Source organism: Ascaphus truei, chromosome 5, assembly GCF_040206685.1.
Source record: "Ascaphus truei isolate aAscTru1 chromosome 5, aAscTru1.hap1, whole genome shotgun sequence".
NCBI lineage: Eukaryota > Metazoa > Chordata > Amphibia > Anura > Ascaphidae > Ascaphus > Ascaphus truei.
The window spans coordinates 159,058,571-159,202,749 of NC_134487.1; positions in this window are offsets into that span (position 1 = coordinate 159,058,571).

Consider the following 144,179-nt stretch of genomic DNA (forward strand, 5'->3'; position numbering starts at 1 on the left):
AAGTGACCTGTCTATTTATAGATGTTTTTAACATAGTTAATCTATCCATGGAGCTGACTTTCTTTAAGAAGGTTCCTACCTGCGGTCCTCTTTTTTCCACACTCCTCAATAGTTCAATTTCCCTCCCTCCCTTCCCATCTCATATTCCCCTCCCCTCAGCCCTCCTTCCCATTCATTTCAATATTTTCCAATCTTTCACAATACCCATCCCTTTATCCCCATTCATCCACCCCCTATAATATTTGAAGAGGTGTTATTATTATTTTCCCCTATTCTTCATTCCATTTTCATATTTATTTTTATTTTTATTTTTAATTTAGTAGTCCCAATCAAATATAAAATTTAATTATCTTTATTTAGATAAATTCTTTATTGTAGGAGTTCCTATGCATTATACATAAATTTAGTCTATAATTATAATCCATACCTTGTCCTTCCTCTCTTCATCTCTCTATTAACCCATTGTATTAGTACAGGGGTATGATTGTGACTTTTAAAGGTCATTCTATTCTTGTCTCTGTGGAAATAAGTTTATCCAGTTTCCATATCCTATAGTATTTGAGGCACAAAGTGTAATAAAATGAATACTATGGATTATATATAATCTGTTTGTATATTTAGTATACAGAGATACTAAAAGGATATATAGATATAATCTATTAACCCAAAAGGGAATGTATTAACTTTTTAATATACATCAATTTTCCTTTTGTTCCTCTATATACATTCATGCCTTATATAGCATATGGGTCTTTAATCCTTCTCCATCTATATATGGATATGGAATTGGAATTTATGGGTAATGTTGTTCTGTTTATGATTAATATCTGTCAGATCTGAATTCATTGTTTTAATTAATGCAATCTTGCTTTTACATGTTGATCATGTTGTGCAATGTATGGTATAGTTATCCACACTTATGTAGAGTGTGAAAACTAATTTTGCATATATCTTGTAAAATATTTATCTTGTGGACTTTCCTAATGGGAAACCATCAAATACAGTTTGAGAATAATGTTTGGAAATATACATTGCAGTACAATGATTGATGAATTTATATGATAACAATTTTATTGTTAGTGTTAAAAATAATGTCATGATATCCTTTCTGTTCCCATACTATTGTTCATTATTGTGCTTTAATTGCACATTTGTAATTATTGTATGTTCATTCCTTAAGTGCATTAGTCACTATCAGCCCTTAGAAAACCAGTCCCCAATATGATTAGCATCTATGGTATATATTAGCTTTATTCAATACCACTCAGGTTTTATTAATCACCCGATCACGGGTTGCCTGGCAATGGACTGGCTATAAGAGGGCTGGACTTGATTCCTTTCGACATCAGCCCTTTGAGAAAGTTACCGGTCAGGTGACGAAACGCGTTAGGGTACTGAGAGCGCGATCACGTCATCACGACGACGCCGCGCACGCGCAGCAGCCTATACCAAGCGCGGGAATACGATCGGCGGCCATTGAAAGTGTGAGCTGGAGCTTTGGACTCTGTGCAGAGAGCGAACGGAGCCTTCATCATCTGGTCTCCGGTTATCGTGTCTGGCAGCCCTGAAGGAGTCCACGGAGACGTGTTCCAGTATCCAGAACCGGATGGTAGTGATATTATCACAAATTGTCTTTTAACTATTTGCATCCTGTAAGTGCGATTCCTACCCCCCCCACCCCCCATCCCTTTCCTTGTTTTAATAAATTTTATGCAGTATTATGCTATGGGGCGTGCGCTCTCTCTCTTTTTCTGTCTGTAGATATCTGTGGAGTTGGTTTACCCCATGTGAGAGCAGCCTAAAGACCCCTTTCAACATCAGAAACCTCATCATTATGGACTAATTATTGAAGGACTGGTTGGAGTTTTTTTTGATTTTTTGTGTCTTTCTTTTTCTCTTTTTTAGCACGTTTATGCACTGTTTTGTTTACTTTTATTGGTTGTGTTATAATAGAATGCACTTAGGTCACATTAGTTGAAGAGATATACTAATATTTTCAAACAATATTTACTTTACACAACTTTTTATTTAATAATTATAGTTATAATTATTTTAAATTATCACAGTTATATTTTTATTTTTTGGCGCCACACTTTTTTGTGTTTTATATATATATATATATATATATTGGGATAATTTTGCACAGGTTACAGTTACAGTCCCCAGTCCCGTATTTGAAGACATTGGACAAATGTCAGTGATATGTATAGGTTAAAGATTGATGACTTTGTGAATTATGTTATTGAAAATGTTTTTATTACCACTTGGAGCTCTAATGGTTGCATCCCATGGTTAAAACCATCAATAATTTGAAAAAAGCGTTACAATTATTATTATCAGTTTTTTTTAGCATGAACCATTTATTTTTTAAATCTTTCAACATACTGTATAGTATTAGTGGGACTTCCTTATGCGTTAATGTTATAAGTTGTATCAAACTGTATATCATTATCCGAGCTCTTTTGTCACAAAAAGTGTATTGAAAAGTCTTATTGAACATAGCGAGGATTTCTATCGCTACTCATTTCCTGCACATATTGCTCGGTGTGTCATCTGCAAATTTGCACTTTAAACAATAGGCCCCTTTGAGCTTACTAAAAAAAAACCTGTAAATAATGACAATTTTTAGAATTGAATTAACATTAGGAAATATATAGTTGAGATCGTACTGACAAAAAACACACACACACAACTACAAAATCTAAATAGATAATTGCATATTGTTTTGCAAGATCTTTGTTTCTTGACTGCTGGAGCAGACTGTGCAGTGTCTTTTGTCTGCATTTTCGTATTTATGAAAAGGGACCCATATGCATTCTGAATAGGATCTTCTGATGGATTAAAAGGGGTGTTTTCGTGTCCATAAAAGTTTTTCCCCCATAAATCTACATAAATACTGCCCAAATGATCTTATGCAAATAAAGGTTTCTGCGAATTAAGCTGCCTTTGAGTGAAAAGATTAAATATATATATATTTTCCCCTTTTTTTGCATACATTTAAGCTAGTTATTTGTAAACAAAAGACAAAATGTTAGGAAGAAACACTCATTAAAGGAAGCAGGGAATGTATGCAAATTATTTTGTTAATATAAAAATGTAATGAGATTAAAATAATGATTAAAACTAATGTACTTTATAGCATTTAGACATTAGGCTTTCAATAGTCCTCCTTCTAAAACAAGCTGGAAAAATACCATACTAAAAAATGGATAAACCTCTTGGTCCTACTTTAATCCCTACGCTCACACACATTTGTAACTCCTTCCTCTACTCTGGTACCTTTCCCTCCTCCTTCAAACATGCAATAGTTATACCATTACTCAAAAACAGCAAACTTGACCCTACCTGTCTTTCTAACTATCGACCTGTCTCCCTCCTGCCTTTTGCCTCTAAACTCCTTGAACGTCTTGTATTCTCTCGCTTGCTCCATTTTCTCAACACCTATTCTCTCCTAGACCCTCTACTATCTGGCTTCCGCACTGCTCACTTCACGGAAACAGCCCTCACTAAAATAACTGATTACCTCCATGCTGCCAAAGACAGAGGTCATTACACTCTGCGCATATTACTCGACCTCTCTGCAACATTTGACACCGTGGACCACCCTCTTATCCTTCACATTCTCCATACTCTTGGTATTCGGAAGAAAGCTCTATCCTGGATCTCCTCTTACCTCTCTCATCGTAGTTTCAGTGTCTCTTCTGCTAACACCTCCTCCTCTATTAATCTCTCTGTGGGGGTACCCAGGGCTCTATCCTGGGACCTCTTCTCTTTTCTCTGTGCACACTCTCTCTAGGTGACCTAATAACATCTCTTGGGTTTAAATATCACCTCTATGCTGACGACAGACAAATTTACTTTTCAACCCCCGACCTTACACCTGCTGTACAAACCAAAGTTTCTGAATGTCTCTCTGCTATATCATCCTGGATGGTCCTCCGTCACTTTAAACTCAACATGGCAAAAACAGAGCTCCTTATACTTCCTCCCAAACCAAACTACCTCCTTCCACATTACTGTTGGAAGTACCATCATTCACCCAGTAGCCAAGCACGCTGCTTAGGAGTCACACTTGACTCCTCTCTCACATTCTCCTCTCACATTCAAAATGTTTCTAAAACCTGTCGCTTTTTCCTCTGCAATATCACAAAGATATACGCCTGTTCCTCTATTGCTCGACGGCTAAAACTCTGACTCAGGCCCTCATTCTCTCCCGTCTTGATTACTGTAACTTCCTACTGTCCGGCCTTCCTACCTCTCATCTGTCTCCCTTACAATCTATCCTTAACACTGCTGCCAGAATCGCTCTGCTCTTTCTTAAATCTGTCTCCGGGTCTCCCTCCTGAAATCCCTCTCCTGGCTTCCGATCAAATCCCGCATCTCACACTCAATTCTCCTCTTCGTTTTTAAAGCTTTACACTCTTCTTCCCCCCTTTACATCTAAGCCCTAATTTCTCATTATGCACCATCCCGACTCTGGCGTTCTTCTCAAGGATGTTTTCTTTCTACCACCTTTGTATCTAAAGCCCTCTCCCGCCTTAAACCTTTTTCGCTGACTGCCCCGCACCTCTGGAATGCCCTTCCCCTCAATACCCGACTAGCACCCTCTCTATCCACCTATAAGACCCACCTTAAGACACACTTGCTTAAAGAAGCATATGAATAGCACTGTGGATAATACTGGACACATGATACATAAAGCTTGGCCTCCAGCAGATGCACTTACCAGAATGCCCTCCTACTGTCTCTGTATGATCTCCCTACCTACCAATTAGATTGTAGATCCTTGGAGCAGGGACTCCTCTTCCTTAATGTTACTTTTATGTCTGAAGCACTTATTCCCATGATCTGTTATTTATATTATCTGTTATTTATTTGATTAACACATGTATTACTACTGTGAAGCGCTATGTACATTAATGGCGCTATATAAATAAAGACATACAATACAATATTTATCAAAAGAAAATTATGTATTAATATTTTTTTTATATAGTGGTGAAGTATACACAACATTGAACATAGAATGTTTGAAATACTGTACAGTACATGTCACATGTCACTTCTCTCATACATTCTCACATTTAATAAAGAAACAGAGTTTGATGGCAGATAAGAACCACTCGTGCTACCTAATCTGTCCATTCTCACATCTGCTGTTAAACCTCAGGCCCTATTAGATGTTTGGCTTTCTTTCATATTTAGGGTACCCTTGTGCCTATAGCAAACATTTTTTACTTCTCCCCGCTGTTGGGAAGCTTTTACGGGTGGGCAATTTCACAATTTTTTTGGTTTGGGGTCCAAACTATTTTCGTCTTGGTTTCGTGGCATCAAAATAAGCAGGAATCTTTCAATCGAAAATATAAACAAATTTTTTAAACCTTTAGCAAAAGTTTGATAAGGTTTCCATTGTCAAATTTAAAAAGGTGGCCACTTTATTATATATATAAAAAAAATAATAATACGAAGATTAGCTTTTCAAGTTTGAGCTGCAATTCGAAAGCTCGTTGCAAAGTTTGACAAACTTCCAATAAACGTTGAAGTTCCCGAAGTTTGGACTTTGAGGCTATTCCACAGATTCACAATTCTTTCCTTCAAGAAGTACTTCTTTCTTTTGGTGCCGGAGTCCCTTACAAGTAGATAGAAGATCTAACGCTGGGATTCAAACCAGGTTCATTTAGACTAGACTGATCGCTATAAGCAAATTAGTTTATGTGAACAACAACTCTATTAAGTATTTGACTATTTCCTTATGCAATTATTTTTTATTACAGTGTTATGTAATGCTGGGTCATTAGCTAAATGGTATGAGTCACAGGGAGTCACAGGGAGTAACTGCAGGGGGGGATTCCAGTAGCTGGGACTGGCTAGCAGGCAGGTAGCGATGGTCAGAGGACAGGCAGAGAACGGCAGCAGGCAGGTAATGATGGTCAGGAAACAGGCAGGGGTCAGGACTACGGAGGAGTAAAATAGTAAGATTTGAATAGGGTCAACAGTAAATGATACAATGAGGCAGCAAACTTGCTTAGTGAGCCACCATAAATAGACAATGACGAAGGGGAGGTTTAAAAAGGCTGGCTGGTGGTAGGAAGCAGGTGTCGGCAATGAGGCACTCAGCCACCTTTAGAAAGTTCTCTGGAGATAACAGAAGTCCCGGTGGCAGATCGATAAAACTCCAGGATGGGAGCGAGAGAGACCAGGAACACTTCTGACAGGACCATACACGGCAAGTTCATTCACTTGTGGCTAATTTTTTAATATGCCCTCGAAGGAGTATTTGCAAAAATTCAGTAGCCAGTTCATAAATTACCCCCTAGCCTTTTTTTTACGTAATTGTTTTTGTGGAAATTCTACAGGTTACATAAACATATATTTAAGTAATATTCAAAATATTAACTTAGGTATTTTTTTTTTAAACAATCAATATAATCAGTTTTTACAATACGGCCATATAGTAGCTCGAAGGGGGAGAAGCCTGTAGATTCCTGTGGTACCTCTCGGTAGGCAAACAGCAAGTGCTGTAAATGAATCTCCCAGTCTTTCCCCTCCGCCTCTATAAATGTCCGAAGCATCTGCTTCAGGGTACCGTTAAACCTCTCACATAATCCGTTTGTCTGGGGATGGTAAGGGGTAGTGCGCCGGTGCTGTACACCGCATGCATCCCAGAGACAATGTAACAGTTCACTCATGAACTGCGACCCCTGATCGGTTAGGATCTCACTAGGGAAACCTACCCTAGAAAAAATGTTCAGCAAAGCTGCTGCCACTGTCTTGGCATCTATGGTGCCAAGCGCTACCGCCTCAGGGTACCGGGTGGCAAAATCCACCACCGTGAGGATGTAGCGCTTCACTGACCTGCTAGTAATCATAAGGGGTCCTACAAGATCCATCGCTACTTTCTGGAAGGGTTCCCCTATTATCGGTAGGGGTTTCAGGGGTGCCTTCACACGGTCGCCCGCCTTACCCACTCGCTGGCAGGCATCACAGGAGTGGCAGAAATTGCCCACATCTCGAGATGCCCCCGGCCAGTAGTAACGCTGTAATAACCGGGCTCGCGTTCTGTTGACCCCCTGATGTCCCGCTATCGGAATAGAGTGAGCTACCTATAACAGTTGCTGTCGGTACCCCTGGGGCACTACTGGCTGTCACTTACTGGTCATTCCCTTCTCTATCCCCGGGTTCCCTTCTTCTCTATACAGGAGTCCCTTATACCATAAGCAGTGCTCAGTGCCTTCCCCTGCCTGAGATTCGGACGCCCGTAGTCTCACGCCGGCCAGGGTAGGGTCTGTCTTCACTGCCTCCCTAAACTGGGCTCCTAATTCTGGCCACCCCCCAGTCATGTCATTGTCCGGAGAATGGGGAAGGGTGAGGGGAAACAGCAAGTCAGTCTGTGGTTGCAACTGATCCTGGCTTACCTCCCCTGGCTCCTCTGCGCCCTCCGCTAACGTTGGTCCCAAAGGCTGGGGGACTGGCGCCGCCGCCATTGCCGCTGTCTGGCTCCAGGTAACCGCCGCCACTGCAGCGGGTTTGGGCACTCAGTCGTAAGTGCAGGTCATCGGACCCAGATCGTTGCCAAGAAGAACTTCAGCATCCAAACCGGGTAAAAACCCCACCTCCCGCACACCCTGGCCCTCCCCCCAGTCCAAAAAAATTCTGGCCACTTGCAGGAAACGTGGCTCTCCGTCGGCCACAGTGATCTGTATACCAGGGCCTGGGAGTAATTCCTCTGGCTGGACCATATCAGGTCGGACCAGGGTCACTGCAGCTCCTGAATCCATCAAGCCGACTGCTTGCCGGTCACCGACTGTGACCGGGGTGAGATGTCTGCTCCGGCCATCCGTCTGTTGCAGGTCCACGCTGAGATGTCCTCCGCTCCTTGCTGTAGGCACCGATGAAACCGGGACAGGTGTGGCATGGGACGTCTCGCTGGGAGTTGGTTCCATGACCGGTCCGGAGTCTTTGGTGGAAGCCACCCGCACACGGGCTACCAGCTTCACAGCTGGGGTGCGTTGCCCCTGATGGGGTCCGCTGGAACGCAGGGGTTCTGGACAATCTGGTCTGATGTGACCAGGGCAGTTGCAGTTGTAGCACCGGCGCTCGTGCCGGAGCTCCCCCGCCTTCGGTGAACTGGCAGACTTTTTGGCCGGTGCCGCCGCCACCGCCGCCTTGGCTACTGCTTTGGCGGGCATCAGGGCTCGGCTGGCCACATAGTCGTCTGCAAGCCTCTCCGCCTCCTGGTAAGTCTTGGGCTTCTTGTCATACACCCAAGCCCTCACCGCCAGAGGGAACTGCTGCATGAGCTGTTCCTGAAAGATGAGGTCCAGAAGGCGTTGGTAAGTCCGTGCCTCATAGCCCTCCACCCAGCGTATCCCGTACAAAGCCATGCGGGTCACGTAGGTAACATAGGACTCCAGGGGCTACCTCTCTTCCTGCCGGAATTTACCCCGGTACGCTTCAGGGGTAAAACCGTACTGAAACAGTAACAGTTCTTTCAGGTTGTTATAGTCATCAGCATACTCATCTGGAAGCGCCATCATCGTCTGCTTAGCCAAGCCAGACAGTAAGGGGTCAAAACGTGCAACCCGATGCTGGGGAAGCACTTTGTACCGCCGACACTGTGTTTCAAAGTTCTTTAGAAAACTGTCGATCTGATCAGTACCTTCCACAAACTTGGTGACACTGTGCTGATCCAGTTTGAGTTTATCTTTGTTGGGTTGGACAGGGGGGCAATAAGCGGGTCTGTTCACTGACATAGTGATAAACTGCAGCCGCTCCTCCGGTGTCCCTCTGTCACCCCACGCAGTAATCAGTGCCAACATTTCAGGGGTGAATGGACTGGAAGCCGCAGCAACCAGTACCCCTCCTGTTGCACTGCTCCCGGGAGGTGCACTCGTTCCCTCCCCGAGATTCCGCTTCCCCGGCACTGGGTTCCTTCCCTGATCTCCGGGTGGCTGTATAAGGGCAAGCTGAGCCATATCCTGAGCCTCTGCAAGCTGGGCTTCATAGTCACTGATTGCGTCAACCATGTCTGCGACCTTCTGGTTCTCATAGGGTAGTCCTTATTCATGGCACTTGTCCTTCAGCTGAGCTTGGGTCCTCATGTTGGATGAGCCTTCAGCCTCGCTCATGGTTCACGGTCGCAGCAGTGAGGTGGTGTTACAACTTGTGTTATCTGTTGCACTACTGTGTGTTCAATATCTTTAGTCCCAGGAACTCGCAATTCCCTTCGAGTTCCCACTATATTACAGGGTCCCGCAGTACACTGTAATACAGGTTCAGTTCAATCCCGCCGCTGCCACCAGTTAATTATAAATCTTGTCACGGTAACTTATGACAAGATATATCAAACACCAAATATCTGGGTTGAACTGAACGAGGCTTAGATATAATAAAATATATTTATTCCTTAAGAAGGTGAACACAGCAATATAGTACAATTAACAGGCAAGAAGGTAACACTTACTTATGGTTGGGGAATGGAGAAGTATCAGCTAGCAATTCTCCAGCAATCCGGTGACATTCAAGATGAAATCAGAAGAACAACACAAACTGTAGGGTTGACACAGTTTATATACCTTTGTAACCCTATTCTTAACATTGAATACAGACTATTGGTGAACAATTATCTGTATCCAATCCCTAATGTGGAAACACAGTTTTACCCATGCCCCCCAGCTAGTTAGCCCATGCGTACTGGGACTCTGAGGGTCTTATTTCTGTATTAATTATTAATTTCTTCATAATTAAATCAGGGGCGACGACCAGTCTACCAGATGAAGTATCTGGCAGGATCTTCATAATTTGTAGGTGTAGATATGACATTTACAAACCACTCAAGTTTGATGCTTCCCCGCCCTCAGGTAAACAGTTAGAGTGGCAGAGTCTTTTGATCAGTACTTGGTTCCTAGTGTAAACAATCAGGGCAGTTAACTTTTGATCACAGGGCTTATGCTAAATCATCCGGCTGCCCTTCCTGACCTATTAGCATAGCAGATGGAGTCTACATTTTGAGAGCAGATCCAAAATACCATATACACTTTAATATCTTCACATATTAATAGGTTCTGTTCTGGTGGGCCCAGTGGGTCGAAATTTGCCAGTTTTTAATGCCGACAGTGACTCTACATATTGGCCAAATTTCAACTCTCTGCGACCTCCAGAACCGGAGATACAGAAATGCACTTTAAAACATTTTTAAAATACAGGATTATAATGAAACATGGGAACAGGGGAACATACATTTTCCTGACATGACAAGGTGTAAGCCACATTCCTGGACCGCAGTCCAGTTAACCCCTTGCCTCCCTGGTGAGGTCAGGGGGTGCCCATATTGGGTGCAACCTCTTTAATACCGGGCCAATCCCCCTCTCCCTCTACATGAGGTAAGGATGCAAATTAACTGACTAGAGCCCAGGGACAGAGTCCTGTTAGAGTATACATAGTCGGTAAGCAGGCAGGAGGTCATGGCTGGTTGCAGTGGTGCAAAGTCCAGGCAACAGGCAAAGGGTCGGGGCAGGCATCAGGCAGCGAGGGAAGGCTCATGAACAAGTAAGGCTCAGCAAACTAGAACCCAAGGTGGCCAGGAACACAAGGAAACATATACAATGGTCAGGCAGGGGCTGGAAGTCACTGACTGATATTTAAGCCCTTGAACAGGTGCAGCCAATAACAAAGTTCAGGGGAAGGCTTGCCAGCAACCAAGATGCCACAGCAGCCACGTCAATCACTGCTTTTTTTGTAACAGAACAAGTATAAACACTACTGTACATTCTAAAGTATATAACATATGCACTTTTGGGTGTCTTTCTGAGAATTGCTGCGATGCAGTTTTGGGTCCCTATGGCAGGGAAAGGATCCATATTAAACATAAAATAATTAAAAAATGCAGCAAACAAGAGACATTTGCATACTTAGTTTTACTAATATTAGCAGCATTATTACATTGTTTGTAATATTAAATTGTTATTTTATGTATTTATTGCATTTGCTGTTTTTATACTATTTTTGAGGCTGTTTGTTTATAGAAGTGATGAATGCATTAATCCAGGTGTGTCTATATTATAGACATTTGCAGAGATGTTTATGCCACTAAGTTGTCAAATAAATATAAGTGGAATGTTAGAATTTCAGACATATCTACACTATTTCCTTGTGAGTATACAAATATTTGGGAAAAAATAACAGAATTAACATTTTTTCTTTATAATGCATCATGTGGAATTCATGTTCATTCTCTCTTTCACTACCACCATTGGGGCAGTTTTGCCCATCTCTACTCAATATGTATGTGACGGGAGGGGGTAACCAGGCTCTATGATAAAGGTCAAGCCCGTTTTTGTTACCCCCTGCTCCGTGTTTAAGGGTTCCAGACTGTTAGCTCTTGAACCCAGTAACATTCTATGATCACATTGTACTTTGTGTAATAAAAACTATTTTTGTGATTTTCCCTTTACGGGTAGGCATCAAGCAGGGATTGTTAGTTTCAAGGGGGGAGGAACCGTTGACAGAATGTGCCTTGGAAGTTGGGGTCCGGAGTTACCGGGTCCCCAATAAATGTACCCGGGAATCATGCCTATTTCTCAGATACATGTAAGCACATTGTCCCAGCAATACTTCCCCTTGAAAACTTAAGCACAACTCACCACTAGCGTATCCTGCTTCAGCACAGCCCAGAAAGGAGAATGAGGCACAGGGATATATATTTATTCTTGTAGCTGAGAGAATCTCTAGGTTAAGGGGGGTACCCCAGCTAGTTCCAAATTGACCAACAACGAGTATAGGGTTGGTGGGTGCCCAACCGTATATAAGGTTTGGGGGGCTCTGCGAGTCCAACCTGAGTCACAGGGAAAGTGTGTGGGGAAATAAGGCAGGCAGAAATTAAAGAGACAACATTTTTCCTTTTCTGTTCCCTGTAGCACAAGACTCAGAGTGTATTAAAATATAATTTAATGTATTGTAATATGTTTTTACATTCGGAACCCATGTCCAAACAGGCAGCCCATGCAAACCCATAGGCGCCAGTATGTCTGCTGGATATCGGAGTTCAAAGCAGCCAGAGGATGCCCAGAGGTGTGAACAGCATTTGGTTAGCGGGGAAAGGTGGAGTACTAGGTCCGGAGATCAATGGCAGTCCTCCGGGATGCCACATGTTCTGCCAGACCTAGTGGAGCCTGCCCAGCGGGTGGCATTGGGAGGGCTGGGGAGGTATGTGGCAGGCTTATGCATGCCCCGAACCTGTTTCGAATTTCCCGCTGACCCGGCTTTCTAGCCGGCTCGGCTCCGATTGGCTGCTTGGGAAAGTTCCCATGTACTGATTGGCTGTCCGGTCTGCTTCTATTTTGTGAATGAAGCATAGAATACTATGAGCCAATCAGATGGTGATTTCCCCTTGAGTCAGAGCCGAAAGAGAATGGGAGGGCTTTTCAAAGATGCTTTGTTTGCAATAGCAAATCAACCGGCTTCGATTTCAAGCCTGAAAAGCCTGCCCGCCAGAGACTACGTCCAGCATTTTGCACCCAAGTTCTCAGAATTGAACGTAGTGGTCACGGCTTGAATTTTATGCCGATTTGAGTTCCAGGAGATTTGGGCTGACTCGCGGTCAGGAGGGACCAAGTTCTCAGAAGAGAACGTAGCTCTGGTGTATGGAATTATATGCCCTTTTGAGTTTCAGGAGATTCTGGGCTACGTCCCGGTCAGGGTAAAATTCTTCCAAAGAGTTCCCTTCACCTAGGAAAGTCTAGGTTTCAACCCCAGCTCCAAAATAAGTGTGTCTTTTTGCCTGTATTTTGTGTTTTATTGTGTGTAAGCGAATTTATGCCGAATAAATTACAATTTATTTCTCTACTGTCACGCATGTGCTCCTACACACAAGCCGAGAGAAAGGAAGGGACCCAATAGCGAGGTGGGGAAGCCGCAGGAGACACGATATAAGAGAAGTTTCCGCATAGCTGGGGATCGGCGCACATAGTCACGTGAGCGCGCCGCGCGCAGGAGAATGCGCGACGCGTCCAGAGGTGCGGAGCCAAGCACAGAGACACGACTAGACATGTGTGCGCATGCTCTGGCAGCAGAGCGGGATGCGCGTGTTCTCAGGCACCAACATGTGGGGGGAAACCAATGCTTCAGCACAGGAGTCTGGAACAGGCGAGTAACAGCAGCCCTTAGGAACTCAGGAACACAGGCCTTAGCATGAAATGTAGCAGCACTGACCTCTGCGTGGAGAGTAGCAGCAGGTCTCGGGAAATCAGGAACACAGACCTCTGCATGGAGAGTAGCAGCAGGCCTCAGGAAATCAGGAACACAGGCCTCTGCCTGGAGAGTAGCAGCAGGCCTCAGGATACTCAGGAACTAATAATGAGAACTAGAGAGGAGCAGAGAAGGATAGAGTCCAGAGCACAAGCTCACAATAGAAATGCTTATTGGAGGACGTCCAGCCTCCTTAAAGGCATAGTGCCAGTAACAGAAGAGTGCAGCAAATACTAAGTTCAAAGTAAGGGTTCTTTAGTTGAATGCTTTGGCCAAAGTATTGTAAGCCTGCTACACGTCAATGTAAACCCTAATCAGCAGGTCCTACACTACCCGCACGGTAACTAACCTCAGAAGTAGAATGAGTGACTGTCCCAGACTTCCAGGAATCCAACGGAGGTAAGTAAAGGTCCCAAGGACGTCCTAGGCAGGAACAGCATGTGATGGTAGTAATAGCAGGAACCAGGGCAGGTAGCAACTGACTTATTTAAAGGGCAGCGGCAGATGATAGCAATGAGAGCCAGAGAGAGGCTTACTTCCTGTCAGCAGGAAGAAGGCAGGATTTGCCAGAAAGCAAGATGGCGACGCTTGCTTCAGAATACGTAAAGACACAGGATCTTGACTTGCAGCTAGAGGGCAGCACCCACCACACAGAGAATCTTGACTCGCAGCTAGAGGGCGGCGCACGCCATACAGAGAGACATCAGATAATCTTGAGTCACCGCTAGAGGGCGGCGATCAGAAGTTCAAGGTAAGGAGGGAACACACCGCAGGGGGCATGTTCCGTGCATCGTCACAGTACCCCCTCTTCAGAATCGAACACCAAGCGATCCATATCAGACTAGGGGGCAGTGATGCATAGGAAGATAGGAACACAGCCTCTGTGTGGAGTAGCAGCAGGCCTCTGGGAACATTGTCTCGCAGCTAGAGGGCAGCGCATGCCGTTACGTGTAGAATGCGCGACACGACCGGGGGTGGGCCGGCCTTCGTGGTACAAGTAGAGGAACCGCGGTGCGTGCATGCTCTGTAAGGAGAGCGGAAACTGAAATGCGGCAGGTAAGGAGGGAACACGCTGCAGGGGGCGAGTTCCCCGATTCCTTACATCTACTTTGTTTTGCTCAATGAATGATCCCGGTAAAAAGGTGTAAATAACCTGGTCTCCCATGACAATTTACAGCTTGGAGGAGAAAAGGGAGAGGTAGGATATAATAGAAACACAATACAACGAATGACACATTAGTCCAGATGGGCCAGTGGTTCGGAAGCAGATCCCCTATAGAATGCACTCAAGATCACTCAAAGGGAAGAGATGGAAAATGTGCATGAATACATAAATACATTTTAGAATTCGCCCTAAGAACAATGCATAGTATAATGGTATAAGTTAAAAAAAAGCTGTGTGTGCTGTGCACGCGCATAGTAAGTGAAACTTCTTTGACTTTTGTCACAGAAATTGTATTTGTATTGGGGATGTTTTAATTAAAAATCAAAATACAATTTCATTGACAAAACGCAAATACATTTGACTTATAATGCGCGTGCTCGGCACACATCCCATGTATTAGCTATTTGCACTGAGTGTCAATATGTGTGTCAGTGTGTGTATGTTTGTCAGTGAGTGTGTGTATGTGTGTCAGTCAGTGTGTGTGTGTTTGTGTGTGTATGTTTGTCAGTCAGTGTATGTGTAAGTCAGTCAGTCAGTGTGTGTGTGTCAGTCAGTGTGTGTGTGTATGTGTGTCAGTAAGTCAGTGTGTGTGTGTATGTGTGTCAGTCAGTCAGTGTGTGTGTGTGTATGTGTATCAGTCAGTGTGTGTGTGTGTATGTGTGTCAGTCAGTGTGTGTGTATGTGTGTCAGTCAGTGTGTGTGTGTATGTGTGTCAGTCAGTGTGTGTGTATGTGTGTCAGTCAGTGTGTGTGTGTGTGTGTTTGTGTGTGTATGTTTGTCAGTCAGTGTATATGTAAGTCAGTCAGTCAGTGTGTGTGTGTCAGTCTGTGTGTGTCAGTCAGTGTGTGTGTGTATGTGTGTCAGTCAGTCAGTGTGTGTGTATGTGTGTCAGTCAGTCAGTGTGTGTGTGTATGTGTGTCAGTCAGTGTGTGTGTGTGTATGTGTGTCAGTCAGTGTGTGTGTATGTGTGTCAGTCAGTGTGTGTGTATGTGTGTCAGTCAGTGTGTGTATGTGTGTCAGTCAGTGTGTATGTGTGTCAGTCAGTGTGTGTGTATGTGTGTCAGTCAGTGTGTATGTGTGTCAGTCAGTGTGTGTGTCTGTGTGGGGGTCTGTGTGTTGGTCAGTCAGTGTGTGAGTGGGGGTCAGTCAGTGTGTGGGGGTCTGTGTGGGGGGCAGTCAGTGTGTGTGTGGGGGTCAGTCAGTGTGTGTATGTGAGTCTGTGTGTGTATGTGAGTCTGTATGTGTATGTGAGTCTGTGAGTCTGTGTGGGGGTCAGTAAGTGTGTGTGTGGGGGTCTGTGTGGGTGTCAGTCAGTGTGGGTGTGGGGGGGTCTGTGTGGGGGTCAGTCAGTGTGTGTGTGGGGGTCAGTCAGTGTGTGTGGGGGTCTGTGTGGGGGTCAGTCTATGTGTGTATGTGAGTCTGTGTGGGGGTCAGTCTGTGTGTGTATGTGAGTCTGTGTGGGGGTCTGTCAGTGTGTGTGTGGGGGTCTGTGTGGGGGTCAGTCAGTGTGTGTGTGGGTGTCTGTGTGGGGGTCAGTGTGTGTGTGTGGGGGTCTGTGTGGGAGTCAGTCAGTGTGTGTGTGGGGGGTCTGTGTGGGGGTCAGTCAGTGTGTGTGTGGGGGTCAGTCAGTGTGTGTGTGGGGGTCAGTCAGTGTGTGTGTGGGGGTCAGTGTGTGTGTGGGGGGGTCAGTCAGTGTGTGTGTCGGGGTTGTGTGGGAGTCAGTCAGTGTGTGTGTGGGGGTCTGTGTGGGGGTCTATGTGGGGGTCAGTCAGTGTGTGTGGGGGTCAGTGTGTGTGTGGGGGTCTGTGTGTGGGTCAGTCAGTGTGTGTGTGGGTCTGTGTGGGGGTCAGTCAGTGTGTGTGTGGGGGTGTGTGTGTATGTGTGGGTCTGTGTGGGGGTCAGTCAGTGTGTATGTGTCCTGCTGCAGCCAGGGGCGGGGTGTAAAATTGCGCACCACTTCTCCCCCTCCACTTCTGCAAATTCTGCGCACCCCCCCCCCCCGCGGGGTACATGCGCCTGGCATGGGCATGAGTGACCGGCCGCGGGCGAGATTACCCGTCCGCTGCCCGGCCCACCCTTTCTTCCAGCAGCATGAGCCGGCGCCGAGCCCCTGTGCTGCGCGGGTTGCGCAGTGTGCCACCGCTTCCTGCGGGCGCAGGAGGCCCGCGAACGCCCACATCAGTTAGGAGCGTGTGCTGGGAACAACGACGCTGCCAGCCGCTTCTGCGCATGTGTGGCGTCCGTCAGCGGCGCCATCATAACTGCGCATGCGGGGCATGGCAGCGGGCGACGGAACAGCGGCAGTTAGGAGCGGCGGCTATCGCCGCCTCATATGTGAGCAACCGGGTGTGGGGTGTGTGGGAGGGTGAGGGGTGCGGCGGCGATTAGGAGCGGCGCCGGCGGCTATCGCCGCCGCCGCCACATGTGACAGGGGACGTGTGAGCGGAGCGGCGGACGTGTGAGCGGAGCGGCGTCCATTACGTGACGTCACTTCCGTTTCATATGTCGCCCCCATCTATCCAGTTTTATCCCATCAGAGGTGCCACTAAAGAAGTTTCACTTCAAAAATCTGTAATTGTATCAAAAATAATTATAATACAGGGCTTTAAAAAAATGTCCTACTGTACATACAACAAAACAGTGCTGCTTGAATATAGCCACTACTGGATACGTAGTGCAATATTCACCCCCAGTCCGACGGCTATATATACTGCACCGACACACTTTATTCGAGCAAATACCCAGTATGTACCTGGCAGATACCTGGAATGCGCCGCTCCTCACCTCTGACAAGCCCCGTTGCGTTTGCCTTCCCAGCCTGGGTTCATGCCTGGCTGACGGGCGGCTGATCTGTTAAATGATAATGATTAGGATTTAATAGGCTGCAATGCTTCGCGTGTCTACCAGATGGCATAAATTCATGAATTGTAATGCAGTATATATATATATACTGTGCAGTATTGCAGCTAGCGGGAATAAAATGCTTCAATCCCTGCCTGGAAAATACCTCAATGCACTCGGGCAGAAAACAGTCACAAACCTCAATACACCCGGGTATACCCAAATTCGTGGGACTAGCCGAGCTCGAATAAAGTGTGTCGCCAGTGTATTGTGATACCATCACTGTCCTCTAGATGCTGGAATAGGGCAGCTATGGGACTTTCCAGCGTACATGGAATTAATTTCCCTTGAATAAGATACCCTCAGAAGCAGCAAATCAGCCTGAACAAGGATGTGTTTTAACGCAGACACAGGAAGCTGCCATGCTGAGAGAGATTGCTGTCCCAGAGAAGGGGACAGAGAAGAGTTCTTTCCATCAAGGAAAGCTGGAACAGCCCCCAGGCCCATTGGAAGGTGGTTGTGGATCTTGCTTGAACTGTCTTGGTTGTTAATCCCAGGAAGAAGAAGGAAGGATGAGACCGTGCTGAAGCAGGGAATGTCCGGTCCATAGCAATGGAAATACAGAGGAGAGATTCTCTGAGTTCTCGTGGGGCCGAGCTCCCTTAGGAAGGAAGGATGCAAGGCTGTGCTGTAACTATATTAAGTCCAGATACACCGTGGTAAAAACGGTTACATTTGAGCATTAGTTAATCTGACAACTGTACGAATGGGATTGTGACAACAAGACTCCCAAGTTTAGAGAGACCATGGTGGGAATGGTTCTGGCACGACCAAATCGACACAACTGCGGTGGTAACAGTTATTCTGAACCAGGATGTATGGTTTTTAGAGAGTACTCAATCAAGTACAGAAGACAACAGAGGTGTTCGGTGGTCTCCTAAGTACTGCCTGTGTAGATAGAAACACTGGTTAATTTCTGAGAGTCTGTCAAGTACTTTCTTTGGTATAATACCATCTGGGTCTGCTATTACAAGGAATAGGAACAATGTTTGTGCTTGATAATAGTCAGACACTGTCCCTGTGCAGGTCCTATAGTACAGGAAGTAAATAGAGACAGTAATTAGTGTTTAGAATATATATATATATATATATCACTCTCTGATGATATACCACGTTGGTCACTAGTATTACATGTGTGCCGACGAGTATTCTAAAACTTGCCTTGGAAAATCTGGGGCTATCACCAACAAGACTCAGTTTGAATGGGATTGCCATGGACCCCGCTGTGTAAATCCGATGGGCCATTAGTCTGTCTGCAGAAATGTCACTGAAATGTTGCAGCATGTACCTAGCATGTACCCAGCATATACCTGGGTTTTGTTGGTGATTGCCACAGATTTTCCAAGGCAAGTTTTAGAATACTCGTCAGCGCACCTGTCGGTAAGAGGAACAATAGTTATACCACATATCAGTTAGGCACTGTCCCTATATAAATCCTACAATATTAGTTTATACAGATTGAACTACAGTATAAATAAGCATTAGATACTTATGTCAGATTAGCAGCAGTACATACTCTAGCTTTGGTGGGACATAAATGCATCAGGGAAACCCTGTTCACAGGTGAGTCACTTCAGCATTGATAACTATCTGTAAAAGAGGGTCCCACACTCCATAAGTCAAGTGAGTCCGATATGACTCAATATTAAGTATAGTGTACCTGATTGCTGCTGTATTAAGGTTCTCAGATCCTACTGTATTAGTGCAGCTGTTAACATTGTCAGTGCAGCGTGAGTAGAGCCTAGCAGTCGTGCTAAAGCAGTAATGGTGTGTCTGTGAGGGCAGACATGCGTCCCGACGGCCGTTTTGCGGAGATGCGCTTTTTCTTTGGTTTCAAATTTTTTATTAGGCGTTACTTGGCATACATTATGTAAGTAACGAATAAACATCTTATTGCCTAATATAAGGTTTTTCTGGTTTTGTAACAGTGAAAATGAAAGACTCAACGCGCCCCCGACCTTAAAACATGGGTCAGCAGGGTTGGCGTGAGAATGGAAACAGAGAGTGAGGGGGGAGAAAGAGGGGAAGAGAAGGAAAGGGTGGGGAGGGGAGGGTTGGTCTGAGGAAGGGAGGGCCCTTCCTCCTCAGTTCACCATGTGGGATTACTCCCTTGTTACGACCGTCATTTACTGGGGATAGCCATCTTTAGTCTACCATTCAGGTCAGCCATGGTTCCCACGTGGTATGGAAAGGTTCCGTCTTCCTCTTTAGGAAGGCTGAGAGTTTCTCCAACAACATAACTTCCTGTATTCTGTTTTTGACTGTTTGCCTAGGGGGGGAGACACCTTTTTCCACGAGGCCGCCACCGCACATCTTGCCGCCATGAGAATGAAGGAGATCAATTTTCTTGTTGGACGGTCAATGTTCTCGATTGGCCTGGCCAACAAGTAGGTAAACGGATCAATGGGTATGGTGAGGTCTGTGACCTCTGTAATTAAAGACTGTATGGTTTCCCAGTATTTCTGTATTTCTGGACATGACCACCATATGTGGGCCATGTCACCCTTTTGTTCGCAGCCTCTCCAACATACGTCGGAGGCCAGAGGGTAGATTTGAGTTATTCTAACTGGGGTAAGATACCAGCGAAATAGTATTTTATATATATATTCTTTGATTGTGGTACATATGGAAGTTCCTGGGGCTGATTCCCAAATGCTTTCCCAATCCTCTCGGTATATAACTATGTCCAATTCTGCAGCCCAATGGAGCATATAGTCATGAGCTGGGGCTTCTGTTGCCCTTTCCAGCTCTGCATATATTTGTGTTATGAGACCTTTTTGGTGTGTCGTTTCCTTGCACAGCCTTTCGAAGCTCGTGAGAGGGGGAAATTCCAATGTTTGTGATATTGTTTGAATAAAGTGCCGAATTTGGAGATATTTAAAGACATTCAATCCCATTATTTCGTATTTGTTTTGTAGTCTTTGGTAACTCAGGAACTCTCCTATGCTCAAGAAGTCGGCAATCGCCCTTATTTTTTTAGTCGTGAATTGCTCAAATTGTCTGGGCTCACAACCAGGTGGGAATTTGGGATTTTGGATAATTGGTGTGAGTTGAGATTTGGTGGTTGAGAGCTTGAATTTAAGTTTGCATGTCGTCCAAGTCTCCCATGTGTGCCTCATTGGTCCTAGTTTAAATTTGCTATTCTGCAAGTCCTCCCTGCTCAGGGACCAAAGGCATGCTGGCAGAGAAGGCGTGCCAGCGTATTGCATTTCTATGTCCAGCCAGCAATATTGGCCTGGTTCCGCATTCCATACTATTACCTGTCTCAACTGGGCGGCTTGATAGTATCTAATAATATCTGGAATTCCCAGGCCCCCTCTCCCCCTTGAAGCAAGCAGAACTGCCCTTGCGATTCTGGGTTTCTTCCCCTGCCAGATAAAGTGAAAAATTTGTTTTTGAATGTTCTTCAATTCTGAGCCAGGGATGCGGATCGGGAGTGTCTGGAAGTAGTATAGTAATCTGGGGAGTATATTCATTTTCACCGAGATCATTCTCCCGATCCATGATATTTGGTACGCTCCCCATTTGTCTAGATCTAATTTGATTTTTCGAAATAGGGCCGGATAATTATGGTGGTATAAGGATTGTTGTAGAAAAAGGTAGATTCTTGGCGGTCACTGCGTAGATAGGAACTCAGCCATAGAAAGTTAAAATCAGCTTTATTCAGACATGGTGCTGGACATCACAGAGACTCCTATCCTCTGACGCGTTTCGTTTCTAGTAGGAACTTTATCAAAGAGTAAATGAAATCTCTTCACGCAGATCTTAAATAGGCAGGTCCCCCTCCACTATTGGCTAAGAATTTATTAGCACCGTGGGAAGCACTTGATCACTCACTGATTGAAATTGAAGCCTCATGTGGAGAAGAAATAGAAAAAAGGGGGATGGGGGAGCACAGGTGGAATCACATATATTCTGGACTCAGATGTGTAAGACTCTGAGCTGCTGGTGTGGGTGATATAAATCTATGTATAATCTCAAACACTCACACGGCCTTGTGCAAATGCGTGTGCATCAAGGTATCTTTACGTCCTATGTTCTTTTCTTTAAGGGTCTCGTCTGGGCTTTTCCTTCTTCGTTGGTGTAGATCCGTCTCTTTTGTTCGGAAGTACTTCACCTCTCGTCCGGACTGGTTCTTCTGTTTCTGGTATTCGTTGTTTCCCTCGGAATTAAAGAACACAGGTTCAGCGACAAAGAGATAGCATGCAAGGGGGACAATCTAGGTGGGGGGTAATCTATGAGGTAGACGGTATATAATCAAACACTCACACGGACATGTGTGGGTGTACTCAAGGGCTAAGGTATCTTTTGGTTCCCTGAATCGGTCTCACTGTTCCAAATAGCAAGTGATTGATTATAATGATAATAAAATATAGATACTCACACGGCCAAGTGTGAGTGCACACTTGGAAAGGTATCTTTGGTTAGTCCTGATGTCTTGTGTTGTAGAATTTCTAGCCACTCCTGTTCTGGATTCCTAACTCCCAGGTGGGTAAATAAGAATATAAGTCCAAGGATACCGGGCAGAAACTTTATTAAAGTAATAAACAATTGAACAAAATAAATTGTTAAAAACAGGGGTATATAACAAGCCCTCCGCTTGCTCAACTCATGGGCTGCGGTAGGGGAAGGGGTGGGAGGCCCGTCTCTGGGATATTCAGCAGTCTCGTGGTGCTACAGCCGCTCGCTCCGCGTCCGGATGGAGCTCTGTACTTCCCTGTTCCTGCTCCCGACGGTGGCCGCAAAGTGTCAAAGTAGTGGGGGGATTTTGAGCAACGCGTTTCACCCTATGGGCTTCCTCAGGCTCCGTAGTTAGCTAATGGAGCTACGGAGCCTGAGGAAGCCCATAGGGCGAAACGCGTTGCTCAAAATCCCCCCACTACTTTGACACTTTGCGGCCACCGTCGGGAGCAGGAACAGGGAAGTACAGAGCTCCATCCGGACGCGGAGCGAGTGGCTGTAGCACCACGAGACTGCTGAATATCCCAGAGACGGGCCCCCCACCCCTTCCCCTACCGCAGCCCACGAGTTGAGCAAGCGGAGGGCTTGTTATATACCCCTGTTTTTAACAATTTATTTTGTTAAATTGTTTATTACTTTAATAAAGTTTCTGCCCGGTATCCTTGGACTTATATTCTTATTTACCCACCTGGGAGTTAGGAATCCAGAACAGGAGCGGCTAGAAATTCTACAACACAAGACATTGGGACTAACCAAAGATACCTTTCCAAGTGTGCACTCACACTTGGCCGTGTGAGTATCTATATTTTATTATCATTATAATCAATCACTTGCTATTTGGAACAGTGAGACCAATTCAGGGAACCAAAAGATACCTTAGCCCTTGAGTACACCCACACATGTCCGTGTGAGTGTTTGATTATATACCGTCTACCTCATAGATTACCCCCCACCTAGATTGTCCCCCTTGCATGCTATCTCTTTGTCGCTGAACCTGTGTTCTTTAATTCCGAGGGAAACAACGAATACCAGAAACAGAAGAACCAGTCCGGACGAGAGGTGAAGTACTTCAGAACAAAAGAGACGGATCTACACCAACGAAGAAGGAAAAGCACAGACGAGACCCTTAAAGAAAAAAACATAGGACGTAAAGATACCTTGATGCACACGCATTTGCACAAGGCCGTGTGAGTGTTTGAGATTATACATAGATTTATATCACCCACACCAGCAGCTCAGAGTCTTACACATCTGAGTCCAGAATATATATGATTCCACCTGTGCTCCCCCATCCCCCCTTTTTCTATTTCCTGTATCTTTGAAGGATCCTGGGTAGATCCTCCTTTGGGGTTTGAGTCGCAGGAGGAATAGCAACAGAGGGACACTTTGCCCACTCTCAAGGTGGATAATATACCCCATTCTAACTCCTATCTAGTTCCAGGTAGCGCCCGGGTTTCCCTGTTCTATTCATGTGGAGAAGAACCTTGCCTAACTATAAGATATACTGTGAATATACACAAAACAAGTGATGACATTAAACAACATACAAAAAATCTATAAAAATATTAAAAACAACTTCGTGTGATGTGCAGCAACCTAAATATAAAAATTATATATATTTAAATCAATAGCACCTTGAATTCATAAGCACCTTGAATTCATAAGAGGAGTAAGTGGAGAGAAAACCTAAAGTGTTATACATCATAAACATTTGATATACATTCAATGCCACATTACATATATAATGTCAAGATAATAAATGATGAAAAGTTATTTATAATGCATAAACAAATTAATTAATTATAATGTGAATCTTAATAAAAATACATCAAGACTCTTTGTGGTTATTACATCTGTATATCAACACGCATGTATATATATATATTCATGATTTCGAGGACAACTATTTCGCAGAACACGATCTCAAACAATTTTACATATGGAAAATCAAAACAGTAAATGAAATGTGTTGAGATGCATGGAGACACACTCTCAAGACTCCCCCAACTCCTAACCATGAAGGAAGTGTTTAAGCTCCCACTCATGGTTAATACCATGTGGGTGGAGAGTGTTGAAGGTGTATATCCAATACATCTCTTGTTTGTTTAAAATGTTTTCCCTATTGCCGCCCCTAGGGTGGCACGGTATATGTTCTATTGCAGAAAATGAAAAAAATTATGAATGCCACCTTTAGGACATTGAGCAAAGTGTCTAGGGACTGGATGGTTTAAGTCCCTTTTCCTAATTAACCGTACATGTTCAGCTATTCTTATATATAGAATAAAGCTGATTTTAACTTTCTATGGCTGAGTTCCTATCTACGCAGGAGGAGGGTGAGGGGAAGGAGGGGGAGGGGAGGGGTGATGGGGGGGAGTGGGGGGGAGGTTGGGGGAGGTGAAGGTGGGGGGTGGGGGGAGTGGGGGGGGAGAGATAGGGAGACTGGGGGGAAGTCGGCGGGGAGCGGGGCAGGGGGTGGGATGGGAGGGGGGGTGGGTGTTGTGGGGGAGGGAGGGTGGAAGTTGGGAGAAAGGGGTTGGTGGGGGGAGGGATGGGGAGGGGGGAGGAGGGAGTGATGGGGGGAGGGGGAGGAGAGGAGGTTGGAGGAGGGGTGGGATGGTGGGATGAGGGGGGGGGGTGGTGGGGTTGGGGGGGTGTGGAGGGGTGTTCAGCAGGTCAATTGATGGGAACAGAATGAGATACGTGTTAGACTGTTTGCATCTAGTAATACAATAATATCTTCGGAGTTGTGGGATCATGCAAGTTTGCTTTGTTTCGCGCCCATTTTAAAGCACTTAGGGGGGCAGATAAAGAGGGGGGGGGGATGGGGGAGGATATTGGGCCGCTTTTCAGCTTGCCGGAGCAGTCAGTAGTAACATACATTTTAACGAAGCTATGGTTTATATCTTAACAGGAAATTAATCAACATATGGAGGTGGTGGGGGGAGTGTAACTTGCGGGGGTAGTTCAACAGCCTCAACGGAGGTAAAGGGCCTTCCTGTACCAGTCTTGGCAGGGGATCGGCTATGTCTTACTGGACCCAGATATAACGTTTATCTGGGCGGGAGTTTTCAAACCTGGTCTGGGTGATGGGGCCCTCCGTCTGCGGGTAGGTTGAGGAGTTCCCAGCGGGGCTTAGCAGATGGTGCTGCTATAGGGATCGGGTTTCCCCTCTCCTGCCTCCGCGCATCTCAACTCGCCTGCTCTGTCTCCGGGGGGGTATGCGTTAGTTCCCGCCGTCCAGCCCGTGAGACGCAGGGGCCTCCCGATTCAGTTGGCCAACAAGAAAAAAGGTAAACAGGGACCCCCCACCCTCCTGTGGAGCCTTTAGGTGGAAATCAAAGGCCCTGGGTCGCAGGGCTTCTCTGTCGGGCGATCAGGTTTTCTGCCCATGCTGACCGGCCAGCCTCTCCTAAGCTCTGACGGGTCTCCGCTCGTGACTTGCTCCTCGCGTCTCCCTCTGCTCGTTGTCCCGCGTAGGTGGCAGTGCCAGGCCCAGCTCTCGAGCGACTCCTGGCATCTCCTCTGGCAGTCTGAGTGATCGCTGCTTCCCTCCTCTGATTACCACGAGTCGGAACGGGAACCCCCACCTGTAGGGTATGTTGTTTTCTCTCAGCAGTTGGGTGAGGGGCTTGAGCTCTCGCCGTCGCTCGACTGTAATCCTTGCGAGATCGCTGAATATTTGCACAGGTTCGTTCTGGAATGTTAGATTATTAGTTTCTCTGCTCGCCGCCATTACTTTTTCCTTTGTGGAATAGCTACAGTGGCGACACTGTTTATTCTAATACGGCTAGAGCCGCAAGCCGCGAGGTTTCCCGGCTTTTGCATTGAATTCCCTCGGCGTGCTGCGCATCACCGATGCCCCCCAGGGACCCCTGGGTTGCTCCAAATGTGGGGGATGGTGGTGGGGGGCTCCGGGGGACCCGGCGGACCCGGAGAGGGGCGGGGGAAGCCCCGATCGGAGGACTGATCCTCCGAGGCTCCGGCGCGCGCACGGGACACCTTGGCGAGCGCCCGGTATCTGTCGCGGCCGAGACCGGGTAAATGTTAGAATAAACTTGGCCGCGACAGTATGGAGACGTACTATAATGTCTCTTCTTCTTTTTGGGTCATTTTATCGAGGACCCAGTGCGCGGTGTGCACGGTCTATTTCTAGATCCCTTCCGTCAAGGCCCGTGCAGATCGAGCTGAAAAGGTCTACCAGGTAAGGCTTTATTAGTTCAGGGAGAACCGTTTCCGCAACATTCCGAATCCGTAGATTCTGTCTCCGGTCCCGGTTCTCCTGGTCCTCCATTTCGTCTTTCAGGAACCTGATTTCTTCTCCCAGGCACATAATTTCTTCGTCTGCCGCGGCTTGGGCCTGTAGGGATTTTTCCAGCCTGTTTTCTAGGTCCTCCGTTCTCTGTGTAAGGCTTCCCAGCTCCTCCTTTAAGCCCGACACCATCTCCTTTAGGTCTTGCTGGAGGGTTTTGTGGATCCTGTCGTGCATGCTCGATAGCAGCTCTTCTAGGTAGGTGCGCATTATTTCCCTTTCCAGGGTCGGTTGTTCAGCGGGCTGGTCTCTGTCCCTTTGCGGGGATGCGACCGCGTGGTGTCCGACGCCATCTTGGGCTCCCGGCATGCTTTCTGATCTGCGCTTCTGCTGCGGTTGAAAGAACTTCGGTACGCCCTTAGGAGCTTGCGCTTTTGCTTTTTGCGACATGCTGCGTGGTTTAGGCGTCTTTGTAAGTTAATCTCTGGTAGTATTGTAGGGGGGAAAAGAGCTTTTTATCCGTTTTATTCTCGAGGGTTCTTGGAGCTCCCTGACTAACCCACCATCTTGGATGACGTCCGCGCTTTTTCAAGGGATCATCTGGACCATGTGTCATTCGGGTTTTTTTTTGTGTTGATTTGTTATTATCCCCTTTTGCACTGTTCACTCCTGTTTATTATATTAGGAGTGCTGGTATCTCATCTGTTTTTTTTGTAGGATATGATAGAAACTTTAAAATATATGTAACCCTCCCTGCCCGGCTTATTAGGGAGGTCATATCGGTGTGGTGTATATATGGTTACTCCACATGGTTTACCTTGACTTAGGGTTCTGGCATTCAGATGGCTTGGCAATGATGTAGCACGGTTGTTTAATAATGAGCGCCAGGAACTTTTATGGTACAACAGTCATTTATTCGTGTCCCCAAACACAAGGATCGCTCATGACTTTCATTAAAAGATATACACAAATACTTTTTCTTCCATCAGTGCCCACTCTTAACATCCGAGTTGCTTAGTTGCTTAGATAGTTGTGGGACCCAGCCCCCCTTGTCTGTCTGGAACTCTTTAGGTAGTGATCTGACTATTCAGGGCCCCTATGGGAAATCCTGACGGGTCTCCTATTGCTTGACTCAATACCTTGATGTATATTTTTGGGAACTGCCACTTCCACACAAACTGATGCTGAACGTTAGCGTTGATCCACGGTTACAGCTGATAAGCAGGCTCCAGAGAGCCCTGTGATGATGAAGGAGTAACGAGGCCATCAATAAAGGTATTATGCCTCGCTTGTTACATCTGAACTATATTTGTGGGTTTAGAGTGTCAGCTCTTGGACCCATAGGTTGTAAATGAAATGTAAGTGATTGTGCAACAATAAAGAATTTATGTGTGTTTTACCTTTCCAGGAGTGCTAACATATGGAGATTCACAGGCTATGAGTCAAGGGGGGTTTTGCGGAAAAAGTGTTGTAACATTGTGTCTATGTAGACGGGGACCAGAAGTGCTGGCCACCCCAAAAATGTATCCGGGAATCAAGTCTGATTCCCGGGGACCTATAGGCACAGACCTCTGGTCAAAATTCTCCCTCAAAACAGTTACGCAACTCACCGCCAGGCATGGGGATGTGAAATGTCCCTGACACAGTGAACAGGTCCCTAGGTTAAGGGGAATACTAATTTAATGCCAATGTCGCCCAGAAGCTGCATAGGGCATGACTCACCACTAAGGTCTGTGCTTCAGCACAACCCGGGATGGTAAACAGGGCATAGGGATGTGAGGTATTCCTGAAAGCGTCAAGGGGTCCCTAGGTTTATGGGAATACCCAGTAAATGCCCAGGTCACCCCGAACCGGTATAGGGGTTCTGGGGGGTACTACAATCGGCTACAAGATTGTGAGGGGACTTTTAAAAGTCCAGTCCTAAGTATTGTATATAGTGTGGGGAGTATGGCTAGTAAGGAATAACATGTTGCTTCTTATTCTATTTCCCATAACCCACAGAATTAGGATATTTTTAAAGTGTATATTTTATTAAACTGTGTGTTTTAAAACTTATGCTTGTGCACAGAAATGAGCTTGGACTTTCAGAACTAATGCTCTGACAAGCCCCTGGTTTACCAAATGGTGCCATGAGGTCTGGCAGGACATCTGGGGATGAAATCCCAGAGGATGTCCAAGGTGTGAAGACCATTTGGACAGGAGGGTAGGAACTCCTCAGATCAATGGACGCCCTTTGAATTTCCATTCCCGCACCCCACCCCCCCACCGCAGACTGGCCGGAGCCTGTCACCGTGGGAGGCATTGAGGGATTTCCCATGCCCCTTGGTTCATTCAGATTTCCAGGTAACCCTGTGCGTCCTACCAGCCCTGCTCTGATTAGTTGCTGAGAAATTTCTCAGGCTTTTTGATTGGGCAATAGAAATTTGGGAATGAAACATCAGAGGTATTATAAACTGCTGCACAACTCAGATTTTCAGTTCTCTAAATTCTCTAAGGTTCTCAACGTTTTCTAGGATTCTAAGCAGCAAGTGAATTCCAGCCCTTTGGAGAGAGAGGGGAGCTGTGGCGTTTGGAGCTGAATGTTGATTTCAGTTCCAAGACTTTTTAGGGAAAGCTTTGGATTGATAAGCCCCTACACCTAGGAAAGTATAGTTTTTTTTCGACCCCAATTCCCAAGTAAGTGTGGTTTCTCTTGTTCATTGTAATCCACAGTGTTTACGTCTGTTTCTTCTTTTTTTTTAACTTAGATTTTTATTGAGTATTGAGTTGGGGGGTACAGAAAAATAAAAAGGGGAAGGGGGGTACAGAAACAAGATGGGGGGGTCCGTTGACATGCATTATTACTTAGTTGGTTTGACCACTTATCACTGCTTCACTCTGCTCTGTGAATAATGTTACCATTCATTGGTCCTTAATTGGACAATCAGAGGAGTATTGACCTTATGTCCATTTCCTGGATACCTGATGAGAGGATCCAAGGGTGCCATACACTGATGAATTCACTGCATGTGTCATTTGTCAGGGATGATAGCTTCTCCATATGGCATATGAAGCCTCATCTGTTCTTTATTTTAAGTATGGGGGGGCTGTTGGTTGTTTCCACACTGCAGCCAGTTCACATCTGACTGCTGTGGATATGTGTACTATTAATTTATTCTCCTGTCTGGACAAAATTTCGGAGGGTTTATTTAAAAGGAAGAGCCAGCTATCTAAGGTTATGTCGACCGAGATCATTCTTTGGGCCCAGAGCCTAACTTTCTTCCACAGTGAAGATACCTTCGGACATGTCCACCACATGTGGATGAATGAGGCTTGGTCTCCACATTCCTTTGGGCAGTCTGGGGGGGTAGCCCGGGACAAATTTGGACATCCTGAGGGGGGCTCAGATATCATCTTAGCATAACTTTGTAGGCGTTTTCCCGAATGGTCGTGGAAATTGAGCACTTAGCTACTGCCGTGAGGATGGAGCCCCAATCCTCTATGTCTAGTTCCTCTCCTATATGTTGTTCCCACTGGACCATATATTTCAGTTTTTTATCCGCTTTCTGGGGTGTACCGATTACCATCCCATATAGTCGGGAGACCAGGCCTGGTGTACCCGAGACTCTGAGGTATAGATTTTCAAAGTTAGTTAGGGGATTGCGGGGGTTCGATTTTAGGTAGAAAGATTTGAGTTGTAGGTATTTGAATACTTCACTTCCTGGGACTATTTTTTCTGTGTACGTCTGTTTCAATGGAATAAATTACCATTTGTTTTACTTCTTGGTTTTGCTCAGTGATATGATCCCGGTATAAAGGTGTAATTGCTTGGTCTTCTGTGACAAGCCCTCTTTCCTGAGGCCCTCTATGGCATGCCATATTCTGTACTAAACTATACTAAACTGTACAGGACCCTATTCCATCTGTAGAGGCTCCTTACCTAAAGAGTACTGTCCCTATCTAAACATAATAAAAAGGGGGGCCTAGTCTAAACTATTACTTTACCAATTTAACTTATGTATACTACCCAAGGCTCTGCTCCGCTGGACCTACAGGAACCTGCCCTTCCAGAACAGTCCCTCCTCCTTAAATACCTCTGTGTGATGTATGGATTCCCATAGCAACTAGAGTGGGGCCCAGTATAAACTAGTATTGCTAGTAACCCTTTAGGAGTGGGGTTATACTCTCCCCTAACTAAAATCAATGTTGCCCCCAACATTGCATAGGTATAAATTGGCATTGGTAAAATATACATACAATATATGCACTTAGTTATTTACAATCTGTAATAACATGAACTGTCATCATACATAACATATTTAACTTTGAGCACTTAACCTTATCCAGGTAGCTGTGCTATACACATACTGAAAATAGATGGGACTTATTTCTTGTAGTATTACATCCCATATTCTGATGGGAATGCAGGCATAACAGTAACAGTAGAACATTATGGGCCTCATGCTATAAGCAGCGATAAGCCCCTTATTGACAGCTTATCGCCAAAAAAGCCTAGAGCGATTCAGTAAGCCCTGATAAGCTGGCGATAAGAGCAAAAATCGCCGGGTTTTTTGCAGAGAAAAAAAAATCGCCAAACACGCGGCAATAAGCCGCTTATCACCAGCTTCTCAAACTCGCTCAGTAGCCCCGATCAGCTTATTGACGCTGATCGCCTCTCTAGAATTGAGATTTCCTCTCCAAATTGTCCCGCCACAAAAAGTTGGCAAGAAAGTGGTGAGAAGCTACCAAGAAGCGGCGAGATGGCATTTAGAAAAATAAATGCATTTTTTCTGCATCGGATTGATGCCGGGATATCCATTAATATCAGCACCAGAGACTCCAAGCATGAATCAGATGCATGAAAAATGCATTTACAGGCAACTTAATTATGTTAGCGGCTAACCGCTAAGGCAATAAAGGTTATTAATCCTGTGTCTAAAAAAATAAATAATGGTTTTATGTGGAGGCACAGTGGGTGGGTTGTGCATTCGTTTTTACTACATATTTTATTTATAATTTTCTGACTAGTTTAGATGAGCAGGGGGTCTCCGGAGCTGAACCGCGTTGATTTCAGGTCCGTGGACCCCCTGCTTCCCGAGATACATGCCCCGTTATAGGGTGCTCCCTATGCATTAAAATGTCACGCGTCACGTGCCCGTGACATTTCAATGCATAGGCGATTCTGGCACCCCATAACGTGGCCTGCATCTCGGTAAGCAGGGGGTCCCAGGACCTGAAATCAATGCGGTTCTGCTCCGGAGACCCCCTGCTCATCTACACTAGTAAGAAAATGTAAATTAAAATATTTTTATTTCGGCTGAGATTTGCGCAGATAGGCGTCTCTCTCCATCTCTCTGCAGCAGAAGCAACTCACCAGATAAGCCCTTTTTGGAAGACAGATCATCTCGGCGGCGGCTACTCGCCATTTGTTGAAATGTTGCAATCACTGGTATTCGGGGCTTTCTGCATACCATGATAGCAACGCTGTTAAAAATGGCGATTTAAAAACCCTGGAGATTTTATCTATCGGACTTTACTGCATGAGGCCCTGTATGTCTCCGGTCCTGGAGAGGGTAGCATAAGACACATGAAACTATAATGGAGCATAATCATTACTGTAATGGCATGGGACCCGGATGGGGTCAAACACTTACTAGTGCATAAATGGATAATAACATGCAAACTATCAATAATAGGTTGGATCAGGTTTCCTAACCATGCCACCTTTAGCATCAGGTACCTCTACAAGTGGACTCTTATTATCAGCTCCCTTATCATCTATATACTCCACCCGATCTTTTTAAATGCTCCAACCAATGTGCCATATCCTTATTAGCTTATCTATCCTTTCTTGATTTTCTGCAAGAAGAGCATGCCCATTCTGAGTAATCTGAGCTCTTGCTTTACATTGTAACACTGCTTCCTGAAAAATATTTACTATCCATAGTATCTCCAGGCACATAAGGGTACTTATAACCCCAAGTTTCCTTGACCTGATCTCTGATCATCCAATCAGCCCGGGTGAGTTTAGGGCCCATCGGAGCACTGGGTAAAACCCAGACTAATTGCTTCACTTTGGGAAGCTCAGCAATAACCATGTTCCATTGTACATCATTAATAAAATATAAGCGATCATCAAGTACTTCAGTGTGCTGTATGGAGGCCTCGTTTTCCTCCTCAGAGGAACCTCCGGCCCACCATTTCTCGATCTTACCCTATAGGCCAGACACCATACATGTCATACCAACTTCAGGGCACCAATCCTCGGTGTCATGGTACTTCCTTGGCAGGGGTTGTTTCAGACTCAGGGGTAGCTGGGCAAATAGTGCAATCTGGCAGCACAGCAGCCACGTGGCATCAGCCCAAGAATGAGGAAAAAGCACTTAATTGTTGGAATCACTGAAATCCACACAACCTCCCATAGCAACAGAGCAAACTACATCAGCTGAACTCCAGGCTCCGCCACTTGCACTCGCCCCTTAGTTGATCCATGGCCAATTCTTGGATGGAGTAACCCCCTGATGTCCATCCGTAAGGGTCTCTAGAGGCATCTCGGCAAATGTAAAGATAGGTATGGTATCACTCTTCCATTCTGGGGTGGAACTCATGGGTTCAGTATCATGGATTCTGTCTGTCGACCCAGGTCAACAAGTAGAAGGAGGAGGCACTTTGGATTCTGCAGGAATCTCAGGGATGGATCCGTCGGTCTCGCTCAGGTCCCCACTCCTTTGGGCAGAATTTTTCAGTGACTCCGTCATTTGATCTACATGCTTCTGCATGTAATGCAATCTGCACTCCGAACACTTGGCAATGCTTGTAATGGCTTCTCCGAGGCCTCGACATCCAAAACAGGCAGATTGTCAGAACTCTGTGCTTTCTACGGTAATGACAAAAACCCAGCTGGGAAGGATCAGGGCATGGCTTGCATTGATCTATATCCCCAGACTTATTCGGTAAAGTCCGGAGGGCATGGTCACATACTTCGCGCCACTAGGCGATGGGCTCCGCACATCATTGCTACTATACACTCTGTTTGGATAACTCTATTCCTCTTTAACTGGTTTTGGGAAATACATTCCCTCTTGACTTGGCAGAAACACTGTCGCCATAAACTGGCTGAGTGCAGTGCATAAACTTGTGCAAAATGTTATGATAGCAAGGGGTTTGGCTCACCACAATTTTTCTGTACAGGGACTCTCTATAACGATACTCATCTCTAAACAGGAGCAACCTATAAAGCTGAGTTAGGATATAGATCACCGACCTGAACCAAGAGATATAGTCCTGAATCTAGAATAATCAGGGCCACAGGCTGCGGTTGAGGCAGGAGGCAAAGGAGCAAGGTCGGGTCACAGGCAATGATCGAGGCAAGCGGAAGAGGTGCAACGTTGGGGTCACAGGCTAAAACCAAGGCAGGGTGAAGTCAACAGGAAACAAAGATCCAGGCAGGAACAAACAGGAACTATGCTCAAGCTACATTCTGGAGGAATTATTGCCTCTTTATAGGTAGGACGCCAGTGACCAAGATTGACCCAGCAGCTTCAGTGTGGGCAGAAGTGAATAAAGGACTGCCAGAGAACAAGATGGACATTGTAGCTTCAGTGTGGGCGCTGACGGTGCCGAAGCTCATGCTCTTAGCCCTAAATAAACTTAGCTTTGATCAACAGACACTTTTGTACCGTATACATTCAGAATTTCCTCAAATATGTCATTTTGCCTCTGCAGTTGGCTAGTCCCGCTGAGTGTGAGCAGCCACCATTTTAAGTATATTACTCCATGTTCAGGATTGATGCAATTTCAACTTTAGTGTATGGGGAAAGCTTTGTAATACATAGTCCACATAAAACAAATTCTTTGCCCTAAAGTATCACAATAGGCAAAATATAAACATTCTTCATTTCTCTTGCTTGTCGAGTCCCACGTTGGGCACTAAATGTAACCCTCCCTGCCTAGCTTCCTAGTGAGGTTATATCAGTGTGATGTGTATATTGCTACTCCACATGGTTTATCTTGACGTTGCTGGCATTCAGGAGACTGGGCGATGAGATAGCAAGGTTGTTAAATATTGGGTGCCAGGAATTTTTATAGTACAAATGTAATTTATTTGTGTCCCAAATATCCAGCCCCCTTGTCTCTCTGGAACCCTTTAAGTAGTGATCTGACTATTCAGGGCCCCCAAGGGGAAATCCTGATGGGTCTCCAATTACTAGACCCAGTACCTTGGTGTCTGTTTTTGGGAACTGCCACAGACTGATGGGGAATGGTCATGCTGATCCGCGGTTAGATCTGATCAGCAGGCACCCGAAGCCCAATATGGTGTGCCATATTCCTTTTACTAAACTGTACTGTACGTATGGATCCCCATAGCAACCATGGTGGGGCCCAGTATACACTAGTATTGCTAGAAACCTTTTAGGAGGGGGTTACATATATAAAGAGTTTCACCAACATACAGGAGGGAAGAATATGTCAAAGAAAGAAAAGTGTTGGAATAACAGATCACGATCTGAAGCTAGAGGGTGGCAGGTTCAAAGGATATGTGAGGAAGTACTTTTTCACAAAAAGGTTTATGGATTAGTGGAATAACCTCCCTACAGAGGTGGTAGAAGCTAATAGAGTAAGGGAATTCCAATATGCTTAGGAAAGACATACATTATTTAAGGATGGGCACTTTCATGAGTCTGAAAGCCAACCTTCGCGGGTGCAGCGTCCGATTTGAACTCCAAGTTTAGAAGTTCCAAAATTTTACATTTGATTCAAATTGAAGTTTGGAACAAATTTTCAAATGCAAATTAAATTTGAGAAAACCCCCAAAAAAGCCTGATGTTGTGTTAGTTTTTGTTATTGTTTTTTCTTCTTTTTTTTTAAATTCTGTTTTTTTTTTGTTAAATGGTCCAACTATTTGTAAAAACCCACAAACTTATGCGAAAGTTGAAATTTTGTTTAACCACTGGTTTATTTGACATATTTTTTAACATCCAAAACTAACTGCATTTGGCCAAAAACAAAACACAAACAATGTCTAGAAACAAAATCAAAATACGGAATATTTTTAGACTCAAAACACCAGTGAAAGTGCACACTTTTAATATTAACAGTAATAGCAAGGAAACACAAATGACCCATGAAGAAAAGTCAATATTAAACATAATAAACTTTAAATGACAAATTGCCTCAATTAAAATATAATATATTTAATATCTAAAATTGTTACCTGAATAAGTGTTTTGTTCATAAAAAATGATTATGGACACTATTGCCTGGAGAATTTACAATTGACTTATGACACCTGAGACAAAGGTACACAAAAAGATTACATGACGTTTACACTGGGACTCAAAATGGGGTCAACCAATGGCAGTATCAGTACAGTGGCAGTATCATCACTAAGCTAGTTATGCTGGGATTCATCATGCTCTGATGCATGGTATCGCACTTGATCTGGTCTTGACTGCAATTCAAGCCAATGCTGGTTAACGCTGATGTTAGTGAATCTTCCCCTTTAATTAAAATATGTTACTGCATAAATTCTGCTTCTTTTATAGAAGATTTAGGCATGTTGCTTATTTCTAGAATGATGATTGTTACATGCAATATAAATATTAACGTACATATCATTATATATTGCCTATTGTAAAACATACAAATATAAAAGCGGTACACAATGTATTTCTCGTATTGTAAATTACTGGATGCTGAGCATGACTCCACTGCTAGGGCACTGTGGATTTATGGCATTTTTTCCAAGTCTGAATTGCTTTCTTTGAGTTTTGTTTTATTTTTTTTCCCTCCAATGTCACCATGAAGAAGAATAAATCACGTTTTAAAGAAGGCCTGAAACTTTGCCCACATAAAGAAAAAGAAGAAAAAAAAAGAGTACGAGGTAACGCCATAATGTAAAATAGTTAAAAGCTTATTAGAGCTGTTCATAGCAGTATGATTTCCACTTTGTTTCAGAACACCCCAAGCCCGTCCTTTCATGCTATTGTAAAGGGAGCAATTCAAATCTCTCTTTGTCAGCATGAATGGCCACTCTTAAAGCTCTTTTATGCCAACATATTCCCTACAGGCATATGCCCTTTAGCTCTATTACTGATTTACCCAAGTATTCATCCCTTACCTTCTGCTTTTCTTTTTTACTTACTACAGTTCCAAATGACAGGAGCCCTGGGCTCGCTTTTTTTGCTCACTGAAATGTGCAGACCTAAAGAGAGACGGTGCTATAACCACTTTCTGTTTCAGAACGAAAAAGACTTTCCACATTATTTCTTTTCTCCCCTCTATCCAGCCTAGCAGTTGTGAGCACAAATGACCAAACAAGGCTTCTCTCCTCGCCAGTTAAAAAAAAAAAAGAAAAAAAAGACTAAAAAAAGTGGGGAAAAAAACATTCAGAGTGGGCTTATTACCGCTACTTACTCTAATTAGGTTTGCTTTGGTGAGCTACCATCCTGAAATGCCATCCTCTCTGTCCGAAAGTATTGGGTAATGTTTGCTGAGACATTTTCATCTGTGTTTGTTTTTGACCTGGATGCTAACTTCATAAAATCTTAATTTTTTTAAAAGCTAAATGTTATTAGTCCATGTTTATCCTTGAAAAGCAAAATACTTTGCTTTATAGTAGTGATGGGTAAATAAATGTAGACCGCAGTAAGATATGGAAAAAAATGTACATAACTTTACCTGATAATAATTTATGAATATAATACAATATATGGAAATGTGCAATACATGGGACTTTATAGTGGTGGTATTTGTGCATTGCTTATACAAATATGTGTGTGTGTGTGTGTGTGTGTGTGTGTGTGTGTGTGTGTGTGTGTGTGTGTGTGTGTGTGTGTGTGTGTGTGTGTGTGTGTGTGTGTGTGTGTGTGTGTATATATACAGTATATATATGTGTGTGTGTATATATATATATGTATATATATATATATATATATATATATATATATATGTAGAGGTATCAGTACCGTGTTAGCCGAGCTTCAATAATCAAAAAATAAATAAATAGATGATACCGTTCTGTGGCTAACGAAATGCTTTTATTTGTGCGAGCTTTCGAGATACACTGATCTCTTCTTCCGGCGATGTTACAATGAATGAAGCAAGGATTACTTAAAAACAGTGTCTCTTGGAATGTTATCTGTGCTGGTCCTTCCCCCGGTGTGGATGAGATTTATGGCTGGAGGTGTCAAAGGGTAACTGAAAGCAAGTGAAGAAAGAGTGTGTATGTGTTTCAGTGTGAATAAAAATGAATGGAGAGCCCACAGTATAAACAGTGCTCTACACAAGGTGTGTGTGGAGTGAGAGGGGATATAAATGGTGTGGGTGGGTGTGGAAATGTGAGGGTTTGTAGCACAACTAAAAGTGTGTGTGGATACTATGTGGTCCCTATTGGTGTATAGGGATGGAAAAATAAGGAGTATTAGTATGTGTGAGAGACAGCTGTGTGTGCATACATATAGCACAGTATGTACATACATGGCCTTTAGCGCTCATGGGAAGAGAGTTCGCTAGTGTCAGTAATGACTCATAAAATTTCGATCTCTGTTTAGGCCACTGCTAAGTGTCCCGAACAGTTGCATAAATTTGTATTCATGCAACCGTCTCTCTTTCAGGGTTTTAAGATTACCTTTGAGTATGGCAACCCTCAGATCGTTCATCTTATGGCCAGAGTCAGAGAAATGTTCGCCAACAGGACTGTCTCTTGTTCCGCGTGTGATGCTGTGGCGATGCAGGTTCATTCTCTTGTTTAGCCCCTGTCCTGTCTCACCTATGTAGTAGCAGCCCCCTGGGCATTTCATTCACATGATGAGGTACACAACATTGCTGCAGCAATGTCGTGTACCTCATTCCTGTTCCTCCAGCAATGTCGTGTACCTCATCATGTACATGAAATGCCCAGGGGCATGTTACCCTTTGACACCTCCAGCCATAAATCTCATCCACACCGGGGGAAGGACCAGCACAGATAACATTCCAAGAGACACTGTTTTTAAGTAATCCTTGCTTCATTCATTGTAACATCGCCGGAAGAAGAGATCAGTGTATCTCGAAAGCTCGCACAAATAAAAGCATTTCGTTAGCCACAGAACGGTATCATCTATTTATTTTTTGATTATATATATATATATATATATATATATATATATATATATATATATATATATATATATATATATACACAGTATATATATATATAAAGCAGAAAGTAGCCGTGTTAGTCCAGTTGCGATAGTGTAGAATAAATGAGTTCTTCAGTATTAGGTGAACAATTTATGTCATAGGACAAGCTTTCGAGAGTTCTCCTCTCTTCTTCAGGTCAGCAATATATATATATATATATATATATATATATATATATATATATATATATATATATATATATATATATATATTAAATGGGAGACCACCAAATACTCCACAGGGATATTTGCATCAGATAAGTTTTTGTATATATACCTGTAGGTAGATAAAAATGGTAAAAATCGCTTAGTGAATAGAGAAATACCATACCACCACAGAACTGTAAATTGTTTACAGTGGTTGAAAAGGTAACATAGCAAGGAAATATTATTCAAAGCATCCACATATCTTTTTTTTTTTACTCAACTGGACTCAGTTGAACGGCAGTATTATTCAATACACATGTGGTCTGAAAAATCTGAACTGCAGTTTGTTGAATCAATTGTGACATGTTACTGAATCTATGTAAAAATGACCAAGCAAAATCGCTTTGGATGTTAAAATTTGACTGAAAAATTGCAGACGATGCAAAGCAAAATTACTTTTGGTTTCAGTCCCATTTCATAGCTCACAGCTGCTGCTAAACAGCAATATTGAAATAGGCCCTAAAATCTTTTAAACTAGATTAAATGCAGATGACACAGTAACATAAAAGTCAGTGTTAAAGTAAATGTTAGGCCCCCTAACAGGATAGAAAGTGTGAAATCCATGCAGAGGAACAGAGAATAGCTGGCAACTCGAACCATTCTTTCATACGCATATGGCATAGACCATTTGACTCTGGACCTATTGAGATGATCAGCTGGAGTCTTTTTTCTAAACATGAATGAACACATAGTAGAAATACACTACTCTCTAACTCTCAAAAAAATTATGCAAGCTGCTTAAAAAATATATATATATATATATATATATTACTTGTAAAATATTTTTATTTCATTTTTTTCTTTTTATAGCTAATTAATAAACATGACTATTTGATGTAAATGAATATATATGTAATATGAATGTCGGTATAAAAAGCACAAATTGTAGTAAGCAGGGGAAGCCAAGCCAATTGTTGAAGCCAAAATACTTGCATTTAAAGGAGAAATTTTAAAATATAAATATGGTTAAATATATTTTAAAATGTTTAATGCCTCCATAGTGACAACATACTTGGAGAGTTTTTATGATTTCAGCCTAATCTCTTTTGTGATGAGACTTTCTGTAAATTGTTGATCTAGACTTGTTCTCTATACAGATGTAGCCACCAAGATTTGACCATTTCTAGAGATGAAAAATGCAACACGCCACAATATCTCACGAGGTGGACCGCAGCCAGACTAATGGCTCATCGGATTAACACAGCAGAGGTCCCTGTATCTAAAAAAAATTCTGAATGTGGAATTTCCTTTTCTGACTTAATTTGTTCAAAAGTTTTAATACTGATTCTGCCCTCCAGATCTTTGAGTCAAGTAAACCCATTCTGTTTAAAAATACCGAAATCTTTGCTATTCAGGCCTGGAGCAAAATCCAGGTTGTCACATAAGGGGTCATGAGAGAATTTTTGGTGGTCATAGAGAATCTGAATTTAGTCGACTCCCAGAATGCTAACGAGTTGATATTGAGGATAGCGGCTTTTTGATAGATTTTACTATCTGATTTGGGGACCAAGTTAAATTGTACAGCTCCAGTAGTGCACACACTTCCTTTTCCAATGCCACCCAGCGTTTAAGGCTGGGGTCAATGTGCCATTGGGAGATTTCGCAAAATTGGGCCCCTTTATAATAGGAGAACAAGCAAGGTACCGCTTGCTTGTTAGCCAATTCAATCAGATCAACTATTCACCTTGTATTATCGGCCGCTTGTCTATCGTAATAAGTCCTACTTGATCTGGGTGAATTAGTCTAGGCAGGACACAACTCAGTCTGTTGTCTAACACTTTAGAATAGATTTTGATATCCTAATGTATTAATGAGATGGGCCGATAGCTCTTACAATCTGTTGGGTCTTTGCCCTGTTTATATATCAAAGAAATGGACACTTGTAGTATCTGTTCCGGGAATTATGCACCCGCTAGCACTGCATTGAACATCTGCATTTAAATGAACCCCCCTCCGCCCAAACACATAAACTACAGTAATGGGCAAAATAACTATTATCCAGATATTTAATTGTTTTGATGGGTTACTGTTACAATTAATTTTGAGTTGTTTTAGTAATTAATTGGTTTGATTGGTTATTGTTTGAAATAATTCTGAGTTGTTTTATTAATTTAGTGCTTTGATTGGTTAATGTTTGAATTCATTCATTGTTGATCTGGTTATTGCTTGTATTAATTGGATTAGCTGCTCGTGTTTTTATTTAGTGAATTGTGTTTTTTTTTTAGTTTTGTTATGTTTTATTATTGTGTGTTTTGTCCATTAATGTATTTTGATTAGGGTGCCCATTGAGTGCTATTGAGGCTTATCATGCCCATATTATTATATGGGTAGGATGTACCACTATACTACTCAGTGGGTACAGGGTGGGTATAGTGGGTCCGAGGTGGGTGCTTAGGCATCCCATTTGGGTAGCGGGGCAGGGTGGGTTAACCCCTTAATTACTATAGCGGTTATTAACCGCTAAGTTGATTAAGGGGTTAGGGGCCATTAGAATGTATTTATTATGAATGTATGCTGTCTGCCAACGGAGGACAGGACCTGCTGTATTGTGAGGAGGACGGCCAGCATATTGCTGTGGTAAGTAGAACTGTATTTATTTACTTTATTCATGCTGGCTAATGTTGTGTTTAATAATGCACAAATAATCTATTATCCATATCTGGCTAATAGTTATTTTGCCCATTACTGTACTGTATGTGTTTGGGTGGGGGGGGATTGATGTAAATGTAAGCCCATGTTTTATGTTTTTACATAGAGGGTTGGTACCTTAGGTCTGCAGGGAGACCACCTGAGGACCCCTGGACACCATGGGTACCACCTGCGGACCCATGGGGGATACCTGCAGGGAAGAACCAGGGGCCCCACAGCTGTGGGGGTCCCGTGGACCCACAGGGACCACCCGAGGGCCCCGGACCCCTGTGGGAACCAACCAAGTGCCCTCAAACACCTGTGGGGCTGACCTGGGGTCCCCCAGACACTCGCGGGTCCACCCATGGACCACATTTGGGGCCTGCGGTGACCCTTGGGGACCACCTGGAGGCCAACGGTGCCTAACGGGGACCACCCAGAGACCCACAGACCCTGTAGGCACCCCCCTCTGGTGTACAATGAGGCCTGCGGATACCCGTCAGGTCCACCGGGGACTTCCGTAGGCCTGGGGTATGAATCCTGTATGTTTAAAAATACATCATGGTTTTACATTATGGGGGGCACGGCGGTGGTGTATTGGTTATTATTAAATATTTTTAGATTTAAATATTATTAGTAGTGTAGATGTTTAGGGGTTCTCCGGAGCAGAACCGCTTTGGTTTTAGGTCTGGGGACCCCCTGCTTCCTGAGATACAGACCCATTATGGGGTGACGGCATTTCCTATGCATGGAAATATCCCGATCACGTGACGCAGGAATCCAATGCATAGAAGATACCGGCACCCCATAACGGGGCTTGTATCTCGGGAAGCAGGGGGTCCCCAAACCTGAAACCAACGTGGTTCAACTCCGGAGACCACCTTCTAATCTACACTATTAAAAAAATTTAAATCTAAAAATATTTTTTATACGCCAATATTCTTGCTGACAGAGGCGGATCTCGCTGCTGCAGCAGGCGGATCTCAGCGAAGGAGCCCTTCTCAGGAGGGCAGGACATCTCGCCATCGGCAGCATGCCATGTTTGCTCAGGCTGCCCTCACAGATATTCAGGCCTTCTTGCATACCGTGAGAGCAACTCGGCAAAAACATGGAGAGTTCAAAGCCCCGCCGAAAGGCCATTAGCGCCGTTTGCAGCATAGACCCCTATGTCTATTTTTGCGCATTCTTAAGCAATGTGAGTATTTGTGAAAATGACGCTAAATTTAAAAGAGAAACTTTAAACCTTTTGCGAAGTTATTCGCACTACTCTATTCTAACCATATCCGCCACAGAAAAATATGTGTCTGGAACTCTTGAAATTCCAAGTGAAAAAAGAATGATAACATTTTACAAATCCTCAATCTATTAATTAAATTTCACACCATCAAAATACTCCAGAACATTTAATTACCTACATTAGGAGACTTTGAGGCTCATAATTAGTAAGCAGACTTCTGCCATAAGTCACCCTCTGGGAGGCGGGGAATCACCTTACAACCCCCCGAACAATGGGCTTTAAAGTGACTATCTTGCAGCGGTGAAATATGTCTTATGGCCGTAAAATCCTTGGCTATGCCCCTCAATTATTTATTTATTTATCAAATGTTTTACCAGGAAGTAACACATTGAGAGTTACCTCTCGTTTTCAAGTATATCCTGGGCACAGAGTTATGATGACAATACATGGTTACAAATACATAATTACAGTACATTAACTGAGCAGGGTTATACATTATATACAAGACATTGCATTCACAATGTCATCTTCGTTTACATTACCTTGGTATATTACGCTTCTAATCCATTGTTAGTGTCATAATTTTTTTCTGTTTTAGGTATTCATTCCAATCATAATAAGTCCACTGCTAATATTTAGACTTATTACATTCCGTGCCATGTAGTGAATAGGGAAAGGCATAATTTAAATCCTCTAAATCATCTAAAAAGATATATTATATACTGAAAGAAAATAACGCTGCCAATTTCATTACATTCATAATAGATTTTGAATAAATATAGTAAATGTGTCTACCAAGAAGGCACAAAAAATACATATATAGTGTATGAGTAAAATTTGTAATTATTATAATTTTTTTTTTTTTTAATCTCGAGGTGTGTTCTTTAACGAAGCAATCCATCATTTACATTTTTAGAAATGAAGAAAATATATTTCCATAACAGAGGACAGGGGTTGCTTTTTTCAAAACATTGGCTCTTTTTATTTCCAATCGTGTAATAAATGAGCTTTTTTCACTATAAATGTTTGTGGGAGTGCATTGAGTGGTTTCATAAATTTGTTTAATGATCTAAAAGATTCTACAGGCTCGTGCTGCCTTCTCTAGCTTATACCCACCAGTGCCCAAGCAATTCTCTTTTGTAAAGGTATTTATTTAGGTATATTGTTTATTGGTTATAGATCTTTCCCTGTATCCCCTATTGACTTATGGCATAGCACTGCTTACTAAATATGGCCTCAAATGTGTTGAGAAAAACTGGTTCATTAGGTACAAAATTATCTGGAACAGATACTTGAATGTGAGCCCATTACATTGGTAATTTCACTGTCCGAAGCTATTCCAGTGCCTATCATGCTACCTTTGTTGCTTTTATACTTAAGTTATCTAATAGCAACTTCTATAGCTTAAATGTTCTATAGCTTTTATGCTAGTAGTAATCTAATATCATGTCCTATAGCTGAAATGCCCAGATAGATTTGATAGCAAAGTCGCCACAACTGTATAGCTGCTGGCATAACAATGGCTCCAGTGACTTTGGTTGGTTAAAATTTTCAACTAACTTGCCTCAATAGCTGCAATGCTCTGGTAGCTGCAGAAACGCTTCAGTTGCCTCATCAATGGCTATAGAGCTCAGATAGCTTCTTCAATTGCTTTAATGCTCTGATAATTGTTTTGTTATTTGAAATGCCCCAGTAAACACTTCAATGCTCTAATAGCTGGTTCGATAGGTACACTGATAGCTTCAGACTCTGACAGTTATATCTTTGCAACCATCAGTCGTATCAAATAGAAATGTTGCATTATTCTACCACTGAAACTGATTGCCTGCAAAACAATGTCATTTGATTAAACTTAGAATAGCTCTGTTTACTTAATACTTCAATACTGCATTGGTTGACCAGTGACCACCCTAAAGCTGAGCTGCCTGAATTCTTGTTCTCAGCATGTGGCCATGGCTTCCCAAGTCCTTTTTATATTTTTCCTTTGTTCATATCGATCTGAGAACATCTCATTAATTGTTGGTCTGTCATCTTTAAATTGTGACATGATGGCTTATGTAATAAAATCTCAGTACCTACCAAGTTTCAATAGAAAGCAAAATTAAAAAGACAGCGGACAGGATGCTATTATGACTTAATGCTTCTCTGTGAAACATTCAATAATAAAGTTAACATTAAATGCAATACACACTACAGCACTACAGATCTCAACATTCTAATGAGTGCAGATTTGTTAAATAAACCTTTACTATGGGTTAGACTTTGATTGCTTTTAGTCAAATATGACTTTTAGCTTTTAGCCTATCAATGACTGCCCCACACCTCTGGAATGCCTTTCCCCTCAATATCCGACGAGCACCCTCTCTATCCACCTTTAAGACCCAACTATAAACACATCTGCTTAATGAAGCATATGAGTGGCTCTGTGGCTGATACTATACACCTCATACATAAACCTTGGCTGATTGCAGACACACTTACCAGAATGCCCTGTTACGGTCTCTGCACGTTCTTCCTACCTACCAATTAAATTGTAAGCTCTTAGGATTCCTTTTCCTAAATGTTACTTTTATGTCTGAAGCACTTTTTCTCACTATGTGTTATTTGTATTATTTGTTATATATATGATTGTCACGTAGAGAGATATGGGGATTAACCCCTAGGTGTACCGAGGCTACTACCCAGGCTATAATAGATACTGTCCATTGGTCATGGAGAAAGACACCACTCATGAAAAATTGTAAATATAAGGCTATATAAGCCCATCCGGAATCACATCAGGGTGGTGGGCTAGGAAATTTACCCGGTAGAAGTACAGAGAGGCGCCTCAAGGTAAGTCACTGATCCGGTGTCCGTCAGCCTCACCTCCACCCTGTGTCCTGCGATAAGCCATTCAGCTGGTCAGTACTCACAGACTCCGTTTCTATCTGGTCAGGATGCTGAAATGTGTGCAGCTTCTGTCTTTGCTGCTCGTGGTGTCGGCGTGCTCCAGCCGGAAATGACGTGAAACAGGGAAGAAATGGTAAACCGTTGTCACAGCAACTCCAACAGCCAACGCATTGAAAAAAGTAAAAAACTTTATTGATGACTAACAGTGAACATCAGCAGCAGTACACTCTAAGGCGTTTCGTCCAATGAAGGTAAATTGTATAAGTAGTATTACAATTCAAGAAGTTCTTAATACAGTATTTTTGTCTTATTACCGTCAAAAGTTATAACTTTAGTGGTGCGTGCATATCTGCACATGGAACAATTTCCACATGCAAAGAAACCCTTAGGTATCCCTTATATATATATATATATATATATATATATATATATATATATATATATATATACCTTGAGAAAGTCCTTTATGGACGAAACGCGTAGGTGCATTCCTACCATTGTTTGTTTCTTGTAACTGACCATTAAATCCCTTTTTTAATACTTATCCCTGTTTGGAGTTACCCTCATTTTTTGGCGATCTACTAGCTGGTATGCTGCTGGGAAACGCTGCTGTGCTCCTCTACATCCTTGCTGTTTATATTCTGAACGAGACTGAAAAGGCTTGGTGACAAGTGTGAAGCAAGCGTTTTAGTTTTACGGTAGGTGAACTTTGGCCCATTTTATACAAATTCAGAAATGTCCTTATCCAGTGACAACGTTTGCCAATGTTTATACACAATATCACATATTAATTTTGATTGACGATTATATGTAGTGATAAACAGTGGACTTACATCGCTGTATCTGGAAAGGGATTTCACATTATCTTTACAATTCTTTGGTATCCTCTTTATACTTTTCAAAATTGTTAATCGATCCATAGATTTTGCATATTCAAACGCTAATTGAATATCAGAATGAGTATACACTCTGGCTAAAAATCTTTCCGAGAGTTCCCTGGATTGTACAAGGAAACTATCATTATCACAGCATAATCTTTTTAACCTGATAAATTGAGCCTTGGGAATGCTTTTAACTAGCGAACGCGGATGGCAACTCCTAGCTGAGAGTAGGGTATTCCTAGAATTAGGTTTTCTAAAAATGTCTGTTTGGATGGTCATGTTATGGTCGATGTACAGGAGTAGGTCTAGATAATTAATGCAATTAATATTTTGTTCAAATGTAAATCTAATATTAATATCATTCGTGTTTAATACATTAACAAAAGAAATTAATGATGCTTCATCGCCGTCCCATATCATTATGAGATCGTCGATGAATCTTTTAAAAAATATAATATTGGAACGAAACAAATTATTACTGTGATATATGTGTTGTGCTTCCCATAAACCCATAAATAAATTTGCATAAGATGGTGCGAAACTTGTGCCCATTGCAGTGCCTAATAACTGTAAATAAACACGTGAGTCAAATAGAAAATAATTGTGAGTTAATAAAAAAGTGATTGATTCTAAAAGAAATGTGCAAAGTGAAGTGGAAAGTTGTGACAAATCCAAAAAAAAGTGACTAATAGCTGATAAACCGTGATTGTGGTGTATAATAGAATATAGTGATATCACGTCAAGCGTGACCCATCTATATTCTTTCTTCCAGACCAAGTCCTGTAAATCGACCATAAAATCTGCTGAATCTCTTATAAATTATGGTAATTGGAATACCAAAGGTTTCAAATAGCTGTCCACATACCACAATAACCCATCTCCCAAAGATTCAATACTCGCCACTATAGGGTGACCTGGAGGGTCCACCAGTGACTTATGGATCTTTGGGAGATGGTGGAATACCGGAATCACGGGATGTGGACAGCTCAAATATTCACATTCTTTCTTATTGATGACACATAAAATCTTACCAAAATCTATCAATTCATCAAGCTGGGACATAAATTTAGCTGTAGGATCCCTTTTAAGGAGTTGATAATGATTTTTGTTCCCCAACTGTCTGAATGCCTCATGTCTATATTGTTCAGTGGATAACACAACCAGAGCCCCACCCTTGTCCTGATTTCTAAACATAATATCATGTCTGCGTTTTAGATGGTCCAATTGTTGAAACTCTGTGTATGTCAGATTATTGGAATTCATAAAAGATTGTGAAAAGCCTTGAGCCAATAATCTTAAATCCCTTTCCACTAATCTTTCAAATGTAGTGATAAAGGGTCCCCTGTTAAAATTGGGACAAAAAATTTACTTCTTTTTTAGGCCTCAGTTATGATTGCCAAAAAATGATTGTGAAAAGTTATTCAAGTCTTCACCCTGTTGTTTTAATAATGCATCCATGTCTGACAATACACATGTTTCCTGAAAATTGAAATTGGACATATTAACCAAGACATCAATATCCGGTTCATTATCTGCAATAATAGAGCTATCAACATCAAGAGGATTAACATTAGTAGAACTTAATACATCAAATTGTCCCCTAGAAGAAACAAATTTCTTTAGGGTTAGCTTACGGGTAAACCTTTGAAGGTCAATGACCGTTTGGAACAAATGAAAGTCCTGAACTGGGGCAAAACCCAGACCTTTGTTTAGCAAAGATAACTGTTCAAACGAAAGTTCTACTCCTGAAAGATTAATCACATTATGATTAATCACATCTATGTGTATTTCTTCCTGTTTGTTCTCCCGCGTGCCTCTCCGTTTCCTCCGTGATCGTCTGGTTCTCAGCGCTGCCTTGTTCCTGCCAGTAAAAAAGAAGAGGAGGAAGGCTGTTCTGATGATTTAGGTCTAACAGTTGCAGATGTGATGGAGGACCTATTGTCACTCCTAGATCTCCCATGATTGTCCCTTATGCTTTCAGAGGAACCTTCAAATGAAACAGAGTGGGACCTTGCTTCATGGTCAGAAAAATCTGAATCAACACTAGAAGCCTCCATGGGTCTACTTTTAAGGATAGATTTGTTTGGTGTATTCTTTGACCACCCTTTGGAAAAAGATCTGGAACCCCTAGGTGTGCTGGATCCTGCATTGTCCCTATTCTGGGGTTTTGCCAACAATAAACCTGACCCTTAATATAGTCTGAGCGGTCCCTTTCGAATTTGTTATGCTTCTTGTTGCTGATTGTATCCTCAATGGTTTCTATGTTGGTTAATAGAGTTTTATCATTTTTTATGAATTGATCCATTTTAGCAAATGGTTTTAAATTATTCCTTAAAATGTTAATCTCTGACATTAAAGTCTCTTTCTCTTTAGTTTTCTGTTGGATAATCAGCTCCATTAACTTTAAAGAACGAATTTTTCCAATTTGACAAAATAGTGAGTAAGGTCAGATGGTTCCTCACAGATGACTTCTGTATTTTCGTCAAATAAATGTGCTGCCTTTTTAGACCGCTTAGTATTGTCCCCACATGCATCTACATATGTGTCCACATCTGTATACTCCGTGTCAGTATCCACATCTTTCATCATACAAGATGATTAGAAAAAATATAATTTAAAGAAAAAAATATATATATCTTAAAAAATTAGATATAATAAAAACAATGCGTTGGCTGAAACGACTATGGAGAGTATGTATCCCAGTAATATCCTAAAATTTAGAGCATGAAGATCATATATATCCAATATAGTATATTAAACAGTCCATAAACATTTTATAACTAGCACAGGGTGAGCCATCAGGTAATAAGGAAGCAGTAGAGAGATATGGGGATTAACCCCTAGGTGTACCGAGGCTACTACCCAGTCTATAATAGATACTGTCCATTGGTCATGGAGAAAGACACCCCTCATGAAAAATTGTAAATATAAGGCTATATAAGCCCATCCGGAATCACATCAGGGTGGTGGGCTAGGAAATTTACCCGGTAGAAGTACAGAGAGGCACCTCCTGGAGAGGTGCCTCAAGGCAAGTCACTGATCCGGTGTCCTTCAGCCTCACCTCCACCCTGTGTCCTGCGATAAGCCGTTCAGCTGGTCAGTACTCACAGACTCCGTTTCTATCTGGTCAGGATGCTGAAATGTGTGCAGCTTCTGTCTTTGCTGTTCGTGGTGTCTGCGTGCTCCAGCCGGAAATGACGTCAAACAGGGAAGAAATGGTAAACCGTGGTCACATAAACTCCAACAGCCAACGCATTGAAAAAAATTTCATATTTAGCTATAGAGCATATTCCCTGTCATGTAAGAGGTGGCGATAGAGAAGGCACATTGAATAGACAAGAAATGTACTGGATATACACTTTGAACACTCTCCATCCATTTGGCATCAACCGGGAGTGGGAGCTTAAACACTTCTTGGTTGGCTGACAGTGTGTGTGGGGAGTGTTCGGAGTGTATATTATCTATTATTACAGTATTAGTACAGCATATAATATGTGATTGTTATTGGGTATACAGCATTCGAATGACCTTTTCATATGCATAGAGACGTTCCTATATTTTCTATGTATGTGCCCTCAAATAATATTCACAATTGTGTTATATTTAAATGATCCATTATTAATTCATACTAAATTGATTTAATGTATACTGTCTATGATTACAGTATTAGTACAGTATATATTATGTGATTGTTGTTGGGTATGTAGCATTCGAATGACCTTTTCATATGCATAAAAAGTTCCTATATTTTCTATGTATGTGCCCTCAAATAATATTTACAATTGTGTTATATTTATATGATCTATTATTAATTCATACTAAATTGATTTAAATGATCAATGTTTGTGCTAAGTATCCAAATTGATTATATTATTTATTATTTTTTGTATTAATTATGTGAGCATTCAGTTTTCTTGTTTTTAACATAATGTTTTTAAACTATTTTTTTCTTTTCTTTATTCTTTTCTTAGAATATATGTATATTGTGTGGTGTTTCTTGCATATATCGGCCCTTGTATACATGTGGTGACGTGTAATAGATTCAAATGATTTAATTAGTTTGCAGGTGAAGGGGAAGGTCCAGCCCTGTAATTGAATAATTATTTTGACATGTCATCCCCTATATAAGGATCGTTAGGATGCATGGGTAATCACTCTTTGAAAAAGTCCATCATTGGACGAAACGCGTCAGAGTGTACTGCTGTTGATGTTCACTGTTAGTCATCAATAAAGTTTTTTACTTTTTTCAATGCGTTGGCTGTTGGAGTTGTTATGACCACAGTTTACCATTTCTTCCCTGATTGTCACGTATATTACTGCTGTGATGCGCCATTTACATTAATGGCACTATATAAATAAAGACATACATACATGTGCAGCCATGCAGCTCATAGCTACTAGTTTCTCTGCCTAACACGTAAGTCCTGGTACCAGCTCAGTTAGGGTTAAATCTGCCCTTGCTGTAGTAAGCAGCACTCTTGAGTGACAGGGGGATGGCTTAGGGCCTGGGTACTGCCCATATGGGGATGAGACCTGGAGCCCCTCCCCTGATAACAAAAAGGAGCTGCAGTTCCAAATTTAGTCTGTTCTGTGTCTTGAAGTGAAGTGCCAGGGGTCTGTTCACCTTCCATTCCCTCCCTCTCGTGAGTGGGATCATCTACCCCATACTCCACCAGTGAGTGTGAGAGTCAGTGATAGACCTTTGGGGCCTCAAGCCCTGGGGGTTGAGTCCAGGGACCAAAAGAAGAGAAAGCTGCGTGGTGATACTCTGCTGGGTTATGTAGGGTTCAGTGGGGGATAATCCCTCTTGCTGCAGAAAGGAAGTGTACTGATGTGCAGTATGCTATTTCACTGTTTGGTATGCTGTTGCTATACCTTCCTGTCTGAGGCTGCAGTTCTTCAGGGAGAGGGTGAGAGTGTTTTCCACAGGGGACTGTGGGATTGGAGGCGCTGTAACTTCAAGAGAAAAGAACGATTCCAGCACCTAAAGCCTGTCCTGTCTATCCCCAACAACACAGGCGGATGCTCAGAGCCACCTGTGAGCCTAACCTTACCTAGCACCCACCGCAGGTAAAAGCAGTGAATCTCCCTTAGGGTGGGGGAACATGTGTTACACATACAAATATGTGATTTTTTACACTTTGTAGACAAAAACATATCCCATTCATATATTAGTAAAACTTTTGCATTGGCAAATGCTCCCACATTACTGTACATTTAGCAATTAGTTTTGTATGTTTGTACTGCTTTAGTGGGTAATTTTGTTTCCATCTCTGCATTGCAGGGGATGTAAATACTAATCCCCGGGGGCCTAGGTAATAATTAGGAAGAAGTGTTCTAGCGATTTGTAACAGGGACTTATCTCTGTTAAGAAACTTGCCTCAAATCCAGCAGTGTGCTGGTTAATTGCATACCAGCAATTAACCAACTCCACCAGGCTGATTAGAGCTCTCTCAGAAATAGCCTGTTCTGAGACAGGAAGAGGATTCCTTAGTCTCACAATTGGGTCTGACCCAGGAAAACAGATATCTGGAGCTGCAGAGACACATCAGGCTGACAGCAAGACAAAGGGGACCAGACCTGTATACCTGGACAGACATTGCCTTAGCACACAAGGGTGCTGACCCAGGAGAGCAGAGCGGCCTTCCCCTACAGCTACAAGAAACAGATAAGACTTTCTTATGGGACTGATATATATCTGTATATATATATATTTGGGGCTGGTAGTAGCTTAGCTAACCACCCAGTTAGAGAGGGCTGGACTACATGTGTAGATATTCTCCAAAGTGGAGTAGGTTTTCTTTTTGCTGTGTTAAAGGGACATGCACAATAAAGCCTAATTGTAGTTTCACTTTAAACAGTCTCCATTGCGTACCTCTGAACATGTCTCTTACAAGCATACCAATTATTTTTTTCCAGTACTACCTAGCCTTGTCCAGTTGGTAGCCTCCTGGCTACTTGGCTGTTGTGGTGGTGACTGCCACCCACTGACTTGGATGCCCCAAACAAATAAATTCCTTCCCAGGGAAACAGGCGGAAAGTGTCTAGTAGCCTCCTGGTGGGGACAGGATTGCCAGAAGTTTTGGGGCCCAGGACAAATGTGAAGAATGGGGCCCCTCCAAATTTTATGACAATTATATTTGATTTACTTTGCCCCATCATGTCTCTTTGTTACCTCATGTCTTTCTCTTTCCTCTCAACCTAATGTCTTTCTTTCTCACACCTTTTATGCAATTCCATCTTTTCCCCTTCTCTCTCACTTTCTCCCTCATGTCTTTCTCTCCTCTTCTCCCTCCAGCATGTCTATCTCCTATCCCCCCTCCAGCATGTCTTTAATTATTTTCCTTCTTCCAATGTCTTTTTCAACTTTCCTTCCCCTAATGTGTTTCTCAATTTTGTTTCCATCATTTTTTTCTTTACTTCAATGTCTTTCTCTTCCGCCCTTGACTCTTATTTTCCCTTTCATTCAATTTTCTTTTTCTAACTGCACTCCCCTTTCCCCAAGCATGTCTCTCTCGCCTTCCTCCTCACCAGCATCTCTCACCTCGCCCCCAAGCCTCTCTTTCGCTCTCCCCTCCCCCCTCCAGCCTCTACCTCCATCAACACCGCCAGCCTGTCACTCTATCGCCCTCACCAGCCTGTCTCTGTCCTTCCCCCAGCCTGTCTCTGTCCTTTCCCCTCAGCATGTTTTCTCTGCTCACACTGTTCATCTCATTATTTTTCTCTGTTCTCCCTCGTGTATTTATATTAGTTCCATTATGTCTTTTTTTCCTTCCTCTTCTCTTTTCTCACACAAGACATTCTCTTTATTAAACCCGCATGTTTTTTCTCCGCCCACCCATGTCTTTTCATTATTTTCCCTTCATTATCATCCTCTCTGAATTTTTATTTCCCAGACCTTTTTCTTTTTTCCTTCCCCTATCTCACTATTTCCCCTCATGTCTTTCGTTTCCCTCTTATGTATTTCTCTCTTGTACTTAATTTTCTCTTTTTGATTCTCGCTTCCTTTTTGTCTTCTTCCCTCCCAAGTCTGTTTGTATTCCACTAATTTAATCCTTTCCTCTCAACTTTCTCAGCCTCTCAGGTGGCAGCTTCTGCCCCGTGCTGCTGTCTTCGAGGCCTTCCCCCTAATCTTGGCCTGCCCACCTATGGAGGCTCTGCAGAGGAAGGGATTTCCCCTCTATACTTCCTGCACCTCATGGCTCCAGCTGCAGGGAATTAATGTGCGGGCAGGGGGTTATAATATATAATATATACAGTATATATATATTTATATATATATATATACATACACACACAGAAACAATTAGTAGCGCTAGTTAGTGAATGATAGTGTTAAAATGTGCAAATTAATTCTATATATGTGTAGTGTGAAAAAAGGATTAAATAAGTGTAGCAAGTGAATAATGTGAGCATCAATTGATTATAGCATAGGGCCAGTCTGTATGGAATAGGTGAAGCTTCTGTGTGATCAAGCCTGACCAAATGTAAACAGAAAACAGGAGAAAAAGAAGCGCCAGTTCCGTATGGTTGAAAAATGAATATGTTTAAATTTTATTAAATGACCAGAGTAGTCAAAAGGACTAGTAGTAAACTGGTGTGATTAAAAAGCAATAATATGTCTAGTACAAGCAGATAGCAGCAATAAGCAAGTGATATATGGAAGGGGATGTGGAGCAAGCAAGCAAGGTAATATGGGGAAAAAAGGCCAACAGTGGTGAATGTCAATGACAGTCCATATGGCTGATGATAGCCCAGTAAGGAACAGTAAACACCCACTAGAGAATGTCCCTTCTCAATGGTGATGTGGGTGTGCTGGTGACAGACCTGTTACATCTGTTGAAACACGGAATAGACATCCTCAGCGTGTGTTCCGATTAAACTGGTGTTGTTCTGATGCTGAAAAATCAATTCCCTCCTGTGGCACAAAATCACTTCCCACGTGTCAGACCTCAGTTTGAGATGAGGCTTCCTGCATCTGAGTCTTTGCAGAGGCACGGATGTATATATGAAGACAGGTGCCTCTATCCCCAGATGTGAAGGAACAAGTGATCCTGGTTGCTTCCTGGTTGCTTCGCACAAGACGTGCCCGCGTCCCTGCGTTGCTGCGCTGCTACGTGATGACGTCCAATGCGTTTCATCACTCTCAATCTCACAGGGCCCAGAACAGTCCTGGCTGTCGTCCCCCCCCCACCTGTTGGCGGCCCTGGATGGGGACCACTACCACTGCTCTTGAGTTTTTTTATCATAGCTGCTGAAATCAGATGGAATAATGAGTCGTTATCAGCTGCCTGCTGGCAAGGCTTCTCTGAGACATTAAAGGATGAACTCGCTGCACATGAGCGTCCTACCGATCTTGAGGAGCTAATCGCTATCTGCATCTGCGTTGATAAACGTTTACAGGAAATGAGGCCCGAAAGATCCCACCATCGCCTGCTCACTCCGAGAGTGTCTTCTCCCCAGGTGAGCACACCGGAATCTTTTCAACCCGATATCCCTGAACCCATGCACCTAGGTGGTAATACGTTGTCTGCCATGGAGAAACAATGCCAACGCAACGTCGGACTCTGTCTGTACTGTGGCAATCCCGGTCATGTGGTACTTCATTACCCCCACAAGTCGGGAAACGCCAGCTCCCAAAAAGATCTAGGGGAATCACATCGGGAAAATGTTCTTCATCCCATATCACAGCGAAACACTCTACCAGGATTTTGCTTCCTGTTATGCTCACCAGCGAGGGCTTCCACGTTTCTGCACTGGCCTTTGTGGATTCCGGATCGGGAGGTAATTTTGTCGATCAAAGTTTCGCCGAAAGGAATAAGATCCCCCTCGTTCGCAAGAGGTGCCCGGTGGGATTGGAGGCCATTGATAGCCGACCTCTGCAACCAGCATTTATCTCCCTACAGACCATCCTCCTTCGTCTTCATATAGAAGGAACATTGAGGTACACAGTCTCCTCAATTGACTAGTGTTACAGAGCAGTATGTCCACCTTATATAGTAAATTGCTGCATCCGGAAAGTACAATAAGAAATGGAGCTTATTTGAATTAACCCCTAGTTGGGACATGGTCTGGCAAGACTGTGAAGGGTTGTCCAGGGGAAGTCCTGAGACCCACCCAGACCCCATACATAAATCCTGCAACTCAATAAACCAGTGCACCTGGGGAAGCTCCAATTTTCAAAATAGTAGTAGTGAAGTATTCACATATGCCTTTAATTCATCCGGTCTTGTGTGCTCCAAGCTGTATAAGGGTACAGGAGAAAATCGCCACCTCCAAGGATGAGAGTGAAACATCGGGCATGGCCGCGCAATCAAAATAGCAAAGGCTGGACTGTGCTATGAAAACAACTTTATTTCAACATGGATTTAAAAAAACAAGAGGAGGGGTAGCACCCCCCCACACCTCTTACATGTTTCACCCACTCAGGGCTTTTTCAAAGAGTAGCGTTACTTGTGCACAGCCTCCTAAAGTACCGGATACAACCGGGCGTGACGTCACTCAACCAATAGGATGCAAGTACTCCCGAGATCGTATAGAGGGAGACCACACTTGGTGAGTGTGTACACGTGCGAGATGCATCAGCACCGGGGCATGCGCAATAGAGACAAATAATTGGACAATAAAACAAACAGACATTTTAAATTTAAACAATTATATAACAACACGAATAAATTGGCTAATAATCTATATTCGCAAATCTCCATGGAGAGTGGTATATTCATGATTGTATATGCAGAAGGATATAGTAAACCACTCGTCCATGAAGTTGCGAAAATGATAAAAACATTGCATAATAGAAAATGCACTTTAAAGTTAAAATCAAGTAAAGTCGGGGGAATGGGGGCTATCAATCTATTAGTTCATTAAGGCAATTTGAATGACTAAAGTGTCTCGCATAATTCAATAGCATGCAACAATCATAAATTGTATTCAAAAATTGGATTATTTGTTATATACAAATGTGACAAATGTAACAGGAATGGCATGTAACATCATAATAAATATAATTGCAACAATTAAAGTCATTTGGTTACTGTGTGTATGAACTTCAAGGAGCTTTTTTACACATTTCAAAATGTTCCACACCAATATGAAAATTTGTTACCAGTGTCGAAATTTTCAAAGGACAACTCTAAAGGGAACACTTCATAAAAAAAAAAAAGGATAAATAGCAATCAAAATGTGAACAATAGGTAATATATGTGATCTTGAAGATTTTTTCTATTTTCAATCAATAGTAGATGGAAAACTCTCAGTCAATACAAGGACTAATTTTTGTATACATATTCATAAAAATGGCCAATGAAATATGTCTAAAAAATATATATATATATATATAAGGAAACAGGAAAAAGAAAAGAGGAAAAAACATATCCACGCTACTTATATGAACATTCACACAAAATATTATTTATGGAACACTCATGGTATAAAGAGATTTCATATAATAATCTAATAGGTCCACACATAGCCCTTAGTAAGTTGAAAACTATGTAAAACATACTTTAAAATGGATTAGGACCCCAACAATAAAGTATTTTAGTAGTAAGGATTTAAGCAAAGATGGTACTTATGCACAATAGGAATCCTTATGGAGCTACATAGGTGAACAATTTAAAGATACAGAGATTCCCAATGTAGAGACACGTCAAAGAAAGTGTTTTATCTCCAAATCAACATTGATTCCTCTGGGTATCATTGTGTCCATTGTAAAAATCCAGAACATTTCCTTTTGATTAAGGATGTTCTGACGGTCACCAAGTCTGACTGGGAGTGGAATATATTCTATCCCACTAAAAGTGAATAGATCTAGTTTGCCCATAGAGCATTCTAAGAAGTGTCTTGCCACTGGGAACCTCTGGTCCTTATTTTTTATACTTCTAATATGTTCCATTATACGATTTTTTAATGGGCGTATTGTTCTTCCTATGTAGCTCTTGCCACAACCACGTCAGAATGTAGATTACATAGTTAGTATTACATGTTATAAAACTCTTCAGTTTTATTTTATCCTTATTAACTTTTGAGTGCATCACTTTGATGGATTTTGCATAGGTACATACCTTACAATAACCACACTTGAAGAAACCTATAGGTGGAGTAAAACCCCTAGTGCTTATTGAGGGATTAATATACATGCTAGGTGAAACATAATTTGACAATGTTTTTGCCTTTTTAAACACAAATTTAGGTAATTCTTCAATATATGGTTTAAGTTTGGTATCTAAAGTCAGAATGTTCCAGTGTCTGGCAACAATGGAACGGATTGAGTTAGCTTGTCGACTATGTTGAGTGATAAAATATAATCGTGTTTTATCCTTTCCACTTCTAGGTTTTTTTCGTTTTTTTAACAAATTAATACGTGGAGTGAAATAGGCGTGCTCAAAAGCTTTCTGTAGGTCAAGTTCACTGTATCCCCTATAGCGGAATCTGGAAGCCAATTGTTCTGATTGATGTATAAAATGATCTGTATCCGAACAAATACGTCTAAGCCTTAAAAATGCACCTAGGTGGTAATACGTTGTCTGCCATGGAGAAACAACGCCAACGCAACGTCGGACTCTGTCTGTACTATGGCAATCCCGGTCATCTGGTACTTCATTGCCCCCACAAGTCGGGAAACGCCAGCTCCCAATGAGGTCCAGGGGAATCACATCGGGAAAACGTTCTTCATCCCATATCACAGCGAAACCCCCTACCAGGATTTTGCTTCCTGTTACGCTCACCCGAGAGGGCTTCCACATTTCTGCACTGGCCTTTGTGGATTCCGGATCGGGAGGTAATTTTGTCGATCAAAGTTTCGCCGAAAGGAATAAGATCCCCCCACGTTCACAAGAGGTGCCTGGTGGGATTGGAGGCCATTGATGGCCGACCTCTGCAACCAGCATTTATCTCCCTACAGACTATCCTCCTTCGTCTCCATACTGGTGAAGATCATACAGAGGAGATCAAGTCGGATGCCATCCACACCCCTTCGGAGGACGTGATTCTTGGTCTCCCATGGCTGCAACTTCACAATTCATTCATTGATTGGTTTGGCAAGGATCCTGTCCTGTGGAGCCCCCTCTGCTCCAAGAAATGGACTGTATCCTCCAAAAGTATCTGTGGGGTCACTACTCCCAAAGAAGTAAAGGTAAATTTGCCTGAGGTCTACGCTGAATCCACAACGTATTTGATAAAGGCAGGTCTGAGGTCTTACCGCCACATCATCCTTTTGATTGTGCAATTGATTTTCTTCCTGGCTCGGTATCTCCCAGGGGAACTTCTTATCCACTTTCTCTCCCCCCGAAACTAAAGATATGAAGTAGTATATCCATGAAAATTTACAAAGTGGTTTCATTCGTAAATCTTCTTCTCTAGCCGGTGCAGGTTTCTTTTATGTGAAGAAAAAAGGCAGATCACTATGACCCTGTATTGACTACAGAGGTCTTAACAAGATCACCATTAAAACCCGCTATCCTTTACCATTGATTCCAGAACTCTTTGATTGCCTCCAAGGAGCCAACATCTTTATTAAATTGGATCTTCGTGGGGCCTACAATTTGGTATGGAATTGCCCAGGCGACGAATAGAAACTGGCTTTCAATACCCGTGACGGCCACCATGAATACCTTGTCATGCCCTTCGGTCATCGTAAGGCCCCTGCTGTCTTCCAAGACATTGTTAACGAGATTTTCAGAGATTTTCTCAATCAATTTGTGGTCATTTATCTGGACAACATAATGATCTTTTCCAAATCCTCACAGGAACATGTCAGCCATGCTAAACAGGTACTTCTACGCCTACGGGAAAACCATTTGTTTGCCAAGCTGGAAAAGTGTCACTTCCATCAAAGTTCCACAGCCTTCCTGGGATATATCATTTCTAACACGGGTCTCACCATGGATTCAGCTTAGGATGTTCTGGATTGGCCTTGTCCTACTACTCTCAAGACTGTATAGCTCTTTCTGGGGTTAGCAAATTATTACCGCAGGTTTATTCAAAATTTCTCCTCTGCAGTAGCCCCCATCACAGCTCTAACTAAGAAAAGTGCTGATCCCGCCTCATGGTCGCCGGCAGCTAATCAAGCTTTTAATATCTGAAGACCGCCTTCGTTTCTGCAACCATTCTTATCCATACGGATCCCAAGCTTCTGTTCACCTTGGTGGTAGATGCGTCGACATCGGAGCCGGTGCTATTCTCTCTCAGAGGAAGAACCCTCAAGCCAGACTCCATCTTGTGCTTTTTTTTTTTAGAAAAAAAAATTCTCCAGCGGAACAAAATTATGACGTCGGTAACCGGGAACTCCTAGCAATCAAATTAGCTCTGGAGGAATGGAGACATCTCTTGGAAGGTACGGAGAACCCCATCACTATTCTCACCGACCACAAGAATTTGCTCTATATCGAAGGTGCTCGACACTTAGGGGCTCGTCAAGCCAGGTGGTCACTTTTCTTTTCACAATTCAATTTTATTATCTCTTTTCTTCCAGGTTCTAAAAATACCAAGGCTGATGCTCTCTCCCGCCAGTTCCTGGTAGACGTCAAAACCGAGGATCAGCAGAAACCTATTCTTCCCTCCAAATATATTCTTTCTGCCAACACGTTTGATTCTTTGAAAGACATTGTACAAAAGCAATCTCAGATTCCGGAGGATTTCGTAGTTCCTGGTGGTCGATTGTTTACCCCACCACCTCATCGGAAGAAGGTTCTTGAATGGGGTCACTCTTTTAAACTTTCAGGACATCCAGGTACTAGAAGGATCACTGATCTCGTGGAGCGGACCTTTTGGTGGCCCGGTATGCAAAAGGACATCAAAGAATTTGTTGCTGCATGCTCGACATGTGCTCGGAATAAGACTCCCCGGAATAAACCACTTCCCATCCCCGACAGTCCATAGACACACTTGTCCATGGACTTCATTGTCGAACTGCCAGTATCTAAAGGGATGAACACCATCTTAGTTGTGGTAGATCGCTTTTCTAAGCAGTCTCATTTTATTCCATTCAAAGACCACCCCAACTCTCCCAAATTTGCAGACAACTTTATCAAATAAATATTTCGCCTCCACAGGGTACCATTGGTCTTAGTCTCCGATAGAGTCACAGTTCATATCCAAGTTCTGGCGCTCCTTCTGCCAGCAACTAGGAATAGCGCTACATTTTTCTTCAGGGTATCATCCCCAAACCAACGGCCAGACTAAGCGAACCAATCAGTCCCTGGAGCAATATATCCGGTGTTTCGTTTCTGATACTCAGGATGACTGGTCTGAGCTCCTTCCCTGGGCCGAGTTCGCGCATAACAATTTGCACAACGAATTGACCACAGACTCGCCCTTCTTCATTAATTATGGATTTCACCCATTTCTTCTACCCATCTCCACTTGCACTTACGGGAGATAAGGATTCAAGAGAACCTCAAGATGGCAACTACCAGACAAAAGGTGCAGGCGGATCGTCACCGAAGAGAGATCCAAGAGTTTAAACCAGGAGACAAGGTGTGGTTCTCATCTAAAAACATCAAACTCAAGGTCCCTACGCTGAAAATGACACCTAGATGTATAGGACCATTCGCTATTACGGAGAAAGTAAACCTAGTCGCTTACCAGCTACGTCTCCCACCGTCTAAGAGAATACCTTCCGTATTTCACATCTCCCTCCTGAAGCCGGTCATCCTGAACTCTCATTCTTCCGACTCGTCTTTGCCTCATCGTCCTTGCCTCGTACAAGGCCAACAGGAGTATGAACGTACCTTCTAGGGGTTCGCGGCGAACTCACTTGGCAGTAAATGCTGTCTCCGCTGGTCCCGCCTCCAGGCTTTGCTCGTGCGATGACGTCACCGTCGCGCAGTGCGCACCCGCTATGCATGGCACCCATGCACCCGTGCAGAGTCTCCTCCGTTTCGCTGTGTAATAGGATTCACCTGTCTGTCTCCATCAGCCAACCACAGCCATGCATTCTAGGGAGTAGGCTTACTCCTCATTGGTCTGTTCTTCCTATATATGCTCAGCCTGCCCTCTGGCACATTGGTTGAGAATAACAATGTTTATGTGCGCTGTGTTCACTGCAGTCCTGCCTCCTGTCTGAGCCTTGCCCATTATACGCTACATGCTGCACTACTTTACTTTCTCCAAGGAGTAGCTTCTCTTCCACTAGGCTCTACCTTGTAATCACCCCTGACCTCATGTAGGATCCCTGCCCTGATCTCTTGGGGGACCCTGATCTTAGCTTTATTGTAGGGGTATGTAGCCTACCTGGCTGTCTTGTTCTCCTGGGTGGGTTTTCATTGTCTTCTCTTCACATACTCCTTGGTCAATTATTACAGGATTGCCACATGGTCTCTTGCAGCTTTCAGACCCTCCATTAAAGACAATAAAGCTCTGGAGCTTCACTGCTATTGCTTCTCTCTGGCAGGCCCCATCTTCGCATTTTTGACCTTGTGGCCTATTATTGCAGTCCTTGGCCCCCTGGGATGTCAGTACACCTGGCACTCAAATTCATGGTAAAGCAAAATCATATGGTTACTAAGGCAACCTGAAATTCCAATTTCCCACTACAAACTCTGCACTGCTATGTTGAGTTACCAGAGCACTTCAACGCTTCAGCAGCCATTGCGGTTAAGAGACTCAGAAATGTCTGTTACAAAATAATAAAATAAATTCTTCTGTTTAACATAATTGAAATACTTTCCAAGAATATATAAATATGCATATATACTGTATATATACACATATAAAGATACTGAAGCACAACACCAATATACAGTATAACAATAATTCAGTGCAGTGCAATATAGAGTGTTAGGTGAAACAGATATAAACACACACAAATAAAATAATGCTAATTCAATCTATTCCTATTCTTTGGTGCTGCTCAGGTCTGAGGTCCCAGATCCACAGTGTAGAAAAAATGTTCAGAAAAAGACCTTAGTGCAACATGTGAACAGGAAACAGGATGTGAACAGGAAAATTAATCAACATCTTGTGCAATAAAAGTGTAATAAAAAGGGTATTAAATAAATAGATGCTCTGTGCAAAAAATATAGTCGCATGATGAGTCTTCAATTATGATTTATAAGGAATGTATGTTAGGTTTTTTATTAAAGATTTACTATATATGGCATAAGGTGGTAGAATTAGAATTATGTTTAATATGTTTAAATATATTTTCAGGTTTACAAATTATTTAATGACATGTTTGCTTTTTCTTTTGATATATAGATGTTCACAATATTGTGTGTCTTTAGGTTATATTAAGTGATTCATATTTATTATATATAGATTTATTTATTGAGTGTTTAGACAATAGTATTTTTCATACGTGATCCTACTTAGCTTTAGAATCTATAGCGTACTCTAGTAGTAATATATATATTTTCTATATATACACTTATTGTATGTTGCTTTATATATGTTTTATGTGTCAGTATATTTTGATCATTGTTGCTGTTTCTGCTACATTATCACTGGTAACTGTTTGGTACATGCTTTTTCTGTTTCTAAACGGCAGTATATGGTATTGTTTTTAACCTTTTGTTTCTTTTATTTATGTTTACTGCATGAGATTGGCCCAAGTGATGTCTTGTAGAAGAGGAGTAGCTAGGGGGTTAAATAAGGGCGATCCACCTTTGAGCTGATTGCTATATTACCTTTCTGGTGTGTCTAACACCTGATCCAATTTGATTCACCCTATAGTAACGTTTATTTCCCTTTATAAGCATCACAAGGGTCAGTGCCAGTCACTCTTTTGACAAAGTCCCAAGCGGGACGAAACGCGTCAAGAGTTCTTTTGTAGCAGTATATTTTGTGTGTATGCACTCATTAAACTTCAACCTTTAAGGTTAATGCGTGTGGACTATCGATTCATATCCTGACGGCAGCTGTGCACCGCCGGATTCCCCCTTTTTCGCATATATATTGTGGATGTTCTCCAAGTGAGTAGATGGTATAAAGATGAGTATAGTTTGGTGTAACACACACATTCCCTGTAAGCTGAAACCCCAATACCCACCACATCATATATATATATATATATATATATATATATATATATATATATATATATATATATATATATCATACAAGCCTGTAACTAACTAGAAAAGCCCCCGGACGAAGCAAGGGGTAGCGAAATGTACGTCGGGGCTATGTCTGTACTCCCCCAGGAACCCTCCAACCCTGTTTTGGATCATTGCTGGACACTTACCTCTACAATTGATGCTATTTCTCAATCTCCCTTTTGGGATCGGCATGCATTTCATCTTGTGGTGATTACACAGTTATCCAGCATGGCTCCTTTATTGTGGTTATTCATATATGTTCTCTATTTATCTTGATTGAGTGGTACTGTCATTTAGCATTCAGGTAGAGTACTTCAGTATACAGTTTTTTGATCCTGTTTTGACCCTCCGGTCTAGTGATATATAAGCAGAAGTTATATTTTTCTGGTTTAATGCACTCTGCACAATATCCTGATTTCTAGGTTAGATTTAGGACACATTTATATCCTTTGTCTGTGCATAAACCAGTACATATGTTTTGGGGGTTCCAAGGGTACTGTTTTAAACATTTTTGTGTAATTCATGTGTTTTTTTCATTGAATAAATCCATTTAATATTTATTATTGTTTAAATGTTTTCAGTGGGACCTTTTTCTATTCTTTTTGTTTATATATATATATATATATATATATATATATATATATATATATATATGTATATATATATATATATATATACACATATATATAATCAAAAAATAAATAGATGATACCGTTCTGTGGCTAACGAAATGCTTTTATTTGTGCGAGCACAAATAAAATCATTTCGTTAGCCACAGAACGGTATCATCTATTTATTTTTTGATTATTGAAGCTCGGCTAACACGGTACTGATACCTCTACATATATATATATATATATATATATATATATATATAGAACACACAAAAGGAGAAGTTGCTCAACACATAATATATAAGGTTAACTCAAGCCCTTTAATAAAACTAACTATAAGGGTAAAATAAAATATTTACCCCAATTAAAGTCAGTATATAAATTAAATAGGACCTGATGGTGCTAGGGGATAGTGAAAACTATATAAGACACACAGATGAAAAGAACATAGACAATCCCCTTAGTAGCACTCTAAATTACACCTAAACTAATCTATAAGATAAAGATGGTTAAAAAGAAACAGATGCTCCGCCAATTCAGAAAAAATGAACAAGATTTTATTGATTAAACAACAAGACACACTATATAAAAACATAAAAATACTAAAGACAGCCTATGAAAATATATATGTATCAAAAATATAAAGAGAGGACTACTAATCAAACACTTTCAGTATTACAAAGAGAAAAAAAAAAAACTAAAATGTGTCTAAATAAAGTTTAAATAATGACAACAAAGTAGTTTAGTCTAACATAATAGGCAATACAAAATATATTCCCACTGACATATGCATGAAAGAATAATAAATCATTGCGTTGGAAAAAGTATATAGTCAATGACCCAGTATATAGCCAGGAAAAATTAGTATGTATACCAAAAACAGAGGGGAAAAAAAGAGATAAAGCAACCAGGGAAAAATAATATAACAATAATAATAGTTATACCCTGAACAGCATTTCCCCAAAATGAAATCAATGAGAACTGATGCAGCAAATAAAGAAAAATATGACTAATAAAGACATATTAGCAAACAGAGTCATACATATTGAAAACACCACAAAGTGCAGCACTGCAAGGACAGGTAATGCCCAAACAGTAAGGAGGGTAATACTCAGCTGCAGCTAGATTGTGTAGAGTTTGTGTCCATATTGATTGTACAGGATGTGTTTCCAAAGTCTGCTTATAACAGGAACAAAAAATAAAGTCCAAAATGCTGCATCAGATCCATCATACAGTAAGTCCCTCAGAATAGAAGATTACATAAAGGCTGTAGTAAAGTAAACACTCACCATGTTTCACCCTGGAAGAAGCCCACTCACGGGTGAAACATGTTGAGTGTTAACTTTACTACAGCCTTTATGTAATCTTCTATTCTGAGGGACTTATGATGGATCTGATGCAGCATTTTGGACTTTATTTTTTGTTCCTGTTATAAGCAGACTTTGGAAACACATCCTGTACAATCAATATGGACACAAACTCTACACAATCTAGCTGCAGCTGAGTATTACCCTCCTTACTGTTTGGGCATTACCTGTCCTTGCAGTGCTGCACTTTGTGGTGTTTTCAATATGTATGACTCTGTTTGCTAATATGTCTTTATTAGTCATATTTTTCTTTATTTGCTGCATCAGTTCTCATTGATTTCATTTTGGGGAAATGCTGTTCATTGTATAACTATTATTATTGTTATATTATTTTTCCCTGGTTGCTTTATCTCTTTTTTTTCCCTTCTGTTTTTGGTATACATACTAATTTTTCCTGGCTCTATACTGGGTCATTGACTATATACTTTTTCCAACGCAATGATTTATTATTCTTTCATGCATATGTCAGTGGGAATATATTTTGTATTGCCTTTTATGTTAGACTAAACTACTTTGTTGTCATTATTTAAACTTTATTTAGACACATTTTAGTTTTTTTTTTTTTCTCTTTGTAATACTGAAAGTGTTTAATTAGTAGTCCTCTCTTTATATTTTTGATACATATATATTTTCATAGGCTGTCTTTAGTATTTTTATGTTTTTAAGTTAGTGTGTCTTGTTGTTTAATCAATAAAATCTTGTTCATTTTTTCTGAATTGGCGGAGCATCTGTTTCTTTTTAACCATCTTTATCTTATAGATTAGTTTAGGTGTAATTTAGAGTGCTACTAAGGGGATTGTCTATGTTCTTTTCATCTGTGTGTCTTATATATATATATATATATATATATATATATATACATATATATATATATATACATACATACATACATACATACATACATGCATACACTCATATCAAAAGGAATGCTTCTAAGCGTGGCAAATGTATGCAACAAAAGACAGGGGAGCCCAATGCTTCATCCAATTGGCAAAACATATATGGTAATCTGAATAAAGTTTAAAGACTTCAATAATAATATTTTCTTGGTTATTTAGTTAAACCCTTTGGCCAATGCTTCAAAAGCCTGCATACAATGTCAAGGTATAACCAAATTTGCAGGTCCTAACACTAAACTGTGAACCTTTCCTTTTACCTCTGTTTGAGGGAAAACAATCATAATAGATCCTGTTTTTTGCAGCAAAATGAAAAAACCTCCCAAGTTAAAAAGATGAGGAGGAGTGAGCTCTGGCGGTAGGTGCCACCTACCTCCCTACAACTGTTGCCAGTCAGAATTTGATTAACACACACATTCCCAGCAAGCTCAAACTCCTACACCCACCACATCACGAATACATCTGAACCCCGTTATAACGCGGTCCACGGGGGCCAACCGATCCAACCTCGTTATAACCGGGATCGCGATAAAAAAAATGACCGCCGCGATCAGGTGTTACGCGTCCGCCGGAGGGGGAGAGCTGGGATAACTCTCCCATGTCTCCCTGAGCCCAGCGTCGCAGCAGCAGCACCCTCCCCCCCCCCACAGCAGAACGCACCGGAAATGGAAGCTGCGTGTGGAGCACAGTTGGGCCTCACGCAGCGTGTTATCAGTGGTTACCATGTCCCTATCAGACCATGTACGTGCGCACGCTGAGCTTACCGGGGCTCCCCTCACAGCCCCGCATGGAGAGGAGCAGGGTTGGTGATTGCGGCGGGTTCGCCTCAGGCTTGTCATCCTTCCCCTCTCCCAGCACCATGTCCTCACTCCGTGGAGCCCGGCTCGTGCGGTACATGATGGAAGCCGCGCTATGTGGACCGGGGAGATTCCCCGGGGCGCTGCTTCCTCCCGGCTCCCTTCGCTGCTCCTGTGGGCTGACCACGGTGGCCGGGCAGCAGCAGCAGCAGGAGGTTCATAGCTGATCCCGAGTTGGACAGGACCGTGCTGAAGTGTCTGAGCCCCTGGTAGTTGGGAGAGAGCACAGCGCTGATCATGGAGTGTACGGAGGTACAGGGAGGGAGGGAGAGAGGTGTGTGTGTACTGTTGTGCCGGCCTTTATGCTAAAACTTCTCGGGGCATTGCGGTTCAATGTCCTGAATGCCACGTGGAATAAATGGAGCATCCCCTGTGCTCATGCTGCATTTGCGCCGTCCAGCACCCACGGTTGAACTGCGGTTGATTCGTGGTTGATCCGCGGTTGATCCACGGTTGATCTGTTTAATTAGAATGGTGCGGATTTAATTGGGGGCAATTCTTTGCGTATCCGCCAGGTGGCAGATATTCATGAATTGTAATGAATTCTAATGTGTACAGTACATGTACTACAGTAATGTGTCGACTTGCAGGTGTTTAAAAAAAACCACAGTGATCCATTGTGAATTGACCTTGGTACTGAAGAAGATACTGTATCAATTTAGGCATTTCATAATGAAACTAAATGTGCCGTGTCTTTTTCACATATTTTCTCACTGCACAATCGCCGGACGGAAAGCAATGATACCAGTACACCACAGTACGTGTGCAAAAGTCCCGACTGTACCTATTCATATATAGAAAAAATTGCAATTAATGCCTTAGCTGATAAAATGGCCACAGTTGGTGAAATGTATCAATTTTTTATCTCAAATTATGACTTTTACAAATGTTCACCTGATGCTCGTGTGTAGAAGCATGCAATAAGGAAAAGGTTAAGCAACGATCTGTATTTTTTTCCCTATTGCCCCTGAACACGGAGTTAGAGGAGGGTATGGGGCCAGATTTTTCCAGTATCTTTGATCATGGAGACTTCAAAAGGAGAAAGGTCAGATTTAATCAAAATAATATTCGTCAATCCCAGGCCAGCAATGTAATAGCTGGCACCAGCACTGGCTTACAATAACGATCTGAGCGTCAGTCAAAACCCGGTGACCGGCAACCCTTGCTATCTGTCCCCACCAGGATACCTGCAAAATTTCCAGCCTGAGCCTGATTTCATGTACAGATACCAGCAAGCTTGAATGTACCAAAAAGATTTCCAGCTTCATCAGCTGTCAACTACAGGTGTAGCAGGCCCGCTGTCACCTGTCAACTACGTGTTTAATGGAGAGTACGGCACTCATGGCTCATCACCACTCGTTTGGCAAAGTCAATAATATATTAAATTAACTACCTGTATTACAGTACACTACCTGTATTACAGTACACTAGAGTACGTGTGTTACGGTACTTACACTAGCTGCAGTTCAAGCTGCCGTATTTTATTCTTTTTTTTAAAATATCAATACATTTTGCACACAGACAAGTGATTAGTTACTGCAGATCGGTCCGTTCTCTTGTAATCAATCGCTTTGCGCATGGTTATTTAGTTCTATTATTTTATTCACAACTCTAGAATATGTAGTCCAGCAATATGATTGGCTGAGCAGTTTCTACAGTAGATACTGAATAATTGGTGGACAGCTAGGCGCATGCGTGTATGTCTTATGGTACCTTGTTGAAATGCATATGCGTATCATCACATCCCCACCCCCACCCACCTCGCACGCAAAGTCTTACTACAGTAACAAGACAACGGTAATGCAACCGCTTATCAATACCCCCCTCTCCCGAGCCATTCATTAATATTCTTGTAGCCCTCTTGAATGTTATACATCTCAGATATGTTTCTGGTAACCATGGATGTCTCCAGCCTTTACACCAATATCCCACATGTTGACGGTCTGGAGACCATTCGGGATCACTTTTCCCATCTTGGGGGATATGATGGGCCTCCAAGTGAATTTGTTCTCCTCTTGATTGATGTTATACTGCATAAGAACTTTTTCCGGTTCGAACGGGATTTCTTCCTTCAACAAACAGGGACTGCGATGGGTTCTAATATGGCCCCGGCATACGCCAACTTATTTATGGATAGCTATGAACAACTGCATTTGCTTAACGATGCCCCTTTTTCCAACAATATTGTTCATTACACCTGCTACATTGATGACATCTTCCTAATTTGGCGTGGAAAGGAGGAGGAACTGACACAATTTATCTGTTACTTGAATTCGATACCGTCAACGATTCGGTTTACTGTTAATTACAGCCTGGACCGTATTCCCTTTCTAGACACAGTGGTCTATAAAAAAGATGGTAGACCAGCGACTGAGATTTTTCACAAACCTACAGACAGAAACACTCTTCTGTGTGCTTTGAGTCACCATCCAGAACCACTGAAACGAGGACTCCCATTCTCTCAGATGCTAAGGGTCAAACGCATTACCAGTGACCCTATGCTGGTCGAAGATGCATTATGGAAAATGGCTAAGAGGTTTTTGGATAGGGGATACTCAAGATCGGAAGTTAATGTGGCCCTAACTAAGGTACGGGCTACTGACAGGGTTTCCCTGCTTTTACCTTCTACAGAAATAATTGATAACAAATCAATTAACATTAGCAGCACTTACACTACCTCGTCCAATCTTATTAAACGCAGTATTAAAAGAAATTGGAACATTCTAGCCAAAGATCCTAAAATTGAGAGCATCTGTCAGACACCACCAAGAATGTGCTATCGCCTTGGAAGGAACTTAAGGGATATGTTCGTGCAGGCTGATCCGACTACCAAATATGCCAATGCTACAACATGGCTTCAGCGAAAACCTGGTGTATACAAATGCCATGGATGCATCAACTGTGGTTTTCTACAGACCGGCCAGTCCTTTGCACATCCACATAGTGGGAAATCCATCGGCATTAAGACTGCTATGACCTGTGAGTCGAAGTTTGTGGTCTATTTTATTAAATGTCCTTGTGGCCTTTACTATATAGGCAAAACAAGCCGCATGCTAAAAGAACGCATGGCTGTGCACAGGTCAACTATCCGTAAGGCACTCCTGGACCAAAATGCTGATGATGACCTTAAACTCCTCCCAGTGGCGAGACATTTCAAACAACACTGTCATGGCCTTTCGTCGCTGAAATGTATGCCGATTATACAAGCGAACCTATCAACACGTGGTGGGGATCGTGACAGATTGCTGCTCCAGTTGGAGGCAAAAGCCATTCACGATCTGAGGACATTGTCACCTTATGGCTTGAACGAGGACTTGAGACTTAGTTGCTTTATTTAATTATTTCAACCTTATCAGTTTATCTTACATACGCTCCTTTTTTGCCTCCCCTATACACTTCTGCCATTGTCCTTGACATGGCCCTCAGTATACCCATTGGTCTTTATTGTTAATTATTATTCCCCCTTTTTTTCTATTTTTTTTCTAATTTGTCTGGTTCCTTTCCCTCATTTCCTACCTTCCCCTTTCCTAGTTTCCTTTGTTTTTGTCCCCCTGTATGTTGCTTCTCAATCCCCCCCTTTTTCCTTTCCCTTCCTTGCCTACACACTCATGGTTTTTATATCTTGCTTTTTATCTTTATTCAGCACTTTGGTGTTCACACTGTATTGTGCCCCCTCAGGATGCATTATCTCATGCTCATTAATGTTTTCAGTTTACCCTTAGGCTGTGCGTTTAAGCTGCGTTCATACTCTACCAGTTATTCTGGCTTTTACATGCTATACCTGCAAGCATGTGCAATGGGCTTCCATTCGCGCTCCGTGTTTCAGACTGTCAGCGCATACATGCGCAATGACTGCCCCGGTATTATATCGCCATGGCAACGTGAGACGCTCATATTCCGTCCCTGTAAGCATGCGCAATGGTGTCGCTCTCTCGCGCTCCGTGCTTTGGCATATTAGTATACATATGCGCGATGGTCCCCCTTCTGTGGTATCGCTATGACGATACTAGACGCTGTATTTCGGCGCATGGGTCTATACATTTACACTCGCGCCTGACATTGCACACCTGCGCATGCTCACGGGCTTCTGCTTTAAGGGTTCCCCCATACAGACACTCCGGGTCTTATAGATTGCATAGCAATGATGTCATTTAGATCGTTTTGTGTATAATTGCTTTCAGCTGATCCAGAGAGGAGGGGCAGGTTGTTAACCTATCACTGTTTGCTAATGGTGTTGCATGTGGGTATATAATGGTGGTTTTTGTCACATATGGGTAAGCACTCCCTTGAGAAAGGTCCTGTTTCAGGACCGAAACGTCGGTTGTATGTGCCTTTTTTTTCAATACATTTATATTTGATATCAATCTGAGTGCTGTCTCGGTTCTTGCTGCGTGGTTTTGGACTCCTGGTCTGCCTGGTAAGGAATCTACATTTTATATATATAGTTATTTATTTATTTATATATTTATTTATTTAGTGTGGGGCTGTTGTGTGTGTATTTTTTTAATTGTGGGTAGCGGGGGTGGCCGAAGTGGGTATTAGCCCCAACGGTGGTTTGTTTAGGGCTTGCGGGTGGGTAGCGGGAGGGCTTAACCCCTTCATGACCGTAGTGGTATTAACAGCTACGGTCGTGAAGGGGTTTAGTGCACCCGCAACCCCCAGAAAGTCCTAAACAAAGAACAAGGGCCAAATACCCCTTCACCCACCCCCGCTACCCACAATAAACCTGGCACAGCTGGTTAACCCCTTCATTGCCTTAGCGGTTAGCCGCTAAGGTAATGAAGTGGCCTTTAAATGCATTTTCCTGCCTCGGATGCATGCCGGGGGGCTCCGGTGCTGATATTAATGGGTAACAGCTCCGGAGACCCCCGGCATCAATCCCAGGAAGGAAAGAGGCCTGATTTTTTCTAAGTGTCGACCTTGCCGATGCTTCTCCTCCACCAACTTGCCAACTTTAGCTGGCGGGACAAATTGGCGTTAAATTCTCAATTCTAGAGTGCCGATAAGCAGCGAAAAGCTGATCGGGGCTACTAGAATTCAGCCGATTTAAAAAAGTGCCAAAAAGTGGCCTATCGGCACCCGGCTGCCGATAAGTTTTTATCGGGAACCAAAATTGCCGATTTTGGCCACTTTTCGGCGCTTACTGAATCGGGAAGGCATTTTTCACGAAAAATAACAAAAAAAGCCTTATCGGCGCTTACTGCATGAGGCCCTATGAGTTTATGTGTGCAACCTCTGAGTTTTGGGTTGCTTTAAATAAAGACTATTTGTGTTTGCTCAGTGCGCTTTCTGCCTTTTCTTTCAATGTGACATACAGTTTGATTTAACCCCTTCCCGCTTCTCTTCTGATAGATCTAAGGTGGCGTATATTATCGCTTTATTAACCGGAGACGCATTGGCATGGGCATCGCCCATCTGGGAGCAGAGACGTGAGCTTATCCAAGACTTCCCACATTTAAAAAGAAGGAATTTAAGCAAGCCTTTGATACCCCTGGCAGTTAAATTACTGCTGCTTCTTCTTTATTTCACATTTCTCAGGGTCACAGACCAGTTGTAAGATACGCTTTGGAATTTCAGACCATCGCGGCAGAGGCTGGAACGATGAGGCGTTATCTGTAGCTTCCTGGCAAGGTCTCTCTGAGACATTAAAGAATGAATTAGCTGCTCAAGAAAGACCTTTGGTGCTCGAGGATCTTATTGCCATGTGTATTAGGGTAGATCAACGCCTTCAGGAAAGGAGGCTTGAATGCCATCACTCACGTTCTCTCACACCAACTGCTCTTATTCCCAGTATGTCTCCTTCTACTTTCCCAGCTCTTGAGGCTCCAGAACCAATGCAGTTCGGAAGTCACCAGCTCTCCCCTTCAGAGAAACAACGTCGGAGAACTGGAGGATTATGGGGGCTATGCACTAAGCAGTGATAAGTCGTTTTAAGCGCGTAAAGTGCTTTTAGAACGTGAAGTTCCGCCGAACGCTATGCACTAAGCCGCGCAAACAGACACTTTGCGCTCTAAAACAGGCTGTTTATTGAAATTTTTTCAAAGTCCAACTTTGATCGTACGATCAGCTGTTTGCGCTGAATCCTGCCTTCTGCGGGATTCACTAAGCAACGCAAACTGATCGTACGTTAAAGTTGCGCTGAATAAAGCTCACCAGCAAAGGCAGGTGATAAAAAAGCAGGACTTAGAAAAAATTCTTTGTTTACCTTTTGCAGGCGCAAAACCAATACAACAGGTCGGCGGGTGTCCCCGGCTGACCCCGCAGGGGTCCCCGAGGGAGGCCGGGGGTCACACGGGTATCCCCGGCTGACCCCGCGGCCGTCCCAGGGTCCCCGCGGGAGTTCCGGGGTACCCGCGGGCTTGCGGTGCCAATGTTGTGCCAACAAAAATACTAAACAATATTTCTAACTAAATACACCCCCTTAACACATACAGTACAATAATGTGCAAAATAACTATTATCCAGATATGGATAATAGATTATTTGCCCATTATTAAACACTGCATTAGCATATCTAAATAAAGTCAATAAAAACAGCAGCCAGCTAATCCAATCAATACAAGCAGTAACAATATCAACAATTATTTAATTAAACCATTAACCAATGAAACCAATTAATTCCTAAACCAACTCAAAATGAATAGTAACACTAACCAATTAAACCAATTAATTATAACAACATTAATGAATGTAAACATTAAAAGACAAATAAATACATTCAAACAATCTCTGAAAGAACCTAAAACGCATTAGCCTACATAATACAACATTAATTACAAACGAACACCAATCGCAAACATTTTATTACATTAAGCAAGAAAAATACAAACAATTGCATCCACATAAGAAACTGACATTAAAAAAACCAACAGCAATACCAAGCTATAAATGCTCCCAAATATTGTAATAATAATGTATTAATCTGTACCCTATAGTGGTACAGATTAATATATTATCAGTCAATGTGCCTCCCCCAAAAAATCAACAATCACATCCAATGAAAAAACCTGTAAAAAAAGACATTTACAAACATTCAATATATTACTTACCATTAGAAGCGGTGGCCCTCCGACTCCCGGGGTAACAGGAAGCTCACGTACCTTGAAGGCCTCCAACAGCATCCGATGCCATCCTCCATGAAGATCCGGATCAGGCACCCAAATCTTCTTTTTTCTTTCTTTAATCACCTTCTTCTATCTTCATCTGTCACCATTTCTTGATCTTCTTTATCTTCTTTCTTCATCTGTCAATCCAAAATACCCCATGTTAAATCCCAGCCGATGCTGTCTCGTAGGCTTCTTGGGCTCAAATGAGGCGTCACGGCCTTAAATATGGCTTGTGACGTCACATTTAGGCTCAAAATGGTTAACAGCCACCTGATTGGCTGTTCAAACCATGTTCCGACTTTAAATTTGTTTTTTTACATGACGTCACTTAAAGGGAATGATGCCAGCCAATCAGAATGGCTGTGCTTCATTTGCCTTTGAGATGACATCACGAAATCCAAGATGGCCGGCGTCACATGGTATTTCAGCCAATCAGAGTGTGGAATTGGTTCCTAATATCTGATTGGCTGAAATACCATGTGACGCCGGCTTCGTGACGTCATCTTAAAGGCAAATGAAGCACAGCCATTCTGATTGGCTGGCATCATTCCCTTTAAGTGACGTCATGTCAAAAAAACAATCAGAGTCGGAACATGGTTTGAACAGCCAATCAGGTGGCTGTTAACCATTTTGAGGCTAAATGTGACGTCACAAGCCCTATGTAAGGCTGTGACGCCTCATTTGAGCCCAAGAAGCCGACGAGACAGCATCGGCTGGGATTTAACATGGGGTATTTTGGATTGACAGATGAAGAAAGAAGATAAAGAAGATCAAGAAATGGTGACAGATGAAGATAGAAGAAGGTGATTAAAGAAAGAAAAAAGAAGATTGGGGTACCTGATCCGGATCTTCATGGCGGATGGCATCGGATGCTGTTGGAGGCCTTCAAGGTATGTGAGCTTCCTGTTTCCCTGGGAGTCGGAGGGCCACCGCTTGTAATGGTAAGTAATATATTGAATATTTGTAAATGTCTTTTTTTTACAGGTTTTGTCATTGGATGTGATTGTTGATTTTTTGGGGAGGCACATTGACTGATAATATATTAATCTGTACCACTTTATGGTACAGATTAAAACATTATTATTACAATATTTGGGGGGCATTTATGGCTTGGTATTGCTGTTGTTTTTTTAATGTCAGTTTCTTAGGTGGATGTCATTGTTTGTATTTTTCCTGCTTAATGTAATAAAATGTTTGCAATTGGTGTTCCTTTGTAGTTAATGTTGTATTATGTTGGCTAATGCGTTTTATGGTTCTTTCAGAGATTGTTTGAATGTATTAATTTGTCTTTTAATGTTTACATTCATTAATGTTGTTGTAATTAATTGGTTTGATTGGTTAGTGTTACTATTCATTTTGAGTTGTTTAAGAATTAATTGGTTTCATTGGTTAATGGTTTAATTCATTCATTGTTGATATTGTTACTCCTTGTATTCATTGGATTAGCTGGCTGCTGTTTTTATTGACTTTATTTAGGTATGCTAATGCAGTGTTTAATAATGGGCAAATAATCTATTATCCATATCTAGATAATAGTAATTTAGCACATTATTGTACTGTATGTGTTAGGGAGGAGGGCGGGAGGGGAGTCGTGTATTGATGTTTGTTAATTCTTTTTTAAATATACATTTTAATTATAGTATAGATGTGCAGGGGGTCTCCGGAGCAGACCCGCGTTGGTTTCAGGTCCGAGGACCCCCTACTTCAGGAGATACAGGCCCCGTTATGGGGTGCCGGTATCCCCTGCACTTTCAAGCGTCCGCGTCACGTGACCGGGACATTGGAATTCTGCAGGGGATACCGACACCCTATAACGGGGCCTATATCTCCTGAAGTAGTGGGTCCTCAGACATGCAACCAATGCGGTTCAGCTCGGGAGACCCCCTGCTCATGTGCACTATAATTAAAATGTATTTATTTATTGTACAATCGCCTGTAACAGCCTTGCATGGAGATGGCAAATCTCCATGCAAATGTTACAAGCAGCTTTTTTTTCAATCAGCTAGCGTACGGAAACTTTAAGTGCGATAGCAGGGGGGAAATACATTGCACGCACGATAAGCCAGTTTTGGGCACGTCAGATAAAAAATGGGCTCAGGGACTTAGTGAATCGCGCCGCCGGCTTCATTTTTTATCGGACGTGCTAATTTTTTTCAGGCCGGCGAGAAAGCTCGGAGCTTAGTGCATAGCCCCGTATGTCTTTACTGTGGACTGCCGGTCACCTGGTGCTTCACTGTCCCACGACGCCGAGAAACACCAACACCCAATGAGGTATAAGGGGTCTCATTGGGTACCGTTTCTTCTTCCCCTCCTAGTAAGAGAGGTCTACCTACCAGGGTCATGCTGTCTATCTTCCTTGAGGTTCCTGGCTTCCTAGTTCCTGCCTCTGCCTTCATCGACTCCGGGTCTTGGGAAAATTTTGTGGATCAAGATTTCGCTACCAAATATAAGATTCCTCTGATCAAGAAATCAATACCGGTGGGTCTAGAGGCTATCAACGGACGTCCCCTCCAGCCAGCTTTCATTTCATTGGAGACTCCTACTCTTACTCTCCACTACAGACGGTCACAAGGAAAAAATCTCACTGGATGTTATTCATTCTCCCTCTGTACAGGTAATTCTAGGCCTTCCTTGGCTCCAACAATACAATCCGCTTATAGACTGGACAGATAAGAGACCTATACAATGGGTTATGCCTCTGAAATTGCTCCTGTATCCTCGGTACAACTTATCACTGGCATAGAGACCAGTACTCCTGCCAAACCTACGCTTCCTGAAATATATGCAGAGTTCATTGATGTTTTTGATAAAGTTCGCTCTGAAACTCTACCTCCGCACTGCACTTATGATTGCCCCATAGAGCTTATGCCCGGTGCCATCCTTCTAAAGGCAGATCCTATCATTTGTCCCTTCCTGAGACTAAGGCTTGTCTGAATATATTCAGGAGAACTTAATGCCGGGGCTGGGTTCTTTTTTGTTCAGAAGAAAGATGTTCACTTTGTCCTTGCATAGACTATAGGGACCTTAACAAAATAACCCTGAAGAATCATTATCCTTTGCCACTCATCTCAGAATTGTTTGTTCGTCTACAAGGTTCTTCCATTTTTTCTAACTCGATCTTCGTGGGGCCTACAATCTCATACGCATTTGACAAGGGGACGAATGGAAAATGGCCTTCAATATGAGAGACGGCCATTACAAATATTTGGTCATGCCTTTCGGGCTCTATAATGCCCCAGCTGTCTTTCAAGATTTCGTGAATTATATTTTTCGAGATGTCCTCAACATTTTTGTAATTATCTACCTAGACGATATTCTTATTTTTTCTAAATCTATAGCCGAGCATATCCAGCACACTAAGTTAGTTCTCTTCCATCTACGTGAGAATCATCTCTATGCCAAGATGGAGACATTTCTTTTTCACCAAACATCAACTTCTTTCTTGGGATACATTATCTCTCTGATACGGGTTTCTCTATGGATCCTGATAAACTTAAGGCATTTGTAGATTGGCCCAACACACTTCTCTTAAGGCGATTCAGCGATTTCTTGGCTTCGCCAAGTATTTTTTCCGCCACAGTGGCTCCTATCATTGCCCTGACGAAAAACATGCGGACACTTCCTCCTGGTTTCTTGAGGAATGCCAGGCCTTTGAAACCATTAAGAAAGCGTTCGTTTCTGCTCCTATCTTCGCCAAATATGTCATTTCGGCTAACTCTTTCGATGTACTCGACAAGAACGTGGAGACTCAGACGCTCATCCCCGAGTGTATGGAAGTGCCGGAGTTTCTATGCTGCACCTCAGTTTCACCAGATGATCCTTGAGCGTGGTCATTCCTCTAAGTCTGCCGGTCACCCGGGTACAAAAAGGACTTCCGATTTGATCAGACGCACCTTTTGGTGGCCTAATATGTTTAAGGATATCAAGGAATTCATCAACTCCTTTTCCATCTGTGCTCGAAATAATTCCGCCCGCAACAAGCCGTCTGGTCTGCTTCGTCCTTTACCCATTCCGGACAGACCGTGGACCCAATGGACTTTATTGTTGAGCTTCCTGTTTCTCGTGGTATGAATACTATTCTCATTATTGTTGATAGGTTTTCCACACAGGCCCATTTCATTCCTCTCAAGGGTCTTCCTAATTCTGCCACCTTGGCAGATATTTATATCAAAGAAATATTTTGTATTCATGGAGTCCCACTCTCTATAGTGTCCGATCGGGGGTCACAGTTCATCTCGAAATTTTGGCGTGCCTTCGCTCAAAGGTTGGAGATCACTCTTCTTTTTTATTCTGGGTATCATCCCCAAACAAACGGACAAACCGAAAAAACAAACCAGTAACTAGAGCAACACCTGCAATGCTTTCTTTCTGATGCACAGGATAATTGGGAGGAACTACTCCAATGGGCCAAATTCGCTCATAACTCATTCAGAAATTAGTCAACTCAAAAATTACCGTTTTTTTTTATAAATTACGGGTTTCATCCAGCGTGCCTTCCCATCTCTTTCAATCCTTCCGGAGTTCCAGCAGCAGATTCCAGGGTGAACTCGAACCAAAATTCTTGGAAGAGGATTCAAAAGACTCTGCAGGAGGCAGTACTCCAACAAAAAACTGTACCGCCTGTATGCCCGCAGACCTGGCCAGTCCCCAGTATTGAGATGGGTAAGGGTATAACATGCACCCACAGCAGTGAGGGCGTACCCGGAGTGTGGTAATAGCGTTGCCGGGCCTGGTGAGTAAGGGTTAACGTAATACTTAGTGAGTCCGGGGTGCCAGAGGTCGAAGGGTAATGTCCAAGTGCCAGAGTTCAGGGGTTGGAGAGAGCAGCGTAGTGATGTCCGAAAACCAGGGTTCAAGGGCAGGAGAAGGCAGCGTAGTCAAGTCCAAAGCAGAGTTCAAGTTCAAGCCAAAGGAATCCAAGCAGGGGCAGGGATAGGAACCAGAGCTGAAACAGACAAGGGAGCTGGGCAGAGACACTGCACACACAGGAGCTACAGGAAAGCTATGCAGAGCAAGGACTGAGAGGACAGAGTGAGGTTATATAGGAAGAGGAGCCAATAGGGGTGAGAGGTGGAGCAGAGGTTTGAGTGGGTAATTGCAGGGATAGGTCAGAGTGAGCAGGGGAGGAGACAGGAAGGTAATCCAAGGTAATAGCGTGCAACTGACGGGGGGCAGAGCCAGTGCGTGGGGACGGCAGATAACTAGAACGGGTGCGTGCGCCTTCTGTAAGGTTGTTATGCGCGCACACCGCGCGTGTACCAGAGCATGGAGGGTGCATCGCGGAGGAGGTGTTCGGCAGAAGGGAAGGGGAAGCAGAGGAGGCAGGTTGTCACGGGAGACTCCTGTGGTGGGTAGAATCTCGGTGGCCGGAACAGCATGAGCGTAGTAGGGGTCACAAGCAGGGGTCCGAGGCAGGCGGCAGGTAGCGAAGTCAGGTAACAAGCAGAGGTTGGCAACGAGGAGACTGGAACAGGACAGGGGAGCAAGGACAGGTCTGAGGCAGGGACTGAGAACAGGAACAAACAGGGACAAGCCAGATTACCAGCAAGGGCTTTTACTGTGAACAGACTTCAATAATACAGGTACAGGTACAGAAACAGATCAGGAATCAGAAGCATGTGCATTAGGAGTCTGACTTCAAGCAAAGGCAAAAGCAACAGACAGGAAGCAAGCTATAAAGGACAGAGACAGGAGCAACAAGAAGACAGACAGACAAAGGAACCCAGAGCAAACAGAAGGCAGCAGCACACCCAGTGGACAAGGAAGCTATGGCTAGGCAGGAGGTCTAGGCGACCCTGACATTACTCCCCCCTCTCGAGAGCGTTCTCCGGACGATCCTCCAGGCTCTTCCCGGAGGCCTTAATGAAAGTGGACTCAAGGTGACCCACCTCTGGTGGTTTGTTAGCGGGCAGAGGGTACTCCACAGGTACATTGGTTGCTGCAAGGAACCTCCGAATGGGTGCGTTCAACCCAAAAGCAGGGGCAGAGACATCAGGAATGTGGGCATCAAGGACGGCTGCAGCCTTTCCACAAGAGTCATTGGGGACACAGAGTTCGCTCTCCATGGTCTCCTCCTTTTTGGCAAGCTGTGTCTTGAGCTCAGCGATCTGCGCCTGCAGCGCTGTTAGTTGCTGAGATGTGTTTTCAGCTACTAGCTTTAGCTCTTCCTCCAGCGAGGCTATGGTTATGCTCAGTGTGGCCTTCAGCTCCTCATGCTATTCTTTGGGGACACACTGGGTACTCAAATAATCTTTCAGCATTTTGTAGGCAGTCTAGAAACTTTCTTCCTGCAGAACTCGCTGCTTTTCTTCAGCATTCACCCATTTCTCCTTGGTGTCCTGCAGATGTGTACGCAGTTCTCGCAGCTGACTCTGCAGCATATTTTCTGCTTGTGAGCGCCGCTCCAGGGAGACACGTTCTTCTTGCAGCACTCTCTCTGCATTCTGCAGTGCTGTCTGCACATCTAACTTTTCCTGGGCCAACTGTTTCTTCTCCTCTCCTAATTTGTGGAGTTTCTTATCTCCTTCACTGACTTGGACATAGAGATTCTTGCACTCTTGGGTTACAGTTTCAAAACTGATATTTAACCCTTCGAAGATTTCTCTCAATGAACATAGTTCTGTGTTGAAATGGCAACTTTTCTCCTTAGAGGCTTCCAGCTCTGTAGTAAGCCTGTGAACCTCTTTCTGAGATGCTTCCAGTGCTGCGTCAACTTGAGCCATGAAAGTCTGGTACTGGGCAGAATCAGCGTAGGCCTTCTCCAGCTTACTTGACAAGATCAACCTGTCATTCTCCAAATGATATTTTTCTTTTTCCCAGTCACCCTCTGCTTTTTCCAGCACTAATTGCATCCTTGACTTTTCTTCTATCAATAGTCTCTTCTCCTCTTCTGATTCATGGAGTCTTTTATCTCCTTCACTGGCTTGGACAGAGAAGTTCTTACTCATTTGGTTTATAATTTCAAACCTACTATTTAACTCTTCGAAGGCGTCTCTCATAGAACGTATCTCTGTTTTCAAGTAGCATCTCTCCTCCCGAACGACTTCCATCTCTTTTTTGAAGTAGCAAATCTCCTCCTGGGAGACTTTAAGCTCTGTATTAAGCCTGACAATTTCCTTCATAGAGATTTCCAGGAATTCGTTACTTTTAGAAGCGAGGCTCCGATTCTCAGCAGCTTCAGTATATGCCTTCTCCAGCTGACCTGAAATGACATCCAGGTCACTCTCCAATTGCTCTTTTTCTTTCTCCTGAAGAACACACTTAGCAATTGCTGAGGATAGACAACTTTGTAGTGCAGAATTAGCTTCTTGCTCCTTATCTAAACGTCCATAAAGACAATCAATCGCTTTCTGTGCAGCTTGAAGCGTCTGAGTAGGGGCATCATTCTTCTCTTCCACTATTCTTGGGATACATCTGTGAGTTGCCTTAAGCTACAGCATATCTCTTTCATCAAATGCAGACTCTGAGATTAAATTTTCATTCTTAATTCCTTCTGCAACTTCCACAGTAATGCCTCCCTTCTTTTTCTTCTTCTTCCTTGCTTTGAGAAGTTCTGAAGAATCAGTGGTACTGTGTTCACATTTACTGCTCAAGACTGTTTGAGTGGGAGCCATAATTTCAGACATGGAGAAACCACACTTCCCAAGAAACCAGTAAAGAGGAAATGTGTTTTTAAAACAGAAGCATTAGAATGAACAACAGGAATATTAGACACAGAGAGACACAAGATAGGAGAGCTGACCTTTTGAGACTTTAACATCAGTCACAGGAGATTATAAATGCAAGGAAAAAACATAGACAGAGAAACCTGTAGTTATATCTGAAAACTTTATAAATCAGGCGTAGGGATATCATACAGACAGAGAGAACCTGCAGTTACATCTGAATCTTTAGGCATCAGGCTTAGGGATATCATATAGGCAAAGAGAACCTGCAGTTCAATCTGAAACTTTAGATATCAGGCATAGAAATATCATAGACAGCAGGAAAAATCACAGTATGCAGTAACAAAATAATAGAAGCACTCTTGTCTTTTGAAATGGGAACCCTGTGAACAGCAGTGGTCCAACCAGTGATGCAGAGACAAGCCTTGTCCAGGAAATGAAAAGTCAGAGTCTAAAAAGGTGGCAACAGGTACTGCAAGGGTTACCCAGGCACTGCACAAAAAGAAAAATCTCAAAGAAAGCTGCAATAGTCTCTGCAGCAACAGTTCTAGTCTCAGCAAATTTTTTTTTTTTTTTTTTTTTTTTTTTTATGAACGCAATAATTCTTGCAGAACACTTAGCAGCAAAAAAAACCCTTCCCAACTGGGATTTTCCAAAAAAGAAACGAAAGTACTTATCTTCAACCATGCGGATGTGGTCTGCAGGCAGAAGAAGAATCTGTTCCAGCGAGATCCAGAAGTGGCCTTTGCTTTCTGTCACGGGAGACTCCTGTGGTGGGTAGGATCTCGGTGGCCGGAACAGCACGAGCGTAGTAGGGGTCACAAGCAGGGGTCCGAGGCAGGCGGCAGGTAGTGAAGTCAGGTAACAAGCAGAGGTCGGCAACGAGGAGACTGGAACAGGACAGGGGAGCAAGGACAGGTCTGGGGGCAGGGACTGAGAACAGGAACAAACAGGGACAAGCCAGATTACCAGCAAGGGCTTTTACTGTGAACAGACTTCTATAATACAGGTACAGGTACAGAAACAGATCAGGAATCAGAAGCATGTGCATTAGGAGTCTGACTTCAAGCAAAGGCAAAAGCAACAGACAGGAAGCAAGCTATAAAGGACAGAGACAGGAGCAACAAGAAGACAGACAGACAGAGGAACCCAGAGCCAACAGAAGGCAGCAGCACACCCAGTGGACAAGGAAGCTATGGCTAGGCAGGAGGTCTAGGCGACCCTGACACAGGTACGGCAAGGGCTGGAATGACGGAGACACGCCGAGGGGCGTGTGCCACTCGATGAGTACCAAGCGACCGGGAACGTGCACACCTAGAGAGGGAATTGCGTGTGTGTGCTGAACGTGTGCCGGTGCATGTGGATCATGCCGCGGAGGGACAGGGTAAAGTGGAGGAAGAAAGAAAGCGGGGACGTAGGGAACTGGGGCGGCTAAGCGCTGTGGGACGTGAAGTGATGGAGACACGCTGGGAAGCGCGAGTCCCCCGGTCCGTTACAGTATCCACCCTTGAGGATCGGACTCCGGACGATCCTCCCAAGGTCTATGAGGAAACTTTCGGCGGAGCTGTCTGAGGGGCGCTTGGGCATGAATGTGTCGAGATGGTATCCAAGAGCGCTCCTCCGGGCTGTATCCCTTGCAGTGCACGAGGAATTGAAGCCTGCCCCTGGACCAATGAGAATCGAGTATAGACTGGACTTCGAATTCTTGTTGCCCTTGTATGACAACAGGACTAGGTTTCTGAAGGCGGTCCGGAAATGGGCACTCTGGATCAAGGGCTTAAGTAGAGATACGTGGAATACAGAGGGTATCTTCATGGTAGGTGGAAGTGCAAGTCGGTACGCGACCGGGTGGATCCTTTCGAGGACCTTGAAAGGACCCAAGAATCTCGGGGCCAGTTTCTGGGAAGGAGTCTTGAGCTTGATATTCTTGGAGGATAGCCAAACTCTGTCTCCAGGTTTGAATACTGGACCCACTAGACGTTGCCGATTAGCTTGCGTTTTCTGTCTTTGAACGGAACTTTGCAAAGTTTTTAAGATCTTTTTCCAAGAATTTTGAAGACTGGAAACGTGAGAATCTGCGGTGGGAACACCAGAGGGGAGGGAGGAGAGGGGAAGACTGCTGGGATGGAATCCAAAGTTAATGAAAAAAGGTGACTCTTGCGTTGATTCGTCTTTTAATGAGTTAATGACATACTCAGCCCAGGGTAACAGGTCCACCCAATTGTCCTGCGATTCAGATACGAAGCATCTGAGATACTGTTCCAGCATCTGATTCATTCTCTCCGTCTGCCCGTTGGTCTGTGGATTATAACCCGAGGAAAATAGAAGGGAAATGCTAAGTCTCTGAGAAAAAGCTTGCCAAAACTTAGAAATGAATTGAGAACCTCTGTCCGAAACAATCGAAATGGGAACACCGTGTAATCTTAAAATTTCCTTAGAAAAAACGTCAGCCAAGGTGGCTGAATTGGGGAGACCCTTGAGGGGAATAAAGTGTGTATGCTTGGAAAACCTGTCCACTACGAAAAGGATCATATTCATCCCTTTAGAATTGGGAAGTTCCACAATAAACTCCATGGAGATGTGTTTCCAAGGTGGTTCTGAAATAGGAACAGGCACTAGGAGACCAGAAGGTTTGTGTCAGGCGGATTTGCTCTGGGCACAGACTGGACAAGTTCTGGTGAAGTCAAAAATGTCCTTGTTCATCTTAGGCCACCAAAAGGTCCGTTTGATCAGGTGTACCGTCCACATGAAGCCTGGATGGCCAGCAGATCTAGAAGAATGTCCCCACAGAAGTATTTTGTGGCGAAAACGCAGGGCAGCGTACAACGTCCTTCTGGCACCTTAAATCTCCTAGGAATATGAGCCTGGGCTTTATTGATTTCATCCAAGACATCAAAGTTGTTGGCGGAAATAATACACTTAGCGGGAAGAATCGTCTCCGAAGATTCATTAGATTCATTCTCCGTGGAGAACTGACGATACAGGGCGTCGGCCTTGATATTCTTGGTGCCAGGAATATAAGAAATTGTGTAATTGAACCGTGAAAAGAACAAAGCCCAACGAGCTTGACGAGATCCCAACCAACGAGCTCCCTCAATGTACATTAAGTTTTTGTGATCAGTGAGGATGGCAACTGGCTCCTTGGTACCCTCGAGGAGATGTCTCCATTCTTGGAGGGCCAACTTGATGGCCAGAAGCTCACGGTTCCCGACATCATAATTTATCTCGGCCGAAGAGAACTTCCTGGAAAAGAATCCACAAGGATAGAGTTTTTCCTGTGGGGAAGATCTCTGAGATAGCACTGCGCCAGCTCCCACATCTGAGGCGTCTACATCTAGAGTAAAAGGAAGGGAAGTATCCGGATGCCGAAGGATGGGAGCATATACGAAGGCTCTCTTGTGAAAGTCGAATGCCTAAATGGCCTTGGGGGACCAAACAGTCGGATCAACACCTTTCTTGGTCAAGGCAGTGATAGGTAGAGCAATAGTGGAGAAATTACGGATGAATTTCTGGTAGTAATTAGCGAAGCCAAGGAAGCGCTGCATGGATTTGAGGGAGTTTGGCAATGGCCAGTTGAGCACAGACTTCAATTTCTCAGGGTTCATGGTGAAGCCTTTGTCAGAGAAATGGCAGGGGGGATAGGGAAAGGAGGTAATTGATTACTAGATGTTGGTATCGCCGGGTCACGAGAGATACTCCAGTTGTCAGTCGTAGAATGAGTAGGCTGGTGCCTGAGTGTTGAAGTATATAAAAACGAACGGGATCTTTGAAATCGCTCACTCCTACAGGAGAACGCATCTACCATTATCAATGCCAAATTGTGTTACGCTCAACCCCGGGGATGTCTGTCTGTGCTAACCAAGGCAGCCAGACGTTTAGATAATTGTCACCAGTGTCGTTAACCAGACTCGTTAACTTTTCCATCTGGCAGATAAACCATAATCGATTCCGAATCTTTGGGATGTTTGGTATGTCGGGGCGTTTCCATAGTGCTGCGATCTCACACCTCGTTGCAATTGCAAAATGAGAAATTAATTTATTTTGGGATTTTGTTAGATCTTTTAGAGGTCTGTTCAGGAGGAACAGCCAAGGATCTGGGGGAATAGTGAGGTCAAAAATCCTCTGTATCCAATTTCTAATCTTGTCCCATATTTGGGCTATTCGTGGGCAAGACCACAGCATATGTAACAAGTCGGCCGTTCCTCCGCACTGTTTGGGGCATAGGGGGGAGGAACCTGGCACGAACTTAGATAATTTGAGTGGGGTGAGGTACCACCTCATGAGTACTTTATATGCGTTCTCCTTTAGTGTGGTGCAAATAGAGCTTTTGGCTGTGGCTAAAAATATGGTGTTCCAATCGTCCTCCTCTAGAATCTCTCCTAGGTCCGTCTCCCATTGGTTTCTAAAAGCAGGGGTGTGTTGGTGTGATGCTGAGAGATCGACTACTTCTTTATATATCGTTGATATAAGTCCCTTAGTGTCGGTTTCTGCCCGACAGAGCTTTTCGAATTTAGTCAGGGGGGGGGGGTATGGGGCCAATTTGTTGTAGAATGCTCTTATCTGGAGATATTTAAAGAATTCTGAGTGGGGGATATTTTGTTCTGATCTGATGTGTTCAAATGTTTTAATTTTAAGATCAAAACCCTCTAGGTCCTTGATCCTATTGTATCCTTTTGATCTCCATACTGAACAATTACTGCCTATTAGACCAGGTGCGAACCTCGGATTATTCCATATGGGGGACATTAGGGAGTTAACTGATGTAAGAGAGTTCTTAATTTTGGAAGCTTCCCAGATCGACAACGAGTTAGTCATTGAGGTGAGCGGCAGATCTATGTGTTTTCTTGAGTTTTTAGGTAGCCAAATTAAACTGCTAAGGTCCAATGGGGAACTAGCAGCACCTTCCAACTCCACCCATCTTTTCAATTTAGGGTCGGAGTGCCATTGTATAATATGACTTAATTGAGCCGCTTTATAATACGATAACAGGCAGGGTACCGCCAAGCCTCCCGCTAACACAGATCTTTTCATATTTATTTTATTGACTCTCGGTTTTTTCCCCTTCCAGATGAATTTGGATATTTCAGACTGAAGTGAGAGTATATCCTTCAGTCTGAGTGGCACTGGCAGGGTTTGGAAGAGGTATAGGATACGGGGTAGTAGGTTCATTTTGATGCTATGTATCCTACCTATCCATGAAATTTGCTTGGAGGCCCATCTGGAGAGGTCTTTTTTTAAGGAACGAATTAGGTTGGGATAATTTGCGGAATAGATATTTTTAGCGTTTTTTGTAATTTGAATACCTAGGTATTTTATGGATTTCTTTTGCCAATTAAACTGGAAGTTGAGCTTTAACAATTTCTCGGTGTGACTAGGGAGATTAATGTTTAGAGCTTCTGATTTGGATTGGTTGATTTTGAATCCAGAGACTTTGGAAAATCTGTCAAGTAGGTCAAATAGGTTTGGGAGGGAAGTGAGGGGCTTTGAAATTATTAATAAGATATCATCTGCGTACAGGGCCGCCTTATGAGTTTGTGAATATACGTTTAACCCTGAGATATCTGGGTTGTCTCGGATGTGTGCCGCCAGAGGTTCAATACATAGGGCAAACAGGAGAGAGGATAAAGGGCACCCCTGTCTCGTGCCGCTCTGAATCTGGAATGGGAGAGAGGGGAAACCCTGATGTATAACCTTGGCTGTTGGGCCTGAGTATAGAGACATAATTGCTCTGCTCACCTGATCCCCGAATCCAAATGCTGCGAGCGTTTCCTTAAGATATGGCCAGTCAATCCTATCAAAGGCTTTTTCTGCATCCAGACTTAATAGCATACTTTGGGTGTTATTTTTATTTGCCAATTCTAGCAGATCAATAAATCGTCGGGTATTATCCGCTGCCTGCCTTCCTTTTATGAAGCCGACTTGATCTGGGTGTATTAGTCTGGGTAGGATTGTACTCAATCTGTTGGCCAGGAGTTTAGCGAATAATTTGATATCCGTATTGATTAATGATATAGGTCTATAACTTGTACAATGCAACGGATCTTTCCCAGGCTTATGTATGAGAGATATAGACGCCCGCAGCATATCTCCGGGGATTGGGGCTCCCGCTAAGATAGCGTTGAACATGTGGAGCAGCCTTGGGGCAAGTAATTCTGAGAATTTCTTATAGTAGAGCCCTGAAAAGCCATCCGGACCTGGTGCCTTTGAAGATTTGAGTTCTTTGATAGCCTGTGACACTTCTTCCAATGTGAAGTCAGTACACAGCTTGTTGCTTTCGCTCTCTGTTAATCTCTCTAGTTTTGAGCTGGCTAAGAAATCTCTTAGAGCCTTGCTCGTTTTGCTGTTATGTGCCACTTTCTTCCCATCATATAAGGAGCCATAGAAAGAGCCAAATTCTTCTACTATCTTTTGGGGGTTGGATGTGTGGATGTCAGATTTTAAGCGTAAAGCTTGGATATTAAACTTAGATTGTCTATCTTTTAGCGCGCGGGCTAGCATCGTATCCGGCCTGTTAGCTTTTTCATAAAACTTCCTCTTTGACCAGCTTAGTGAGTTGTCGGCCCTGGAAGTTAATAACATGTTTAGTTCAATTTTGGTATCTTTTAATGTCTGAAGTGTTTGTTTGTTTGGGTGAGACTTGTGAGATACTAGTAGAGAGTGGAGTTTGTCTTGGAGAATAATAATTTTAGCGTCTCTCTCCCGTTTTCTTTTAGCGGTGATGCTGATTAGTAGACCCCTCAGTGTAGCTTTGTGAGCTTCCCAAAGAGTAATATGGGATTCCACAGAGCCTGTGTTAAGTTTAAAGAATTGATCAATATCTTGACCTATAGCATCACAGAGTGCGGGTATCTTTAGGATTGATTCATTTAGTTTCCAGTTCGCCCCTGGTCTAAAGGCCTGAATTTTAGTGCACCGTAGCTCTATAGGTGCATGGTCGGACCATGAAATATCATGGATCTCAGAACGAGCGACCATAGGGACCAGTTGACCCGAAATGAAGAAGTAGTCGATTCTGCTATATGTTGTGTGTGGATGGGAGTAAAAAGTATAATCCTTACTCGTCGGATGTGTCTCTCTCCAAATGTCCACTAATTGGTTGTCTTTTAGGTTTTTAAGTAGGGAGGAGTGAGCTTTTTTGTTGTCTGAGTCCTTTCCCCCTGATCTATCTAGGGAAGCTTGTATTACTATATTGAAATCACCTGCGAGGATTATGCTGCCTTGGGATATTGAGCGCAGAATTCGGAAAAATTTATTGAAGAATGCAGCATCTTGTACACATGGGGCATATAAGGATGCTAAGGTGATATGTTGTTCGTGTATAGTACCTACAAGGATTAGAAAACGTCCTTCCGCGTCTTTTTTCACTGTTTTGGCTACGAATGGAGTTTTATTGCTAAAGAGTATAGCTACACCGCCTTTTTTGGTGGGCGCCGAAGCTGTATAGAACTGGGAGAAGCCCTTGTCTAGGAATTTAGGTGTATTGTTTTTACTAAAGTGTGTCTCCTGGAGGAGCAATATTTCAGCCTGTTTTCGTCTATAATCAGAGAAGGCTAGTCTTCTTTTAATTGGGCTATTAAAGCCTTTAACGTTGTGTGAGATTAAGTTTAATGCCATTGTGCAATAGGGAGGAGGTACGATGTGTCGTATGATGGGTACTTACTGTTATCAATGCCCGAAGTGGTCTTAGCTTTGTCTTTTTCTGCCCGCGTCTGGAGCGTGACCCTTGGATCCTTGAGTCTTAGGAGTGTGGTTGGGGGGGGGAGGGGGTGGGGAGAGGTTGAACATACTGGGAAAGCTACATGGGGGAAAGAGCAAAATAAATTAAGTAATGTGCAACATATGCAAAGTAAAAAAAGGTAGGGGAAAAAAGGGAAGACAAGAGCTCGCCTCGGGGGCCCCCGAGGACGGCTCCTGCGCCTAGAGGGAGGGACTTCAGGTCTCATCACCTGGATGAGCCTGCCTCCAAAAATGGAGTCAGATCTCCCTAGGTCTTGAGGTTGGTCCCGTAAACTAGGGGACCAGGTTAGAGAAGGCATATGCCACGACGAGGCTGGGCCCGCCGGCACTCCTCTATTGGGAAAACAAATCAAACTTGCGGCAAATAGCTCGAACATATTAAACAGGTATTAAACAGATTATATACCCTAAACTGTGAACTGTAAGTACAGAATTTTGGCTCTTTCTGTAGGTGAGTATAAAGCGTATTGCGAAAACCGCCCAGATCCCGCCAGAGTCTTTGAGCCCAGACCTCCTACAGCTATGATTAATCCCGATTGGGAGAGTAGCCTAGGTAACTGGAGAATGTATTAAAGTATATTGTCTGTCATCTGGCTCCGCCTAAGTATACATAAACCTACCGCTGGATAAACAAGCATGTGTATACATACTAAAGTATGGGGGAACGAATGTGAGGGAGGACACCTAAGGACTGAATATAGTGATAGCTGCTTATTGTGGGATCAGTATAGATAGTAAAATTTCCTGCAATAGAAAATGTAGTTATTGTGTAAGTAATGAGTTAAGGATTGGATTATATATTTTGGAAGCCTTGGGGAGTATAGTTCCTGAAGAGATTCCCAACCCATCTGCGATGCAGTCGAAGAGAGAGTGTGCCTCCTCGGATCTCTACCTGCTAGGTAAAAGCCAGATGTTTCGGCTATATTGTGGTGATGAGCCAGAATCAAAGTATATATCTATACATATATATGTGCATAAATGCACTCTTACATGCACACATACATACGTACATACGTATCCACATATATACATCACACACATCACACATATCCCCGAACATACAAACTCACATATATATACATACATCTGTACATATATATTCATACATAGGCACACCTACACATATATACTCACACATACAGACATATAAACGCATATATACGCTCATGTACATACATATATATATACATATCCATACATGCACACATACACACATACACAGGTATATATATTCTCACACATACATATAAACACATATGTGCACATATACATACACACGCACATATATACAAACACATATACTCATATATACACACATATATACATATGCATAAACATACACGTGCACACATACATACATACGCACATATATATAAACATATATACTCATACATATACATATACATACATATGTACAAATGCATACATACCCACGCACTCATACTTATATACGAACGCATATATACATACACCCATATACACTCATATGTATATAACTATGTAATGTATTAGATTATTAGTTTATTAGTTTGTTAGTGTGTGGTGTACAGTGTAGGTGTGAGTGAGGTGGATACTGGGGAGAATGCCGCTATGTTGAATTTCTTCTTCTCTCTGCTCGTCTGGCATCCGGCTTCCTCCTTTCAGCTTGGGCTCTTCCTGCATCCGGGTCCTCGATGACGTTAGCGGCATCCAGCGGCAGCCATCTTGGTGGTGGCGTCGGATCCCTTAAGGAAATTCCGATCTCGCGAGACCTCGATGACGTCAGCGGCAGCCATCTTGGTGGTGGCGTCGGATCCCTTAAGGAGACTCCAATCTCGTGAGTCCTCGTTGACGTCAGCGGCATCCAGCGGCAGCCATCTTGGTGGTGGCATCTGATCACTCAAGGGAACTCTGATCCCGCGAGAGGGAGCAGCGCGACGGCGACGTCATACCTGGCTTCGCGCCATCCTCACTGCAGCTCCCGCGCCGGACCAGGGAGGATCAGGGAAAGATGGCTGCCGCTCGAAAGTGGTGTGCGGCTCAGCTCCAGGCGGCGATCAGGATTTTGAGAGCGTAGGTAGGTCGGGACAGCGGCGGGGAGGGGTATTCTGCGCCAACAGTTCAGTATTTGTATCAGGAATCAGGGAAGCTGGTTTATTCTGATCCTGATGCCTCAGGGGCAGTCATCCCCTTAGGTTTGTTGGTTCCCACTTTGGACCAGGAGGGGCTGGTAGATGTGGAAGGGGGGTTTGGTAATGGGGAACCCGGTGTGCTTCGGGTGGTTCTGGGGATGCCTAATTTGGTTAGGAAACTCTCCCCATCCTCCGGATTCTTTAGTGTATGGGCTACTCCGTTCTTGATGCTAAGAAGGGCACAGGGAAACAGCCACCTATATTTAATGTTGTTGTCTCTCAGTACACGTGTGGTGGGGGCCAGGGCTTTTCTCTTCAAAAGGGTAGCTGGGGCTAGGTCTTGGTATACCTGAAGCTTAACTCCTTCAAACTCCAGTGACCTGGCCTCTCGGGCAATTCTGCACACTTCTTCCTTTGTGCGGAAGTGGTGAAATCTGGTGACAATATCCCTGGGGGGGTCCCCGCTCTGCGGTTTCCCACGGAGAGCTCTGTGGCAGCGGTCTAGCCTTAACTCTGCCTCCTGTTTGTCCGGGAAGAGGTGCTCTAGCCACCTGAGGGTGAAATCTTCTGGGTTATTGATGCTTTCTGGCACTCCACGTAATCTAATGTTGCATCTCCTGTCACGATTCTCTGCGTCTTCTGCTTTATCCTCCAGGAACTTAACTTTGTCAGTCAGAGAGGATATTTGTTCTTGTGTATGGGAGATGGCAGCCATTGATTCATCAGCCTTTGTTTCAAGAGTGTCAGTTCTTTCACCCAGGGCATCAATGTCTTTCCTGAGGGCCCAAAGTTCAGATTTGAAAAACTTTTTCATATGTGAACAGAATTCTTTTAAGTCCTTTCTTAAGTCCTTTCTGCGAACCACTTCTTCATCTCCTTCATCTTCCGTGAAGGGATCTGCCTCCGGGTCATCCATAGCAGGGTGGGGGGGAGACACCATTTTATTCTGCTTATCTGCTGGGGGCACTGCTTTCCGCTTGAAATATGTAGAAACTGGATGGCTTTTGGTGCGGGCAGTTCTGCCTGAGGCCATCTCTGCAGGTTTATAAAACTTTTGCTGTATAGTGAGCCGGGGAGTGATTGAAATTGCCGCTTTTATTATGTTTAAGAATGCCGACGGGTGAGGAGCTCTGGGATCAGGACTCCATTCACCTCGGTGTAGCTCCGCCTCTGTGTGTGAGCTCCTCTTAAGTCAAGTTTGGAAAATATAGAGGCACCTTGTAGACGTGCACACCTAGAGAGGGAATTGCGTGTGTGTGCTGAACGTGTGCCGGTGCATGTGGATCATGCCGCGGAGGGACAGGGTAAAGTGGTGGAAGAAAGAAAGCGGGGACGTAGGGAACTGGGGCGGCTAAGCGCTGTGGGACGTGAAGTGATGGAGACACGCTGGGAAGCGCGAGTCCCCCGGTCCGTTACAGTATCCACCCTTGAGGATCGGACTCCGGACGATCCTCCCAAGGTCTATGAGGAAACTTTCGGCGGAGCTGTCTGAGGGGCGCTTGGGCATGAATGTGTCGAGATGGTATCCAAGAGCGCTCCTCCGGGCTGTATCCCTTGCAGTGCACGAGGAATTGAAGCCTGCCCCTGGACCAATGAGAATCGAGTATAGACTGGACTTCGAATTCTTGTTGCCCTTGTATGACAACAGGACTAGGTTTCTGAAGGCGGTCCGGAAATGGGCACTCTGGATCAAGGGCTTAAGTAGAGATACGTGGAATACAGAGGGTATCTTCATGGTAGGTGGAAGTGCAAGTCGGTACGCGACCGGGTGGATCCTTTCGAGGACCTTGAAAGGACCCAAGAATCTCGGGGCCAGTTTCTGGGAAGGAGTCTTGAGCTTGATATTCTTGGAGGATAGCCAAACTCTGTCTCCAGGTTTGAATACTGGACCCACTAGACGTTGCCGATTAGCTTGCGTTTTCTGTCTTTGAACGGAACTTTGCAAAGTTTTTAAGATCTTTTTCCAAGAATTTTGAAGACTGGAAACGTGAGAATCTGCGGTGGGAACACCAGAGGGGAGGGAGGAGAGGGGAAGACTGCTGGGATGGAATCCAAAGTTAATGAAAAAAGGTGACTCTTGCGTTGATTCGTCTTTTAATGAGTTAATGACATACTCAGCCCAGGGTAACAGGTCCACCCAATTGTCCTGCGATTCAGATACGAAGCATCTGAGATACTGTTCCAGCATCTGATTCATTCTCTCCGTCTGCCCGTTGGTCTGTGGATTATAACCCGAGGAAAATAGAAGGGAAATGCTAAGTCTCTGAGAAAAAGCTTGCCAAAACTTAGAAATGAATTGAGAACCTCTGTCCGAAACAATCGAAATGGGAACACCGTGTAATCTTAAAATTTCCTTAGAAAAAACGTCAGCCAAGGTGGCTGAATTGGGGAGACCCTTGAGGGGAATAAAGTGTGTATGCTTGGAAAACCTGTCCACTACGAAAAGGATCATATTCATCCCTTTAGAATTGGGAAGTTCCACAATAAACTCCATGGAGATGTGTTTCCAAGGTGGTTCTGAAATAGGAACAGGCACTAGGAGACCAGAAGGTTTGTGTCAGGCGGATTTGCTCTGGGCACAGACTGGACAAGTTCTGGTGAAGTCAAAAATGTCCTTGTTCATCTTAGGCCACCAAAAGGTCCGTTTGATCAGGTGTACCGTCCACATGAAGCCTGGATGGCCAGCAGATCTAGAAGAATGTCCCCACAGAAGTATTTTGTGGCGAAAACGCAGGGCAGCGTACAACGTCCTTCTGGCACCTTAAATCTCCTAGGAATATGAGCCTGGGCTTTATTGATTTCATCCAAGACATCAAAGTTGTTGGCGGAAATAATACACTTAGCGGGAAGAATCGTCTCCGAAGATTCATTAGATTCATTCTCCGTGGAGAACTGACGATACAGGGCGTCGGCCTTGATATTCTTGGTGCCAGGAATATAAGAAATTGTGTAATTGAACCGTGAAAAGAACAAAGCCCAACGAGCTTGACGAGATCCCAACCAACGAGCTCCCTCAATGTACATTAAGTTTTTGTGATCAGTGAGGATGGCAACTGGCTCCTTGGTACCCTCGAGGAGATGTCTCCATTCTTGGAGGGCCAACTTGATGGCCAGAAGCTCACGGTTCCCGACATCATAATTTATCTCGGCCGAAGAGAACTTCCTGGAAAAGAATCCACAAGGATAGAGTTTTTCCTGTGGGGAAGATCTCTGAGATAGCACTGCGCCAGCTCCCACATCTGAGGCGTCTACATCTAGAGTAAAAGGAAGGGAAGTATCCGGATGCCGAAGGATGGGAGCATATACGAAGGCTCTCTTGTGAAAGTCGAATGCCTAAATGGCCTTGGGGGACCAAACAGTCGGATCAACACCTTTCTTGGTCAAGGCAGTGATAGGTAGAGCAATAGTGGAGAAATTACGGATGAATTTCTGGTAGTAATTAGCGAAGCCAAGGAAGCGCTGCATGGATTTGAGGGAGTTTGGCAATGGCCAGTTGAGCACAGACTTCAATTTCTCAGGGTTCATGGTGAAGCCTTTGTCAGAGAAATGGCAGGGGGGATAGGGAAAGGAGGTAATTGATTACTAGATGTTGGTATCGCCGGGTCACGAGAGATACTCCAGTTGTCAGTCGTAGAATGAGTAGGCTGGTGCCTGAGTGTTGAAGTATATAAGATAGAACGGGATCTTTGAAATCGCTCACTCCTACAGGAGAACGCATCTACCATTATCAATGCCAAATTGTGTTACGCTCAACCCCGGGGATGTCTGTCTGTGCTAACCAAGGCAGCCAGACGTTTAGATAATTGTCACCAGTGTCGTTAACCAGACTCGTTAACTTTTCCATCTGGCAGATAAACCATAATCGATTCCGAATCTTTGGGATGTTTGGTATGTCGGGGCGTTTCCATAGTGCTGCGATCTCACACCTCGTTGCAATTGCAAAATGAGAAATTAATTTATTTTGGGATTTTGTTAGATCTTTTAGAGGTCTGTTCAGGAGGAACAGCCAAGGATCTGGGGGAATAGTGAGGTCAAAAATCCTCTGTATCCAATTTCTAATCTTGTCCCATATTTGGGCTATTCGTGGGCAAGACCACAGCATATGTAACAAGTCGGCCGTTCCTCCGCACTGTTTGGGGCATAGGGGGGAGGAACCTGGCACGAACTTAGATAATTTGAGTGGGGTGAGGTACCACCTCATGAGTACTTTATATGCGTTCTCCTTTAGTGTGGTGCAAATAGAGCTTTTGGCTGTGGCTAAAAATATGGTGTTCCAATCGTCCTCCTCTAGAATCTCTCCTAGGTCCGTCTCCCATTGGTTTCTAAAAGCAGGGGTGTGTTGGTGTGATGCTGAGAGATCGACTACTTCTTTATATATCGTTGATATAAGTCCCTTAGTGTCGGTTTCTGCCCGACAGAGCTTTTCGAATTTAGTCAGGGGGGGGGGTATGGGGCCAATTTGTTGTAGAATGCTCTTATCTGGAGATATTTAAAGAATTCTGAGTGGGGGATATTTTGTTCTGATCTGATGTGTTCAAATGTTTTAATTTTAAGATCAAAACCCTCTAGGTCCTTGATCCTATTGTATCCTTTTGATCTCCATACTGAACAATTACTGCCTATTAGACCAGGTGCGAACCTCGGATTATTCCATATGGGGGACATTAGGGAGTTAACTGATGTAAGAGAGTTCTTAATTTTGGAAGCTTCCCAGATCGACAACGAGTTAGTCATTGAGGTGAGCGGCAGATCTATGTGTTTTCTTGAGTTTTTAGGTAGCCAAATTAAACTGCTAAGGTCCAATGGGGAACTAGCAGCACCTTCCAACTCCACCCATCTTTTCAATTTAGGGTCGGAGTGCCATTGTATAATATGACTTAATTGAGCCGCTTTATAATACGATAACAGGCAGGGTACCGCCAAGCCTCCCGCTAACACAGATCTTTTCATATTTATTTTATTGACTCTCGGTTTTTTCCCCTTCCAGATGAATTTGGATATTTCAGACTGAAGTGAGAGTATATCCTTCAGTCTGAGTGGCACTGGCAGGGTTTGGAAGAGGTATAGGATACGGGGTAGTAGGTTCATTTTGATGCTATGTATCCTACCTATCCATGAAATTTGCTTGGAGGCCCATCTGGAGAGGTCTTTTTTTAAGGAACGAATTAGGTTGGGATAATTTGCGGAATAGATATTTTTAGCGTTTTTTGTAATTTGAATACCTAGGTATTTTATGGATTTCTTTTGCCAATTAAACTGGAAGTTGAGCTTTAACAATTTCTCGGTGTGACTAGGGAGATTAATGTTTAGAGCTTCTGATTTGGATTGGTTGATTTTGAATCCAGAGACTTTGGAAAATCTGTCAAGTAGGTCAAATAGGTTTGGGAGGGAAGTGAGGGGCTTTGAAATTATTAATAAGATATCATCTGCGTACAGGGCCGCCTTATGAGTTTGTGAATATACGTTTAACCCTGAGATATCTGGGTTGTCTCGGATGTGTGCCGCCAGAGGTTCAATACATAGGGCAAACAGGAGAGAGGATAAAGGGCACCCCTGTCTCGTGCCGCTCTGAATCTGGAATGGGAGAGAGGGGAAACCCTGATGTATAACCTTGGCTGTTGGGCCTGAGTATAGAGACATAATTGCTCTGCTCACCTGATCCCCGAATCCAAATGCTGCGAGCGTTTCCTTGAGATATGGCCAGTCAATCCTATCAAAGGCTTTTTCTGCATCCAGACTTAATAGCATACTTTGGGTGTTATTTTTATTTGCCAATTCTAGCAGATCAATAAATCGTCGGGTATTATCCGCTGCCTGCCTTCCTTTTATGAAGCCGACTTGATCTGGGTGTATTAGTCTGGGTAGGATTGTACTCAATCTGTTGGCCAGGAGTTTAGCGAATAATTTGATATCCGTATTGATTAATGATATAGGTCTATAACTTGTACAATGCAACGGATCTTTCCCAGGCTTATGTATGAGAGATATAGACGCCCGCAGCATATCTCCGGGGATTGGGGCTCCCGCTAAGAACATGTTGAACATGTGGAGCAGCCTTGGGGCAAGTAATTCTGAGAATTTCTTATAGTAGAGCCCTGAAAAGCCATCCGGACCTGGTGCCTTTGAAGATTTGAGTTCTTTGATAGCCTGTGACACTTCTTCCAATGTGAAGTCAGTACACAGCTTGTTGCTTTCGCTCTCTGTTAATCTCTCTAGTTTTGAGCTGGCTAAGAAATCTCTTAGAGCCTTGCTCGTTTTGCTGTTATGTGCCACTTTCTTCCCATCATATAAGGAGCCATAGAAAGAGCCAAATTCTTCTACTATCTTTTGGGGGTTGGATGTGTGGATGTCAGATTTTAAGCGTAAAGCTTGGATATTAAACTTAGATTGTCTATCTTTTAGCGCGCGGGCTAGCATCGTATCCGGCCTGTTAGCTTTTTCATAAAACTTCCTCTTTGACCAGCTTAGTGAGTTGTCGGCCCTGGAAGTTAATAACATGTTTAGTTCAATTTTGGTATCTTTTAATGTCTGAAGTGTTTGTTTGTTTGGGTGAGACTTGTGAGATACTAGTAGAGAGTGGAGTTTGTCTTGGAGAATAATAATTTTAGCGTCTCTCTCCCGTTTTCTTTTAGCGGTGATGCTGATTAGTAGACCCCTCAGTGTAGCTTTGTGAGCTTCCCAAAGAGTAATATGGGATTCCACAGAGCCTGTGTTAAGTTTAAAGAATTGATCAATATCTTGACCTATAGCATCACAGAGTGCGGGTATCTTTAGGATTGATTCATTTAGTTTCCAGTTCGCCCCTGGTCTAAAGGCCTGAATTTTAGTGCACCGTAGCTCTATAGGTGCATGGTCGGACCATGAAATATCATGGATCTCAGAACGAGCGACCATAGGGACCAGTTGACCCGAAATGAAGAAGTAGTCGATTCTGCTATATGTTGTGTGTGGATGGGAGTAAAAAGTATAATCCTTACTCGTCGGATGTGTCTCTCTCCAAATGTCCACTAATTGGTTGTCTTTTAGGTTTTTAAGTAGGGAGGAGTGAGCTTTTTTGTTGTCTGAGTCCTTTCCCCCTGATCTATCTAGGGAAGCTTGTATTACTATATTGAAATCACCTGCGAGGATTATGCTGCCTTGGGATATTGAGCGCAGAATTCGGAAAAATTTATTGAAGAATGCAGCATCTTGTACACATGGGGCATATAAGGATGCTAAGGTGATATGTTGTTCGTGTATAGTACCTACAAGGATTAGAAAACGTCCTTCCGCGTCTTTTTTCACTGTTTTGGCTACGAATGGAGTTTTATTGCTAAAGAGTATAGCTACACCGCCTTTTTTGGTGGGCGCCGAAGCTGTATAGAACTGGGAGAAGCCCTTGTCTAGGAATTTAGGTGTATTGTTTTTACTAAAGTGTGTCTCCTGGAGGAGCAATATTTCAGCCTGTTTTCGTCTATAATCAGAGAAGGCTAGTCTTCTTTTAATTGGGCTATTAAAGCCTTTAACGTTGTGTGAGATTAAGTTTAATGCCATTGTGCAATAGGGAGGAGGTACGATGTGTCGTATGATGGGTACTTACTGTTATCAATGCCCGAAGTGGTCTTAGCTTTGTCTTTTTCTGCCCGCGTCTGGAGCGTGACCCTTGGATCCTTGAGTCTTAGGAGTGTGGTTGGGGGGGGGAGGGGGTGGGGAGAGGTTGAACATACTGGGAAAGCTACATGGGGGAAAGAGCAAAATAAATTAAGTAATGTGCAACATATGCAAAGTAAAAAAAGGTAGGGGAAAAAAGGGAAGACAAGAGCTCGCCTCGGGGGCCCCCGAGGACGGCTCCTGCGCCTAGAGGGAGGGACTTCAGGTCTCATCACCTGGATGAGCCTGCCTCCAAAAATGGAGTCAGATCTCCCTAGGTCTTGAGGTTGGTCCCGTAAACTAGGGGACCAGGTTAGAGAAGGCATATGCCACGACGAGGCTGGGCCCGCCGGCACTCCTCTATTGGGAAAACAAATCAAACTTGCGGCAAATAGCTCGAACATATTAAACAGGTATTAAACAGATTATATACCCTAAACTGTGAACTGTAAGTACAGAATTTTGGCTCTTTCTGTAGGTGAGTATAAAGCGTATTGCGAAAACCGCCCAGATCCCGCCAGAGTCTTTGAGCCCAGACCTCCTACAGCTATGATTAATCCCGATTGGGAGAGTAGCCTAGGTAACTGGAGAATGTATTAAAGTATATTGTCTGTCATCTGGCTCCGCCTAAGTATACATAAACCTACCGCTGGATAAACAAGCATGTGTATACATACTAAAGTATGGGGGAACGAACGTGAGGGAGGACACCTAAGGACTGAATATAGTGATAGCTGCTTATTGTGGGATCAGTATAGATAGTAAAATTTCCTGCAATAGAAAATGTAGTTATTGTGTAAGTAATGAGTTAAGGATTGGATTATATATTTTGGAAGCCTTGGGGAGTATAGTTCCTGAAGAGATTCCCAACCCATCTGCGATGCAGTCGAAGAGAGAGTGTGCCTCCTCGGATCTCTCCCTGCTAGGTAAAAGCCAGATGTTTCGGCTATATTGTGGTGATGAGCCAGAATCAAAGTATATATCTATACATATATATGTGCATAAATGCACTCTTACATGCACACATACATACGTACATACGTATCCACATATATACATCACACACATCACACATATCCCCGAACATACAAACTCACATATATATACATACATCTGTACATATATATTCATACATAGGCACACCTACACATATATACTCACACATACAGACATATAAACGCATATATACGCTCATGTACATACATATATATATACATATCCATACATGCACACATACACACATACACAGGTATATATATTCTCACACATACATATAAACACATATGTGCACATATACATACACACGCACATATATACAAACACATATACTCATATATACACACATATATACATATGCATAAACATACACGTGCACACATACATACATACATACGCACATATATATAAACATATATACTCATACATATACATATACATACATATGTACAAATGCATACATACCCACGCACTCATACTTATATACGAACGCATATATACATACACCCATATACACTCATATGTATATAACTATGTAATGTATTAGATTATTAGTTTATTAGTTTGTTAGTGTGTGGTGTACAGTGTAGGTGTGAGTGAGGTGGATACTGGGGAGAATGCCGCTATGTTGAATTTCTTCTTCTCTCTGCTCGTCTGGCATCCGGCTTCCTCCTTTCAGCTTGGGCTCTTCCTGCATCCGGGTCCTCGATGACGTTAGCGGCATCCAGCGGCAGCCATCTTGGTGGTGGCGTCGGATCCCTTAAGGAAATTCCGATCTCGCGAGACCTCGATGACGTCAGCGGCAGCCATCTTGGTGTGGCGTCGGATCCCTTAAGGAGACTCCAATCTCGTGAGTCCTCGGTGACGTCAGCGGCATCCAGCGGCAGCCATCTTGGTGGTGGCATCTGATCACTCAAGGGAACTCTGATCCCGCGAGAGGGAGCAGCGCGACGGCGACGTCATACCTGGCTTCGCACCATCCTCACTGCAGCTCCTGCGCCGGACCAGGGAGGATCAGGGAAAGATGGCTGCTGCTCGAAAGTGGTGTGCGGCTCAGCTCCAGGCGGCGATCAGGATTTTGAGAGCGTAGGTAGGTCGGGACAGCGGCGGGGAGGGGTATTCTGCGCCAACAGTTCAGTATTTGTATCAGGAATCAGGGAAGCTGGTTTATTCTGATCCTGATGCCTCAGGGGCAGTCATCCCCTTAGGTTTGTTGGTTCCCACTTTGGACCAGGAGGGGCTGGTAGATGTGGAAGGGGGGTTTGGTAATGGGGAACCCGGTGTGCTTCGGGTGGTTCTGGGGATGCCTAATTTGGTTAGGAAACTCTCCCCATCCTCCGGATTCTTTAGTGTATGGGCTACTCCGTTCTTGATGCTAAGAAGGGCACAGGGAAACAGCCACCTATATTTAATGTTGTTGTCTCTCAGTACACGTGTGGTGGGGGCCAGGGCTTTTCTCTTCAAAAGGGTAGCTGGGGCTAGGTCTTGGTATACCTGAAGCTTAACTCCTTCAAACTCCAGTGACCTGGCCTCTCGGGCAATTCTGCACACTTCTTCCTTTGTGCGGAAGTGGTGAAATCTGGTGACAATATCCCTGGGGGGGTCCCCGCTCTGCGGTTTCCCACGGAGAGCTCTGTGGCAGCGGTCTAGCCTTAACTCTGCCTCCTGTTTGTCCGGGAAGAGGTGCTCTAGCCACCTGAGGGTGAAATCTTCTGGGTTATTGATGCTTTCTGGCACTCCACGTAATCTAATGTTGCATCTCCTGTCACGATTCTCTGCGTCTTCTGCTTTATCCTCCAGGAACTTAACTTTGTCAGTCAGAGAGGATATTTGTTCTTGTGTATGGGAGATGGCAGCCATTGATTCATCAGCCTTTGTTTCAAGAGTGTCAGTTCTTTCACCCAGGGCATCAATGTCTTTCCTGAGGGCCCAAAGTTCAGATTTGAAAAACTTTTTCATATGTGAACAGAATTCTTTTAAGTCCTTTCTTAAGTCCTTTCTGCGAACCACTTCTTCATCTCCTTCATCTTCCGTGAAGGGATCTGCCTCCGGGTCATCGATAGCAGGGTGGGGGGGAGACACCATTTTATTCTGCTTATCTGCTGGGGGCACTGCTTTCCGCTTGAAATATGTAGAAACTGGATGGCTTTTGGTGCGGGCAGTTCTGCCTGAGGCCATCTCTGCAGGTTTATAAAACTTTTGCTGTATAGTGAGCCGGGGAGTGATTGAAATTGCCGCTTTTATTATGTTTAAGAATGCCGACGGGTGAGGAGCTCTGGGATCAGGACTCCATTCACCTCGGTGTAGCTCCGCCTCTGTGTGTGAGCTCCTCTTAAGTCAAGTTTGGAAAATATAGAGGCACCTTGTAGACGTGCACACCTAGAGAGGGAATTGCGTGTGTGTGCTGAACGTGTGCCGGTGCATGTGGATCATGCCGCGGAGGGACAGGGTAAAGTGGAGGAAGAAAGAAAGCGGGGACGTAGGGAACTGGGGCGGCTAAGCGCTGTGGGACGTGAAGTGATGGAGACACGCTGGGAAGCGCGAGTCCCCCGGTCCGTTACAGTATCCACCCTTGAGGATCGGACTCCGGACGATCCTCCCAAGGTCTATGAGGAAACTTTCGGCGGAGCTGTCTGAGGGGCGCTTGGGCATGAATGTGTCGAGATGGTATCCAAGAGCGCTCCTCCGGGCTGTATCCCTTGCAGTGCACGAGGAATTGAAGCCTGCCCCTGGACCAATGAGAATCGAGTATAGACTGGACTTCGAATTCTTGTTGCCCTTGTATGACAACAGGACTAGGTTTCTGAAGGCGGTCCGGAAATGGGCACTCTGGATCAAGGGCTTAAGTAGAGATACGTGGAATACAGAGGGTATCTTCATGGTAGGTGGAAGTGCAAGTCGGTACGCGACCGGGTGGATCCTTTCGAGGACCTTGAAAGGACCCAAGAATCTCGGGGCCAGTTTCTGGGAAGGAGTCTTGAGCTTGATATTCTTGGAGGATAGCCAAACTCTGTCTCCAGGTTTGAATACTGGACCCACTAGACGTTGCCGATTAGCTTGCGTTTTCTGTCTTTGAACGGAACTTTGCAAAGTTTTTAAGATCTTTTTCCAAGAATTTTGAAGACTGGAAACGTGAGAATCTGCGGTGGGAACACCAGAGGGGAGGGAGGAGAGGGGAAGACTGCTGGGATGGAATCCAAAGTTAATGAAAAAAGGTGACTCTTGCGTTGATTCGTCTTTTAATGAGTTAATGACATACTCAGCCCAGGGTAACAGGTCCACCCAATTGTCCTGCGATTCAGATACGAAGCATCTGAGATACTGTTCCAGCATCTGATTCATTCTCTCCGTCTGCCCGTTGGTCTGTGGATTATAACCCGAGGAAAATAGAAGGGAAATGCTAAGTCTCTGAGAAAAAGCTTGCCAAAACTTAGAAATGAATTGAGAACCTCTGTCCGAAACAATCGAAATGGGAACACCGTGTAATCTTAAAATTTCCTTAGAAAAAACGTCAGCCAAGGTGGCTGAATTGGGGAGACCCTTGAGGGGAATAAAGTGTGTATGCTTGGAAAACCTGTCCACTACGAAAAGGATCATATTCATCCCTTTAGAATTGGGAAGTTCCACAATAAACTCCATGGAGATGTGTTTCCAAGGTGGTTCTGAAATAGGAACAGGCACTAGGAGACCAGAAGGTTTGTGTCAGGCGGATTTGCTCTGGGCACAGACTGGACAAGTTCTGGTGAAGTCAAAAATGTCCTTGTTCATCTTAGGCCACCAAAAGGTCCGTTTGATCAGGTGTACCGTCCACATGAAGCCTGGATGGCCAGCAGATCTAGAAGAATGTCCCCACAGAAGTATTTTGTGGCGAAAACGCAGGGCAGCGTACAACGTCCTTCTGGCACCTTAAATCTCCTAGGAATATGAGCCTGGGCTTTATTGATTTCATCCAAGACATCAAAGTTGTTGGCGGAAATAATACACTTAGCGGGAAGAATCGTCTCCGAAGATTCATTAGATTCGTTCTCCGTGCAGAACTGACGATACAGGGCGTCGGCCTTGATATTCTTGGTGCCAGGAATATAAGAAATTGTGTAATTGAACCGTGAAAAGAACAAAGCCCAACGAGCTTGACGAGATCCCAACCAACGAGCTCCCTCAATGTACATTAAGTTTTTGTGATCGGTGAGGATGGCAACTGGCTCCTTGGTACCCTCGAGGAGATGTCTCCATTCTTGGAGGGCCAACTTGATGGCCAGAAGCTCACGGTTCCCGACATCATAATTTATCTCGGCCGAAGAGAACTTCCTGGAAAAGAATCCACAAGGATAGAGTTTTTCCTGTGGGGAAGATCTCTGAGATAGCACTGCGCCAGCTCCCACATCTGAGGCGTCTACATCTAGAGTAAAAGGAAGGGAAGTATCCGGATGCCGAAGGATGGGAGCATATACGAAGGCTCTCTTGAGAAAGTCAAATGCCTAAATGGCCTTGGGGGACCAAACAGTCGGATCAACACCTTTCTTGGTCAAGGCAGTGATAGGTAGAGCAATAGTGGAGAAATTACGGATGAATTTCTGGTAGTAATTAGCGAAGCCAAGGAAGCGCTGCATGGATTTGAGGGAGTTTGGCAATGGCCAGTTGAGCACAGACTTCAATTTCTCAGGGTCCATGGTGAAGCCTTTGTCAGAGATTATATAGCCTAAGAAGGCTGTGGAAGATTGATGAAACAGACATTTCTCCATTTTTGCGTAGAGGCGATTAGCACGAAGCCGAGAGAGTACCAGTTTGGTATGGCGAATGTGCTCCTTCATGCTTTTGGAGAAAATGAGGATGTCATCCAAATATACGATGACGAATGTTCCCAAAATGTCCCGGAAGATATCGTTCATGAACTCCTTGAAAACAGCAGGGGCATTGCATAGGCCGAATGGCATCACTAAATACTTATAATGTCCCGAACTCGTGTTAAACGCGGTTTTCCATTCGTCCCCGTCCCTTATACGAATAAGATTGTGAGCTCCTCTTAAGTCAAGTTTGGAAAATATAGAGGCACCTTGTAGACGGTCGAAGAGTTCTGAAATCAAAGGAAGGGGGTAACGTTTTTTTACCGTAATCTTGTTAAGCCCACGAAAGTCGATGCAGGGTCTTAAGGAGCCACCCTTCTTTTTCATGAAGAAGAAGCCTGCCCCTGCGGGGGAGGTTGAATTTCAGATGAACCCCTTCTTAAGATTCTCCTGGATGACGTCATCACTTCCGTCTCGGGCACAGATAAGGGATAAGACTTGGACTTGGGAAGTATGGTTCCAGGAATCAAATCAATGGGACAGTCATAAGAGTGATGAGGGGGTAACACCTCAGACTGGATTTTATTGAAGACATCTAAGTATTCATGATATACCTTCGGCAAAGCAGAATAGGAAGATGAAGTGGTGTCAAGGCCAGCGAGCACGGCAACAGAAGGAGAAACCGTCTAATCTGCAGTATCAGCCCATTTGATCGGCAAAACATTGGTCCAATCAATACGCTAGTTGTGTAGCTGAAGCCACGTCAATCCCAGAAGAACCTGGACAGTAGTGGAGTGGAAACATCGAAGACCATTACCTAGGTATGACCATCCGCGGTGGTCAAGGTAAGTGGAATAGACTCCCAAATGATGAAGGCTGGTTGAAGCGGTCGTCCGTCAATAGCCTCCAGGCCGATGGGCGACTTTTTCTTGACTAAGGGTATTTGTTTGCTGCAAGCGAAGGTGTGATCAAGAAAGTTGCCACCAGACCCGGAACCGATGAAGGCTTCAACCTCTACTTGAAGATCCGGACCCTCCTCACGGCATCGCTCTTTCTCAGCGGCCCAAAGTTGTTCACTGCCGATTTGCATCAGTTTCGGGGCGTCCAATGCAGGGAGGACCAAAGGAGGAGACCGAGGAGAAACAGGCAAGGACGAGAGAGAATGAAAACGGTGGCGCTCGTGGCGTCGTTCCTGAGTACGCTGTGTTACGCCGGTACTGCCCGCAGACCAGACCCATCCCTTCTACTGAGGTGAGGAACGTATAAGGGCACGCACCCGCAGCAAAAGGCGCGTGTCCGGAGTGTGGAGATAGTGGCGTTGCCAGGCCAGGTGATGTTAGCTAGCAATACTTGCCGGTACCAGTGAAGAAGTGCCGTCGTCGTTGCCGTTAGCCTAGGTCAGGGATTGGAGAATTCCGGAAGGTCGTTTGTCCAAGCGGGGGTCGAGAGCCAGAGAAAGACGTCCGCCAAGCCAAGTCGTAACCTGAGTGAATGAGAGAGACAATGCCAGAGTAGTAATCCAAGAGGAAACTATGTCGAGCAATGAATGAGTGACAGGACAGGCAATATAAAGCGTGGCTGGCCAATAGGTAGAGGAGGCAGGCCTGCTGTCCTGGATAGGCTGTCCAAAGGAGGATACAGGTGAGTAGTCTTTATGCCTGATTGATCCTTGTGTGTGTGTTGGAGGCGGAGCCTCACTGCAGGAGCAGTGAATAAATTAAGAGGGTCCTGCGCGCGCTCTGTAACAGAGACGGGCGCGCTCGTGAACGGCAGCAGCTGCCACAGCTCGAGCCGCCCGCGGCTTGGTAACCGCCCGCCGAGGACGAGGAGGGAGTCCCCCGACAGCTGGGACCGGAGGGAGCCGACGCCGGGAGCGCCCCGCAGTAGCAGGAGAAACATGAGGTGAGGGAAAGCCACGCCGCGGCCGCCGCGGACCCCGAATCCTCATAGTACCCCCCCCTTCAGGATCAGCCTCCGGACGATCCTCCCAGGGTTTAGATGGAAACTTCTTTCAGAAATGTTTGAGAAGTCCAGGTGCATGGATATCCTTAAGAGGTACCCATGATCTCTCTTCGGGTACAAAGCCCTTCCAATGGACCAAGAACTGAACCTTACCTCTTGAGAGGCGGGAATCCAGTATAGTCTGAACCTCGTATTCTTCGTTGCCCTGTATGATCACTGGATCAGGTTTAACCGTGTGGTCCGGAAAGAGGGAACTGGAGATGAAGGGTTTGAGAAGCGAAGTGTGAAAAACATTAGGGATTCTCATGTTTAGAGGTAATTGAAGTCGGAAGGAAACCGGGTTTACCTGCTCCATGATGGAAAAGGGACCGAGAAATCTAGGTGCAAATTTGGGGGAAGGAGTTTTGAGATGGATGTTCTTGGAAGATAGCCAAACCTTGTCCCCGGGTTTGTAGTTGGGTGCCGGACGGCGGTGACGATCGGCCTGGGTTTTATAAGTCAAGGAGGCTTTTTGTAGTGCAGATTAAATTCTGGACCAAGAGTCCTGTAGGAGGGCGATATGCTCGTCAACGGCTGGTACTCCAGAGGAGTCTTTGGAAATAGGTAGGCGAGCAGGATGGAATCCGTAGTTGATAAAGAAGGGAGTCTCGCGGGTAGACTCATTCCTGGAGGAATTGAAGGCATACTCAGCCCAGATAAGTAATTCTGCCCAGTCATCCTGAGAGTTAGAGACGAAGCACCTTAAGTATTTCTCCAGGGATTGATTAACCCTCTCGGTCTGTCCATTAGATTGAGGGTGATATCCAGAAGAAAAGGAAGATGAGATGCCCAGTCTCTTGGTGAAATTCCTCCAGAATTTGGAGATGAATTGGGAGCCCCGATCAGATACGATGGAAGTGGGAATCCCATGAATAAGGAAAATCTCCTTGGAGAAAATATCAGCTAGGGCGGGTGAGGAGGGTAATCCTTTGAGAGGGATAAAATGCGCCATCTTGGAAAACCGGTCCACTACCACAAGAATGGTGTTCATGCCAATCGACCTAGGCTACTCCACAATAAAATCCATCGAAATGTGGGACCAGGGACGCTCCAGAATAGGTAAGGGTAAGAGAAAACCCTGAGGTTTCTGATGAGGAATCTTGTTACGTGCACATACCGGACAGAACCGTGTAAATTCAAGAATGGTTTTAACCATATTGGGCCACCAGAAGGTGCGACGGATGAGATCCAACGTCTTCTTGAAACCTGGATGCCCTGCCGAATGGGCGGCATGTCCCCAGTCCAGTATTTCAGGAATGAATTTGGGTTCTACGTACAAAGAGTCTTTTGGAACCTCAAGACCGGTCGGGAGATGTTTTTGTGATTTGATGATTTTCTCAAGATTCTTGAACGCCGCAGCCGCTAAGATTCTTTGTTTAGGAAGGATGGACTCGGTGGTCTTTTCCGGTCTCTCTTCAGAGGAGTGTTGCCTGGAGAGGGCATCCGCCTTGATGTTCTTAGTGCCGGGAATATATGAGAGAACAAAATTAAATCTGGAGAAAAATAACGACCAGCGGGCTTGGCGAGGACCTAAATGACGGGCATTCTCAATGTACAATAAGTTTTTATGGTCCGTGAGAATAGTGAATGGCTCTTTAGACCCCTCCAGAAGATGCCTCCATTCTAGAAGAGCAAACTTGACGGCCAAATGTTCCCTATTGCCCACGTCATAATTTCTTTCTGCAGAAGAAAACTTTTTGGAGAAAAACCCGCAAGGGTGAAGTTTATCCTGGGAAGAAAATTTCTGAGACAGAACCGCACCCGCCCCACAGTCCGAAGCATCAACCTCTAGAGTGAATGGGAAATTAGTGTAAGGATGGGAGCAGAGACAAATGCTTGTTTAAGCGTTTTGAAAGCCGTGACTGCTTCTGGAGACCAAGATGAAGGATCTGCACCTTTTTGGGTCAGTGCCGTGATAGGAGCGATGATAGTAGAAAAGTTACAGATAGACTTCAGGTAATAGTTGGAAAAACCTAAAAATCATTGAATAGATTTGAGGGAATTGGGTTGCGGCCAATCCACGACGGCTTTCAGTTTCTCTGGGTCCATGGCCAAGCCTCTGTTGGAGATGATATACCCAAGAAAGGAAGTGGTAGACTGGTGAAAAATGCATTTCTCCATTTTAGCAAACAACCGGTTCTCTCGGAGGCGTGAAAGCACAAACTTCGTGTGGATGATATGGTCCTGTAAGTTTTGGGAAAAAATAAGAATGTCATCCAGGTAAACAATGACAAAGCGATTGAGGACGTCCCGAAAAATGTCATTGATAAAGTCCTGAAAAACTGCTGGTGCATTGCACAAACCGAAAGGCATCACTAGGTATTCGTAGTGTCCGCTACGGGTGTTGAAGGCAGTCTTCCATTCATCGCCCTCACGGATGCGGATGAGATTGTATGCCCCACGAAGGTCAAGTTTGGTAAAGAGGTTGGCCCCCTGAAGTCTGTCGAAGAGTTCGGAGATTAGTGGGAGTGGATAACGATTCTTCACCGTAATATGGTTCAGACCCCGGTAATCAATACATGGTCTGAGAGTACAATCCTTCTTCTTGACAAAGAAGAATCCGGCCCCCGCAGGAGAGTTGGAATGACGTATAAAGCCCCGCTTGAAGTTCTCACGAATATATTCGTCCATGGCTTCTGTCTCGGGCAACGAGAGAGGGTAAGATTTGGCCTTTGGCAAGGTATATCCAGGTACCAGATCAATTGGACAATCGTAGGAACGATGAGGGGGTAGGAGCTCAGACTGTGTCTTGCTAAAAACGTCCAGAAATTCTGCGTAAGGGGAAGGTAACTCCCTCTGAGGACTGGATGTGTTAGCTAATAGAAAGGATGGTCGCTCGGCAGACAAAGAAGACTCTTCTGACCTTGACCTACAGTCAATGGGTTTAGGGGATACCCAATCGATGAGCGGATTATGCTTCTGTAACCAGGGCAAGCCGAGCGTGATTGGTGTACCCGGGGCATGAATCACATCAAAGCCCAGGGTCTCTTTGTGAGAATGAGTAGAAAGGGTGATAGGTCCGGTTTCCAAGGAGATATATGCCGGAGTGAGAGGCCGATTATCAATCCCGACCATGGCAACGGGGGAGTTCTTCTTGGAAAGTGGAATCTGATTTTGTTCAGAAAAGGTCTGATCCATGAAGTTCCCTCCTGCGCCGGAATCAATAAATGCAGCTGTGGAGGTGCAGAAGGTAGGACCAGAAAGGGAAACGGGAATGGTCAATCTTTTGGGGAGTTCCCTTCTGAGTAGGGGGCCAGAAGATTTAGCACCCAGAAAGCACCCCTTAGTACTCACTGGGTTTGGTCGTTTCCCGAAGATGGTGGATTATCACGGGTACGCTGTTGGGAAGATCCGCAATAGTGGCACGACTCTCCGGTAGAGCGATATTGTCGTAAAGGTGCCTGGGGTTGCTGGACTCCGAGTTGCATCGGCTCTGGGGCTTCCAGCGCAGGCAGCGGAGAGAGGACGGGTCTCGAGGTAGTAGAAAACCTGGAGAAGGAAGTACGGAAAGGCGTAGACCGGGATTGCTGACGCTGAACGCGGCGTACCTGAAGACGCTGGTCCATACGATTGGCCAGGGTGATGAGATCCTCCAGCAGTTCTGGCCTGGGTTAAGAAGCACGTTCATCCTTCAGGGAATCTGATAGGCCATTCCAGAAGATGGAGACTAAGGCCTCCTGACCCCAACAAGTCTCAGCTGCTATGGTCCTGAATTCCAAGGCGTATTGGGCCACAGGCCGACGTCCCTGTGTAAGGTGCAGCAGGGAATCAGAAGCAGTTTCTTGTCGTGCGGGGGTATCGAAGACCTGTCGAAAGTCTCGCCTGAAGGCTGCGTAATCTCGGGTAATATTAGGTCGCAGTTCCCAGATTGGAGAGGCCCACGCCAGTGTGTTACCTGTGAGCAGACTGTATACATAGGCTACCTTTTTCCAGCCAGTAGAATACAGCTGCGGAGCCATCTCGAACTGGATCTCACACTGGTTGAGAAAGCCACGGCAAGCGTGGGGATCCCCTGCGTAGGGCTTCAGAGCCGGAATCTTCGGAGCTGAAGACAAAGTGGATGTAGAATCGGACTGCGCCGGCGGCGCAGGCGCAGGTGGTGCCTGTAGAGATAGGTCCTGTACCTGTTGGGAGAGGAGAACCACTTGATCCGTTAAAGCCTGGATTTGTTGATACATGGCTGTCATCATAGAGTCCACATCAGTCTGGTCTGCGTCTTGTGGGCTCGACATAATGTTACGCCGGTACTGCCCACAGACCAGACCCGTCCCTTCTACTGAGGTGAGAAATGTATAAGGGCACACACCCGCAGCAAAAGGAGCGTGTCCGGAGTGTGGAGATAGTGGCGTTGCCAGGCCAGGTGATGTTAGCTAGCAATACTTGCCGGAACCGGTGAAGAAGTGCCGTCATCGTTGCCATTAGCCTAGGTCAGGGATTGGAGAATTCCGGAAGGTCGTTTGTCCAAGCGGGGGTCGAGAGCCAGAGAAAGACATCTGCCAAGCCAAGTCGTAACCTGAGTGAATGAGAGAGAGAATGCCAGAGTAGTAATCCAAGAGGAAACTATGTCAAGCAATGAATGAGTGACAGGACAGGCAATATAAAGCGTGGCTGGCCAATAGGTAGAGGAGGCAGGCCTGGAGGACTGTATGGAGCTGTCCTGGATAGGCTGTCCAAAGGAGGATACAAGTGAGTAGTCTTTATGCCTGATTGATCCTTGTGTGTGTGTTGGAGGTGGAGCCTCACTGCAGGAGCAGTGAATAAATTAAGAGGGTCCTGCGCGCGCTCTGTAACAGAGACGGGCGCGCGCTCGTGAACGGCAGCAGCTGCCACAGCTCGAGCCGCCCGCAGCTTGGTAACCGCCCGCCGAGGACGAGGAGGGAGTCCCCCGAAAGCTGGGACTGGAGGGAGCAGACGCCGGGAGCGCCCCGCAGTAGCAGGAGAAACATGAGGTGAGGGAAGGCCATGCCGCGGCTGCCGCGGACCCCGAATCCTCACACGCTGATCCATCCGGATACTGAGGGCAATGAGTTCCTCGAGAGATGAAGGCCCGGCGGGAGCTGCAAGGTCATCTTTGAGAGATTGAGACAAACCGTGCCAGTATGCCGCAGGGACTGCTTCATTGTACCACTGAGTTTCTGCAGCGATGGTGCGGAACTCCACCGCGTATCTTGCAGCTGACCTACGAGACTGAGAGAGATGAAACAAGGAAAAAGCAGCAGTCTCCCTACGTGCTGGTGTGTAAAAAAACCTGTTGGAACTCATGCCGGAATTTGGAGTAATATCTGGTCTGTGTTCCCAGAGGGGAGAAGCCCAAGCGAGAGCGTCGCCAGTGAGTAGGACATATACGTAAGCCACCTTAGTACGACAAGTAGGGAAGTGGGACAGGGACATCTCGAATTGGACGTCACACTGATTCAGAAACCCTCGGCAAGCGAGGGGATCCCCGTCGTACCAGTTGGGGGGTGGAATAGGTGGCCCCGGATTACTTATAAGCACAGGAACCGGGGCAGATGGTGCCACAGGAGCTTCCCGGAGAGACAAATTAGAAAGTCTTTGTGTGATATTAGTGAGTTGGTCGCTTAGGAATTGCCAATGTTCCAAGGAGACACCTTGGCCCACCTCAGTGGGTCTGCATTTGTTGGGCTCTGCATAATATAACGCCTGTATGCCCGCAGACCTGGCCAGTCCCCAGTACTAAGGTAGGTAAGGGTATAACATGCACCCACAGCAGTGAGGGTGTGCCCGGAGTATGGTAATAGCGTTGCCTGGCCTGGTGAGTAAGGGTTAACGTAATACTTACTGATTCCGGGGTGCCAGAGGTCGGAGGGTAATGTCTAAGTGCCAGAGTTCAGGGGTTGGAGAGAGCAGCGTAGTAATGTCCGAAAGCCAGGGTTCAAGGGCAGGAGAAGGTAGCGCAGTCAAGTCCAAAGCAGAGTTCAAGTTCAAGCCAAAGGAATCCAAGCAGGGGCAGGGACAGGAACCAGAGCTGAAACAGACAAGGGAGCTGGGCAGAAACACTGCACACACAGGAGCTACAGGAAATCTATGCAGAGCAAGGACTGAGAGGACAGAGTGAGGTTATATAGGAAGAGGGGCCAATAGGGGTGAGAGGTGGAGCAGAAGTTTGAGTGGGTAATTGCAGGGATAGGTCAGAGTGAGCAGGGGAGGAGACAGGAAGGTAATCCAAGGAATAGCGTGCAACCGATGGGGGGCAGAGCCAGTGCGTGGGACGGCAGGTAACTAGAACCGGTGCGCGCGCCTTCTGTAAGGTTGTTATGCGCGCGCACCGCGCGTGTACCAAAGCGTGGAGGGTGCATCGTGGAGGTGGTGTTCGGCAGAAGGGAAGGGGAAGTGGAGGAGGCAGGTAAGGCAAGGGCTGGGATGACAGAGACACGCCGAGGGGCGTGTGCCACTCGATGAGTGACAAGCGAACGGGAACGCACATGCCTAGAGAGGGAACCGCGCGCTTGCGCTGAACGTGTGCCTGAGCGTGTGGATCGTGCCGCGGAGGGAAGGGGTAAAGAGGAGGAAGAGAGAGAGCGGGGACGTAGGGAAGTGGGGCGGCTTAGCGCCGTGGGACGTGAGGTGACGGGGACACGCTGGGAAGCGCGAGTCCCCCGATCCATTACAAAGACACAGGCGGATCACCATCGACGTGAGGCACCCACATTTAGGCCAGGAGACAAAGTGTGGATTTCTTCTAAGAACATAAGATTGAAGACACCTATACTGGATCCAAGTTTCCTGGGCCCATTCACCATTCTCAAACAGGTCAATCCTGTGGCGTACCGCTTACAACTTCCTCAATCTATGAGAATCCCGGCGGTCTTTCACGTCTCATTGTTAAAACCTGTTGTTCAAAGTTCTCAGTTTTCTAACATCTCACCTAAACCTCTACCTGTCATCGAAGAGGGTCAAGAAGAATTCAAAATTCAATCCATAATTGATTCCAGATACTTCAGAGAAGGTGTCCAATTCCTCATACACTGGAAAGGCTATGGACCAGAAGAACGCTCATGGATACCTCTTCATCAGATCCATGCTTCTGGCTTGTTAAAGTTATTCAACGCCAGGTTCCCAAACAAGCTTTATGGGAATCATCCTGAGGCTGATCCTAAAGGGGGGGACTGTAAGGAATCGGGGAACACGAACTTTGAGACGTGTTCTCTCCTTTCCAGTCATCTCTGAGACCTCCGCTCTGTCACCAGCGGGTGCGTGCATCCCCGCTCTGCTTACAGAGCGCACGTGCACAGACAGCTCTTCTAGAGTGCCACGGAGCTTAGCTCCGCTCCTTCGGATGCACCACGCTTCTCTCATGCGCGGCGCGCACATGTGACGACGTGCTCCCCAGCTGTGTGGCAAGTACTTGTTTAGCCCACTTGTCTCCTGCAGCCAATTCTTGCCTCCACTCTGCCTCCCTTGCTACTGGTTCCTGTGTGCTACAAATACCCTGCATTTCCTTTCCTACCTTGCTGAGCATAACTTGTTGTAGCCTTGAGCTACTAATAGGAATATTAGCAAAAAGCGCTACTACCACCAAAAATTAAACTAAGAATAATAAATTAATAAATAATACAACAACAGTGAATGAAGTCCAATGGTGAAGTCCTGTGATATTGTCCAAAAAGCAGCTTAAAAAGTCCACTGGGTGTCTAATGTCCAGTATGAACACTGGCGCTGAGGAATAGAAAAGCACAATGGGGCTAAGATGGTAAAATGCTTGGTTCTTAGGAATGACGTACCTCAGGAGAAGGAGACAAGAATGGCATACACACTACTATAGTGCATTATCCTGTGATAAATCTGATGAGCAAGCTATATAAAGGCAAAGGATTTAATGGTATTATTAAAATAAGTAAAAATAGTGAATAGTACACATGTGAGCACACACACTGTGTTCACAACAATGATGACAATGGGTAATGATCTTAGTGACTAATGTCACACCCTCCTCTGCCGTGGGTAAAAATTGGAAACCTACTCACATCAGGTGGCTAGGTCTCAATCCTCAATGTGGACAATCTCACAATGCAGATTGGACTTTCCCCCGTCTGTGGATGGTGTTCTCTGTCACCGTGTCAGCTTCAAGGAGCCAACTCCTCTGAATCGGCTACCACTCCGCTGCTCCCGATTACGTCACATGCTGTACTTCCACTACGGTGTCCCTGCTGTGCCACAATCCAACGCGTTTCTAGACTCAATATAGCTGGTCTCTTCGTCGGGGATAATCATCAAGGCGATCTTAAAAGGTTATTTATACCCTGCTAAGTCCCAGATCATTCATAAAATTGAATAATGAATCTTAATTATGCAATTAACAGCTAACTGCTGGATGAACATAACTGTTATATAACATAACATACAATGCAATGTATGCGATATATGAGTGCCAAAACATATGGACATGACATTATAATAAATATTGTGTAACAAATGCCAATGTATCTTTCCTCTCATCATTTAAATTTTTATTATCTTTTCATCATGATAATAAAAATAAAAATGTAAATGATGAGAGGAAAGATACAGTGGCATTTGTTACACAATATAATTCTATGGCACCTAAAATAAAAGGAATATTTATAAGTATTGGAACCTTTTGAGACAGGATGAGGTCCTGAGAGGATTTTTAAAGAAAAAACAGAGATCTATTTCAGGAGAGCAGATAATTTAAAAATTAAACTTTCTCCAAGCTGTCCCTTTAGTGACAAGTGCAAAAAAATTGTGAGGCGCTCCTTCAAGAGGTGATAATAACAATAAACAATAAATAAATAATTAATAAAATATCCACATTCAAATCAAATTATGTGAAAGTGCCCATGTGTATATATAATGTGAATAGTGAAACGTCGCAGCTCAACCCTAAGAAGAGAAGGTCCAGATTCTGTTGCAGTAGACAGTCAGGGGTAGATTTTGGGGAGTGCAGATATCACCATATGTAGAAAAATGAAAATAATATATAGTGTAGTATTTTCAAAATAAATGACAACTGGGTATTGACAGAAATGGGGACTCATACTTTCCCAATCAGGTGAAGGCAGTATGCATATTAATATGCTCAGGACTCTTGAGATGAGTAGAAAACAGCTCGTCTTAGTATAGTACCCTCAGTGTGACAGAGATGACACTCTCAAATGTAATTTTCAACAAAATGATGTATTAAACCAAAGGATATTGCACTTACATTTGCGCAATACAGCATAGGCACATACAACTATAGTTGAGTGGCTTGTTCGTCCGCAGGCTTTCCCGACCGTGTACCATGCGTCGCGTCACTTCCAGCAGTCGTCACGTCACTTCCGGTTTCGATCGATCCCGGTTTTGTAACGGCAGTCACGAGGGGACCTCAGGATCAAACGTTGCCTACTCCAACTCGACTCAACGCGTTTCATTCGGTAAAAGCTTCATCAGCCATGGTCTGGAGCTTTCTCTGGGAGAGGAGAGGCTGTGGCACGGGTCCAGCCAAAAGATCAACCCATCTGTCTGTACTCCATAGGATGGTGACCATGCTTCCCACAAGAGGAATACAGAGACAGCTATCTCATGGTGGGTTAACCTGGATACCTCTCAGCTGGATGGGAGACTGGAGACCAGGAGGTAGGTGGATCTGCATGCAGTGAATTAGACAAGCATCTCAACAGGCACTGTGTCAGGACCTCTCTATTGTTGGAACAGTTGTTCCCTTTGTTGGGCTTAGCAATCCCGTTGTGATTGGTTGTAGTGTTCATGCTTGTATGGACTCCTCCTTGGGGTGTTTGCTAAAGATGGTGGAGTCTGTCATCAGGCCCAGTTCATTCTCCTGGTCTTCAGCACCAAGAACATTTTCCACAAGCTGAACAGTAGAAGTTAGGGTTTGAAGATAAACTTGATTCATGAAGGTGCTGCCGAGCATATCTATTTCTGCCAAAAATGTCTCCAAAATTGGTTTCAATTAAAAAATCACTTTTACAGGAAATACAGAAATGTACAAATGTCACCATAATATATTTTCTTTCAGATAGGTGCGCATTCATGCATAATATACAATATCTACAATATATCCAGCAGCACTAAACTATCCTTCCATGTCTTTTATGTGCAACTGGAGGGCTGTATGTCCAAATCAAATATCCAGAAAGCCGTATCATTCAGTGTAAGATTAAGTGCCATTTGTGCTAGTCATTGTGGCCTACTTCCCTGAATTGGCAACCTTCTTTTTAACTCATCTCTTAACCTGTGACTTCTTACACGCATGAGCTTGGGCTTTTAAATATCCAAGCACAAACTTCTTTGAGCAATTCTAGCTGCTATGTCAATTTTGATATATGTATAAACGTAGGGTTACCATTTCCTATGCATTTTTTTTGTAATCCTCTGTTTATGATATAGAAAATCTTAGCATACAAGTGAGCCTAGATACTTCTGAAAATATTCCATCAAATGTATTACAAACAGGAACTTGCACTTACATGTTGTTGATTGTGCAAATATGACTGTTTAGTATGTTATAAAAAATTGTATGGCTATGATGCTCTTGAGAATCGCGGGGAGTGTGTGCTTGGTCAAAAAGCAGCCAGTGGTATCTCACAACACTTTTTATTCTACTGCAGCAGCATAGAGTACTGCAACTTGTTACAAACTGATCTAACATACAGGAACCAACAAGTACAGTATCTGTAGACAGAAATATACAGTAACAAGGCAGAGAAATACAGCTTCTAAGAAGACAAATTCACTATACATGTTACAGCGCATGATATGCATACACAACAGATGCTTTTGTAATGAAAATACCTATATTAAAGATTTCACTGCTTCCCCCTTAAAAGTTCTCCAAAAACAGATTTTATGTCATATTGGTACCCAAAATGAAAGCACAAGTGTTCTCTTTTTTATTATAGAAACTACTTTTATTCTACTCCATTCTTTCCTTTGAGAAGACACCATGTTTGTGTTTTTTTTTCTTTCATATACAAAGGCCTTCTCCATTTCCTAGGACCCTGGTCACATAAGCTTCAGATCTTAGCTGAGTGAAGTTGCTGGGGTCAGAGGTCATCCCAGGGCATCAGTCACAGACAAAGTCCCTTCAGCTGCTAATGTAAGCTGTGGTAACAGTGTTCTGAAAGTGCATCCACTTGAGACTATCCACAAGCCACTCACAGCTCTCTAAGGGCTTATAATGTTGACTCTTCTGACATTGGATCCAACTTCACTTTAAGCCCCCAAGGTATGGGGGGCTTAAAGACATTCATTCAGAGAAATAAATCCTATTGCTACCATTCTCTCCATGAAGACAAATATACCCCAAACAGAACAAGAAAGAAGCTGCACTTCTGCCCTCTATTCAGCTGCTGAAAATCATTTCATTTGTCTAAAAAAACATAAGGATTTATTATGCTTCCGCCAAAAACTGGATTTTAACAATAGATCTGTAAAATAAACAAATACATCTAGTGTTCCTCACTACGTTCAAATAACAAAGATGCGAGGAAACAACTTATGGTGAAATATGGATATAGCTTGAGCAAGTGGTCACTTTGAGTAATCTAACTAAGAAGAGTTTTCAGGTATTGGGGGCTATGTATCAATTGTAACTATAAGTTATTTTGTTGTAAAATATGAAGTTAGCGCACCTCTGAACATTAAACCAATTTTTATCTGTTGTGCGGTGTGCCCGTCAACACCTGTTTCCGAAAATGTTTCTAAGTGGGGAGGAGTTTGGACGTTGTCATGGTGCACATATGTAAATGACATGTGACATTAAACTTCAAGTATCTTTTGAACACCATAAATATGTCAAAATTTGTCATCACATTTTTCTTGGCGTAAAAGAGAAATGTAAGTGGACGCAAACAATTATTAAATGCATTCATATGTATGAACATGACACACACCAAACAATAGGAAAACGTCTAAGGTAAGAACATAAATAATGACATGACAACATATGCCCTAATGATTTTAGGCGAGACATGATTTTTTTTTTTTTTTTACTCAATGTACTCTTTCAATTTGTTTTAAATAAATATATATATTTTTTTAAATAGCCCCTGTTGTCAAATAATAAATGCACACAACATAAACATTTATTGGGGGGAAGGGCATCATCAATTACTTTCAAGCAAAAGATATATTGCAAAGTGCAATGCATTTTAACATATTGTATATTTAAGCATATTTAGATGTGCATTATGTGATATTTCCTATAATGATTAATACATTAATTTTATCTTAAACTATGCATGCATGTTATTTTACAAATTAATCATTATTTTGATCACATACATCATTGTAGTGTCAATTTGTAGTTTATAGCCAAAAAGTCAAAATAAAATGAATAACATCTGTACTTGCAGGGCATGACATGGAAAAATAAAATGAAAGACTGTGACAGAAAGATCAAGTGGTGCTCTCCCTATGCCACAAAAATCAAGAAGCATATAAAGAGAACGTCACACAAATAAAGTCACCAGGCCACAGGATTATCCAAGATACAAAACATGTACTGTATTATGAATATACAATGCCAATCAAATGGCTTTATTACAAAAGTAACAATGTAACAGCAAAGTACAAGTACAAAAAGGAGCATGAAAACATAGATTTTTTTTTTTTTTAGAAAAGAGCCATTCTTACCAATACAAAAAAATATAGATCTGGCTGACTCCTTAGCATGGAAACTCAATGTTTCATGCCCTAAGACGCCCTTTCTCAGGAGTCTCTCTCACTCTCTCTCTTCTTGGCAAAGGCTTCAATTTGAGCCGAAACGTTGAATAAAGCTACACTGAAATGATATGGAATGCCTGCTTCCTCTGTTCCATATGCTATACTCCCAGTATTGAAGCAGATAGCACCGACGTTCTAGGATTGCCCTGCACCCTGAACAGTTATATATTTAAATAATATATGTACTCTATGAGATAACACTTACACATGGTTAAAAAAAATTCTTCTTGCTACAATACCTTATTTAGTATGATAGTTGTATTAAAACAATTTTACCATAAATCATTTTCCAATATTTGGATTAGTTTATTGTTCAGTGTTGCTACTACTACTACTACTACTACTACTACCACCTGGGAAATACTCTCAGTAATTGATTGCACAAAAGTAAGACCACAACCAAAGAATAACAAAGAACAACCATGCAATTTAAATTAAAATAAAACAAATGCTCTTTTGAGATAGTGATTTTGAGCTGGTGATAAACTAACATTGTTAAAAAAGATGAAAAATGCTTAGAACAAGATCTCTAATCTTCAGAGATAAGGTTAAACAAAAATACAGTACCTGCTATTCAAGATCTGACTATAGACCTGGGTGACCTGGATTACCAGGACCTGCGGGACCTGGGTGAAATAAAATGCAGGGCAATACGGGGCAGAGATATGTACAGATGTACAAGAGAGATAGGAGTAACACACACCCAAGCGATGCTTCCCTATGGCAGATTCCAAAATATATTGCTGAAGTATTGAATCCCAGACGGTATATAAACAGAGACTGTGCATCATCTCTTTACCTCGGATCTATGTACAGATGTAGCAAGACTTACTGTCCTGACGCACAAGAAAAAGTCTGCGTTTCTGGGGACAGTCAGTGCTGCGATGGAGCAGGGGGGGGCCATGCTTCGGTGATCGTGTCTGGCAGCGGCACCAAATACAGTAAGTCTTGCTACATCTGTCTATAATTGTGTGTGTATATATATATATATATATATATATATATATATGTTATCCATATCTCCTCCACACACATCTGCAGAAGAGTGATACATACAGGTGCTTCCTTCATGCTATAGTATATATTTTTCTCTGTTACTGTATATTTTGACATAATAGAGAAAGCATCAGCTGTGCACATGGACAGCAGCCTCACATCCCGTTCTCCGCCGTGTCCCACTGAGTACTGGCTTAAGACCCTCAGACCCCTCCTCCACATTGACATACCCTATGATTGAATTTAAGGAGGCAGCTGATGCGAGACCCCTTCAGCACAGGGCGTGGTGCAACCACAGAATTTACACCTGACTAAAGATGGCTCTGCTTCTAAGATCAATGTATTAAGTAAAATAATCTTTAGTTTGCAGTGTATGATTTTAAATATTGTAAATGTACATGGAGTATTTTTTTCACATTCAGGGAACATGCAGTGCACACTAGTTTCAATGCTTTTAGAATCTCTCAGAACCACCTCTTTTTTGAACACATGTGTATAACTAGAGATGGTCAAAACCAGTTATTTTGTGAAATTAGAACTCACTAGAACTTTACATTCCAAAACCAAATACAAAACCAATACTTTTACCTACAAATATTGCTTCATGTTTATGAGTTTGTTTTAAAATGTGTGTTTGTATGTATCTATATATATATACAGCTCAACCTCGTTATAACGCGATCCGTTACAACGCGAATCCGCTTATAACGCGATGCAAGTGTGGCTCCTAATTTTCGTATTTATGAATACTTTACAACACGATTATTGGTATCTTAAATACTTTATTGTACAATGCATACAATTGTACATTATTTCTAACGCGATCCGCTTATAAAGCAATGTGATTCTTTGGACTTCAAGCACAGCGTTATAAGGGGGTTGAGATGTGTATATATATATATATATATATATATATATATATATACAGCTTAACCCCGTTATACCGCAGTCCTCGGGGGCCACCCGATCCGACCGCGCTCCAAACGGGGTCGTGCTAATTAAATAAAATAAATTAATTAATTAAACAAATTTAAAAATGGCCGCCGCGCCCGGGGTTCCGTGTCTACAGAGGGGGGGGGGGGGAGCTGGGATCGCATCATCGCACTGTGCTGCACTGTGCTACTCCTCTCTCCTCCTCCCTCCTCCCATGTCTCCAGCAGTTAGAGAGCTGCAGGCAGTGCTAGGAGAGTGCATGGCTCAGGGCTGCAGCCTTCTCTCCATGGCAATTTTACTCACATGTCCACTGATCACCCGCACAGCAGCTTCTCCTGCTCTCACTCGCAAACTTTTCAGGGACGCCGGGGGAGCCTGCCCTATCTAGGAAGAGAGGTGTGTTCGTGTGTGTGTCTGTGTGTCTGTGTGTCTGTGTGTCTGTGTGTCTGAGTGTCTGTGTGTCTGTGTTCCAGATAGTTTCTCCTGCTCTACACCACAGACATTCTATCCTTCTGTGAGCAAGAGTGATTAAGGAGATAGCAGCTGACACCAGAGATGATGGGGGGGGGGGAAGGAGTGAAAGAGTGTGTGTGCTGTGCAGTGTCCTGTGAGTATGTAGTGTGCAGTGTGCAGTGTGTGTCAGTGTGTGCAGTGTCCTGTGAGTATGTAGTGTGCAGTGAGTGTGTGCAGTGTCCTGTGAGTGTGTACAGTGTCATGTGAGTGTATGCAGTGTGCTGTGTGTGTGCAGTGTGTGCAGTGTATGCAGTGTATGCAGTGTATGCAGTGTGCAGTGTGCAAAAAATATGTAAAATAAAAAATTGAAATTAAAATTTGAATTTTTTTTTAAATTCGGGGTCCATGCTCAAACCGCGTTATAAGCAGATCCGCGTTATAGCGGATCGCGCTATAACGGGGTTGAGCTGAATATATATATATATTATATATATATATATATATATATATATATATATATATGTAATGGGTTTTCTGGACCGGCCTGACCCACCCAATCTCACATTGGCCCCTGTGGTCTAACCAGTCCCCATTACAGTGTGATGTCTGGTGGTGCACCTGTTGGCAACAGGACTCCTGAGTCTCCCGCATTATGGTGTGTGGGGATGTGCCAACCCAGACAGGTCTCTGAGGTAGTGTGCTGAGTCCTACCTATATCCAGTGCAGCGCCTCCACCTCATCTGGATCCTGGCGTCCGCTTGGGGATGAGTCTGATGAGGAAATCCTCTGTGGTGCTTCTCTCTGTGCAATGACTCCACACTTACACATGAGAGGGTCTTTGATCAGATGCATCTTTATTAGTACGGTGGGCCAGCTGCCCTCCACAATGGGGTGTATTCAGCCTCCCATGTTCACCACACTTCCCTTTGAAAGGTATCTCTTCCCTCAGGTCCCTGGTCACAGTCTTATAAGCTGTCTCCTCCCAAGCCTGCACTCAGACTTGCTCCTTGTCTCATAGCTCTTACATAACACTCCAACAGCTTTTCTCTGTCTCCCTTGTGCTGCCAGACTCACAGCTCTGCATCAGACTACTGCAATAATGTTGCAGACCTCCATGTGCCTCTTACTGAACAGAGGCAGCCCAACAACAGGAACTGAACTAACTTTAGACAGTGCTGTGTCTTATATCACCTAGGAACAGGCACATCTCTGATGTCACTAACCGTGGACACACAGCATGTTGTCACTTCCTATGAGACATATGGCACCTCACCAGGGTGTGAGTGCAAACCTCCATGATAACTGCTGGCATGCCCATAACTTACCAGGCCTTACTGTCAGCAGGAGAGATGACTGCAGCCATTTTACAGCATGGTTACATTCTCCCCCTGGTGAATCCCACCTTCCCCGGCTGGGACCTAAATTTGACGTACCTTTCTTCAGGAAGCACTGTAAAATGGAAAACACACATAATTAGTCACAACATTACAGTACATATCTTCATCATACATAGTAACAGATACATCCTAACTTTAGATGATAACAACCCGGATTACTCCCTGATGGAGTATCCATTAGTGGTACTACCATACCCTCTTAAGGTGGCCTGCACACAGCATGGTCCACTGGGTTTAAAGCAGCAATGCTGTAACCCTCTGGGTGACACTTCTTAGGTAACCCGCCAGGATCCCAATCTTCTTCCCCTGATCCTTCCTCCTCATCAGTGCCATATCCCCTATCCTCACCAGTGGAACCCATCTTAAACTCAATTTCTCCCTCCATGAGGGGCTCAGGGACGTATGGATATTCCAGGCCATGCGAGTGTTTGTACTTGGCTATAATAGCCCTCTCGGCCCGGCTGCTCCTAGTCAGCTCTGCGTTCCCTGCCCTCCCTGGCAACACCCATGATAGGGGCTCATCTGTGTCCACGGAGTCAGATAATATCCCAGGCCCCATAGGCTCTATATTATGCTGACATATCTGAAACCATCGTTCCTGCATCTTCCTCTTCCTCTGGGCCGGTGTAAATTCCCCCTCCGCCCACCAATAGTCCACTACGTCCTCTTTCTGTAGTAAGAACCGTGTGCGGTCCATCCACCCCACGTATCCCTCAAATAAGGGAGCCCACCTTCGGGTCTCCTTACGTTCCTCAGACCCCCACTCTAGTGAGTCCCCCTCCTCCGTATCCCCCCAAGAAGATACCCCATAGGTCCTTGATGAAAGAGGCCTAGACCACCTCTCTTGTTTGGAGATATCCTGAGACTTAACTACGGCCACACTAGGTACCCATCGGGACTCGGATACTTTTCCCAACTGCCCTCCACCCCTCGACCCACCATCAGAGGCATAGCTGTTCAGTCTCTCCCCAGTCCGTTCCTCACCGATTCCCTGGGACCCTTCCGACACTCCCAAACTGGATGTGGACCCACAGGAAAAGGTGACAGGGACAGGGGCATTACCTAGGGCATGGGGTTGGGCATAGGGACAGGAAATGGGCATCCGCGGGGTTCCGACCCGCTCTCTGCCTTCGGATAGTCCCGTATCATTGCGAGGACTCTCCGCTGGCTGAGCCTCACCCTTCTCGGCTCTCCTCGCTGCCTGCCAGCTCTTTGTTGTCACAGGTGATCGGGAAGCACTGCCCGATCGCCGAGGTGTTGTGGTTCTCTCTCTGGTCGTTCCGCTACCTCCGCCGGAAGTGACGTAATCAACCGGATACTCCGCCATCTTGCGATGGATCCCCATGCGGGATCTCTTCCTCCACAACGACATCCGCCGCCGGAAGTGATGGTTCTGCTCTCCGCTCCGTTCGGGCCTGGTCTAGGCCTTCCTCCGCCGTTGCCACCACCGGCGCATGGGGAGGGTAAGGATGTATCTCACCGCTCCGTCGGCTCGGGATTGAATCTTCTCCTCCTTCCGCGCTGTGAGTCACCACGGCCGTGGGACTCCGCCGCTCCGGTTGTCTCCGCACAGGCGATCTAGACACCTCGAGACTCCGCTGCGACACAGGTAAGTGTTGGTTCTTTTGCAGCACCGCTGTAGTGGTCCGCCGGCAGGCGCATCACCACCGATGTCGGGCTTGCCTGCTCCTCGTCCGATGAAGCAGACTCCGGCGCTAGTAGTGGCACTTCCGCAGGGGACCGACGGTGAGGTTCTGGGTTCTCACCGCGGTTGTAGACCCCTTTCTCTCTAGGCTCCATTGCGATCATTAGGAGCGACCCCCATTCTCCGGGATCAACTGGTTCGGTGCAGGCCGCACGCGGGGCTTCAGCCGTCAGCATGGCTGTGTCCGCTCGCGCCTCCTCAGTCTGCCCTGATACGAAGGGCTGCACGGCCCCTGGGTAGTGGATGCCACATTGGGGACACCTTCCCGTGGTGCTAGCTTCTCCGCTGGGTAACCTGCTCTGTGTGCACAGGCACCGCAATGTCTCTTTGTCCCCAGCCTTGACTACCAGGAAGCCTCCTGGCAATGAATAGGGATATATGTCCATCTCGCTTTCGGTAGTGCTGGTTACGGGAGACACTTTGCACAGTGGTCTCTCCTGTTCACCAGCTCCTCGCAACGGTGGAACAGGAAGCTCACATCCAGCTCCTCCCTCAGACAACTCGGGTCTTGCCTGGCAGAGATAGAGACCACTCCCCCTGGTGAGTATTTGGGGAGGGTCCCACAAGTTAATTGGATGCCCCGGCACAGGGGCTGAACTTTTCACAGTCCTGGGGGGCGCAGCCTCCGCTTTCGCGCCCTTATCCCCAACAGGGTGGGGTCCTTCTTTTGCCGCCAATTCCAGCCGTTTTCTTTCAGCGGCCTTGCGTGCAAAATACCCTTCCTTCTTGCATGCAGTATCAGCGGCAGGAACTACTTTTGGTAACAGAACCGCCGGCTCACCAGCTCCTTGGCTCACTGGATTCATGCCCACAGGGCATAATTGGAAACCACTCCCCCTGGTTGAGGTTAGGGGGAGGTCCCATAGATTTATCGGGTGACCCAGCACTGGGGCTGAATTAGTCACTGTCCATGAAGGCGCGGCCGCAGCTTTCGCGCCATACCCCCCATCAGGGCGGGGTTTTCCTGTTGGCGCCACTCCTGGCCAACTCCCTGCAAGTTTTGCAGGTGCAGAATTCTCTGCACTCGGCCCACGCGGTCTCCCAGGGAAGCGGGAGCCGCCATTTTGGGTTGCACTGTCAGTCTGTTCAATGAATGAGGTAGCGTTCATCTGTTTGTATGTCGACTGACAGTCACTCTCACAATGTTCTTCACTTGTTACAACAATGTCCTCCAGGGTTGTACCCTGCGGCCCTAGGTAGGACCAAAACGGTGCGGCTACAGCCTTAGCACCACTCCACAGCAGGCTCGTGAAAGTCATTTCCGTAGCATGCTCTTCACCCACACACACACCATGTGCGCTCTCTCCATTAGCTTCCGTCCGCCATTTTGGACTATCCGCACCGCGCGGATCCTCCATTCTTGCGGTCGTCATTCCTTCATAGTAGTTATCGTACATGGGGCTCCTCTCTGCGGGGCAGCCACCACACCGGTACAATAAAGATTGCCCTGATGCACCACCTTGTGTACCTAATGTAGGCTGGACTCGTGTTGCACTACCTCAGGCTAGGCTCACTCGCTTAGTGTCTGCTGTATCTCCTCCCTCCCAGTCTGTGCTCCCTTCGGTAAGTGGTCTGGAATGGGCTAGAGTACTCAGGGGCTTCCATGCAGTACTTGGGCATCTACCTATCTTGGTCAGCCTAGCGCAGACCCTCTCCAGGATTCCTGACCACGTTAACAGGCTATCCCTTCTGGCATCCTAACAACTAGCACTACCTCGAGGTGACTAGGACAGCTATAGCCCGGCTCCAAACCCCCAACTCCTTTCAGGCCCCTAGGTCGTCCCTGCGAACTGACACTACGCCATCAGCCCCCTGACTACCCCTAGGTCCGTCCCAACGCAGCACAAAGTGGCAGCAGACACTCTCCCTGTTTCCAAGTGACCTAGCAAAAGCCTGTCCTGTTGACAGGTCTATCTCAGCAGCGCCTCCAAATGTAACGGGTTTTCTGGACCGGCCTGACCCACCCAATCTCACATTGGCCCCTGTGGTCTAACCAGTCCCCATTACAGTGTGATGTCTGGTGGTGCATTACTCCTGAGTCTCCCGCATGATGGTGTGTGGGGATGTGCCAACCCAGACAGGTCTCTGAGGTAGTGTGCTGAGTCCTACCTATATCCAGTGCAGCGCCTCCACCTCATCTGGATCCTGGCATCCGCTTGGGGATGAGTCTGATGAGGAACTCCTCTGTGGTGCTTCTCTCTGTGCAATGACTCCACACTTACACACGAGAGGGTCTTTGATCAGATGCATCTTTATTAGTACGGTGGGCCAGCTGCCCTCCACAATGGGGTGTATTCAGCCTCCCATGTTCACCGCACTTCCCTTTGAAAGGTATCTCTTCCCTTAATTGGTGGGTTCCCTATCTCCCCTTTAGGGAGATAGTCCCAGTGCCAGGTCCCTGGTCACAGTCTTATAAGCTCTCATCCCAAGCCTGCACTCAGACTTGCTCCTTGTCTCATAGCTCTTACATAACACTCCAACAGCTTTTCTCTGTTTCCCTTGTGCTGCCAGACTCACAGCTCTGCATCAGACTACTGCAACAATGTTGCAGACCTCCATGTGCCTCTTACTGAACAGAGGCAGCCCAACAACAGTAACTGAACTAACTTTAGACAGTGCTGTGTCTTATATCACCTAGGAACAGGCACATCTCTGATGTCACTAACCGTGGACACACAGCATGTTGTCACTTCCTATGGGACATATGACACCTCACCAGGGTGTGAGGGCAAACCTCCATGATAACTGCTGGCATGCCCATAACTTACCAGGCCTTACTGTCAGCAGGAGAGATGACTGCAGCCATTTTACAGCATGGTTACATATATATATATATATATATATATATATATATATATATATATATATATATATATATATATATAGAAAAGGCAGGTGGCACACACATATTGCAGAAAAGTAGGTGCTTATCCCATACAGACAGTAAGTATAAATGAGCTCCTTACCAGGCAGATCCAGAGTCCCAGGTCCACAAAGCAAGGAAGTGACAGCACACTCAGTTGTATCCAAAAAAGAAGTGTATTAGAAGAAAACAGGCACATTCACCGACGTTTCGGTCCTAGAAACAGGACCTTTCTCAAGGGATACAACTGAGTGTGCTGTCTCTTCCTTGCTTTGTGGACCTGGGACTCTGGATCTGCCTGGTAACGAGCTCATTTATAAATATATATATATACATATATATCCGTTACAACGCGAATCCGCTTATAACGCGATGCAAGTGTGGCTCCTAATTTTCGTATTTACAACTTTACAATACGATTATTGGTATCTTAAATACTTTATTGTACAATGCATACAATTGTACATTATTTCTAACGCGATCCGCTTATAACGCAATGTGATTCTTTGGACTCCAAGCACAGCGTTATAAGGGGGTTGAGATGTGTATATATATGTGTATATATATCCAGTGTCCTGTGAGCGTGTGCAGTGTCCTGTGAGTGTATGCAGTGTGCTGTGTGTGTGCAGTGTATGCAGTGTGCAAAAAATATGTAAAAAAAAAAAATTTGAAAATTTTTTTTTAATTCGGGGTCCATGCTCAAACCGCGTTATAGCGGATCGCGCTATAACGGGGTTGAGCTGAATATATATATATATATAAAGAAAAGGCAGGTGGCACACACATATTGCAGAAAAGTAGGTGCTTATCCCATACAATATCGATTGGAGAAAAAGAACCCAGTCTTGTAGCACTCGTACACAACAATTGTATAGTGATAAATTTAAAATACTTTATTAATAACTCTGAATAAAAAATAGGGTGTTAAAACGTAATTAAATACTGTGGCAGGTCCTCGAGCACATCGGCACTGATATAACCAGGATCAGTGCTGATGTAGGGGACACTGCGATGATCAGCTAGACCGGCTCCCCATGTCATTACTCTGTGCACGCTATTGCTCCAACCTGTAGAGAGGGGGGACGGGGTGTGTTGGGGCTTTGACCCCATTTCAATATTAACCTCCTGTATACCCTACTCCAGCACACTCGTTTGTTGGCATATGCAGCGATCCATGACCTGCTGAGTAGCTTCTCAAGCTGTTTATGTCCACACATTAACCCTTACAGTTAGCGCAAGCATCATACTTACCCACGCATCACTATGGAGGTTGCTCTGACATCAGCTTCCACCTCCTGCGCATGATAAGACCCTGGTGTGCTTAGGGGAATTAACCATAAGCGCATAGTGCTTGTGTGTGGCAGCTAAGTTTACACTGTGCTACAACAGTAAGGGGCACTGAACCAACAACAGCAGAGCAGCAGACATCACCAACAACCTACCACAACATTGTAGGAGTACCTATCCGGCCTCAAATCACCTCCTAGGTGTTTTGGTGATTTCCTATAGTTGCTCTAGTTTAGCTATACCTTACAACAGTAATCACTGCTTGCCTAATAGCCTGCACCTTAGAAAATAGGCAACACATATCCCTTATAGAGATGTAGCTCATACTATGAAGGTGAATTTGTACACAAAACAGAGCAATCTCTATCTGGGGGGGGAGATACTTATAGGTCTTACCTAGCGTAGTATATGCCACATTATCATGAGTGTATCCCTCTAGAGTGCAATCTACGCCTAGACGCACTCCAATAGAGACAGTCCTTTCGGTGGGCTTTCTTTGGCTCCTCTCCTACATTTTAGGTCGCTATAATTTATAGCATTTGATCTCTAGTACCTATCAGGGATCACACTATATCTACCCACCTATACCAGGGTGGGTTACCAAAGGATACAGTCACGTGCTGTTCTACACAGTATTTAATTACGTTTTAACACCCTATTTTTTATTCAGAGTTATTAATAAAGTATTTTAAATTTATCACTATACAATTGTTGTGTACGAGTGCTACAAGACTGGGTTCTTTTTCTCCAATCGATATTATCACGTCTCCATCCAGTCAGCACCTCACAGGTTAACAATAGCAGTGCGGGTTTTCTGTACGTGTAGCGCTTATCCCATACAGACAGTAAGTATAAATGAGCTCCTTACCAGGCAGATCTAGAGTCCCAGGTCCACAAAGCAAGGAAGAGACAGCACACTCAGTTGTATCCAAAAAAGAAGTGTATTAGAAGAAAACAGGCACATTCACCGACGTTTCGGTCCTAGAAACAGGACCTTTCTCAAGGGATACAACTGAGTGTGCTGTCTCTTCCTTGCTTTGTGGACCTGGGACTCTGGATCTGCCTGGTAACGAGCTCATATATATATATAACAATAACAAGAATGTTCAGGCACTCAAAGGGAAAATGTAAAAGGAAAAAAAACTGATCTGATCAGTCGTGGTGCTCACACTGCGGCCAGGATCACCACCCAGCAACAAAAAATAGATAAATACCCAATATCAAAGAATCTGGAGCACTCACAAATTAAAAAATACAATTTAATGAAGTAACTCAGGCATCAGGGGGTAATCACAGAAAAAAGAAGCAACGTTTCGGACCTTACGGTCCTTTCTCAAGCTCCCCCACATAATCTGACATACAATGTGAACATTTATAGGGCTGTCAAGTAGCATTTTGGCGCCAAAAGTTCCCCACCCAGGTTCCTACGGTGGCTCATATTGGATAAAAAAAAAAAACCTTGCATGCAAACCCAAAACCACACTTGTAACTTAACATTCTAAAATAGAGGAGGAACACACATGCTCAGCCCTAGATGCAATAAATGTGTGTGAGGGGCAAACAGGACATCTAAACTGTGTGATATGAGTTAGATAGCTAAAGTAACAACAGGGCTGTATCTATTAAGCCCATGCACATGCGCACTATCATAGGGCTGGATCGAAACAAGTGCTGGCTATTCAACTTCTATTTACCCCAAAAGACCTGTGGGGGACATTGCCGTACTGCATATAGAGCCAGCTACTCTTCCTTACCCGATCTGCTCTCACTTAATCCACTTTTCCCTTCAGATGCGATTCTTTTTCCAGTGCTAAAAAAACTCATGCACACGTCAGATGTGCGCATGCGCACATAACAGGACCGGACTGAAGCCGATCCTAGCCCTCCTCAAATGCACAACCCCTATAGCCTCAATCTCTAAGAGAATGGCATGTATATTAAATGGACACATAAGGGAAAGCTATGAATTTTATCTATACAAGGACAATTCATGTATATAACACCAGGGACCACTATGTATCAATATCTATGGCTGTAATACCATGAAAATAGTATGCTGAACCAAACCAACTAAATCCAAATACCTCATGAAGCATTATTGTTAATACTATAATCTATTAGTACAGGATGTATCCTTGCTGTATATAACCTAATGATGACTAACATAAATCATGCCCAGCATACAGATGGTCAGATAGCAACATAGTGAAGGTCCAAGTGTCGAGCCCCCGTGATATACTTTGCTGTGGCGCCCGACAATACATGGTCTGAAAAAACAGAGAATATACAATATAACAATAAGTTAATATCCCAATGTGTCCATATCGCCTGTCTGGTCAGCTGAGATGCAAATTGACATCCAAATGAGCCAAAACGGTAAGAACCCACGTGTCTAAGAATATAAACAATAATAAAAAGCTGGATAGAGACCCAGATCTGAAATATTCCAAATACCCAAAATTTGGATGTGTATGGAAGTATAAAGGTATAAAGGTATAGAGGACCCACGATGGAACAAAAAGAGTCAGAGGTCTGTGATGTCATAAAATAATATACAGGTACAGGTACAGATACAAAGTGCACCATCAGTCAACCATAACTAGGCTGGATCCAATGTTAAAGAGGGAATCTTCAATAATAACATCCACATACTACTAGGCTTTACGGACTATCAGAGGTGGCCCCACACCAACCGTCCACAACTTCCCAAGGGCAAAAAGCTGTGGTATGTCTAACGTGACAGTCATAGTGGTAGAATATGTTAACGTGCTATTCTGTATCAGTGGGAGGCCTCTGAAGTTGGTACCTAAGGATCTAAATTGTGACGACAACAAACTGGTTTGAGTGATGGGTGAATTATAGCACCCATCCCTCAACCCCGTATGTCGTGCACAAAGATATACACCGGGACAGGACAGTGGACAGGTCACGCTATATATAATATATATATATATATATATATATATATATATATATATATAATCAAAAAATAAATAGATGATACCGTTCTGTGGCTAACGAAATGCTTTTATTTGTGCGAGCTTTCGAGATACACTGATCTCTTCTTCCGGCGATGTTACAATGAATGAAGCAAGGATAACTTAAAAACAGTGTCTCTTGGAATGTTATCTGTGCTTGTCCTTCCCCCGGTGTGGATGTGTTTTATGGCTAGAGGTGTCAAAGGGTAACTGAAAGCAAGTGAAGAAAGAGTGTGTATGTGTATCAGTGTGAATAAAAATGAATGGAGAGCCCACAGTATAAACAGTGCTCTACACAAGGTGTGTGTGGAGTGAGAGGGATATAAATGGTGTGGGTGGGTGTGGAAATGTGAGAGTTTGTAGCACAACTAAAAGTGTGTGTGGATACTATGTGGTCTTATTATTTGTGCTACAAACTCTCACATTTCCACACCCACCCACACCATTTATATCCCTCTCACTCCACACACACCTTGTGTAGAGCACTGTTTATACTGTGGGCTCTCCATTCATTTTTATTCACACTGATACACATACACACTCTTTCTTCACTTGCTTTCAGTTACCCTTTGACACCTCTAGCCATAAAACACATCCACACCGGGGGAAGGACAAGCACAGATAACATTCCAAGAGACACTGTTTTTAAGTTATCCTTGCTTCATTCATTGTAACATCGCCGGAAGAAGAGATCAGTGTATCTCGAAAGCTCGCACAAATAAAAGCATTTCGTTAGCCACAGAACGGTATCATCTATTTATTTATTGATTATTGAAGCTCGGCTAACACGGTACTGATACCTCTACATGAATATATATATATATATATATATATATATATATATATATATATATATATATATATATATATCTATATCCTAAGCTTCATTTTGCAAAGCCAGTATAATCAACCCCACACTGATGAGACCCATTAAGGTTGAAACGGCTGTCTGTGGGTGGGTTTACTGGCTATGCATCCTAACCCAGGCAGTGCTAAAAGCTGTGAAATGCAGCAAGCATAAGCTTACAGGGGACCATGTTATATGGTTTTGAAGCAAAAGGTGGCACTGTGTGCTCATTTGCATCTCATTTCCCAGAATCCCTAGCTGCAGTGGAACCACTGTGTGCTGGGTGATAATGGTGAAAGGCACCTGTCTAAAACATGCAAATGAGCATACAGTAATATTTCCATTTGCTATATATATTTATACACAATAAAGATAGAGACTATTTGAAAAAGGAAAAAAGAGTAATTTGATATATTGGTTTAGTGTTATATATCAGCGCAGCTATGGAGAATGTTTGGGTGATGAACCTTTGCCAACAGGGACTATGAATAATGTTTTAACTTGAATTGGGTCTAAAGTGGCAAGAGAAACCATATCTGCTGGGTGGTAGAAACTGGTAGCTTACCCATAGTGGTCTTTGTGCTGCAGGGGCAGTGTGCTGTGCAGCACCTGGCTCTCAAAGGCTGTTATAGTGGGAAAGCTTTGCTAGCAGGGAGGAAGTGTGCCATGGTGGTGATACACTGTCAGCAGTGACTTTGTTTGATGTTTGACCAGGAATTAGGTCTTAAGGGCAAAGGGAATCCATATCTGCTGTTTGGTAGGTACTGCTGGCTTATCCTTGGTGGTTTTTGGATGCAGGGTGGCACCTGGCGACGGTGGCTGGCTATGGTGGGGCGATATAGGCCTGCATATCTGCTTAAGGAAATGCTGTCAGGGTGGGGGTGGCGGGAAGAAGGTCCAGTTTTTGTCTTCATTTGGTTTAAGCAAATTATGGTTCATCAATTATTTATTTATAAAATGTTATACCAGGAAGTAATACATTGAGAGTTACCTCTCATTTTTAAGTATGTCCTGGGCATAGAGTTAAGACAAATAATACAAGGTTACAAATACAGTTACATAAGTGAACAGGGTATACATTATATACAAGACATTGCATGCACAGTTAGAGATAATATATATTATGTGTATGCAACAGTTACAGACCAGATTAAAATGTGAGACAGCTTTAGTTTTGAAAGAACTTAGACTGGTGGTGGCTGTAAGAGTCTCCGGTAGGTTGTTCCAGTTTTGGGGTGCACAGTAAGAGAAGGAGGAACGGCCGGGTTCTATGTTGAGCTTTGGGACCATGAACAGTCTTTTGGAGTCAGAACTCAGATGATAAGTGCTGCATGTGGTAGGGGTGAGGAGCTTGTTCAGATAGATGGGTAGCTTACCCGGAATGTATTTCAATTATTACCATTATTATTCAAGGATTATCAATAAAGCTGCTTCCCATTTCTACCTCCAATTTTGGCTACTTAGTGTTCTTTGGGGTTACGTTTGGGGGGGTAACGGGATGGGTGATTGCTTCAAGGCTCCAAGATCATGTGAATTTGATTAAATAATCATAGGTAATGTAATCTGGAGCTTTTTATTTCCTATTTATGTATGTCATGTGTAAAGTATTTATCAAAAATAATTATACTAATAATAAATCTCTGCTTCCAACTCTGGCAAAGAATAGGACAAGGTATATTATTGACAGTTCAGATGGTGCTAACTTAGTACTGCTGTGCCGGCTTTTATTCTAAAACCTCTCGGGGACATGGTGGTTCCATGTCCTGAATGCCAAGCGGAGAAAATGGTGCATCCCCCGTGCTCATGCTGCATTCGCGCCGCCCGGCACCAGCGGTTGAACTGCGGTTGATCTGTTTAATTATAATGTTCGGATTTAATTGGGGGCAATTCTTCACGTATCTGCCAGGTGGTAGATATTCATGAATTGTAATGAATTCTAATGCTTGTGCTACAGTAATGTGTCTACTTTCAGATGTTTAAAAAACCCCACAGTGGTCCTCTGCGAATTGACCTTGGTACTGAATAAGTTACTGTATCAATTTAGGCGTTTCATAATAAAAACTAAATGTGCTGTGTCTTTTTCCCATTACTTACTGTACAGTATATCTAACTACTGCACAATCGCTCGCCGGACGGAAACAATGAGTACACCGCAGTACGTGTGCAAAAGACCGGACTGCACATATGCATATGTAATTTGGTTGGCAATTAATGCAGCAGCTGATAACATGGCCACAGTTTGTGAAATCTATCAATATTTTATCTCAAATTATGACTTTTACAAATTTTCACCTAATGCTCGTGTGTGGAAGCGTGCGATAAGAAAAAATGTAAGTAGCGATCCGTGTTTTTTTCGTATTGCTCCTGCACACGGAGTTAGAGGAGGGTATTGGTGTGTGGGGCCAGATTTTTCCAGTATCTTTGATCATGGAGACTTCAAAAGGAGAAAGGTCAGATTTAATCAAAATAAGATTCGTCAATCCCAGGCCAGCAATGTAATAGCGCCTGCACCGGCGCCAGCACCGGCTTACAATAACGGTCCAACCGTCAATGAAAACCTGGTGACCTAAACCCTTGCTACCAGTCCCCCCCAGGATACCGTAGAGATACCAGCAAGCTTGCATGTACCAAAAAGATTTCCAGCTTCATCAGCTGTAAACTACAGGTGTAGCAAACCCGCTGTCACAGTCAAGTACGTGTATAATGAAGACTATGGGACTGACAGTGGCTCATCACCACCTATTTGGCAAAGTCTATAATGAAGGTAAATACAGTATAATTTATTACATTAAATACCTGTATTACAGTACACTAAAGTACATATTACAGTACTTACACTACCTGCAGTTCAAGCTGCCATATTTTATTCTTTTTTTTAAATATCAATACATTATGCACACAGACAAGTGATTAGTTACTGCAGATCTCCTGTAATCAATCGCTTTGCTCATGGTTATTTAGTTGTATTATTTTATTCACAATTCTAGAAAATGTAGTCCAGCACTATGATTGGCTGAGCAGTTTCTACAGTAGATACTGAACAATTGGTGGACAGCAAGGCGCATGCGTGTATGTCTCATGGTACCTTGTTGAAATGCATATGCGTATCATCGCATCTCCACCCCCCACCCACCTCACACGCAAAGTCTTACTACAGTAACAAGACAACGGTAATGCAACCGCTTATCAACACCCACCACCCCCGCATCCCCACCCCCCACCCACCTCACACGCAAAGTCTTACTACAGTAACAAGACAACGGTAATGCAACCGCTTATCAACACCCACCACCCCCAAGCCATTCATGAAAATGCTTGAAGCCTTCTTGAAGGAACCATTATGTGAAATGTTATACAGTACTTACTGTACTGTATGTTTTATAAAATGTGACACAATTAAACAAATTTAAAAATTCAACTTTTTTTGGAGTAAAAACATTATTTTATATATATTTATTATATTATAAAACAATAACGGAAATAAATAATATTTTATTTTTCCTCAGAAAAGAAACTGTCATCAAGCGGAAAATGGCAAATGGAGGGATTTCGATGGACCTACAGTATACAATATCGCTTTTTTGAAACGTTGCTTGCGCATTGATGAATCTGATTTAAAAATCCAAGAACTGGAGGCAACAATTTAGTGACAGTGCAATTTTTATTGATTAGGATAGAATAATTGTGAGCTTTATAGAAAACATTAAACAGTATGCTGCTATTTTCAAATTCAATACTTTTTTACATACTGTAATACAGTACACTTGCACGTTTAATTAACTCTTACTGTATAAGACCCCCCCAAAATAAAAAGTTATAATCTATTATTCTATACAGTATGTATTTATTCTACAGTATATGTACAGTATTATCTATGCATTTTTTTAATACTGTTTTAATTTAATGTGCATGCGTGTTTGACTTCTCATTCAATTAGAAGTTCAAGTCTGAAAAAAAATGCCTTTATTCGTTTCTCGACATGGGCTTGCATAACAATTTTTTATATTCTGAGAATCAATCACTACTGTAGCTTTTTAATTCTACACTAGTCATGTACTGTACGTACTTTATGAGGTGGGTGGCATACTGTGATTTTTATTTGGGGGTGTGGGGTTCAAAACATTATGATGACCTGTTGAAAATATTTATTTGAACTAATAATCCAGCATACAGCCCTCTCCCCCTCCCATCCCCCTCCCCCCCCCACACACACCAGGCCAAACCATTCATTTGTAATGGGTGGCTTTGTGGCTTAGTTTAATAGTTTAATCTACCCGAGCGTGTTATCACATTTAGGCACATGCGTGTATGTCTCATTGGAACCTTATTGAAACGCAGACAGTATGCGTGTCATCGCATTTAGGCGCTTGCGTGTATTTGAACGAGGCACCACACATCCCCCTCCGAGCCATTCATTAAATTCTTGTAGGCTGATAAGTCCTTACTGTGGAACGAATCCTCCTCCAAACACATTCATTCGTACACAATGGTAATGCAACCGCTTATCAATCTCCATGAAGGGCTTATCACAGGTGAATTGCTTTTGGTAAAGTTTGGCTTTGTGTGAAGTGGTTGGGGGTGGGCTACAGTAGGTGTTGCAGTCGCAATGTGTGCGGGATTTGGGGTTCAGAGAAATCTAATGGCCAGCGGTTAAACTCATCCCATGCTAAAAAAAAAAAGGAATGACTGTTATCGCGCGTGCGCATGCGTGTGTGCAAACGGGGAAGACAACACAGCCCAACAAAGCCTCAAAAGTTTTTGATGAATAGCTCTGTCTGTGGGGGGGAGGGAGGTATGGATAAGCATTTCTATTCATGTTGGTTTTTTTGCAATTAAAACCAGAGACAGAACATGGAACACAGACAGAGCTCAGTGCACATCCAATGAAACGTATACACGGTACAGTGCCTAAATATATATGTATAGATATCTTTTATTCAAAAGATATCTATACATATATATTTAGGCACTGTACCGTGTATAAGTTTCATTGGATGTGCACTGAGCTCTGTCTGTGTTCCATGTTTTGTCTCTGGTTTTAAATATATATTGCCATGCTCAGTAGCACTCCTCTGTGACACTTATATGCTTATATATATATATATATGTTGTGGTTATTTTGGGGGTTCAATATGAGCTTGTAGGTGTTCTCTATGTTTTAAAATTCTTGTTCAGCTGGTCTTAGCTGATTGGAGAGTGGCTTCTCCTACCTAGTTTGAAGCTCACCCCCGCCCACTTTTAAATGGTTAAAAGCTCACTCCATTGCATCTCCCTCTATCTCAGGGGATCTTGCTTGCATACAGTTTGATTGTGACAAATCTAATACAGAGTGCTTTTCCTGGTGATGTACAGGTTAATAAGAGCTTCAATCAGACTTAGAACTTTGCAACTAATTTTGACAGATTTATTATAAATCATTCTTCCTGGTAATGCACAGGTTATTAAGAATTTATATTAGTGTTAGGTACCCTTGAGATGTGGTCTGCCGTGTAGTGGCTCAAGGGCTTACAACACTTTGGCCAAAATGATAAACAAAAAGACCATTTTATTCAAAAGATATCTATACATATACTGTCCCGGCTAGCTTTATTCTAAAGCTTGCCGGGTGTATCGCGGGCTGACAGCAGGGCTTTTCTCTGTTTAAAATGGAGTTTCCCACGCGGCGGCCGCTTCAATAGATAAGCGGTAATGGCGCTTACTATTGAAAGCACCCGAAGTGCGGGAAAACCGACTGAAAACGGCCGAAGATAGCCGCACGCCGCCCGCAGCTGTTTTTAAACTGCGGCGGCAGCCGCATTAGTTTTAAGCCGGCCGCCACTGTATATTTAGGCACTGTACCGTGTATACGTTTCATTGGATGTGCACTGAGCTCTGTCTGTGTTCCATGTTCTGTCTCTGGTTTTAAATATATATTGCCATGCTCAGTAGCACTCCTCTGTGACACTTATATGCTTATATATATGTTGTGGTTATTTTAGGGGTTCAATATGAGCTTGTAGGTGTTCTGTGTGGTTTGTTTGCAAGGAAGGCTTTGTGTGACAAGTGATTCTGAAGTGATGAAAGGTGCTACCGTTAGCACCGGTCCTTAAATTACAACTGACAGAAGAACTACAGTACAAAGAAGATAAAGACTGTAAATTTGTTTTATTCATGATTATTTGTATTTTTCATTTTTCCATGATTATCCAGATAAAATAAAAAAAAATGTTCTTTAAATTCACGAGAATCATTGAAACACCTCCCCCCCACCCCAAAGAAAAAGAAAGAATGGCAAAAATTGTTAACTTATCAAAAACATGATTCAGATTGTGGTTTATTTAAATCAGTCCTTAAAAAAGGGTTTATTTCATTCTGAACTTGCAATTCACTTTGAATGTGTGGGGGATTCTCCATGAAGGGCTTATCACAGGTGAATTGCTTTGGGTAAAGTTTGGCTTTGTGTGTGAAGTGGTTGGGGGCGGGCTACAGTAGGTGTTGCAGTCGCAGTGTGTGCGGGATTAGTGGTTCAGAGAAATCTAATGGCCAGCGGTTAAACTCATCCCATACCAAAAAAAAAAGGAATGACTTATCGCGCATGCGCATGCGTGTGTGCAAATGGGGGAGACAACACAGCTCAACAAAGCCTCAAAAGTTTTTGATGAATGGCTCTGTCTTTGGGGGTGGGGGGAGGTGTGGATAAGCATTTCTATTCATGTTGGTTTGTTTGCAAGGAAGGCTTTGTGTGACAAGTGATGCTGAAGTGATGAAATGTGCTACCGTTAGCACCGGTCCTTAAATTACAACTTACAGAAGAACTACAGAACAAAGAAGATAAAGACTGTAAATTTGTCTTATTCATGATTATTTGTATTTTTCATTTTTCCATGATTATCCAGATAAAATAAAAAAAAAATGTTCTTTAAATTCACGAGAATCATTAAAACACCCCCCCAAAGAAAAAGAAAGAATGGCAAAAATTGTTAACTTATCAAAAACATGATTCAGACTATACTTTATTTAAATCAGTCCTTAAAAAAGGGTTTATTTCATTTTGAACTTGCAATTCACTTTGAATGTGTGGGGAATCTCCATGAAGGGATTATCACAGGTGAATTGCTTTGGGTAAAGTTTGGCTTTGTATGTGAAGTGGTTGGGGGTAGGCTACAGTAGCTTAAACTCATCGTGCATGTGCGTGTGTGCGAACGGGGGAGACAACACAGCTCAACAAAGCCATTTGAGTAATTCGAGAAGGGATTATCACACGTGCGCATGCGTTAAGCCTCAAAGGCCTCAAGAAGACTCAGTGACACAATTACTGTAAACAAAGCCTCAGACACACAAAAACACTACACTCACCATACAAACACTGAAATATCTGGTGCATAGGAGAAATAAATACATTAGAACACACTAAGGAGTAACCGAAAGGGGTCACCCAAGCCACCTAATAACTGCTCTCATAATATGAAAGTTATAACAAGGTGAACCCCGCTTCAGCTAAGTAGTAGATAAGTGTAAAGGGGTAGGGTGCTTATGGGTAATAGAGTAGGTAAACAACAAAGAGACAAGAACCCACTAGTAGCACTCAATACCCTCAGACCAATGTAATATGATAATATTAAAAACAATCTTTAATGTTAAACTGATTAAAATAATGAGTGTTAAAATGCAACAAAGGACACACATATATATTAACCCAAAGATGAGCGTATATGACACTCCGGGTTATGTAAGAGTATGAACAGATGAGGTGAATTAGATCAAATGTTCAAAAGGGAGCTGATGTGCAGTATTCCCTAGGTGTAGTTACTTAGGTGCGAGCAAGGACGAGGGAGGGCTGCAAACCTGTCTAGAGTGACAGATGTGTCCCTAGGCAGTGTAGGGGTTAAGTGAAGTGAAAGCGTGGAGCAGGTAACAGATTCCTGGTAATAGTGTAGCAGTAGGATATAGCTATGCACACATGAATACATGTGCTCACCTATCTGGTACTGTACTTCCACAATTGTCAGTAATTGCAATAATCATACACACCCCTGGGTGTGGATACACTTCCCTGAACACCGCCCATTAAACAGCTCATGTAGCCTTGATGGTAAAGCGCTAGCTAACATGGAAAGGTCAGTAATCAAGTGGCTATCTAATCCCTGTAGACGGTGTGGCTGTGGGTAGGCCTGTGCACATATTCATGAATGTGCTTCCACCGTCAGGGATACTAGTGCTACTGAAGAGACTCTGTATGTGAGGGACCAAGCAAGCTCTACCCTCACCGTATGCTCCCGAGTGAACTACAAAACTCCAGCCCAGTCTGGAAGGGGGGTGCACGCGTGCGGTCTGGCAGCTGCTCGCTCTGCGAGGTAGGAGGCTGCCACGTCAATACTGATCGCGCGCGTGCACGTGATGGGTTCCGACGTGCGCCTTTCTCGGATGAAACGCTTTCACAAGGCTTAGGTATGCGGGGGAAATCCCATTGAAAGTAGTGAGGTTTATATATGCACGGAGGTGTTTGTATTGGTTGCCCAATTCACCCTAGAGGTCTGCCTATGTAGTGCTAGTGTTAGATGCACATATACAGCACTATCTAATAAACAAGAGCAGCTGAGAGACACATTAGAATGCAGCCATGCTTCTAAGCAGATATGCTTTTAAGTAGAAATGTTTCAAGTAGAATATGAAGTTTAAAAAGGAAGGAAGACTATTGAATCACTCACTCATCTCATCTCTTCTCTTTCCTCAGGTAAAAACATATTCCAGTTGTCTGTCTATCCTGATATCCTCCCCTGCTGTGTATTTAGTTCTATTTAGGTAAAAACATATTCCAATTGTCTGTCTATCCTGATATCCTCCTCTGCTGTGTATTTAGTTCTATTTAGGTAAAAACATATTCCAATTGTCTGTCTATCCTGATATCCTCCCCTGCTGTGTATTTAGTTCTATTTAGGTAAAAACATATTCCAATTGTCTGTCTATCCTGATATCCTCCCCTGCTGTGTATTTAGTTCTATTTAGGTAAAACATATTCCAATTGTCTGTCTTTAAATCATCCCCCTACTGTCTTAATATAATTCAGCTTTCACACTTGTGCAAGACAGCACCCACCTTAGAAAAACAATTTGCTTTAACTACCCTCACATGTGCTAATTAAGTTTGTTGTGCCAACCAGGAGACTTTCTAAAAGTATATAAGTAAACTCATAACAGCCACTGCTGCTTGCAGCCATGCTTCTAAGCAGATATGTTTTTAAGTAGAAATGTTTCAAGTAGAATATGAAGTTTAAAAAAGAAGTTAAAAAAGAAGTGGAAAAGTGGACATCTCCTACTGCTTCTGATTCCTGCTTTTGATCTACGTTGGAAAAGAGGATATCATCTTTCTAAGACTGCACATCTCAACACTTAACTATTGCTGTGATGCCGCCTTTACTTTTTATATTTGCTGCAACCTCACTTATTTTCAAATTATGCACTTCCTTCCACCAGCCTCCTTATGTTTCTAACTCTATTCATATATCTCCATCTCTCCTTTCTGCCCCACTTCTCAGTTCACATGAACTCCTTTCTTACCTGCGTCCTCTGACACCACACAGCTATACATTCTGCACTAAAACACATCCCTACAAATCCTCCTCACACATTCTCTTTCTTTCTGTGCTTCTCCTCCTTGCTTCTGGGGATATCTCTCCCAATCCTGGTCCCTGCCTTATTTCTACTTGCTCTCGTCCTCGCCTCCCACATGCAACTTCTACTCCTTCTCGTGTTAACCCCTCCAAACTCATACCCATCCCATGCCACCCTCCTTCCTCTCTCCCTTTCTCCTGTGCCCTTTGGAATGCTCGCTCCCTCTCTAACAAGTGCCTCTCTGTGCATGACTTCTTCCTCTCTCACTCCCTGCTTCTCTTTGCTATTACTGAGACCTGGCTCACTCAGTCTGACTCTGCTCTGGAAGCTGCCCTCTCTTATGGTGGCCTTTCTTTCTCCCACACTCCGCACCCTGATGGCAGGGGTGGAGGTGTGGGGCTCCTGCTCTCCTCTCTCTGCCGTTACCGAACTCTTCCTATTCCCCCCTCTCTTGCTTTTCCCTCCTTTGAGGTTCACACTGTCCAGATCTTCTCTTCTCTCCCTGTCCATGTGGCTGTCATCTATCGCCCACCTACCTCTACTCATCCCCCTTCTGCCTTTCTCTCTCACTTTGAATCCTGGCTCTCTTTCTTTCTCTCCTCAGACTCCCCTGTTCTTCTCCTTGGGGACTTCAATTGCCACATTGATGACCCCTCTCTCCCTTGGGCTTCCCGCATTCTTTCTCTAACCTCTTCTTTTGGCGTTCAACAGTGGACTGCAGTCTGCACCCACAAGGATGGCCACTACTTAGACCTGATTTTCACTAAAAACGTCTCTCTCTCTGATTTCTCCATTTCCCCTTTTCCTCTCTCTGACCATCACCTAATCCCATTCTCTCTATCTCGCTTCTCCCCTTCTCCACCTCCATCTACCCCCCGGTTCTGCAGAAACCTGCGCTCTATTCACTTACCTGACTTTGAGTCCACTTTACACTCCTCCCTCTCCTCTCTAAGCTCTGCTACAGACCCTGACAACCTGGTCAGGAACTACAACTCTGTCTTGTCCTCCTCTCTTGATCTACATGCCCCGCTTTCTCTCTGCCACACTCGCCCTTTTAACCCTAGACCCTGGTTAAATTCCCACACGCGCATGCTGCGTTCCTCCACTCGTTCCTCTGAACGCATCTGGAGGAAATCTCATACTCTTGCAGACTTACTTCACTACAAATTCATGCTATCCTGTTTCAACTCTGCCCTCTCGCAAGCTATACAAGCCTACTTTTCTTCACTAATCAACATGCACAAATCTAACCCACGCCGACTGTTCTCTGTCTTTGATACTCAACGCAAACCACCCTCAGCGGCTTCTCCTTCTTCCATCTCCGCTCAGGACTTTGCTGACTATTTTAAGGAAAAGGTGGAATCCATAAGTCAGAACATCCCCTATGTTTCTTCCTCCCATCCTACACCTCTTCCTAACTCTCCTCCTGCCTTCCTTGACTCCTTTTCCACTGTCTCAGAGGAGGATGTGTCGCTGTTGATTGCCTCTTCTCCCTCTACCACTTGCCCTCTTGACCCCATTCCCTCCCATCTCCTAAAACCTCTTGCTCCTGCTATAATCCCTATGCTCACGCACATTTTTAACTCCTCCCTCTGCTCTG